A 126200-nucleotide genomic window follows, 5' to 3' on the forward strand; every position below is an offset into this window, starting at 1 on the left:
GTGACCCCAAGGTGATTTTTTTCAAGAGGCAACTGGAATTTCTGGTTTTTGCTTTGAAAACGTTTCGCTTCTCATCCAAGAAGCTTCTTCGGCTCTGATAGGATAGTGGGGAAGCCGAAGAGCTGAAGAAGCTTCTTGGATGAGAAACTCTCCATAGACAGGAATTGATTATGAATTCTAGAGCTGAGGTGGCGCAGTGGTTAAATGCAGCACTGCAGGCTTCATGAAGCCACCCAGTATCACCATATGGGGCGGCCCACAACTTTAATAAATTCTTAAGTTGGTTTTTTTTTTTTAACCATTCAATCATGTCTGATTCTCAGAGAGCGGGTGGAGAAGTCCCTGCCGTTTTCTTGCCTTTTTCAGAAATGGTTTGCCATTGCTTTCTTTCCAGGGCTGGGAGAAAGTGACTGGCCAAAGGTCACCCAGCTGACATTGTGCCTAAGAGAGGGGTTAGACTAGCAATAGCAATAGCAATAGCAGTTCGACTTATATACCGCTTCATAGGGCTTTCAGCCCTCTCTAAGCGGGTTACAGAATCAGCATATTGCCCCCAACAACAATCCCGGTCCTCATTTTACCCACCTCGGAAGGATGGAAGGCTGAGTCAACCTTGAGCCGGTGAGATTTGAACCGCCGAACTGCATCTAGCAGTCAGCTGAAGTGGCCTGCAGTACTGCACCCTAACCACTGTGCCACCTCGGCTCTAAAATCTACCATGCAAAATTCGAAGCTTCTATAATGCTGCTCCTGAAATTTTGCTGCGGAAGTGATTTCCAAAGTGTCTTGAAGGAGGCCAGATCCGTGTCTGTTTGTGTGTGCGTATGTGTGTGTGTGTGTGTGTGTGTGTGTGTGTGTGTACGCGCTCGTGTGCAACACCAGCTGAGCCCTGACTTCTGCATCCAAGCATCTTCCTGGGCTCCTGCCTTTTTCTGGGATTTCTGAAGATTTTCCCGATCTGGAACCAGATCATCTGCAGGTGCTCTCTCGTTGGGCTCCGCTTAGTTATAAGAGCCGAGGTGGCGCAGTGGTTAGGGTGCAGTACTGAGGGCCACTTCAGCTGACTGTTATCTGCAGTTCAGCGGTTCTAATCTCACCGGCTCAAGGTTGACTCAGCCTTCCATCCTTCCGAGGTGGGTGAAATGAGGACCCAGACTGTGGGGGCCTTATGCTGACTCTGTAAACCGCTTAGAGAGGGCTGAAAGCCCTATGAAGCGGTATATAAGTCTAAAAAAGAAGAAAAAAGAAGAAGTTCCGGAGTGCAGGAAGGCGGAGGCCCTGCTTGGCGGAAGAAAAGGCATGGAAACTGACACCTGTTTTCCCCTTCCAGCAAGGCTGTTTTAACCCACGGGCCTGATGGGCACTTGCCTGTAGGCCCCACGAACATAAGGGCCCCATACTAATCTCTCTTGTGTTAATCCTTCCCTGCACCTTGTATCATATAAAGAGCAGAGGTGGCGCAGTGGTTAGGGTGCAGTACTGCAGGCCACTTCAGCTGACTGTTATCTGCAGTTCAGCGGTTCTAATCTCACCGGCTCAAGGTTGACTCAGCCTTCCATCCTTCCGAGATGGGTGAAAATGAGGACCCAGACTGTGGGGGCGATATGCTGACTCTGTAAACCGCTTAGAGAGGGCTGAAAGCCCTATGAAGCGGTATATAAGTCTAACTGCTATTGCTATTGCTATAAATACAGCAACACATTTATGACATTCTGCTGCATTTTTATTAATACGAATTATTATTGCTAATATGCAAATATATGTTTAATTTTATCAACCCTTTACATTTTTATTCCTCTGAGTACTTGTCGTAGGGGCCCCAGTACACTGCTTTGCTTTGCCCATGTTGTTTGACCTAAGCACAGTACACACAATTGCCTGCTACAACATCCTACCTGTCAATGACTTCTTCAGCTTCAACCACAATAATACACGGGCAAACAGTTGATACAAACTCAAGGTAAACCGCTCCAAACTCAATTGCAGAAAATACGACTTCAGCAACAGAGGGGTCAACGCCTGGAATGCTCTACCTGACTCCGTTGTTACATCCTCCAACCCCCCACAACTCCAACCTCAAACTGCCTACCGTGGACCTCACCCCATTCCTAAGAGGTCCGTAAAGGGGGCGTGCATAAGCGCACCAGCGTGCCTAATGTCCCTGTCCTACTGTCCCCATCTATTTGTACTCATTTCCTTTGATCATGTCCATGTTTATACTTATACTTGTTATAGAACAGAACAGAACAGAATAGAATAAGAATAGAACAGAATTCTTTATTGGCCAAGTGTGATTGGACACACAAGGAATTTGTCTTTGGTGCATATGCGCGCAGTGTACATAAAAAGACAAGATACATTCGCCAAGAATCATAAGGTGCAACACTTAATGATAGTCACAAGGTACAAATAAGCAATCAGGAAACTATCAATATAAATATAAATCGTAAGGATTCAAGCAACAAAGTTACAGTCCTGCAGTCATAAGTGGGAGGAGATGGGTGATAGGAACGATGAGAAGACTAATAGTAATAGTAATGCAACCTTAGTGAATGGATTGACAGTGTTGAGGGAATTATTTGTTTAGCCGAGTGATGGCATTCAGGAGAAAAAAACTGTCCTTGTGTCTAGTTGTTCTGGTGTGCAGTGCTCTATAGTGTCATTGTGAGGGTAGGAGTTGAAACAATTTATGTGCAGAATGTGAGGGATCTGTAGATATTTTCACAGCCCTCTTTTTGACTCAGTTTATAGGTCCTCAATGGAAGGCAGGTTGGCAGTAATTTTTTCCCCCTGCAGTTCTGATTATCCTCTGAAGTCGTATCTTGTACATGGTTGACAAACCAATCAACCAAACAGATACATTAATAATTTATTATTTATTTATTTATTTATTTATTTATTTATTTATTTATTTATTTATTTATTATTTATTTATTTATTTATTTGTCTTGTATGCCGCCCACTCCCGGAGGACTCCGGGCAGCTCACAAAAGACAAGGGAAAGGGGGAAAACGAGACAAAAACAACATATTAAAAACAAAACCAACATTCACAATTTCCATGGAGGTAAATGCTTCTCAGCTCCCCCCCCCCCCCCCAGCCTGCTGGAACAGCCAGGACTTGATGGCTTTGCGGAAGACGGGGAGGGTAGTAAGGGTCCGGATCTCAACAGGGAGCTCATTCCAGAGGGCGGAAGCTGCAATAAATAAATAATAAACAATGAATAATAATAAATAATGAATAATAAATAATGAATAAATAATGAATTATAAATGAATAATAAATAAATAAATAAATAAATAAATAATAAATAAATAAACAATAAAGAAATAAAGAAATAATAAAGAAATAATAATTAATAATAAAGAAATAATTAATAATAAAGAAATAATAAATGAATGAATGAATAAATAAATAAATAATAATAAATAAATAATAAATAAAGAAATAATAAATGAATGAATGAATAAATAAATAAATAATAAATAAATAATAAATAAATAATAAATAAATAAATAATAAATGAATGAATAATAAATAAATAAATAAATAAATGAATAATAAATAAACAATAAAGAAATAAAGAAATAATAAAGAAATAATAATTAATAATAAAGAAATAATTAATAATGAAATAATTAATAATAAAGAAATAATAAATGAATGAATGAATAAATAAATAAATAATAATAAATAAATAATAAATAAATAATAATAAATGAATGAATAATAAATAAATAAATAAATGAATAATAAATAAACAATAAATAAAGAAATAATAAAGAAATAATAATTAATAATAAAGAAATAATTAATAATAAAGAAATAATTAATAATAAATAAATAAATAAATAAATAAATAAATAAAGAATGAATGAATGAATGAATGAATGAATGAATGAATGAATGAATAAGACGGCCTTACCTTCCAGCTGCGGGGAGGAGGGAGGCAGGGAAGGAGGGCGGGGGAGCTCCCTCCTCCAAAGCTGCCCAGGACGGCAGCCAAGCCACTTTCTCTCCGGCTGCTCCGGCTGCCGGGGCGCGCTCGGTCCTCCCCAGCCGCCGCCGCCGCCGCCGCGTCAGGGCGCCCTTGGGCAGCCGAGCTCTGGGCGGGCGGGCGGAGCAGAGGCGCGTTTGAAGTTCGCTCCGCCGCCGCCGTTCGCTGCGGATTGGACCGGCCGGCTCGTTTGCATTGACGCCACTAAAGGCTGGAGGTCAGCCCTGGCGGGGACTTTTATTGGCTGCGCCGCCGCCCGCGCCGATGCTGCGCCCGCCGGGGCTGTCAAACTCCGGAGCGGACTGGAGAGCGAGCGAGAGAAGCTGGGGCTGAACGGCCCGGGGCTCTCCTTTCGGGGCGGGCAGCAGAAGCAGAAGCGGGAGCCGGAGCCGCAACAGTCGGAGCCGCAAGAGGCACAGCAGCAGCAGCAGCAGCAGCAGCAGCAACAGCAGCAGCAGCAACAGCTACAGCCTTGCAAAACTGGAGAGCCAAGCCTCCCCCGGAGCGCCAGGAGCCGCCGGTGCGCCCTTGCTCCCCAAGCGCTTGGGATCCGCGCCTCGCCTCGTTTGGGCCAAGAGCAGCCCCCCTTTTTCCCCCTCGCCATTTTAATTCATTCCGCAGCAGATCGGACGGCCCCTCCCCTCCCTAGAACCCCCCCTTGCCCCCTCCCCAAATCAGGGGGCTTGGATTTGGCAGCGCTTTTTGGTGCCAAAAAGCGAGACTTATTTTTTTTTGGGGGGGGAGGGGTTTGCCAAGAACGCAGAGCGATGGTGCTGGGGGAAGAAGAGGCGGCGACGCTGGTGGTTTTGCTGGGGGTGTTGGCGACGGCGGCGGGGTCCTCCCCCGGCGATCTGATCTGCTTCTTTTGATCTGGATCCTTCTTAAAGTTTAGCGTCCCCCCTCTTTTTCCCCCCTCCGCTCTCCGTCCCCCTTTTCTGCGTTGCCTCCCCTCTCCAATCCCTTCTGCCTTCTCTTTTGGACGGTTCCCTCCCCCCTTTCCTCGCACCCCCTCTGTCTTCTGTCTCCCTCCCCTCTTTTTTTGTGGGGGGAGGGGAGGGAGGGGAGGGAGCACATCTGCAACCGGGTGGCACATCTGCTGGAGAAAGGCCCTGCGGGGACCTGGGCTCGAGGTGCGGCGGGAGGGAAGCCCTCTTTGGGAAGAAAAGGGAGAGCGAACGCGTGAATGCGCTTCCCGGGCTCCCGGAGGGGGCTTTGCAAGCAAGCGCCGCGGTGGGGAAAGGGAGGGAGGGAAGGGGGCGAGGGTCTGGCCCACGGAGATGACTCGGACGGGCGTTTGATGAAGGCGAGAGCATAACCCCGGAGGGGGGCCCGCCACCCCCTCCCAGAGCCACGTTTAGAAGCTTGGAAAGAGGGGAGGGGGGGGAGAACCTGCCTATGTGCGCAGTGAGAGCGGGTGGGGGCGAGGTGTTGGACTTGGGGTGGAAGCAGAGTCAAGGCACTCCTACCCTTTTAATTGCAAAATCTATGTTGAAGCCCTCGCCCCTTCCCCAAAACCGGACTAGATCGATTTGCTAAGAGAGAGGGGGGGGGGGAGTTCTGGGGTGAAGCGCCGCCCAGAAGTGATGCGTCTCCTCCCCTCCTCTTAATCCCCCCCCCAAACCTTGGGGATAGACGTGGGGGGCATTTTTTCCCTCTCCCCTTTTGCGTGGAGGGGAGGGGGGGAAGAGAGAGAGAGAGAGGATGCCATGATTTAAGCGCACACCCGGAATTTCAAAGCCCCCCTCTCATTTACCTCGCCGCACCCACTGCGCTTTCAGATCCAGACCTCCGGATTCGGAGGGGCGCCCCGAACGATGTTTCCCCGCATTGGGGGGGGCCCTGCCTGAGAAACAGCTGGAGGCGTGGATGGAGACCCTGGATCATTCGGCAGAAACGGCCTATTAACCCCTTTTTTGGTGGGGGGGGGGGAAGGAAAAAAAAAGGACAACGTTCCCAAGATAGGGGAAGAAAAAAAAAAGAGAGAAAGAAGTAACCTTGAGATCTAGCCGCTTAAAAAAAAAAAACGCAAAGAAAACAGCCATGGGTTGTGCTCCCAGCATTCATATATCTGACAGCCGGGTGGTTTATCACAGTAACAAGGATCCCGAGGACTCTAATTCGTCCCAGCAAGGTAACTCCGTGCCTGGATTATTCATTAAATCTTCCAACAACACGTCGTACAAGTTGAGAGCCAATCTCACGAAAAAGGACTCTCGGGACAACATGGAGGCAGACTCCAGGACCAAGAGATCCAGCGTCAAGGTAATAATGGTGTGTGTGTGTGTGAAACGACACCCATACAAAACCCGTGTCCTTTGGGAATCTGGGAATGGGTGGGTGGGAGAACTTCGTGAAGTCCAGCGAGACTTTTTACGGACGCACCAAACAAGTCACTGGCCCCTGGTGAGTCGCTTTAGGCTGTCTAGTTTTAGCTGGCGATGTTGCCAGTTTCATAAGCGTTACTGTCCTTTTTCTTTTTTCTTTCTTAAAAAAAAAAAAAAATTTCCTAGGTCTTTCTCTCTCCTTCCCCCTTCTGTGGGTTTTGGATCAGTTTAGAAAGAGAATTCGGATTTATTTTGGAATATACAGATTATTTTCAATGCTCTCCCTACCGCCTTCCCCAACGGTCACCTTAGGCCTGTAGGTGTGTATCAGCCAATATTGGAAAAACAGTGCAAAATCAGAGTGGAAGCCAGCAAGGGGATCTATGGTTTCCCTTTCTGCCTCCTCCTGGAACTTTTGTTTGCATAAGTGAAAGTTTGTTTTGAAACCCCTTCCAAGCAGAAACAGAAGAGAAACCTTGACACAATAATGTTGCTTTTTCTTTTTTCTTTTTAAATGTACCCATGCAGGATTCCAGCTTTTTAGCAAGGTCTGCAAAAGATTTATGGGTAAATTTCCCTGGGCATTTACAGGAGGAGAAATCACGGGTTAAGTTAAAACAATGATTTAAAAGTGATTTTTCTTCTTCTTTCGAATGGAGGAAATTGTTTGGCCTTTGGACTATGGAATTGTGATCAAAAGAAGGTGGCCGATTTGCATACGAAATCCGCGAAACCTTTGAGGAATAGGATGCTATATAATTTGCACGCGAATGCATTTATGGCAGGTGAAAGGTGGCTCCAAATGTAGGAGGATCAATGCACAGGAGCCAAAATAATAATAATAATAATAATGGGTGGGGCCCAACTAGTAATCAATGCCAAATCCGGCGAAACAACTGGCCGCTGTGATACAATTCTGTTGTTGCGAATAATAATAATAATAAAATCTAGAAACAACAGATTCAAAATTTAAAACGTAGGTGTCCCAGTATAGTTGGATAAAGTTTTAATTTGCTTCATTGCTAGTCTCACATTGTCTTCAAGTGGGTTATGGTTGCATGTATAGTTTTCTTGCTGTTCCCCATCCTTTGCATTTTTATTTCACAACACTCCTTTGAGGGAGGACTGGCTGAGATAGGAAATGGCTTACAATCTTCCAGTGGATCGTTAAGGCAAGGCAATGTTTTGTGTGTTGTGCTAAAACTGTCCTAAAAACGAATTTTGCCCCAGTTTCAACTTTTCTTGCCATAGTTGCTAAGTGAATCCGTGCAGTTGTTAAATTTAGTAACCCGGTTGCTAAGTGAATCAGGCTTCCCCACTGGCTTGTCAGAAGGTCCCAAAAAAAAGATCGCATGACTCCAGGACACTGCAACCGTCATAACTATGAACCAGTTGCCAAGTGCCCAAATTTTGATCACGTGACCAAGGAAATGTTGCAGTGGTCGTAAGTGTGAGAAAATGGTCATCAGTTACTTTTTTCCAGTGCCATCATCGTAACTTCGAACAGTCACTAAATGAACTGTTGTAAGTTGAGGACTACCTGTCATCTACTGCTATTATTTTCAGTTTTATCACCTCCCATTATATGATCTTATTTGGCAACAGATTTCTACCCTGTTTTGCCGAAAATAAGACCTCCCTGGATAATAAGCCCAATCGGTTTATTACCCCCCAAAATAAGTGCTTATTACCCCCCAAAATAAGTGCCCCCAAAAATTAAGCCCTCCCCAAAAATAAGCCCTCCCCCAAAAATAAGCCCTCCCCTAAAATATTGCCACACAGCAGCAGGCATGAGGTGATCATGCTCGCTACCTTCTGTACCTCAAAAATAATAAGATCTTTCTGAAAATAAGACTAAGGGCTTATTTCGAGGGGGGGGGTGTTGTCAAAAGCAAATAAGACCCTGTCTTATTTTCAGGGGAACACGGTATTTGCAATAAAACAGACACTAATATCAGACTTTGATACTGAATGCAATTCTAAACGTCTTTTTAAGAAGTGAGTTCCCAATGAATTAGGCCGAGGCCTTAAAATATTGCCCTGAGTTTTTCTTCTGTAGGACCAAGAGAGGCTTAATTTGTGTACATTTGTGATCCGCCCCCCCTCTTATACTTGCTATTTGCTCAAGGTAAAGAGTAAAAAAAACAACACCCCTCTCTTTCAACTGAAATTAAAGTTTTAATTTTCCACTTAAAACAAAACAACATGAGATCCAGCATCGCCTGGTATTTAGCATTACATAAAGTCTAATTATGCTTCTACGGTTTTGTTAGGGGATTTAAGTAAAGCTGGTAACTTTTAGCTGTGATTAATACCCAGAGGACATGAACTGTTGATGCTTATTAAGTAGAGGTAGTCCTTGACTTACGTCCGAAAACTGAGCCCAAAATTTATGTTGCTAAGTGAAACGTTGGTTGAGTGAGTTTGGCTCCATTTTGGCTCCTGGGAAGTGAATCCCTGCAGCTGTTCAGTTAGTCACACGGTCGTTAAGTGAATTTGGTTCCCCCCCCCTTGACTTTGCTTGTCTGAAGGTCGCAAAAAAGAGGATTGTGTAGCCCCCGGGGACACAGCAATCCGTCATAAATATGAACCTGTTGCAAAGCATCAGAATTTTTGATCAAGTGACCAAGAGGATGCTCCAATGGCCGTAAGTGTGAAAAGCTGTCATAAGTCACTTTTTCAGTGACGTCACTTTGAATGGCCACTAAATGAACTGTTGTAAGTCGAGGATTCCCTGTATGTAAACCACATCTGTCAGGTGTGGTTGGAGGTTTTAGATGGAGATGTAACCTGAGCCAGAACTTAAAACTAAGAGTCAGGTTGTGACAAAGGGAGCAAGGACAAAGGTACTGTGATTTTTTATTTTATTTTATTCCTATTTATTTAGATTAGAATAGAATAGAAGGGACCTTGGAGATCTTCTAGTCCAACCCCCTGCTTAGGCAGGAAATTATGTATCAAGGTCTTTTGAATTAGGATCTTGCAGGATCTGATACAGTTTATGTAGTGTTGTTTCACATTTCTACAATGCTCTGGCATTATCACTTAAATTCACAATACGCTATTGAGTCTTCATCTTTACCTAGAAGGTCACTCAAAAAGATTTCAAACGTATATCATGACAAAAAAGGGTATTTTTTTAATTGAAGGAAATAATGAAGAGCCATTCAAAATACAGTTAAATGCGGGTTAATAGATGTCTTAAAAATATTACACAGAACTCCAGAGGTTGTGGGTGCTCCATCATTTTCAAGAAGATATGAGATAACTATTTGTCTCAAATGCTTGTGCAGGGGGCGTGGACTAGAAGACCTCCAAGGTCCCTTCCAACTATTCTATTCTAAATAAATAAAGGACTCCGAGGTCCCTTCCAGCTCCTTTATTCTGCTCTGTTGTTCTGTTATAACCATTTTACCTGGCTCATCATGAAGAAACAGTTGGAGTGTACTCAGTTTTTGAGTTATTTGCAGTGTTTGAATCAATGTACAACTTTCTTAATTTGTCACAAATGATGTTTCATTAAATGGCATTACTGTTCAGTTGCTAAGCGAGGAAGTTGTTAAGTGAGCTTTGCCGATGCTGCCCTCAGTGTGAAAATTGGCCATAAGTCACTTTTTAACCAACTGTTGTTAATTGAGAATTACCTGTAACATTATCAATGAGATGCCTCACACAGAACTGCATTAGTCAATATTCCGACTATAGGCTGATCTTCAAGTTGTGAAGTTATAGTAAGAATAACAGAGTTGGAAGGGACCTTGGAGGTCTTCTAGTCCAACCCCCTGCCCAGCCAGGAAGCCCAGCTTTTATTCACTTAATTTAACTGAGTATATAGTGTCAAAAATTAAGGACTTGGGGTTATATCCATTAGAATGAACTCCTGTATGCAAAACAGGATTTTACTCTCCTTTTGTAATTTTGTCTTTGAATGATAATCTTTCTGTCTTCCATTTTATATCGGATGTTTTTGGAAGAATGGCTAAAATCTGTGATATGACTGTCATCTTCATGTTACTTGGTCATTCAGAGCTGATGTGGGGTCTCCTGCTTGGGCGGGGGGTTTGACTAGATGACCTACAAGGTCCCTTCCAACTCTGTTAATTGGTAATCTGCATTTGAACGGGCTGCTCGAGTTGTGATCATTTTAAACCATCACTAGAGTAAAGAACTTCCTTATCTGACCCTCTTTTTAAAGCAATTTAAAACCAGCAAGACTTTTTAAAACAAGTTTGGCCTTTTTATTGGTTTATAAAACATTTTTTTCTTTTTAAAACCTAATTGTGAAGTCTGTGCTGCTAGTTGTCTAGCTTCAGTCAAGATGAACCAAGGCCTTTTTATGTTTTTATTTGGTGTCGTGAGTCAGTGTCATCCATGTTTCTGGATGTAGGTAATCCATAAATGCTTCTGTAAAAATAAATCAAGGCTGGCAAAACATTCATTGAATGCGAAATCTGGACCTTTATAGAGGAATTGTCCAGTTAGAACAGGTCAACGTGTTCTCAGCCTTGACAACTTAGGCCAGGGGTTGGCAACCTGTGGCTCTGGAGCTGCATGTGGCTCTTTCTTCCCTCTCCTGCGGCTCCCTGTCGCCAGTTGGCTCCATAATTGGTAGGGTTTTCGCTTAGGACATGTAGAGAAAAAGGACGCTGTGCTAGGAGGAGACTCTATGGTGGGGAAATCGGACTTCTGGTCGGCTCCAGAATTGAACCCGGGGGGGGAGGGGGGGGGAGCTTCCGGTTAGGAGTTTTGTGGCTCTTTGAGTGTTTAAGGTTGCCGACCCCTGGCTTAGGTGGATTTCATTTCCCAGAATTCTCCGGTCCATGAGGTCATTGCTGAGAATTCTGGGAGTCAAAGTCCACACATCTGGAAGTTGCTAAAGTTAGAAAACACTGGCCTTGTCCCTACCAAGGTTGAAAACTCAAGTATTTGACATGGTACCAGGTGGCCCCTTGTGCTCCCAATGAATTTATTATCCGATCAATAGTTTGCATTTTCTTGGGGTTGCCATCTTCTTCTCCTGGCAAAGTTCTTCTGCTGCCAGAAGGTAGAAATTCTTAGAATTTAGATATGAGTTAATGACAATTCTCTTCTTAACGTTTCTGGGTTTTTCTGCTCCTTGATACACATTCTCTGATGATGGCGGATGGTTGAGCTGGGAAGAAATTTGTCACAAGACTTTTGAGAAGAGAGCGAGCGCACAGTTTGCAGAACGACGAAGAGCATTCAGCGTATTTGCAGCCTTCAAAAGAGAGATGGCTGTCCTTTCTGTTTCAAGAACACGGACTGCCTATTCCCATTTTTCTTTCTGTAGCTACTTTTCGGCGTCAGGATTTCTGCAATCTCCTTTTCCTTAGCAACTCACTTTGAGATGTCTTGTGACCTTCTGACCAGAAAAGCCAATGGGGGAAGCCACTTAACAACTGTGTTACTAATTTAACAACTGCAGTGATTCACTTAACAAATGTGGTCAGAATAGTTGTAAAACAGGGGCAAAACTCACTTAACAAATGAGTCCCTTAGCATCATAAGTGCTGGGCTCAATCGTGGTTGTATGTCAAGGAGTAATTTAAACTAGAATTTTAAATTTAATTTAAACTAGAATTCAAACTAGAATTAAACTAGAATTCAAACTAGAAGCCGAGGTGGCGCAGTGGTTAAATGCAGCACTGCAGGCTACTTCAGCTGACTGCAGTTCTGCAGTTCGGCTGTTCAAATCTCACCGGCTCAGGGTTGACTCAGCCTTCCATCCTTCCGAGGTGGGTAAAATGAGGACCCGGATTGTTGTTGGGGGCAATATGCTGACTCTGTAAACCGCTTAGAGAGGGCTGAAAGCCCTATGAAGCGGTATATAAGTCTAACTGCTATTGCTATTGCTATTCTATTCTGTGAAAAGCTTTGCTCTTGACTTGAGTGATCAAATGATCTAGAACACATCTGGCAGGTTCTGGGCAGGTTTATATGTGCAATTCCCTACCAAATGTGGTTGAATTTTGGTGTGTGAATCTAGACCAGGGGTGTCAAAATCAAGGCCCGTGGGGTGGATCCGGCCCATAAGGCCGTCTTGGTCTACCAATGTGACGAGGAAAGATTGGGCCAGCGTGGCTTCGGCCCAGTCTACCCAATGCTCAGAGGAAACACGCCAGCAGTTTGGGGAGTGGCTTCAAGCTGGCCACGCCCACCCAGTCGCTTACGCCTGGCCGCCCCCCCGCCCCCCGAGGTCAACCACAGCCTTAATGCAGCCCTCAATGAAATTGAGTTTGACGCCCCTGATTTAGACCAAATGATTGTGCTTGAGATGGTCCACTTGGAATAGAAGCGCACCGTGAAATGGTGTCACAAAGCAACGGATTGGTGAACCATAAAAATAGAAGGAATACAGAAAGATTGTGAGTCAGCTTTCCCCCTTCTTTGGGGTATCTATCAATTTAATATGTTTGTGTTTTCAGATAATCCATCCTGGCCACATATATATAAATGGAATGATGTCATTTGCCAGTTCATGATTCATATCCTGGTTTTATAAGCTCATAGTTTTAACTCTTCTAATAACCAGGTTTGAGTTCCTTATTTCTTGTAGGTTTTGTTCAAAGCTTACCGAGAAGAGGCATACTCGGCTGTAGCTTAGCAGTCACTCAAAGTCTGCTTTAATGGCCAGAGAAGAATGTTCTGCCTTGTGAGAGACATAATTAATTCACTTATTATTCTTTCTCAACTGCTTAATCGTGAGACTTCCCTGCCTCGCATGCCAGTAAATTACAAACGTAAAATAGAGAATGGTATGCAGTGATAAAAACAGTACATGATAAAACAGCAAGAATTTTAAAAAAAATCACCCAAGAAACAAAACTAGAAATCAAAATCTAATTAAGTTTAAGAGCAAACTGGCAACTAAATAAGAATAAATAAGGTAACTTTGGAGAACTAGCTGTCTTTCTGTCTATTATTATATTTATATATATATATATATATCATATTATTATTTTATATATAAAAGGCTGTGTGTGTGTAATTATGTATGTATGTATGTATGTATGTATGTATGTATGTACGTATGTATGTATGTATGTATGTGTATGTATGTTCCAACATAACTCTAGAGTGCCTAGAGCAATTTCAACCAAACTTGGTACACAGATGATTTACTCTGGAGAAAAATAGTGTGGGGATAAGAAACTCCTTGGGGTATGGGTTCTGTTAAGATGCAGCCTGTTGTGCCTTTCGATGGCTTCTATTGTACTGCTAGTGGTAAATAAAAACATTTGAGAATAATACTTAATTTCCATTTACTTCCCTTTTTGATTATTGTAAAGCAGATAAACCTCAACTTATAACAGTGCATTTAGTGACCATTCAAAGTTACAACGGCACTGAAAAAAGTGACTTGTGACCGTTTTTCACAGTTACGACTGTTGCAACATCCCAGAGGAAATAAAAGCGGAGCGAAAGGGAGTGGAGTTTGCAGGAGACAAATAGTTCGCTTAATTGGCTCATGACTCTCCGAGACTCCTTGCCAAGGTTTGCAGAGACCGGCCTGGCAGCTCTCCAATCCAGATAAGGTCTGTGACTGTAAATCCTCCCTTGGAAGACTTTGCTGGATGTGAAGGAGCAGAATTCACAGTCAATTAATAAAAAGGGTTTTTTGTCGGGACAAGGAGTTTGTTTCCTGCTCTCAGGAAGCCTCTGTCAGAACACTTGGGCCAATCATTCTCTCTCAGCGCAACCCACTTTAAAGGTTTGTTGTTGTTGGGGAAATAGGAGGAGAAACCTGAGTTGGAGATGTTCGCCATCTTGAGTTATTTGTAAACATAATAGAGGTGGGATATGCAAGCAAATAAGTAGTAAACCATAGTGAACGAACTTGGCTCATGTACTGTGTTCATCCATAGCACAGTTTTGTGGGATTCTGACTTCATGTGGTATGATAACCAAGCCAATGGTGGCTTGTGTTTATCAAACTGTGGTTAAACAAACTGTAGCTTAGAAGGATTTCTTGGAATGAAGTTGTGGTGAAAAGCAGCGATCAGAATAATAATTGTGCAAGGTCTTTAGCAGACTACAAATATAACATAGAGTTTCTAAAATGTGCTTAGAAAAATCAAACTTCAATGCTTTATTTCCCTTTAATTTTACCACTGTGTAAAGATGCATTCCTTTGATGTCTTTTGGGGGATCTCTGTTTTCTAAAATGTGAACTGGGTGGAAAGTTAATTGCACTGCAAAATTCCTGAATAAGTTGGCCGCAGGTATGAAAGATATAAATTGGCTTTTCACCTAATTGGCTTTTCACCAATTAAAAAAAAAAACATCCTCCTGTAACTTTACCCATTTGCCATGTGCTTATGTAGATAATGTACAATAATGAGCTGGATTGACAGTGAATTTTTTAAAAACATTTTTGAGTTGTAGAAGATAAGAGGAAAAGGTAAATATTGTGTTTGTCTTTTTATCATGTTTGGTTCCCGTTGAAAAGCCACGGCGTATATGTGCCTCCAAAATCCTGCCCAAAATGACCCTGCAGGAATTAATAGTCTTACTTAACAGATCTGGAGAGTAACAAGTTAGGGAACGCTTAGTAACTTTACTCGAAGGCCTTTCTCACCATCTGATCCTTTTGCTCTGTCATAGATTCAGTTTGAATATTATAGTGAGTGGTTTATTGATTGCAGATAGTTCTTCACTTATGAACGGTGGCTTAGCGACCATTTGAAGTTACGACTGATCGGAAAAAGGGGATTTACGACCGAGATTCGAAGTTCTGATTTTTTTTGGGTGGCCACATAATTGAATGTCGGGTGCTCAACGAAACGGTTGCATTTATGACACTTATTCTGGTGTGCTTGTAAACTGCCCAGAGTTACCTTGAAGTAAGACGGATGGCCAATACATTTTACAAACAAATAAATAGTTTATTTTACAAACCGATAAATAAAGCTCGGCCGCAGCAAACCACTGCTTTTCCTTAACAACCATGGTGTTTGTTTAACCACTGTTACGTTCGCTTTATGATTGCCATTTTTGTGTAACAACTGCCGCAAAAAAGGTGATAAAATCAGGTCAGTCTCATGACAGACTTGTCTTACAATGGTTAGAACATATGACTGGAATGGGCAAGCTCCATTATGGTCGTAATGTAAACCACGGCTGGTTGGTTCTCTTATCGTGCTAAGCAGAGGTGGTATTCAGTCAGTTCTGATAGGTTCCGGAGAACCGGTAGCGAAAGTTTTGAGTAGTTCGGAGAACCGGCAAATAGGCTGGCCCCGCCCCCGCTGCCTCCCAGCCTCCCAGATGATCTTCTTTTGTTGCCCTGAACAGGAGAAGGGAGCTGGAAAGCAGGTTAGTGGGGTGGGGTGGGAATGGGGATTTTGCAGTATCCTTCCCCCAGGAGTGGGGAGGGAATGGGGATTTTGCAGTATCCTTCCCCCAGGAGCGGGGAGGGAATGTGGATTTTGCAGTATCCTTCCCCCAGGAGTGGGGAGGGAATGGGGATTTTGCAGTATCCTTCCCCCAGGAGCGGGGAGGGAATGTGGATTTTGCAGTATCCTTTCCCCAGGAGCGAGGAGGGAATGGGGATTTTGCAGTATCCTTCCCCCAGGAGCAGGGAGGGAATGTGGATTTTGCAGTATCCTTCCCCCAGGAGTGGGGAGGGAATGGGGATTTTGCAGTATCCTTCCCCGAGGAGTAGGAAGGGAATGGGGATTTTGCAGTATCCTTCCCCGAGGAGTAGGAAGGGAATGGGGATTTTGCAGTATCCTTCCCCCAGGAGTGGGGAGGGAATGGGGATTTTGCAGTATCCTTCCCCCAGGAGCAGGGAGGGAATGGGGATTTTGCAGTATCTTCCCCAGGAGTAGGAAAGGAATGGGGATTTTGCAGTATCCTTCCCCTGTCATGCCCACAAAGCCACCCCCACAGGACCAATAGTAAAAAAAAAATGGAATCCCACCACTGGTGCTAAGTCAAATCTCATGATTAGGCAAACCCTGGTGCTTATGGGTTTATGCAACCCATTTGAGCCACAATGAAAAAAACAACAGCACCCCACACGTGTGGACTTATTTAAATTGTATATTACTGTCCCTAGGAAACCAGCATAGACATGATTGCTGGAACAAAAGTCTGACCGATTTATTGCAGCGTTGGCTTTTTTTGCATTCGGTTGGAAGGAATTAGAATTGCAATTTAAAAGCATCATAAATTCTGCCTGATACAAACTTCTGACGAATTGAAGGTAATAAATAGCAGGATTTGAAGTATGTATTCTTCTAGATCTTCCTTCTCAGCTGTCAGTTGAACTTTTGGCCTTAAAAATTAATCTCCCAGGTTTTTATCCTGTTCTTTTTGTAAAAATTGTGCAACGTTAACAAATCAAATCCAAGTTTTTCTTTTTTTCCGCATTATTTGAAAGCTTGACTTCTGTGCGTGCGTGTGCCTGCAGGTGTGATTGTCTCTGTATGTGTCTCTGTGTCTGTCTGTCTGTCTGTCTGTCTGTGTCCCCATGCGTGCTCTCTCTCTCTCTTTCTCTCTCTCTCTCTCTATCCCCATGTTCTCTCTCTCTCTCTGTGCCCATGGTCTCTCTCTCTCTCTCTGTCCCCATGTTCTCTCTCTCTCTCTCCCTATGTTCTCTCTCTCTCTCTCTTTCTCTCTGTGTGTGTCCCCATGTTCTCTCTCTCTCCCCCCCCATGTTCTCTCTCTCTCTCTGTCCCCATGTTCTCTCTCTCTCTCTGTCCCCATGTTCTCTCTCTCTCTCTCTGTCCCCATATTCTCTCTCTCTCTGTCCCCATATTCTCTCTCTCTCTCTTTCTCTCCCTATGTTCTCTCTCTCTCTCTCTCTCTCTGTCCCCATGTTCTCTCTCTCTCTCCCCCCATGTTCTCTCTCTCTCTTTTCCCCATGTTCTCTCTCTCTCTCTCTCCCTCTCTCTATAGCAATAGCAATAGCAATAGCAGTTAGACTTATATACCGCTTTACAGAGCGGTTTACAGAGTCAGCATATTGCCCCCAACAACAATCCGTGTTCTCATTTTACCCACCTCGGAAGGATGGAAGGCTGAGTCAACCCTGAGCCGGTGAGATTTGAACAGCCGAACTGCAGAGCTGCAGTCAGCTGAAGTAGCCTGCAGTGCTGCCTTTAACCACTGCACCACCTCGGCTCTATCCCCATGTTCTCTCTCTCTCTCCCTCTCTCCCTCTCTCTCTTTCTCTCCCTATGTTCTCTCTCTTTCTGTCCCTATGTTCTCTCTCTCTCTCTCTCTGTGTGTGTGTGTGTGTGTGTGTGTGTCCCCATGTTCTCTCTCTCTCTCTCCCCATGTTCTCTGTGTGTGTGTGTGTCCGTCCCCATGTTCTCTCTTTCTCTCTGTGTGTGTGTCCTCATGTTCTCTCTCTCTCTCTCTCTGATGAGAGAATCAGATGTTGTATAATAATAGACTTTTTCTGACTTTTGTAACTTAAACAGCACGGTTTCCATCCAGCAAATAAGGGCCAAATGATTTATCAGTCTCCTTTCAAACAAAACCTTTGCTTGCTTTGGGATAACGTCCCACACAATGCCATTAGGAGGCTTTAAAAAGCAACAACAGTTGGTTCGTATGACACGCTCAGCCCTAAAATTGGTTTCACAAATTGCAGTGATTTGTGTTCACATTATGTGGTGCATCCAAATAAATCAATTTCTCTCTTCTAAGTGAAATTCCAGGACATCCAACTTTGCTAAGATGGACCTGCATAGAACAGTATATGCCAATAATGCCAATAGTGTGTGTGTGTTTGTGTGGTGTTTTAATGGATTTAAAGATCTTTACCCAGTTAGGTAATGAAATGTGTGCAAGAAAACAACCAAGCTCAGAGACCATTAAGGACCTCACAATCCTCCTCCTCCAATCCCACTTCCTTCTCGCACTGATTATGTTACCTACTTGGGTATTGAAACGTCTGCAAGACAACCACCAAGCTCAGAAAGAACCGAGGACTCACAATCCCCCCCTTCCTTTCCACAAGCCCCACTCCCTTCTAGCACTGATGTCATTACTGTTAGGTATATAATCTAACGGTTGGGTTGGCAATATATAAATCATGTAACAATGCTATACCTGTTTCTTGAAATCATACTGTAAAATGTGATTGGTTGCTGTTTTCCTCAATCGGCCATAAGAGGGAGCCAGAATGACTGTTAGCTCTCTGTTTGTTAGATGCTGGGCTGATCTGATCTGAGTGTTTTTGGAAGCTGGCTGTTAGAAAGTGCCGTGAGCTATTGTAAGTTTTGCAACTGTTAGCAAACTTTGATTACCGGACTGTTTGTATGATTATGGACTATGTTATTTTGGATTATCCCTTAACTAAAAGACATTGACGCCTGACTGTCTTATCCGTGTATGACTTGGACTGTTTGATGGACTCTGATACCTCTATTTCCACGAAAGTAAAAGCCTACTTAAACTGCAGCTGGTTTGGGGGTTCTCAAACTACACTCTCACAACGCTTCTCTGAACGTACTCGCTCTCCCAACGGGGAGCTTACCTAACAGTTACCTAGTTAGGTAATGAGACATCTGCAAGAAAACAAACAAGTCCAGAGAGCAGCATCAAGGACCCCACATTTTAAGATATCCCATCTCAATTTGTTTCCACCTTGGAATAAATACGGGGATACGTTTTTCTATATTTTTTTTGGGGGGGGGGGAAACATACAGGTGTCCTGAGAACAAACATGTTTAGTTATGATGCCTACTTCATTGGTAAAGATGCAGCCTTCGTATACAGCAGACTATTTCCTTATTTTGATTTCTTTGGGGTTTTTTGCATTAAAAAAAAAAAGAAATCTGCATTTTCTCGTTTGTGGCTATTTGTTTGCCCAATCGCCCGGTGAGAATCCAACTCATCTGGAAAGGCACTGATAAAAGGGTTTTCCTGCTCATCCACTGCCTCCTTTGTTTTCCAGTGGCACTTTCTCTACGATGGCAAGTGATGGATCTATTTCCTGTCTTTTGCACCGCCTGAGCTCTGCAATAGAGCAGATAGAGGAAGTTAATCATCCGCCGACGGCCCCTGAAAGGGCTTTGATGCTAAAATACGGGGCGCTCCCCTCTCGCCATCTGCACCGCTGCGCGTTTCTGTATTTGGCAAAGTGTTTATTTCAGCCCAGGCTGTTGGTCCATAATAAATAATAGAGCCTTCAGCGGAAATATTTATGGAAGTCGTTCAGAGGTGCGATTGAAAAATGTTAGCAATGGGTTTTCTGCCTGATTGCTGGGTGGGGCGTGGTCATGGTGGGCATAGACTACTCGGCCTCTTGCACCGGGGGGGAGCATTTTAACCCTCCCCAGGCTCCAGAGGCTTTCCTTGAGCTTCCAGGAGGGTGAAAATAGCCACCCCCCGTTTCCAGACATTTCCGGACATCCAGGAGGCCTGTTTTTCACTCTCTCAGAGCCTCCGTGCAGGACCTGCACTTACCTGGCATGATAAACGGACCACTGAATTAATGGAGACTCCTGGGAGGGTGGGGTAAGCTGGGCAGGGCCAGCCAGTCCTTGCAACAACCAGTTCAGCGAACCCGATACGAAATTAAAATCCGATTCGCGCAAACCGGTGCAAACCGGTTGAATCCCACCCCCGAAGTAGTTGCAAATGTTTCTTTGTTCCAAAGGCAGCAAATCGTAGAGTATTGATTCTTATCTACCCCATCCACAACCAGGTGCAATAGTTTCCCCAACTTTGTTGTCTTACTTTATTTGTTATTTGAAATCACAAGTTAATCAGTGGAACGACGTGCCTCCAGAGGTTGCGGATGCTCCAACGTGGGAAGTTTTTAAGAAGAGACTGGATAACCGCTTATCTGAAATCAGATGTGGTATTCAGCCGGTTCTCTCTGGTTCAGGCGCACTGGTAGTGGCGGCTGCAGGAGGCTCCGCCCACGCCCTGACATAATGCATGTATCAGCATTCCAAATACCATGTAGAATTAAATCAGAGTCAAAGGCAAAACTATGATTAAAGTTCTAATTTAATAAAGCAGGCATGTTGGCACATAGCTGTGGGGATTCCAACTCTGGAAGTTACATCAGAATCCCACCCGGTTAAAAGGTCATGATCTTGTCCCCACACCCACAGTCCATCACATGGTCCAATCTCCTTCTTCCACGCTGGCATCCATGCCAAGCTTCTTCTGGTCAGGTGTACTGGTGTGGAGACAAAGGATGACCTTGCTTCTAGTAAAGAATGAAAAACAATACATTCCAAAATCCTATTCCTTCTATTCCCCCCTCCCATTGACTACACTTAAAGAAACAGCATAATGAAATTAGAGAAAGTGTGGCAGGCCAAAATTCTAAAGGAATATAAATGCAGGCCTGACAGCATGAATTTCTGCGCACGCACAGAAGGCACATGTGCAGAAGGTGGCGGGTGTACTCACATTTGCGAACTGCTAGGGAAGATAAATGAATCCCACCACTGTTGGAAATTCTGAATTGTAACCTCTACTCAAGGGAGTGGATTTGAAGAAGGATGACTTAACCCAAAAGCACCTCCCTTGATTTGTCACAGATCTGCAAGCAATGTAGAAACACCCTTGATGCCACACGGAGCAAACGTACGATCAATGATCGCGTTTCACTTCCTGGTTTCTTAAGACAGCTTCTTTATTTCAACACTCAGTGCAAAAGTTTTGCACAACTCCAGCACACTTGCTTTCCCTTGGCTGGCTCTTCCTGGACAATCTCTCTTACTTCCTCTACTCTCCCCACTTTTGACTGACATTAATTTGCACGGGGATTGTGCGTGCCTATGGAGATTCTCAGCCATCCAGGACATGATTGTCCCAAAGGTGCTTTTTCAAGAGGCAACTGGACTTTCTGGGTTTTTCTTTGGAGATGTTTCACTTTTCATCCAATTTACATCCTTCCATTCCCCCACACCCCCCATCCAGTCAGAGCTGAAGGAGCTTCTGCGATGAAAATGAAATGTCTTCAAAGAAAAACCAGAAAGTCCAGTTGCCTCTTGAAAAAGCACCTTTGGGACTGATTACGGATGGCAATCTTACAACATTTGCATCTATCCCCAAAGTGGAATTAAGAATGAAACTGAAAGAATATTGGTATCAATACTTTCTTAACCCTACTGCGTTGGTTTGCCCAATTTACTTTCATAACAAATGTTAAAATCGGTAGATGTTTGGAGACCTATAGAAGCCTTCTCCAGTTTCCCATATTCCAAAAATGGTAAATTGCAACTCCCACATTCTCTAAAGTAGCAAAGGCCAACTACAGGAGTAGGTATCAAACCTACATGGAGAACATCACCATAAAGGTAAAGGTTCCCCTTGCACATATGTGCTAGTCGTTCCTGACTCTAGGGGGCGGTCCCCATCTCCATTTCAAAGCCGAAGAGCCAGCGCTGTCCAAAGATATCTCCATGGTCATGTAGCCGGCATGACTAAATGCCGAAGGTGCATGGAACGCTGTTAGCTTCCCACCAAAGGTGATGCCTATTTTTTCTACTTGCATTTTTACATGCTTTCGAACTGCTAGGTTGGCAGAAGCTGGGACAAGTAACGGGGGCTCACTCCGTTACGCAGCGCTAGGGATTCGAACTGCCGATTTTTCTGATTGAGAAGCTCAGTGTCATAGCCACCGAGCCACCACGTCCTGTGTAAAATGCAACTCCCACATTCTCTAAAGTAGCAAAGGCCAACTACAGGAGTAGGCATTAAACCTACCTGGAGAACATCACCTTAGCAAGGGCTGAATAAAGTGTTAAATGGAGAGAATCCAGCTCCATGGTAGCTTTGACTTTCCAAAAGCAGCTGTTTAAGGTGTAGCTTAAGGAAATGCTATAGGGTCTCCCGCTTGAGCTCACTCCGTTACGCGGTGCTAGGGATCCGAACCGCCGAATTGCCGAACTTTCTGATCGACAAGCTCAGCGTCTTAGCCACTGAACCACCACGTCCCCTCTTGTATAAAGTTCCCCAAATGAGCAATTACAGCACTGTTTTATTTTATTTTTTACAGCCGCTCTGTGGGTGAGAGAAGAGCAGGCCTAAAGCCTTCTGTGCCACATAATTGTTTATTGGAACCATGATCTGTTGATAGAAAGGGGGAGAAAAAAACCTTAACCGTAATTGGTAGCCTTTGAATGCCATGCTTGCAAAATGCTAGCTGGTGTACATATGTGTGAAGCAATATTTTCTTTCCACTGAGAACGCCGTGATTCACATCCTATGAATCACGTACCTCCTGCCTCAGTCAATTAAAGTCTAGTTTAATATCTTGCACATGTGAGGGGAATCCTCTTGCCCAGCGTGTTGGGCAGAAATTTCTAGAGAAGACCCGAGGAAGTCCTATTCTCTGTGGAAGGGCGAGGGTCAATCAGAAATATCTGTTATTTGAACTAGGTGGCAGGGGAAAGAGCTCAAGTCGGTAATCCAGGAATCTGCTTCGGTCGTGGTTTTCTCAGTACGGATGCCAGGGAAAACTTGGGTCAACGGAAATGATGTTTTGAAACCATGGTGTCCACCTTGGAGTGTCGCCCGTGGCTCAGATGTGATTTCCATGATGGAAGTAAAGGAGTGAGTCTCTGCTAGGCAGTTTGCTTGCATAAGATACGGAGGACTTCCTTCATCATACTGCACTGGTTTGCCCAATTCACTTTCATAAAGAATGTTAAAATCTGCCGACTGTTGGAGGCCTATAGAGGCCTTCTCCAGTTCCCCATATTTCCCAGCGTTGTCTGAAGACGTCTCCGTGGTCAAGTGGTCGGCATGGCTAAATGCCGAGGGTGCATGGAACACTGTTACCTCCCCGCCAAATGTGGTTCCTATCTTTTTCTACTTGCATTTTTACTTGACTTTGAACTGCTAGGTTGGCAGAAGCTGGGACAAGTAACGGGGGCTCACTCCGTTACGTGGCGCTAGGGATTCGAACCGCCAAACTGCTGACTTCTCTGATTGACAAGCTCAGCATCTTAGCCGACTTTTCTGATTGACAAGCTCAGCATCTTAGTCACTGAGCCACCACGTCCTGCGTAAATTGCAACTCCCACATTCTCTAAAGTAGCAAAGGCCAACTACAGGAGTAGGCATCGAACCTACCTGGAGAACATCACCGTAGCAAGGGCTGAATGGAGTGTAAAATGCAGAGAATCCAGCTGCGTGGTAGCTTTGACTCTCCAAGAGCAGCTGTTTAAGGTGTAGCTTAAGGAAATGCTATAGGGTGTCCTGCTTGAGCAGGGGGTTGGACTAGAAGACCTCCAAGGTCCCTTCCAGCTCTATTCCAGTGGATTAATAAGGCTTGAAGAGAAATAGCAAAAGATTGAACATATGATGAACGGTTTCAGGAACTGGTGATGGCTAGTCTAGTGAAGAGAAGGACAGGGGAGACATGATAGCAGTCTTCCAATATTTGAGGGGCTGCCAGAGAGAGGAGGGAGTCAAGCTATTTCCCAAAGCATCTGAAGGCCAGACAAGGAATAATAATGGATGGAAACTGACCAAGGAGAGATTCAACCTAGAAATAAGGAGAAATTGTCTGACAGTTAAAGCAATCAACCAATGGAACAGAAGTTGCCTTTAGAAATTGTGGGAGCTTCATCACTGGAAACTTCCAAGAAGGAGACTGGACCAGTAGTGGGTTTCAATTTTTTTTAGAACCTCTTCTGTGGGTGTGGCCTGCTTTGTGGGAGTGGCTTGCCGGCCATGTGACCGGGTGGGAGTGGCTTACTGGCCATATGACCAGACTTACAACCAGGGGATCGAAGTTCAGACGCTTGTGATCGTGTGATCCAAGTCAATGGGGAAGCCAGATTTCACGGAACAAATCCTGGTACGAACTTAGCAACTCACTTCACTGTGTCAGGAGAAGTCGTCAAAGGGGGCAAACAAACTCACTTAACAACCATCTCGCTTACCAACGGGGCTCCAATGCGGTCGTTAAGTATCGAATTTCAGTCTGAACAAGCAGTTCAGAAAAAGCAGAGCCATTGTGGATTAGTTGCTGTGGTCGTGATTTTTTTTTATAATTCCATTGGGGATTTTTTTTTCTCCAGGGTTGTTATATTCTTTGTAAACTAACATGGCTAATTGTGTTTCACGCCTGCACAAGTGTTTTGCCTTCGGAGAATCCCAGCGCTCTTATTAGTCCTTTGTGGTTCAGCCTGTGTTTGGGAAAAACATATCATCAAACATAAGAATGTTAACTTTTGAGTGATATTTTATTGCACAAGGCCACTCCGCTGGATTGTCTGCTTGGCTAAAGATAAGAAACTGCAAGGCAAGGAATTGATGTGTTTGAGTGCAAAACTACCGCTGGTTTCCTCTATGTTTAAAGGAGAACTTTCATTGGAATACAATAGAATAGAATAGAATAGAATAGTTGGAAGGGACCTTGGAGGTTCTTATCCTACCCTCAGGTGCCTTGGAGAATAGTTTGACTCCCTCTTCTTTGTGGCAACCCCTGAGATATTGGAACACTGCTATCATGTCTCCCCTGGTCCTTCTTTTCATCATACCCAGTTCCTGCAACCGTTCTTCATATGTTTTAGCCTCCAGTCCCCTAATCATCTTTATTGCCCTTCTCTGCACTCTTTCTAGAGTCTCCACATCTTTTTTTACATCGTGGCAACCAATAGGTCAGGAGTTGATCTGCAGCCATTGCTAGCAATAGCAATAGCACTTAGACTTATATACCGCTTTACAGTGCTTTACAGCTCTCTCTAAGCGGTTTCACAGAGCCAGCATCTTTTGCACCCAGCAATCTGGATCTTCCGTTTACTTTTTGTATATGTATTGTGGTATATTCAGCCTTAAGGTAGTTTGGTTTTGCACAGCTATTTCACGGACATCAGTTGAAAATCTGCAGAGCACTTTAAATTTAAAATCTAATTAGTATGCATCTCCAGTATCAAAGGCAATAATCAAGCCGGGACAAAACTCGAGGAAGGAAGTCATAGTAATTTCTCTTTAAGGCACCTGGATAGGCTAGTTAGATCTCTTCTTATTTAATAGAGGATTAAGGATTTCAGTGTTAAGATTTGATATGAAGAAAAGCCCACATTTTTAGCACAGGAATGCCAAGCTGTATGTCCGTTATGTTGACATGAAAAACCAGAGATGGTTTGTGCCAATAAGAGGCCTTTCCCCTCCATGAACAATAATGTTGCCATTTGGGGGAGACTTCTCTGTAAGCGCTTTATGGGGTCAGCCTCTTGCCCCCAACAATCTGGGTCCTCATTTAAATGTACTCGGAAGGATGGATGGTTGAATCAACCTTGAGCCCCATCAGGATTGAACTGCTGACAGTTGGCAGAGTCAGCCTGCAATATTGCATTCTAACCACTGCATCACTGTGGCTTCCTTCCTTCCTTCCTTCCTTCCTTCCTTCCTTCCTTCCTTCCTTCCTTTCCTTCCTTCCTTCCTTCCTTCCTTCCTTCCTTCCTTCCTTCCTTCCTTCCTTCCTACCTACCTACCTACCTACCTACCTACCTACCTACCTTCCTTCCTTCCTTCCTTCCTTCCTTCCTTCCTTCTTTCTTTCCTTCCTTCTTTCTCAAGCAATAGCACTTAGACTTATATACCGCTTCACAGTGCTTTACAGCCCTCTCTAAGCGGTTTACAGAGTCAGCCTCTTGCCCCCAACAATTTGGGTCCTCATTTTACCCACCTTGGAAGGAGGGAAGGCTGAGTCAACCTTGAGCCTGGTGAGAATCAAGCTGTCAAACTGCAGTCAGCCGGCAGTCAGGAGAAGTAGCCTGCAGTACTGCACTCTAACGCTTTTGTCACTTGGCGCCAAAAAGGTTACCCATCACTGCTTTGGTATATAGATGACTTTGGGGGAATAGATTGTTAAGACTACAGTATTAAAATTTTTTAGCGCACAATGCACAAAAATCCTATATCACTAGGCATCGCTAATGTGTTATTTTTCTTTCCCTCTTAATGTTGCACAAAATAACCGGTACTGGATATTAAAATAAATAGTCAGTTCTGCCTTTAATTCCCAATCCTATTGCTCTACAACGTGTTCTGATTGAGGCAGGTGTCCCTAATGCAAAATGTACTTTAACTCAGTATTTATTTATTTTAATTATTTACCGGAATACCGAAAAGCAAAGCCACTCAGTTCCCGCAGACTGAGTCATCACACCATTAAAACAAAGCACAACGCAACTGCACAATCTCAAAAAACATCGCCAAGGTCGGGCCAGGATTCAGTGCCCCCAAAATGCGTTTTCAAAGGCCGCATTTTTCCAGGTCTGAGACAAGACAACAAGGAGGAGACTGTTTAGATATTCCAAAATTTTCTATTCAACAAAAGAGGAAACAGCTGAATATGGGTTTCTTCAATGGTATCTGTAAGCCAACTGGCCGCCAGTGTAGCTTCCTGAGTCATAGTATTACATGTGCAAATGTAGATGTACCAGTAACCAGGGGTGGTATTCCACCGGTTCGAACTAGTTCAGGCAAACTGGTTCACTCCGACAATCAGCTGGACCTGATCACCTGTCCTTGTGTTTTACTGAACTATATCCTCTCAGCTGAGTCACAGGGCAGAGCAGATTGCTGCGTCTCAGCTGTTTTCCTCCCCAGCAGTAATGTGGAAGGTGAGTTTTCTGAAAACTGTTCGTGCGCGTGAAGCATACAATCACCGAGCCGGTTGTTAAACCCGTAGGATTCTACCACTGCCAGGAACTCCCCACTCAGCTCCGTTCTATACCAGTCTGAGCTTCTGACTAATCTACAAGGGTATCCCCACGTCAAGCAAGTTGCAGTAGTCTGGTGGCTGATGATGTGCAATGCCTCTTCTTCACCCTGGAAAGGATGCAACTGGCATGGCCAATGTAGTTGGGCAAAGCAGGACCATCCAGGATCATCTTCAGATTGGTAGCCAACTATGTACAGAGAAGTAGATTGAGAATTACAGATGGAATACCTCTGGACCAGAGGTGGCATTTAGCAGGTTCTGACCCGTCCTGGAGAACTGGTAGCGGAAATTTTGAGTAGTTCGGAGAATCGGCAAACACCACTTCTGACTGGCCCCGCCCCAATCTATTCTCTGCCTCCCGAGTCCCAGCTGATCGGGAGGAAATGGGGATTTTGCAGTATCCTTCCCCTGCCATGCCCATCAAGACACACCCACCAAGTCAAGCCCACCACTGGTGTGGACTCAGAAGACCTTCTGAACCATAGCTATTTCCTCTTGGGTAGACTTCAGCCTAAGTCTACCCTCCTGCTCCAAACCCTAACTATCTCTAATGGATGGTCAGAACTTCCATCCATTACCTGTCCAACCCAGAATGGAAATATCAAACTGGTTATCATCAACATATTGCTAACGGCACATGGAAAAGACCTTGGAAGAGAGAGCCAAGAGACGTTCTGTCTAGTGAATGTTCTAGTGCCGCGTAACAGAGTGAGTTCCAGTTTCTGCCAACCTAGCAGTTCGAAAACATGTAAAGATGCAAGTAGAAAAATAGGAACCACCTTTGGTGGGAAGGTAAAAGTGTTCTGTGCTCCTTTGGTATTGAGTCATACCAGTCACGTGACCACGGATACTTCTTTGGATAGCACTGGCTCTTCGGCTTTGAAACAGAGATGAGCACCACCCCCTAGAGTCAGGAATGACTAGCACATATGTGCGAGGGGAACCTTTAGCTTTAAGTAAGTAAATAAATGAAGACACTAATAAATAGTTGGAGATTTATTTTTTGTTAAAACTGATATCCAGAATTTTCTTCTTCTTCTTTTTTGGTGGTGATGGGGGAATACTGGATTATCCAACATTTTAATCCCTAGAAAGGAGACTAACTAGTTAAACCCAGGCAGTGGCAAACAAGAGTAGCTTATTACTTGCTTGTCTATAGAAGGACATTCAGTCAAGTCGCTGATGAATGGAGGCCGTGCTGTGGGTTCAGTCCCGCTGAAAATATTTGAGGTTTTGAATGCCGTCCAAATCCTGAAGGGGTTTTAGATGTTACTTGCACTAGCAGACTGACCCATGCCGGGAGGGGAGGGAACAGTGGGGAATAGTAAGATCCAGTGATTCACATCATCGGCCTCTTCGCATTTCAGTTTTGATGAGTTTTGAATGTTTTCTTTCGTCAGCAATTTACTGGCTCTGAAATACTTCTGTGGTGTTTGTCCCAGCAGAATGGATCTCTGTAAGATCATCAATTTATGTAGAACTCTTTCATTTTTCATCAGTCTTTCTCTTTCTTTCTTTTTTTCTCTTTCTTTTTCTTTCTTCTTCCTTCCTTCCTTCCTTCTATCGTCCCTCTTCCTCCCTCTCTCTTTTTCTCCCTCTCTCCCTTTCTCCCTCCCTCCCTCCCCAACTTCCTCCCTCTCTTGCTAATTGCTTTTTATTTGCAAAATGCGCCTTGTTAGACTCCATTTATTTTCTTGTTAGATGTAGGATTTATTCTGCCTTAAACACAGGTTTTTTTAAAAAAACCTCAACCTTGCAGTAGTCAAAAATGAAAAGAAATACCAGGAAATTCCTTTCCATCTGTTCTCTTTAAGTTTTCAGTTGACACTGCCAGCACACTGCCAAACTTTTCTTCATGAGGAATAGAAACTTGTGTTTGTTTGTTTTTTTTAAAAATCAACAGCGGCAACGACTCTCTGATTTGTCTGCTCTTCAATTCTCATTTGTTCTTTTCTCCCACCGCTATGTGATTGGAGCATATTTAGAAACTTTGGACCTGGTTCTAAACCACAGCAGGAAATATTTCATCTCTCCCCATTGCAGACAGTGGAAGGGGAATTTGGAAACACTTGGGCCCTTACAATAGATAGTACTTTGCCACTATTTCTGTTATTTACTTTGGAAAATTTGGTACCCTGCCTACTATGTCATTCTGCATTCCTTCTCTTCTCAAATAAGATCCAGTTGTTTTTTCTTCTTCAAGACTCGATTATACCAAGAGCCGAGGTGGCGCAATGGTTAAATGCAGCACTGCAGGCTACTTCAGCTGACTGCAGTTCAGCAGTTCGGCTGTTCAAATCTCACCGGCTCAGGGTTGACTCAGCCTTCCATCCTTCCGAGGTGGGTAAAATGAGGACCTGGATTGTTGTTGGGGGCAATATGCTGACTCTGTAAACCGCTTAGAGAGGGCTGAAAGCCCTATGAAGCGGTATATAAGTCTAACTGCTATTGCTATTGCTATAAACTCAAGAAGCTACTGTTGTTGTTGTTAGTTACGGAGTCATGTCCAATGCATCATAACCCCATGGACAACGCTCCTTCAGGCCTTCCTGTACCTTCCCCAGGAGTCCATTTAAGATCACACCTATACTTCAGCGACTCCATCCAGCCACCTCATTCTCTGCCGTTCCCTTCTTCTCTTGTCCTCAATCTTTCCCAGCATTAGATTCTTCTCCAGTGAGTCCTTCCTTCTCATTAGGTGCCCAAAGGATTTGAGTTTCCTCTTCAGGATCTGGCCTTCTGAAGAGCAGCCAGGGTTGATCTCCTCTAGGACTGACCAGTTTAATCACCTTGCAGTCCAAGGGACTCGCAGGAGTCTTCTCCAGCACCAGAGTTCAAAGGCTTCAATTTTTGGGCGCTCAGCCTTCCTTATGGTCCAACTTTCACAGCCATCCATTGCAAGAAGTGAGTGTATTTGATATTAAATTGGTGATCTACCAGAGCTACTCTGTCACTGGCAGGATTCAGGACAAATTTCTAACCAGGACTGTGTGAATGGACATCTTTCTGTGAAAATGTCAGGCTTTCTTCAAAGTGTTTATCTCTTGAAGATAAACAGCAAGAAAAAATCACAAAGTACCGGGACTTGCAAATTGAAGTTGAGCGACTGTGGAAAAAGAAATTGTTTGTTGTCCTGATTGTAATTGGAGCCCTTGGAGCAATACCTAAAGGGCTACCTCGCTATTTGGAAATTTTAAATTTATCAGACTTGAACATTCTGATTCTACAAAAAAACACCCTACTTGGAACAGCTTATATCCTCCAATGTTACCTTAACAGTTCTTTGGTCCTTGGTTAGGACTCGAGCTGTGGAGCTACCAACCAGCCCCAAAGGCTGTGAATCTCACCAAAGATTAACCACCACCACCACCACCACCACCACCACCACATCATCATCATCATCATCATCATCATCATCATCATTGTGTTCCAGCCTATTGAAAGGATGTGGAGTTCCAAGGATACATCCTGAAAGCTCTCTCAAACTCTGAAAATAAAATTCAAGAAAGAATCAACAGGCAGATAGAATTTTAAATGATCGAACACATTGACCTAAGTCATAAAACAGGTCCAATTAATACCAGCTAGTCATGCCAAGATTAATCATTACTGGAAAATTAATACCGTATATTAGGGATTTACTATTTTAAGCACTAATAATGGGTGGAAATGTGTTTGGCAGAGTAAACCACTATTAGCTGGTTTTACATGACACTCAAGCAATAAAACCATTGTTTAATACTAAGTTAATTGTTATTTATGATCAAAGTTTTGTACACGTACAAGGAAACATATGGATCAAAGTAAAGCATTAACATTGTTTACAAATAGCAATAACTGGGTTCATAAGTCACGGTAAGCCATCCTGTGATTTTAGGCTAACATATTACAAGAAGCATTTGATAGTTGCTCCAAATGTGTGACCTTCGTGTTCTCGTAATTTTAATTTACGGAATAACAGAGTTGGAAGGGATCTTGGAGGTCTTCTAGTCCAACCCCCTGCTTGAGTACGAGACCCTATCTACTATTTCAGACAAATGGCTGTCCAATCCCTTCTTAAAATCCTATGTGTGTATACCAGGTTCTCTTGGGGCAATGAGGTGGTCGAAAGGATGAGCGGAAATGGATCAGGAGAATGGACTTTTCTGCCCTCGTTAAGCCCCAGAGGTAGCTAGACCAATGGGAGTGACCGAATGCTGATCGTGGAAGCTGCCTCCCCTCCCCTGGCAGGGCTGGCTGGAGCTTTTTTGAGAGTTAAAGATTTAAGGGTTTTTTTCCCCCCAACTTTTTTTTTATAGTATATATCAAACCCATCTTAGGATCCATTTTATAGCTAATTATTGTTTGCTCTTTTTATTCCAAACTAGCTGGTAACCTGGCATTGCCTGGGTATTTATTTATAGGGAGGAAATGTCCGGACCAAATGTAATTTCTAATGTTGGATTTTTCCCCCTTACCAGAGGCAGCCCCCTTGTGGAGTACTGTGAAGCCGTTACCATGGCAATTCCACAGCGGTGTACAGTAGAAGCCATTTTAAGGCACAACAGGCTGTATGTTAACAGAACACAATCCCTGAGGGGTGTTAGGCGTGTCTTATTCCCACAGTATTTTTTTTCCAGAGATTAAGTCATCTGTGTACCAAATTTGGTTGAAATTGTTTGAAGCGTTCCAGAACTATGCTGGAACACACACACACACACACACACACTCTCACACATACACACTTTTATATAGAGAGATACCTTGAGAAAAGCAACAGGTTTTTTGCATTTAGCTGATAAAGAGCCAGGAATAAGCCGAACGCTCGCTCAAATAGTCCGAATCTCCATAGAAGGTCTTGTTTATAGAAATACAGACGCTTTAAAAGTTCAGATGGTAAATTATTAATATTAATAACAGGAGATTGATACGGTAATGGAATTCTCACTCTGTCGAAAATGAAATGCTGGGTAACTGTGCTAAGTAGCATTCGAAATATCCAGTATGTGCCTGTAACATTTCCAATATTTTTCTTTTTTGTTTGGTTGGCTTCTTGTTTGAAAGATCAAAGGAAGGAATTTAAAGAGAGATCAGTCCAGATTGTGTCTTTGAAGTTCACCTCGTCCAGCTCAGCTGAATAGGCACGAAATAAATAAATGTTTTGTTGCTCCAATTTTCTACCAGATTTAAATGAAATCTGAGTTTACGGGCTAGATCTGTGGCCTATTCTCTGGAAGCTGTGAACGTGTAATGTAGTTATGATGAGGAGGTTGAAATGTTTTGGATTTCCTTAAATCCTTTTTGATAAGGTACATTAAACACAGAAAGGAACAAAAATGGGAATCAAAATATTTATTTCCAAGCGATGAGTTCAACAATTAAAGGTTAACTTGACCTTAGAATAATTGCTACTGCTTGTCAACCATTGAGAAGAACAGTTATATTCTTTTGAACTTTTGAACAAGGTAGTTAGATTGATATTCTGGCAACATTTGGTCCATTTGGACTACTTAAATACTGTTGAGGTAACACACAACTACATCTTTGATGAGGCGTTCCTAGGCTTTTGCACTTAGTAAATTCTTGAGCATGATTGCAAGAATAATGAAAAGTGTTAAGGAAGTATTTTTCAAGTGAATTTAGAAATTACCCTCAGATGTGTTTGAACAATTTCATTCCCCCCCACCAAACCTACATACAGGTCTCTCAAATTTTATCCAAGTTGAGCCCAAAATCTCTCTCTGTCTCTGTCTCTGTCTCTCTCTCTCTCTTCCCCGTCTCTCTTTTATTCTTCTCTCTCTCTCTCTTCTAATTTTTTGTGATCTTGGCTGCAATGCTTTCCTGGATGTGATGTGTATCTCGCTGTTCATATTAAACTTCTTTTATGAAGCAAACACTGGATTAAAGCAGTTGCATTTAGACATCTGAAGGTTTTTGATTCACGGGCAGATTAGTAGATTTATGTGCAGTTTAAAACTCAGCTGCATTTTTATCGATAGCCAAACAAACCAACAAGCCGTGAAATGCTCTTTTTCATGTTTCAACACAGTCACATGATGTTGCCTGCTGTTTGGGAAGGAGTTCAACCCTGGTTCTCTCCCCCCCCCCCCCCCCCCGGTTTCTTTCCGTGCAAAGATTTGTTTCTGCTTTTCAAAGCTGCTGTTTGAAAAACTGGACAGTGATTAAAAAATGTTTTTAGACTGGGGAAACATTTGGGACTTGTAATAAGATACTGTGGGATTTCTTTCTGGCTAACCAGCCATGCCAACTCGAGTTTGTTTCTTTTCCCACTTCAGGCTTGCCTAAAAGTATTTTTCTATCTCTGCTAACCTTCCCGCAAACTCGCGGAAAGTTTTTTTGTTTTGTTTTGTTCTGTTCTTCAGAAAAACCTTGAAGCACTCACAAGCTCCTGATACAGTCTCGTACTCAGATGATAACTGTGTTGGAGCGAAGAAACTTTCAGCCAGGGGAAGACTCATATCATTGTTGTTAGTTGCAAATTTGTGTCTGACCCATTGTGACCCCATGGACAACGTTCCTCCAGGCCTTCCTGTCCTCTACCATCCTCCGGAGTCCATTTAAGCTCACGCCTACTGCTTTGGTGACTCCATCCAGCGACCTCATTCTCTGTCGTCCCTTCTTCTTCTTTTGCCCTCAATCGTTCCCAGCATTAGGCTCTTCTCCAGGGAGTCCTTCCTTCTCATTAGGTGGCCAAAGTACTTGAGTTTCATCTTCAGGATCTGGCCTTCTAAAGAGCAGTCAGGGTTGATCTTCTCTAGGACTGACCTGTTTGAATGCAAGGGACTTGCAGGAGTCTTCTCCAGCACCATAGTTCAAAGGCCTCCATCCTTTGGCGCTCAGCCTTTCTTATGGTCCAACTTTCACAGCCATCCATTGCAACTAGGAAATCATATCACATTGTACAAATCCCAATTTCTTTCCTAATTGCTTATGGATTTACTAGCATGGATATGATGGAATAAAGAAAGGAAGGGAGAGTGACTGATTTCTGGTTTGATAAAGATTAATTATCAAAAAAGACTGTCCCCTGGTCCTTGTCTTCACTAGACTAGCCATGCCCAGTTCCTGCAACCCTATTTCATAAGTTTTAGCCTCCAATCCCCTAATAATCCTGGTTGCTCTTCTCTGCACTTTTTGGTCTATATCTGGCAATGCCTCCACTAATTGCTCATCCAGTTAACCAGAGAAGATACAGAATTCTGCCTGAATACTTTTTAAAAAAGGTAATTCTCTCCTCTGCAACAGGAAATACAGTTGTCAAAGCAGCATCAGGAAATAGATGGTTTCTTGTGAACGGTGAGCCAAATTTAATCTCTCTTAACATCCTTCTTGGAAATCATTTAAGAATGATTCTTAAAAGGCAGGCAAGTCGACCAAATTTCTGCATTTGGTTTTTTGCTGTTGTTTTTCATGCTTCAGAACAAAAGTGTCCCCTTCACAATTCGGCCTTCTTGATCCTGTTTTGGTCCTTTTGTGTTGCTGGAAGCAGAATTTGGCTACCCAGATGGAGTAGAACGCAATTGGAATTTTTGCATAGAGGTGGAAAGCAAATCTCTATTTTTTATTTTTTTTTACAGAAACAAAAATGTTCTCTCGGTTTATGCGGTACCTTGCTCAATAGTAGTAACTGTGTGAGGGATCTTGGAGTCCTAGTGGACAACCATTTAAATATGAGCCAGCCTTTTCTGCCAAAAAAGCCAACACAGTTCTAGGCTGCATCAACAGAGGGAGAGAATCAAGATCATGTGAAGTGTTAATACCACTTTATAAGGCCTTGGTAAGGCCACACTTGGAATATGGCATTCAGTTTTGGTCGCCACGGTGTAGAAAAGATGTGGAGACTCTAGAAAGAGTGCAGAGAAGAGCAACGAAGAAAATTAGGAGACTAGAGGCTGAAACATGAAGAACGGTTGCAGGAACTGGGTACATCTAGTTTAATGAAAAGAAGGACTAGGGGAGATATGATAGCAGTCTTCCAATATCTCAGGCGTTGCCACAAAGAAGAGGGAGTCAAACTATTCTCCAAGGCACCTGAGGGCAGGACAAGAAGCAATGGGTGGAAATTGATCAGGAAGAGAAGCAACCTAGAACTAAGGAGAAATTTCCCAACAGTTAGAACAATTAATCAGTGGAACAACTTGCCTCCAGAAGTTGTGAATTTTCCAACACTGGACGTTTTTAATAAGATTAACCAATTTTGTTGTATTTAAGAACAATAACAACAAAGATTATACTTAAAAAGATGTTGGATATCCATTTGTCTGAAGTGGGGTAGGGTTTCCTGCCTAGGCAGGGGGTTGGACTAGAAGACCTTCAAGGTCCCTTCCAACTCTTTTCTTCTCTTCTATTTTATAGATGGAACACGTATTTTGGGAAGGACCCAAAACTCATTGGTAAAACACAGCCATATGCTTTTGAAGGTTCTCCTTTATTGCAGTCCTTGAAAGTTCCCTGCCATTTGGCAGATGGAGCTGAGCTGGCGAAATGAGAATCCTAAATTATATTTATGAGCTATATTTATAACCCTATGTGTATTAATGTTGAAACAAGTCCTGTCACACCCTTCCCCCAGGTCGTAATTTCCTGGTGAATCAGGGCTAAAATTCAGAGAATATGCAGCCAACAGCTTGTTTGGAATTCTGAGCATTGTCTGTCTGTCTGTCTGTCTGTCTCATCTATCATCTATCATCCATCATCCATCATCCATCATCCATCATCCATCATCCATCATCCATCATCCATCATCTATCATCCATCATCTATCATCATCTATCATCTATCATCTTTGTCTGTCTCTCTGTCTCTCTGTATCTCTGTCTCCCTGTCTATCAATCCCATTTATGTAATCTCCCATCTCTGTTGTGGCTCACCAATGGCCAGCAGAACTGGCAGCAGAGTTGGACAGTGAGGAAGTTGGGGAGGAACATGGGCCAGTTCTGGAGGCTAGGGAAGGCTCGGACGAGGGCTCTGCATCGGAGGCAGAGACGGGGCCGAGGCCCTCTGGCAGTGATCAGGTGCCTACGGAGCTAGACAGCAGTGAGGCAGAGGAAGAGCTGGAGCCTGTTCCCAGTGTGCGCATGAGCAGAGCTGCCAGAAGAAAAGAACAACTCAGAAATCAGGGTGGACTTGGGAGTAAAGTCACAGGTGGATGGTGAATGCCCCCCCCAATAGGAAATAAAAGAGGAGCGAAAGGGGAGTGGGCTTTTGCAGGAAACAATTCGCTTGTTTGGTCATTAGATTCATTTCAGGAGTGTGAAGATCTGTCCGTGAATCTTAGCGACTCTGTGCTCAGTCTTTCCTATGAAAGACTGTTTGCCAGGCCATGCTGAATGTGAATGAGAGGAATTCACATTCATTTAATAAAAGGGGTTTTGTCGGGACCTGGATTCTGCCTCGTGCTTTTGGGGGAAGCCTAGGTCAGAAGAATCTCATAGTAAAGTGAGTTAGAATAAAGTAAGAATAAAAACAATCATAAAATCAAAATGTTAAAACAGCTTCAATTAAAAAGACACCAGCAATATTATTAAATAACAAGATCGTGGAGAAAATCGATGTTAAAACAATGCAAATTTTGGAGAAGCCTCATGAAAGGGATGGGAGGGGGGAAGACACTGCATCGAATGCATAAAGTAGGGAGAAGTGACGTGCTTTGTAACGTCAGCAAGGAGCCCATTAGATTAACGGAAATAAAAGCTAAGACTTAATAGCTGCATTTTCTTTCATTCAGATTTAACATTGATGCCCAAGTCATATCGTCAACCCAGATATACATCCCGCCTGGTTGATGCTTTTATAGCTTTGCTCATCCGATTCTCCCTAGTCATTGGGCATCTTGAATGGGGCAATTTTGAGGATTTTAATTGATGCATTTACCTTTGGCTGCACAACAAAAAATGGTTAGGAGGTTGGAGGCTGAAACATATCAAGGATAGTTGCAGGAAGTGGGTTTGGCTAGTCTTGTGAAAAGAAAAGACGATTATGATAGCAGTGTTCCAATATCTCAGGGGCTGCCACAAAGAAGAGAGTGTCAAGCTATTCTCCAAAGCACCAGAAGGCAGGACAAGAAACAATGGATGGAAACTAATCAAGGAGAGAAGCAACTTAGAACTAAGGAGAAATTTCCTGAAAGTGAGAACAATTAATCACTGGAACAATTTGCCTCCAGAAGTTGTGAATGCTCCAACACGGGAAGTTTTTCATTTCATTTCATTTTTTCATTTTCCCTTTATTTGTATGCCGCCCTTTTCCCTGGGGGGACTCAGGGCGGCTCACAGTTTAAAAAAAAAAAGGGGGGGGGGAGGACAAACAGTTTCCAACATACAGACAATACAACATATTAAAAAACACAACAGCCACACAATTCGAGTGGGGTTAGAGTCTTCACCCCAGGCCAGCCGGGACAGCCAGATCTTTAGGGCAGCACGGAAGGACTGGAGGGTGGTGAGGGTCCGAATCTCCACGGGGAGTTCGTTCCAGAGGGTCGGAGCAGCCACCGAGAAGGCTCTCCTCCGGGTAGTTGCCAGTCTACACTGGCTAGATGATGGAATTCGGAGGAGGCCTAATCTATGCGATTTTAAGAAGAGATTGGACAACCATTTATCTGAAGTGGTGTAAGGTTTTCTGCCTAAACAGGGGGTTGGACTAGAAGATCTCCAAGCTCCCTTCCAGCTCTAGTATTCTGTTATTCTGCCTCCTTTAGCTCAAATAAGTGATGCTCCTTATAAGAGCCAAAAGAAAATGGAAATGGAATTTCTGCAACTTCTTTCGTTCAGGTTTCTCCCAGATCTGCTTTCTTTTGATCAAGGTGCTCATTTACAGAGCTTGTATTTTTGTCAAAGACCCAGTGGCTGAAAAGTTAGAAAAGTTGCAGAGACAAATAGGAAAGCCGCTTTCATTTAACCAAATAGATAGTTCAATTTTTGCTTGGAATCCATTTTTTTTTTTAAATTTCATCCCCTCCTCCCTCTGTTCTCTGCTCCTGAGTGGGGAGTGGGTGGGGGGATTGTGTCCCCCTCTGCCATCTATCATGTAATGGATTCTCTTTCTCCCCTCCCCCCTCCCCGTTTTTTAAAAAAAAAATGGATTGTGTTTTTGTTGAAACAATCGGGCAATGTTCTTGTGGCTTGCCAACTGTAATACCACAGGAAGAACTGGAAATATCTCCAGAAGCTCTATGGCATTTCTAAAAAAACATGAAACATTTTTGAAAATCAACGTGGATATTACAGTCGCTTCCAATGGCTTATTTGTGTGTGTGTGTGTGTGTGTGTGTGTGTTTGTGTGTGTGTTGGGAAAGAGTATGTTTTGTTCTTTGTGGTCAAGCTTCTTCTTGCCCTGCTGGATCAGGGGTCTCCAATCTTGCTGGCTGGGGAATTCTGGGGGGCTGAAGCCTTCCGCAAGTCTTAAAGTTGCCAAGGTTGGAGATCCCTGCTCTGGATCATGAGGGCTTAGATCAGCCTGGACTGGAGGCTAAAACATATGAAGAACATTTGCAGGAACTGGGTATGTCTAGTTTAATGAAAAGAAGGACTAGGGGAGACATGATAGCAGTCTTCTGATATCTCGGGATACCACAAAGAAGAGGGAGTCAAGCTATTCTCCAAAGCACCTGAGGGCAGGAGAAGAAGCAATGGGTGGAGACTAATCAAGAAGAGAAGCAACCTAGAACTGAGGAGAAATTTCCTGACAGTTAGAACAATTAATCAGTGGAACAACTTGCCTCCAGAAGTTGTGAATGCTCCAACACGGGATGTTTTTAAGAAGATGTTGGATAGCCATTTTTTCTGAAGGGGTGTAGGGTTTCCTGCCTGAGTAGAAGGTTGGACTAGAAGACCTCCAAGGTCCCTTCCAACGTGATATTCTAACCTTTCCTCAAAATGGTTCTCTCCAATAGAGAGCAGAAGGATTGGCCTTGAACAGTGGTGAGATTCCAAATGTTGTCCTACTGGTTCTATGAAAGCGTGCTTCATGCATGCCCTTGTGTTTCATGCGTGAGCATGCGTCTAACACGCACGCAGCACTCAAAGACCGCCCTCGGTGTTAGCGCTGGTGAGCCGAGCTGTTTTTTTTACCTCAGTGAGGTGCGGCAATCTGTTTTGCCTCATGAAGCAGCTGAGGTAAAAAGCAAGGAAATATAGGACAGGAAATGATGGGGGCGGGAGGACGGGCCCAACCAGAGGTGATATTTGCCGGTTCTCTGAACTACTCAAAATGTCCGCTACCGGTTCGCCCGAACCAATCCGAACCGGCTGAAAAATCACCTCTGGTCTTGAAGGAGGAAGAACTGCTACCAAGGCAATCGACGGAGAAGAAGGAGCCTTGTAGTGGCTCTTCCTCCTTCTGGAAACTTGAGCCTGGGCCAAGAAAAACAATGAGAGAAAACCCATCCCTACTTTATATGAAGAGCTATTGCTGGAATGAGAAGGACACTCAGAATTGCAAGAGCCGGTTACTCTACAGGTAGTCCTTGACTTACAACCATTCATTTAGGGACTGTTCGAAGTTACAACGGCAGTGGAACAAATGACTTAGGACTGTTTTTCACACTTACAACCGTTGCAGCATCTCCGTGGTCACGTGATTCAAAATTTGGACAGTTGGCAACTGACTCGTATTTATGACAGTTGCAGTGTCCCCCGGGGGGGGGTGTCACGTGATGCCCCTTTGCGATCTTCTGACAAGCAAAGTCAATGGGGAAGCCAAACTCACTTAACAACCGTGTGAGTAACTTACCAATTGCAGGGATTCACTTAACCACCTGTGGCAGGAAAGGCTGTAAAATGGGTCCAAACTCATGAAACAATTGTCTTGCTTAGCAGTGGAAATTCTTGGGCTCAATTGTAGTAAGTTCTGCCTGGATTTGTTACGATAAAAGTAATCTTGATCTATACGGCATTACTTTCTTTCTCTGGTCTTCCTTGTTGGGTTGACACCTCCAGACAGGCTGGGATTAAACCCCCACCTTCCCCGAATTTCCAACCTGGTGCAGCGCCCCCTATTGAGTGCTGCTTCTTCCTTGTGATGATGGTTGTTTTTGACTGCATTATTTGTTGCGACAAGGAACTGAATGTGTTTATCGCACTGAGAAGAACAAAGAATCTTTGGGGAAAATGTCCTCCGGGACCAACCAGCTGATGCAGTTGGACCAACAGGGCAAACAAATAAGTTTCTAAACATCCTCTTGTACGTACAGATTTTCCCCCAGGGTCCATTTGTGTTAGCAAACAACAAAAGAAACGAAGTCAAACTTTCATGCGTCAGTTTTAAATGCCAGTAGTTTCAAGAACTCACTGTCTAAAATGAAAGGGAAATGCTTGGTCTTCTCCAAATGAGGTTATGAAGTTGGTTGAATAGCTTCCATTGAAAAAAAATGATCCTTCAGCATCACCCATTAGCAGAGGTGGTATTTACTTACCTTCCTTACTGGTTTGCAAATGTGAGCATGCATGTGTGCACATGCGCATTTGGCTAAAAAAGGGCCTAAATGGGATGCCATAGAGCCGGGGCGGGTGGGCGGGGCCACTTGCAATTTCCGCTACCAGTTTGGGCAGCTCATCGGTATGCTTAGGAAGGTGCTGACTTTTCGAACCCAACCTATCTACCTTTCCTGGTAAAATACCACCACTTGCCCATTAGTCTCCCAAGAGCAAGTTGAGATGAGAGTGAAGGTCTGGTATTTACATTGAGAAATCAGTGGTAGATTCTACCTTTCCATTCTGTCCTTCATTTTGGAAAAAGAATGATTTTTTTGGACTAAGCCCATCGAAGAGATCGATTAAAGCTCCGAGGTTTAGCTCAAACTTTCTGGAAAAGTGGGACATATTGTCTTTTATTGCAACTTATTTAAGGATCTCTAAGCTCTAGTAATAAAAATCAAGGAACAGTGAAAAAAATTGGACTAAACTTAAATATAAAGAAAAATAAAAGTTTTAGAATTGACAATAAAAATAGATAGATAGATGGATAGATGGATAGATGGATAGATGGATAAATAGAAAGATAGATAGATAGATAGATGGATAGATGGATAGGTGGATAGGTGGATAGGTGGGTAGGTGGGTAGGTGGGTAGGTGGATGGGTGGGTGGGTGGATGGATGGATGGATGGATGGATGGATGGATGGATGGATGGATAGATAGATAGATAGATAGATAGATAGATAGATAGATAGATAGATAGATAGATTCTATCTTTCTGGATTAACCATTAACAGTAAACGATTAAGAAATACTCCACAGTCTAGAACTTGGTAGAATACCCATCCTTAGAAAAGATATTTAGATACCATGATGTTCCTACACCAATTAAGACCAGAATAATGCAATCAGTAGGAAGGACTCTATGGACGTGAGAATTGGACAGTAAAGAGGTACTCTAGAAAGTGATACTAATGCTTTGAATCATAAACCATGCCTCACTTTGGCCATGTCTACTTTGGGGGATGCACTGGAGAAAGCAATTATGTTCGGAAGAGTTAGCGGTAAAAGGAAACCAGGCCATTAAAGAACACATTGGTTGGACACTATCACAACTGACGCCAGCCACAGCATTGAACAACTCAATGAAGTAGTGCAAGATCAAGGAGTTATAATGACCTGCAGCATGATAGATGAATTTAATTACGGTGGTGATGGGTACCTGGTTCGGAGACGTGAAGGATCAGGTTATGAAAACCATGGAGAAAGATCTATCGATGTGGCCGCTAAGAGTTGGCCCCAACATGATGGCACATAATTAATCAGCTTTAAGCCTTAAATCATATAAACAGCTGTGGAACAATTGTCCATGTGTTGCTTTCATTAGTGTCTACAAGCAATCTCTCTCTTGCACACATTGGTGATATGCCAGTAATGTTAGGTCATTTTGTTCCAATGAATGGTTAGCAGAACAAGGGCCCGAGTCAGTGGTGGGTTTCAAAAATTGTTCAAACCTACTCTGTGGGTGTGGCCTCCTTTGTGGGAGTGGCTTGCCGCCCATGTGACCGGATGGGAGTGGCTTGCTGCCCATGTGACCGGATATGAAGATGCCGACGACACTTGTCAGAACCACCTTAAATTACCTCACACACACAGCACTGGCATGCATAAGAATATGATGTAAACTTGTTTTTTAAAAGGCATCTTTGGTTTGCGTTAAAACCAACTTCAACACATACAATGTTCTGATTGCACCACAAACGCAGTAGCCATCCTTACCTTTCACAGAGGCACTGAGTTTTATAAATAGGAGCATGACAGTGTAGAATAATCCTATCCAAGGACCAGTGGTGGGTTTCAAAAATTTTTGGAACCTCTTCTGTAGGTGTGGCCTGCTTTCCGGGTCCACTGGTGGAACCTCTTCTAACCGGTTCGGTAGATTTGACGAACCGGTTCTACCGAATAGGTGCGAACTGGTAGGAACCCACCTCTGGCCCGAGTGTCCCAAAGGTGTTTTTTTGAAGAGGCAACTGGGCTTTCTTGTTATTCTTTGAAGACGTTTCAATTCTCCTCCAAGAAGACCTGAAGAAGAGTGAAACGTCTTCCAAGAAAAATCAGAGCTGAAGAAGCTTCTTGGAAGGAAAGGGAAATGTCTTCAAAAAATAACCAAAAAGTCCAGTTGCCTCTTGAAAGAGTCCCTTTGGGACAATCATCATGACCAGGAAGACTGGGAATCTACAGAGACATTTAGCTATGCCAAAATGAACTGGGATTCATCTGGCTAGTTTTGTATACTCAGACAAATGTTTAATTTCTTCTGATTTCCTCTCTGCATCTCTTCGTATTTATGTATAGCTGATGTTTTTGCTCCTAGGCTGTGGGATTTATAAGTACAGCTTCATTTGGCAACGATGAGGTTAAACTTGTATAAAGCAGTGCAGAAGGTTGTTTTTTTTTAAATCAGTTATCTCTGATTATAGCAGGCCAGTGGTGAGATTCAGCCGGTTCGCACCTATTCGGGAGAACCGGTTGTTAACTTTCTAAGCAGTTTGGAGAACTGGTTGTGGGAAGAAATCTCCTTTTGTTTTTTTCCCCCCACTTTACAAGGCTAATCTTGTAAGGAAGGCAAAATTCTGGTGTGGTTTCTAGCCTAATCTTTATTGCCCTGTTTACAGAAACTGCCTCTCCGGTTAATCCTTATGACATTGTAACAGCGAAGGCGAAGCGCCCATCAACGTGAGTGGCCACGGCCACATGGTCACATGACCACCGAACCACGCCTACCCAGCTGGTCATTAGGGCAGAGAACCGGTTGTTAAATTATTTGAATCCCACCACTGTAGCAGACGATACATTCCGTCCTTCATCCAGCCATTTCTCTGGCTTTGTAGCTCGCTAATGATTAAATAATATTTAAACTCATTGGATACCACTCTGAGAATGTCCAATTATTGGAGCACAATTAATAAATAAATATCCTCAGCCTTAAAAAAAATTCAGCTAAAAAGAATGGATGCAGTCCAGAAGTGGGTTTCTGCTGGTTCGCCTTGGATCGGGCAAACTGGTAGTGCGGCAGTAGGAGGCTCTGCCAACCTGGACACTTCTGTACATGCACGAGCAAACCAGTAGTAAAATAAATTGAAACCTACCACTGATGCAGTCCCTGGAAATGTGCAAAAGTTGTGCTAAACTGTAAGTTTTCAGTAAGCCCATGGAGGAAATGATCAAATGTGTGATTGTAATCGTTTTCAAAATGAAATGAAGTCAAACTTATTTGTTTATTTTATCCCGGCCACAACCATGATTTTTTTTTTGAAGTGAAGGCAAAAGGTGAGTTTTTGCTTACATAAAGTTGTACTTGGGTTTCACAAATACAAGAGTCGTTAAAAACAGCACTCTTATCTGCACTCCATCACCAACTGCTACAATTGTTAATTTTGTGGATGTGTGTACACACAAACACACACACACACATACACACACTCGGTAAAGGTTTCCCTGACCAATTGTGTCCAACTCTAGGGCGCAGTGCTCATCTATTTCTTGGCCTCAGGGGTGGGAGAGTGGGGCGTGGCCAACTGGGTGGGCCTGGTCAGCTTGATGCCACGCCCCAAACTGCTGCCATGTTTCCTTTTAGCGTTGGGTAGACTGGGTTGGAGCTATGCTGGCCCAATCTTTCCTCTTGGCACTGGGTAGACTGGGCCGAAGTGATGCAGGCCAAGCCCTTCCATTTTCCAGGACAGCTCCGTGGGCCAGATCTGACCAGATCATGGGCTGGATGTGGCCTGTGGGCCTTGAATTTGACACCTCCCTGGTGTACATCTTCCATTGTTGCGTGCTTTACTTTTCTTTGCATGCTTACGTAGGTGTAAACCAGCAGGTCTTCCAGGCAGTACAAGGCAAAAAGCATACAGTAGTTCCTTTTTATTTTATTTTTTTTCATATTCTGAGAAACCGGTACTTAACAGTAAAGATATCTTCTCTGTTAATGGAACTGGAAGTTGCTGGAATAAATTAGGCGGCCAGAACAAGCTCTGGGGAAGTTCTTGGCACAGTTTTACAGTCGCCCGCAAACAGCTCTTTTCCTTACCTTGCTTAATTGCTGCAATGTGCAAGAAGAATTTTGTTGCAGACCGTAAGATTCGGGTTAATCCGTGCTTTTTAATTGCTTTTAATGCCTTATCAAAGCCAACTTTCTTTCTTCTAATGTTTTGCTTTTACAACTGCAACTTGAAAAAGAAACAATTAAAAAATACCAGCTTAAAGAAAAAATAACCTTCCCTTCTTCTCCTTCTCCTTCTCCCTTCCCTTCCCTTCCCTTTCCCCTTCCCTTTCCCCTTCCCCTTCTCCTTCCTCTACCCTTCCCTTCCCTTCTCCCTTCCTTTCCTTCCTTCCCCTTCCCTTCTCTCTTTCCCCTTTCCCAGACTATTCTCCATTCAACAATGTGTTTCTTTTTATCCTTGTGATTTATCATTATGGCAATTGCAAAATATAAACATTGAGGATAAGGAGCAGCAGTGAAAAGGTACTTGTGAAACAGTAGAAGAGGGAGATTCACCAGCCTTATTTACACAAAAAACTAATCGTTTGTGTTCCTCACACCCACCCTCTTTGAAACTTGCTCTCCTGGTGAAATCTTCAACTCGGTACTTTGGTTTTAATCCGCACCTGAGATAGGTTCAAACCAGAGATGGGTTCCTACCAGTTTGCACCTATTCGGTAGAACCGGTTCGTCAAATCTACCGAACCGGTTAGAAGAGGTTCCACCAGTGGACCCGGAAAGCAGGCCACACCTACAGAAGAGGTTCCAAAACTTTTTGAAACCCACCACTGGTCCTTGGATATGATTATTCTACACTATCATGCTCCTATTTATAAAACTCAGTGCCTCTGTGAAAGGTAAGGATGACTACTGCGTTTGTGGTGCAATCAGAACATTGCGTGCGTTGAAGTTGTTTTAACGCAAACCAAAGATGCCTTTTAAAAAAGAGGTTTACATCATATTCTTATGCATGCCAGTGCTGTGTGTGAGGTAATTTAAGGTGGTTCTGACAAGTGTCGTCGGCATCTTCATATCCGGTCACATGGGCGACAAGCCACTCCCACAAAGGAGGCCACACCCACAGAGTAGGTTCGAACAATTTTTGAAACCCACCACTGGTTCAAACACATCGTACCTGGAAATGCATTTATTATCTTTTATGGCAAACTTTCCCATTGCTGGAATGTAGAAAGTCTCCAGATGTTCTGGAGATAGAAATTGGTAATGGCCAAGGAGCAGAGGGTAGTTTATCCCATGTTGCTGAGCAAACTGGGAAGCTTTGAAGAAGAGACTGGATTGCCACTTGTCAGAAATGGTCTAGGGGCTGCTTGGCCAGGGGGTTGGACTAGACAACCTACAAGGTCCCTTCCAATTCTGTTAATCTGTATATCTATAATATCACGAAACAGCCAACAGAGTTGCTGAGTATAAGGGAGTATCATTTGGCAGGCCATAGGTAGCCCATTCTAATCAGTCCTCTTGGTGATAGATAGATAACCTTTATTAAGGTAAAGGTAAAGGTTCCCCTCACACATATGTGCTGGTCGTTCCCAACTCCAGGGGGCGGTGCTCATCTCCGTTTCAAAGCCGAAGAGCCAGCGCTGTCCAAAGACGTCTCCGTGGTCATGTGGCTGGCATGACTAAACGCTGAAAGCGCACGGAAGACTGTTACCTTCCCACCAAAGGTGGTCCCTATTTTTCTACTTGCATTTTAATGATTTTTACATGCTTTCAAACTGCTAGATTGGCAGAAGCTGGGACAAGTCACAGGAGCTCACTCCGTTATGCGGCGCTAGGGATTTGAACCGCCGAACTGCCATGCTTTCTGATCGACAAGCTCAGCATCTTAGCCACTGAGCCACCACGTCCCTATAACCTTTATTATAACCTTTATTATTCTGCACCAGCATCAATGTTCAGCTGCTTTATTTCACTCAGTGACCATATCCATTTGAATTATAAGCCTCCCAGATTCATTGATCGAGATGGGCGGCTATAGAAATTGAACGGATGAATAAATGCATTTGTGCGTGCAAGTTTTTTCTTCCTTCCGTTCAGTCCTGTCCAATAGTCATTGACTGCTTGGACAAGTCTCGGTTGTTTTCTTGGCTAGGTTTTTCAGAAATGGGTTGTCATTGTTTCCTCCTTCCTCAGAGAGACTGACTGGCTGAAGGCTACCCAGTTGGCTTTGTGCCTAAGGTGCAGTGGTGGGTTTCAAAAATTGTTCAAACCTACTCTGTGGGTGTGGCCTCCTTTGTGGGAGTGGCTTGCCACCCATGTGACCGGATATGAAGATGCCGCCGACACTTGTCAGAACCACTTTAAATTACCTCACACACAGCACTGGCATGCATAAGAATAGGATGTAAACTTGTTTTTTAAAAGGCATATTTGGTTTGCGTTAAAACAACTTCAACACACGCAATGTTTTGATTGCACCACAAACGCAGTAGTCATCCTTACCTTTCACTGAGTTTTATAAATATGAGCATGATAGTGTAGAATAATCACATCCAAGGACCAGTGGTGGGTTTCAAAAAGTTTTGGAACCTCTTCTGTAGGTGTGGCCTGCTTTCCGGGTCCACTGGTGGAACCACTTCTAACCGGTTCGGTAGCTTTGACGAACCGGTTCTACTGAATAGGTGCGGACTGGTAGGAACCCACCTCTGCTAAGGTGGGACTAGAACTCCCAATTTTTAGCTTGATATATTAGCATCAAAGGTGAGTTCCTACCAGTTTGGACTGGTTCGGCCGAACCAGTAGGGGTTTTGTGGTCTCTAAGGAGAACATTTGTTGACAGTTAGAACAATTAATCAGTGGACCAACTTGCCTCCGGAAGTTGTGAATGCTCCAACACTGGAAGGTTTTAAGAAGATGTTGAATAACCATTTGTCAGAAGTGGTGTAGGGTTTTCTACCTGAGAACAGGGTTGGACCTTCCAACTCTGTTATTCTATTCTATTCTGTTCTGTTCTGTTCTGTTCTGTTCTGTTCTATTCTGTTCTATTCTGTTCTATTCTGTTCTATTCTGTTCTATTCTATTCCATTCCATTCCATTCTATTCCATTCTATTCTTTTCTAAGCTATAAAGAAAGACAAAGGGAAACTTCAGTAGCATTCAGGAGAGGATTTGAGGAGGAGCAAATTCCCCTATTTATTTTTGGTGGCTGGTAATGGTAGGCATTTTATGAATGGGCAGTGTCATCGCTGGCAGCCATTTTGTGACAGTGCCTGAATGTGCTCTCGAAATTATGATTGTGCTCATTACCCCTATGCTTTCCTCTATTCTTCTCTGGCATAAGGATTTTGTGACCAAGCTGGTTCCTTTAGATCAGCAAACAGAGAGGAACCCCCCCCCCAAAAAAAAACAAGGATAATTTCCTTACATTAAATAGACTAGTAGTGACATAAAGGACTCAGTTGTCTGACCCTATTGCTTGCCGATGCTGTTCTATCTTGAATGAAGGGCCATAGATTGCCCATCTGGATCAGACGCCGTTCTGATATCGTAAATCTTTCTGCTAGACCAAAACTACACTTCATTCTTTATCCGTTTACTCGCCGAGATTAGTCTCTTTCATAAAGACATTCAGAGGCTGCGTTTACTGCGTTTTGAGTATAAAAGCTTTTATCTCCAATTGACATCAATTTAGAAGAAATACATGAGCCTCCAAAAACATTATCAAGTGATTTTGCCAACAAGGAGTTTCAGCTCCTGTGGTGTTTGCGTGGTGTTTGTGTGTTTATGCAACATTTAAGGATTCAGGTGCTCTGGGAATCCTAGTGATTCAATTGGGCGTCTTATTTTTAAATGTTGTTTTAATGCCGTTGGGGCTTAATGGTGTCGCGCATCCTCAGGGTTATTGACGTAGGACTTAATCTTGGCTAACCGTCTTGCTCACAAAATGTCATCTTGTACCGTTTTCGACAGCACATCGTACTCCCTGAATCCTGGGCCCAAATTCAGATTACGGAAAAGTGATGCCACAAAGGTTTTAGCTGTTGATGCGTTTTTTTCCATCCTGATCCTGGACTTCGCCACTTTACACTGGAACAAAAGGAGCTCAATACATAATTGGGTTTCCCCCAGGGGTGGGCTTCAAAAATTGCAGCAACGGGGTTGTTGGGCGTGGCCATGTTGGGCGTGGCCTAGCTTAAGAGCCGAGGTGGCGCAATGGTTAAATGCAGCACTGCAGGCTACTTCAGCTGACTGAAGTAGTTCTGCAGTTCGGCTGTTCAAATCTCACCGGCTCAAGGTTGACTCAGCCTTCCATCCTTCCGAGGTGGGTAAAATGAGGACCCGGATTGTTGGGGGCAATATGCTGACTCTGTAAACCGCTTAGAGAGGGCTGAAAGCCCTATGAAGTGGTATATAAGTCTAACTGCTATTGCTATTGCTATTGACCTCTTGCACCATGGTGGGAAGGCGGCATTTTTCACCCTCCCCAGGCTCCGGAGGCTTTCCTCGAGCCTCTGGGAGGGCAAAAACTGCTTTTGCTGGGTTCCTGAGGCCCCCTGGAGGCCAGAAACAAGCCCATTTCCGGACTTTGAGAACCTCTGGTAGGCCTGTTTTTTGCCCTCCCTGAGCAGCTGCACAGACCCTGCACTTACGTGGCATGATCAATGGGCTGCATAGAGACTCCTGGGAGAGGAGGGGTGGTTGGGGTGTGGTGTGGCAGGTTGGGTGTGGCCAGTGGTGGGATTCAAATAATTTACCAACCGGTTCTCTGCCCTAATGAACAGCTGGGTAGGCGGGACTCGGTGGTCATGTGATCATGTGGGCGTGGCCAAGTCATTGTCACTCAGATCGATGGGCACTCCGTCTTAGTTGTTACAATGGTAATAAGGGTTAACTGGAGACTCAGTTTCTGTAAGCAGGGCAATAAAGATAGGCTAGAAACAACACCAGAATGTTTCTTCCTGCCTTCCTTACAGGATTAGCCCTGTAAAGTGGGGGAAAACAAAAGAGTTCTTCCAAAAACCGGTTCTCCGAACTGCTTAGAAAGTTACCAACCGGTTCTCCCGAATAGGTGCGAACTGGCTGAATCCCACCACTGGGCGTGGCCAGCCAGGAGTGGCATTTGGGGGTTTGCCAAACTGGACAGAATCCTAGCTAGAGGATCTCCCGAATCCATGTGAACCCCCAGTAGCCAATCTTTGGTTTCCCCCATATTTTCTCCTTCTAGACGAAAGCTAGATATCAAAAACTCAGCTGAGTGGTCCTTTCCTGTTCATAAATATAAAAATAAGTATCGAATATCATTCTCTTTGTGTAAATGCACAGTAGTTGCCCTGTAGGAATGCATTAAGTACTGCTTTGTCAAGGCAATTTCTCAAGCTTTGATAAATAACCTTCAGGACTAAATAATGGTTCGTTTTAAAACTGCAAGTTCTTCAGCCTTCAGTACTGAACGGGACCGCCGGCTGAGGGAACAAGGATAGGATAACGGTTTTATTTACTATATTTATTCGTTTATATATTGCCGTTTATACATTGCTCCAGTCCAGAGAATCTTGAGTGTCTTATAATAACAAAGTACAATCAAAACAACAAAAGAATCACCAAATAAACACAAATCCTAAAAAAATGATATTTCCCCAGCTTGGGTGTATTAGCTCAGTTCCTCAAAAGTGCATGGCTCTTGGAAAGCCTAACAGCGGAGCGGAATTTTAAGGACTCTGAAAATATAAATTATTATCTAAAAATGCAAATCTCATTGCTATTCTTAAACGTCCTCTTTGCATGTAAGCAGCCTAATAATGATGGATTGATTGATTATGGGTCATTTTTGACTCCTAGGGACCACATAGATAATGTCAGACCTGCAAGGTAACATACAAATAAAGCACAAATGTTAGTTATTCAGTCCTCCAAAAATAATACTTCCCCAGCTTGGGTGTGACTAGTTCCTCAAAGCTTTGCAGAAGAGCCGTGCTTGGAAACCCTAATAGCGGAGCAGCATTTTAAAGGAGTCTGAAAATATAAATTCTTATCTTAAAATGCAAATCTCATTCATCATCATCTTCATTTAACAACCCCATAATCCCTTGCGGGGTGAAGCCTGGGCAACTGAAGGGAGCTAGCAGAGTGTTTTAATGGCCGGATGCCTTTCCTGTTGCCAATGTGGAGTTTTGTTCACCTGATATATTCTCAGTGGGCCCAGAGAGAGAGAAATATCCGCCTCTATCTAGGATCGAACTCACAGCCTCCTGATTGTAAGGCAAGAGTTACACCACACCACTCCTTAAAAAATGCCAATCTCATTGCTATCCTTAAATGTCCCCTTAGGACGTAAGCAGCTCAATAATTTCAGATTGGTTGATTTATAATGGCCCATAAATAGAGATCACATAGATAGTTTTCTCTAATCTGTTCATTCAATTGTCCAATGATGCAGTTACCACTATAACTGAGTCCACTATTTTAGAATAGAATAGAATAGCAGAGTTGGAAGGGACCTTGGAGGTCTTCTAGTCCAACCCCTTGTCTAGGCAGGAAACCCTACACCACGTCAGACAAATGGTTATCCAACATCTTCTTTAAAACTTCCAGTGTTGGGGCATTCACAACTTCTGGAGGCAACTTCTGTTCCGCTGATTAATTGTTCTAACTGTCAGGAAATTTCTCCTTAGTTCTAAGTTGCTTCTCTTCTTGATTAGCTTCCACCCATTGCTTCGTGTTCTGCCCTCAGGTGCTTTGGAGAATAGCTTGACTCCCCCTTCTTTGGGGCAGCCCCTGAGATATTGGAAGACTGCTATCATATCTCCCCCAAGTCCTTCTTTTCATTAAACTAGACATACCCAGTTCCTGCAACCGTTCCTCATATGTCCCCTAATCATCTTTGTTGCTCTCCTCCGCACTCTTTCTAGAGTCTCCACATCTTTTCTACATCGGGGCGACCAAAACTGGATGCAGTATTCCAAGTGTACCCTTACCAAGGCATTGTAAAGTGGGTTTGATGGTGGTCATAAAATTTACAGTACATACTTGGGTAACGAAACTTCTACAAGCCAAGGTCAGAGGACCCCAAGGACTCCACAGTTCAACCCCGAGCTGCAGATATGCTATTCTATTGTGTTTTATTGTGTATGATTTCTTTATGTAGTTGAATTCTTGCATGAATAATGATCCTAGCTGTGGAATTCCATGCCAAAATAGTTTAGGGTGTTGGAATTGGATTGTTGTTGTTTTTAAAGTTTTTTTTAAAGTAAGCTGTGTTGTAATTTCTGTTATGTTTTGTATAAAGATTTCAACTCACTGATGGTCTTTGGCTGTTTTTAACAGCTTTGTTTTGAATGGGTGGCTTATGGTTGTGGCTGCCCTTCTTGTTATTATTATTGTCAGCACCTCGCCAATATAATGGCTTGAACTTGGAGCGAAATTTATGCATTGAGGTTTTGGGAGCGACTTCTGTTTTTAAGATTGGATTCCAGCTATCCCAAAGGGAGTTTTAAGAGGCATTCCCACTTCCCAATGCAGGATTATGGTGCCTTTTATTTTATAGATCTTACAGATTTTATAATGAAGGAAACTGTCGCAGTATTATTATTATTTTTTTACAAAATATTCCATGCATGCAATGTATAGAGAGAACAGAGTACAGAATAATAATAGAGATCATTTTCCATTTCAGGAATTCTCTGTTATTGTTGTGTATGAGAACTATTACTAGTAGTGAGTGGTAGGAGCGAAGAAGAAATAGCAGCAGAAGAAATCATATTTACGGCCAAGGGTGGGTGGGCTTCAAAAATTGTAGCAAAGCGTTCACTGCCCCGTTGCTGGGTGGGCGTGGCCTAGTCGGCTTCCTGCACCTAGTCGGCTCCCCACTTCCAGTGGGAGGAGGGCATTTTCTGCCCTCCCAAGGTTCTGCAACCTTTCCTTGAGCCTCTGGGGAGAACGAAAACTGATTCCCCTGGGCTCCAGAGGCCCTCAAGAGGCTGGAAACAGTCTCGTTTTCAGACTTCCGAAACCTCCAATATAGAGGTGAGTTCCTACCGATTCGGCCCGGTTCGGCTGAATAGGTAGTAACTCGGCCTGCCATCCGCTGGAACTGGTTCTATCAGCGGCGCCATAGGCACCGCCATCTTGTTTTTTGCTTCTGCGCATGTGTAGAAGCATTTTTTTTTGCACACATCACACATCGCAGTAGCAGCAGCCGGAACCACTCCTGCTTCCAGTACACCTGTGTCGTCCCCCCCACGAGCCTCTGCGTGAGCCCTGCACTTATCTGGCATGATGAATGGGCCGCGTGGAGACTCCTGGGAGGGGTGTGGCATGGTGGGAGTGGCCAGGCAGAGGTGGCATTTGGCGGTTCACCAAACTGAGCAGAATCCTAGCTAGGGGATTGCCCGAACCAGTAGTCCACCCCTGTATTACAGTGGAGATTAATAATAATCATACTGGAGGACTGGTTATTTTTCTGACTAAAAATAATAATAACAATAACTGGAATATGTTGGTTAAAAATTATGCAACCTTCTAAGCATGGTGGAGAGAGATTAATGGTTGAAGGCAATTCCTTCTCAGTGGTTGACTTTGCTTGCTTTTTAAAATTACACAAAAGCAATACTCGGAAATGACATTGATGGGCCAAAGATGGACAGAGACATAACAGGAGCTTTATCCATGCTGAATGCTTCTATTCATTTCCACGAAAAGATCAGCGTGGATTCCCCCCCACCCTCTCTCTCTTTTAAAGAGTCTTCTAATTTAAGGCCTGGCTTCAACCATATGTCATAATCTCTGTGGAAACAAAGATTGCCACTGTGATGCAATTGCTCAGCTAACACACTCCCGCTTTGTAGAGAAATGGATGGTAGGTACAGCTAATTTTAGGAGTTTTGCATTCTGTCCCTCCACCCCCCTCCCCCTCCAGGCAGTTCCAGACAATTTCTTTTAAAATAAAAAAAGGAGGATTTCTTTGGGACAGAGATTTGCTACTGAAGCTGAAATAGAGGCGTATTCCTTTTTAAAATAATAATAATAATAATAATAATAATAATAATAATAATAATAATAATAAAAATGATTGGATAAATGTTCATTCTTCTGTTGAATTTTTATCTGGTCTATTAGTATTCCGCCATTGCCGGTCCCAAGCCCGGATGAGAAAGGAGGAAGGTTGGGATCAGGTTGGCATCTGGTCCCGTAAAAAACCCCCCGCCAACCCATACAATATGGTGAAAAAAACAAATAAGAATTCCATACCGCATCGGTCGTCGCGCGGGTTAACAAGGGCCGCGGCGGATGTTGGGGTCCCTGGACATCCGTCGACAAGTGGGCTACAAGTGGACCAGCCAACAAAACGACAAAAATATAGTGCAGATGAAAACCGTGCCATAATGGCCTGTTACTACAACTCAGAGCCAGAAAAAAGAGGCTATTTAAAGCGAATGTATGAATTATGGAAACAACAATATCCAGATTCAAATGTTAGTGAACAACGACTAGCAGATCAAAGGCGATTTATTATACGGAATAAAGTGTTTAGTGAAGTTGAACATGAGGAAATTCAGGCAAATTGCAAAACCCAAAAAACAATATCACAAGCGGAAATAACTGATATTCAAGACACAACTAAAGACATTATAGTAGAACTCCCAGAAGAAGCTCTTGGGGAGGAAATAACACCACCACCACTAGAACCAGTTATCACTGAACCAACTGATGAACTAACTCAAAAACAAAAAGAATTGAAGGATAAGATCATGGAGCATTTTCTGCTTAATGAGGAAAGGCAACGTTTACCATCACTAAAAACTGTGCCTAAGAAAATTTTGGCCCCTATCATGAAAATGGTTAATGCAGTGTTTTCAACAATTGAACTGGGATCCATCTTGGAAACAAACCAGTTAATGTACAGCGCAGCTGTAATAGTCACTAATGAACTAGGCATTAAAATTAAAGTACCTAGTCATACAACAGAAAAAGCATCAAAGCCAAAGTGGAAAATCCGTTTAGAACAAAAAATAAAAAAATTAAGGGCAGATGCTAGTAACTTAAAGAACATGCATGAGCAACGGCTTAAAAACAACAAAATCATAGATCGGCTAATCAGGAGATATAGATTGGATACAAGAAACATCAATGAAGCTGTAGAGATTGTAAAACAGCAGATAACAGCAACAGCTAGAAAAATTGAAAGATATGAGGCACGAATCATCCAATATAAACAAAATCAGCAATTTCGATCAGATCAACGGCGTTTTTATCAAAGTCTTAATGTAAATGGTGACACCAAAAGTGAAAAACCAGAAAAACAGGCCACAGTTGAATTCTGGAAAGAATTGTGGGAAAATGCAAAGGACTACAACAAGGAAGCAAAGTGGATACATGACTTTGAGAAAAGCATTGGCAACAAACAAATGCAAGTATTAGAAATAACAACTGAGATGGTCAAAAATCGAGTTAAAAAGGTAAAGAATTGGACATCACCTGGAAGTGACCAATTACATGGTTTCTGGCTCAAATATCTGACCAGTTTACATGCAATATTGGCCAGGCAACTGAATGAAATTTTACAAAAGGGCCAAATTGATGAATGGTTGACAACTGGAAAAACATACTTGATTCAGAAAGATCCAACTAAAGGAACAACACCAGAAAACTATAGACCAATAACATGCTTGCCAACAACCTTCAAATTACTCACAGGCATTATTGCAGATAACATGATGGATTATTTGGAAACAAACAACATCTTGCCAGTAGAGCAAAAAGGCAACAAAAGAAGGAGCAGGGGCACAAAAGATCAGCTTCTAATTGATAAAATGATATTAGAAAATTGTAAGAACAGAAAAACGAACTTGAATATGGTCTGGATTGATTACAAAAAGGCATTTGACTCACTGCCACATAGTTGGATCATAAAATGCTTAGAAACAACTGGCATTAGCAAAAATATTACATCCTTTACTGAAAAGGCAATGAAACAATGGAGAACTGAGTTGGCAGTAGGGAATGAGAGCTACGGAATGGTTAATATCAAGCGAGGAATTTTCCAGGGTGATTCACTTTCACCTCTTCTCTTCATCATCGCAATGATCCCACTATCAGTAATTTTTAAAAAAATGAAATTAGGCTACCAAACAGCCAAAAAAGCTGAAAAATTTTTGCATTTACTATATATGGATGATTTGAAACTCTATGGAAAGTCAGAAATAGAAATCCAATCATTGACAAATACAGTCCGAGTATTCAGCACCGATATTTCAATGCAGTTTGGCATGGAAAAATGCGCCACTGTATCCATAAAAAGGGGCAAAATCACTGCATCTGAGGGAATTGAAATGCCCAATGGCCAACTAATTAAATGCAAAGAAAATGAAGCCTACAAATACTTAGGCATTCTGCAGTTGGATAACATCAAGCATGGAGAAGTAAAAACTATTGTCAGACAAGAGTACACCAACAGAGTTAGGAAAATTTTGAAATCTAAATTGAATGGTGGAAATACAATCAAGGCCATAAATACCTGGGCAATACCAGTTATAAGATACACAGCTGGCATAGTTAACTGGACACAAACTGATTTGGACCTTTTGGACCGAAAAACCAGGAAACTAATGACAATGCACTACAGTTTACATCCACGTGGTGATACTGATAGACTATATCTGCCCCGAAAATCAGGTGGCAGAGGATTATTACAAGTGAAGCAAACAGTTGAAGAAGAAAAAACATGCACTGGCTGATTATTTAAAAGAAAGTCAAGAACATCTATTAATCGAAGTAAAGAACAAAAATCTACTGAAGGCCCAACAGACAAAACAAGAATACAGAAAAGATGTGATAAAATCAAGAATGGAGAGTTGGCAGAACAAAGCACTGCATGGTCAATTTCTGGAAAAAATAAAAGATAAAGTGGACAGGGAACAAACTTGGTTATGGTTAAAAACAGGTACATTAAAGAAAGAAACAGAGTCACTAATCCTGGCTGCGCAAGAACAAGCTATCCGCACAAATGCCATTAAGGCCAAAATCGAAAAATCCTCTGATGATGCCAAATGCAGACTTTGCAAAGAAGCTGACGAAACTGTTGATCACATTCTCAGCTGCTGTAAAAAAATCGCGCAGACTGATTATAAATTGCGGCACAATTCAGTAGCACAAATGATCCATTGGAATTTGTGCAAAAATTATAATATTAAAACAGCAACAAACTGGTGGGAACATCAGCCTGAAAAAGTCACAGAAAATCAGATGGTCAAGATCTTGTGGGATTTCCGTATACAAACCGACAAAATACTGGCGCATAATACACCAGACATCACACTGGTTGAGAAAAATAAGGTCACAATCATAGACATCGCAATACCAGGTGATAGCAGGGTCGCCGAGAAGGAACATGAAAAAATCGCAAGATACCAGGACTTAAAAATCGAAATTCAACGACTATGGCACAAACCAGCAGTGGTAATTCCAGTGGTAATTGGCACACTGGGTGCTATTCCAAAAGCACTGGAATTACATTTAAAACAGTTAAAAATTGACAAAATCACCATCAGTCAAATGCAAAAAGCCGCACTGCTTGGATCTGCACGCATATTACGAAAATATGTTACGACGTCCTAGGCCCCTGGGTGGGGCCCGACTAGTAACCAATGCCAAATCCGGCGAAACAACTGGCCGCTGTGATACAATTGTACAATAATAAATGATTGGATAAATGTTCATTCTTCTGTTGAATTTTTATCTGGTCTATTAGTATTCCCTCTTAAGAGGAAACCCTTAAAAGGACAATGGTTTCTGCTCATTCAGGATTATTTATTTAGAATAGAATAGAATAGAACAGAATTCTTTATTAGCCAAGTGTGATTAGACACGCAAGGAATTTCTCTTCAGTGCATGAGTTCACATTGTACATAAAAGCTATCAGTGATAAATCATGATCATAGTCATCATAAAATAGCTTCATCATAAATACTAAGATACAACACTTGTAGTCATCGATTTATAACTACAATTAAGCCCAAATTTTCTGTTTGCTAAGTGAAACAATTTCTTAAGTTTTAAGTGTAGTAGTATGGATTATGCCAAGAGGTGTATGGAGGGTTGGTTATAACCTTAAAGCCACAGGATGACCATCCGTGGAAAAATCTTGATGCCAAATCATGAGTCGGTATCCTACACAATCAATCACTTGCTTGCTCTGTTCTTCTTTGGGAATTCTTCAGCTTTCATTATGGCTCCTTGCTGATGTCACCCTCCTGAATATTTTCATCAAGTTTCCTGCTGTGTTTGTGTGGGAGAGCCCGGATGGGAGCTGCCAGACCTCTGCTGCCCTTCCTTTAAGCTGGGTACGATGGAGATCCACCAAGCCAGATGTCTTCAGAAGAGAGGCTATGTGGTTAAATGTAACATCTCTAAGTCAATAAAGTAGGTGTTTTGTTCATCCGTTCAGGGCGTTTAAACATTGAATGCAGCCAAGGTGGCGCAGTGGTTAAATGCAGCACTGCAAGCTACTGCTAGATCAGCAGTTCAGCGGTTCAAATCCCACCGGCTCAGGGTTGACTCAGCCTTCCATCCTTCCGAGGTGGGTAAAATGAGGACCCAGATTGTTGGGGGCAATATGCTGACTCTCTGTAAACCGCTTAGAGAGGGCTGAAAGCCCTATGAAGCGGTATATGTCTACTGCTATTGCTATTGCCTTGTCCTGCTCCACAGTATTTGTACAATACCTAATATCTTGTCTCGTGCAAACTAAGAAACTATGGGACATTGATGATGTTTGTTTATTAAATACCACTAATGCCAGCAGGCCTGAGCATTGCCGGAAAGCCTATTGACTGAAATATTTTTCTTTGTTCCTGTTTTGCTTGTTCAAAATAAGAACTCCTGGAGGAGAAACTGGTCTTCTGAGAACTCCGTTGCTATAGATCCTGGTGCACCAAGTATCATTAAGGGTGACAGCATATCTACTAACGATATGTTTCCCTTTGTAAGTAAGAGCCATTAGCTGTTTAATGCATCCACTTTAGTCCGCCTTCGGAACAGAATTTTTTCCTTGAGATCCTTAGTGGTTGATCATTATTGCAAGTTTATTGATTGATTTATCTATCATTTGGAGCAGGGTGGCGGCCTGAAGGTGGAGCTCTCACCTTAGAATCAGGAGGCTGTCAGTTCGATCCTACCCTTTTCCTGAAAATAAGACCACCCCCCAAAATAAGCCCTCCATGAAAATATTGCAACACAGCAGCAGCCATGAGGTGACTACATTTGCCGCCTCTTGCACCTTAAAAATAATAAGACCTCCCCGAAAATAAAGCCAAGTGCTTATTTTAGGGGTGAAAAGAAAATAAGACCCTGTCTTATTTTCGGGGAAACATGGTAGAGAGCAATAGATATTTCTCTCTCTGGGCGTTATGAGTAATTGTGTGCTGTGAACTCCATGTAGGCATCAGGAAGGGCATCTGGCTAGTAAAGGCTCAAGCACCATTCAGTCACGCTGACTCTACTCTGATGAATGGATTACGGGATCATTAAAATATATATATTTCTCATCGAAAATTTATGGTCCCACCATTAGAACTCTGGGGTAGAAAGTTTAATGATGCAGCCTGAGCATTCATTCTCTCTCATCAACTTTAATAGCAGATGTTTCTTGATTTCTTTTTGCACTTTCAGCAAACGATAGGGTGCAAAAAAATAAAAGCAACACGGATATTTAAAAACGAGTGATCCATCTAATTAAACTTTGGCTTCACTAATTCACAATTGGCTCTACTGATTTATGAACTAAAAGCGCCTCAGTTGTATAATGTCATCATTTTGAATCAATTAAAGCTTACAGCTCCAATATAATTTCGCCGAAAGAAATCGATTTTAAGGCTCGGATGCAGTAATTCCACCCAGAAATATCGGAGCAAAATTCAGGGTTTGGGTTTTTTGTTTTTTTCCCCACGTGGCCAATATATCTTTCAGAGCAGCTGCGGTTTTACCCTAATGCCTAAAATGTAACTTGTGTGCAGTTGCCTTAAAAGCCAAAGGTTTTTTTTACATGTGCAGGAATGTGGTTGCTAAAATCATGGATTGGCCTCCAAACAAGGACAGTATTCTAATATGGGCCAGAAGCTTTACATATCTACTTGGGGGGAATTGTCTGCAAAAAATGCCATTTTTATGCCACTCCTTTCTTTCCCTTTCCATTTCCTCACTCCAGCTGTGATTTTGCAGGAACATTTATTCATTCATGTGCGCTAGTGCAGAGTTCAACAACCTTGACAACTTTACGACTTGTGGACTTCACTTCCCAGAATTCCTCAGCCAGCGCACGCTGGCTGAGGAATTCTGGGAGTTGAAGTCCACAAGTCATAAAGTTGTCAAGGATGTTGAACCCTGCTCTAGTGCTCCCAGCAAATTTTAGGGCAGGTGTCCCCGACCCCACTATCCTTAGAACAGCATGACAGCAACCAGGCCACGGAAACAAGCGAAACCCCATCTGCGGTACACAAAACCACACACTCCTCGGTCCGCGGGGAAAAATCTCTCTCCACGGAACCGATGCTTGATGGGTTTGCCTAGTCTAGTGAAAAGAAGGACTACAGGTGACCTGAAAACAGTGTTCGAACATCTAAAGCAGGGGTGTCAAACTCGATTCCACTGAGGGCCGCATCAGGGTTGTGTTTGACCTCAGGGAGTTGCGGTGGGCGTGGCTTGGGTGGGTGTGGCCAGCTTGATGTCACTCATGCCAGGGGCGCCTGTGGTGGCCCAAGTGCTCTGCCAGAGAAAACGGGCTCCCAAGTTCTGTTTTCGGCTGTGATGGCCTCCTGCAACCCTTTGCCAGGGAAAATGGAGCTCGGGGGGGGGGGCACGCGTGGTGCTCCCTAGCTCAGTTTTCGCTGGCTCAGGCACCCTGCGCCAGTCCTTTGCTGCTTCCAGAGTGGTCTCGTGGGCCAGATCTAAGCACCCTGTGGGGCGGATCCGAACCTTGGGACACCCCTGCTCTAAAGGGCTATCACTAAGAAGAGACTGTAAACCTATTCTTCAAAGCACCCGAGGGCAGGACGAGAAGCAATGCATGGAAATTAATCAAGGAGAGAAGCAACTTAGAACTGAGGAGAAATTTCCTGACATTGGCAACAATGAATCAGTGGAACAATGTGTCTCCAGAAGTTGTGGCGGTCCCTCCAAGGTCCCTTCCAACTCTGTTATTCTATTCTATTCTATTCTATTCTATTCTATTCTATTCTATTCTATTCTATTCTATTCTATTCTATTCTATTCTATTCTAACTGTCACGAGGGCTGGTTATTTTGTACGTTGAATATATAATTTAATTATGCATTATATTATATATTAATATGATTTAATAAATAGGCAAGATCTCCAAGGTCCCTTCCAACCCTGTTATTCTATTCTATTCTATTCTATTCTATTCTATTCTAACTGTCACGAGGGCTGGTTATTTTGTACGCTGAATATATAATTTAATTAAGCGTTATATTATATATTAATATGATTTAATAAATAGCCAAGGTCTCCAAAGTCCCTTCCAACTCTGTTATTCTATTCTATTCTATTCTACTCTATTAACTATCACGAGGGCTGGTTATTTTATACGTTGAATATATAATTTAATTATGTGTTATATTATATATTAATATGATTTAATAAATAGCCATGGTCTCCAAGGTCCCTTCCAACTCTGTTATTCTATTCTATTCTATTCTATTCTGTCACGAGGGCTGGTTATTTTATACGTTGACTATATAATTCAATTATGCATTATATTATATATTAATATGATTTCATAAATAGCCATGGTCTCCAAGGTCCCTCCCCACTCTGATTCTCTTCTCTTCTGCTCTGCTCTGATCAAGGAGAGGACCAACCTTAGAAGTAAGAAGAAATTTCCTGGCAGAACAGTTCGAATAGGTGTAGGGATCATTTAGGTGGGGTCTGTAACACTAGCCGAACGTCACTTATGAGTCAAAACTACCTCACGTTGAGCATGTCACTGCCAGCATTCAGCAGGAGCTCTGGGAAAACTTGTACCTTTGTCCTTTTTAATCTGGCGAGCGGAAAAGCAAACCAGGTTTGGGACTCCTTGTCCTCCGCCTGTGCTAATTCCTGATTACTGTTGACTCCAAACCGTCGGAGCAGGGAGCCATCTTGTAACTTTCTGTGGGTTTTTTTTTTTTTGTATCGAGAAAAGTTGTAAATCCATTAGCTTAAATTGCACTACTGGTTGTAAAAAGAGGCGAGAAAACAAACCCTTGCACGTTTGTTCAGCGATGGCAATATTTAAGATGGATTGTGGGTTTGACGGGCGGTTATTAAAAAAATAATAAAGGGGAATAGCTACTGGCAAATGGTACAGGGTGGGCTGGGGGGGGTTGGATATAGGATAAGCATGGCATTTGGGAGGAAAAAAAGACAATAAAGGAGAATATTTGTAACTCCGTCCTCTCTGGTCTCTCTTGTTTTCTTGCAGAGGTTTTGTTAGCCAAATTAAATAACATCATCAGTGTTAGAAAGGAGTGGGGCTTGTGGAGAGGAGGAGGAGGAGGAAGAGGAGAAGGAGAGGAGGAGGACTGCGGGGTCCTTGGTGTTGTCTGAACTTGGTTGGTTTCTTGTAGATGTTTCATTATCCCAACTAGATAACCTCATCGGTGTTTTCCCTGATTTTTTCCTTCTCCCTTCCTCCCCCTTCCCCCTTCCCCCTTCCCTCTCCCCTCTCCTGCCTCCCCTCCCCTTGCTTCCCCTCCTCCCCTCTCCTCTCCCCTCTCCTTTTCCCCTCTCTCCTCCTCTCACCTCTCCTGCCCTCCCCTCTCTCCCCTCCTTTTCCCTTCCTTCCCCTGTCCTCTCCTCTCGCCTCCCCTCCCTTTGCTTCCCCTCCCCTTGCTTCCCCTCCCCACCTCTCCCCTCTCCATTTCCCCTCCTTCCTCCTCTCTCCTCTCCTGCCCTCCCCTCTCTCCCCTCATTTTTCCTTCCTTCCCCTCTCCTCTCGCCTCCCCTCCCCTTGCTTCCCCTCCCCTTGCTCCCCCCCTCCTCTCCCCTCCCCTTGCTTCCCCTCGTCCGCCTCTCCTCTCCCCTCTCCTTTCCCCTCCCTCCTCCTCTCTCCTCTCCTGCCCTCCCCTCTCTCCCCTCTCCTTCCCCTTCCTTCCCCTCTCCTCTCCTCTCGTCTCCCCTTGCTTCCCCTCCCCTCCTCTCCTCTCTCTTCTCCTTTTCCCCTCCCCTCTCCTGCCCTCCCCTCTTTCCCCTCCTTTCCCTTCCCCTCTCCCCCCCTCCTCCTCTCCCCTCCCCTTGACCAACTGGTTGTACAGCTTCACAGGACTAAAGCAACATTCATTGAAGTTTTGTACTTTCATTCGAATTTCATTCTGATTAGATTGCAACTTTTTTAAAAAAAGGAGGGGGGGAGGCAGAGGGAAGGCAAGCTTTGCACGATGGAAGTGTGGAGGTGGGAAGCCGTCTCTGCTCTGTCAACATCCAGGCCAAAGAAAAAACAGAGCAAAAATCGCAAAAAGAAAGGGAGAGGGGGGGGGGAGTTGGCACCGTCCAGCAGCTTCAAGTCAGAGGAGGGCACGGTTCAGTTTGCAACCCTGAATTCCACTGGTGGTTTGAAAAGCAAGTACATTGTAATACTTCAACAGTTCCTCTCCATTTTCCTTCTCTGTCCATTCTCCTTCTGTTGGACCAAAAAGAGGAGCAGCAGAAGAAATTCTAGCAAAGCAGGGAAGAATTGCAGGAAAAGTCTCTGAGATGGAGGGTGCCCAAAGATGTGTGCTGATTTTTCACTCTGCAATGCCTGCCCAGGGCAGCCTTTCTGGTTTCCCACACCATTAAATCTCAAGAGGAAATGAGAAGCCATGGGTTTTGTTGTTGTTCCTCCACCAGGCTTTGAGAAATCATTGCAGCTTCTTTCTCCAAGGAGGAAATTTGGAGAAATGATCTATCCCATTTGTCTATCCACCAACGTTCAAAAGTTCCTTTTATTTGATTTATTTATTTATTGTATTTATTATTTTATTTATTATTTTATTTATTATTTTATTTATTTTATTTATTTTATTTATTTATTTTATTTATTTTATTTATTTTATTTATTTTATTTATTTTATTTATTTTATTTATTTTATTTATTTATTTTATTTTATTTATTTTATTTATTTTATTTATTTATTTTATTTATTTTATTTATTTTATTTATTTTATTTATTTTATTTATTTTATTTATTTTATTTATTTTATTTATTTTATTTATTTTATTTATTTTATTTTTTCATTCAATTTATAACAACAAGTGACTCTGGGCGGCGGACAGAATTAAATTAAATTAAAAACACAACCGAAAGTCAAAGTAGCATACAACCAAGAAGCGGGTCCCTCCATGCGCTTGGGTTGCTCAGGCCTATGCTCAGAACCAGGTCTTTAAGGACTTAACAAAAGTCCAGCAGGGTTGGGACCGTCCTGGTATTCAAAGGGAGAACGTTTCACGAGATGGAAAGACTTCTGTCTTCTAGATCCCACCATACAACCAGTATTTTTGGCCCTTGAGGCCCAAAGCATTGAACAGGTAGAAAGAACTGGGAAGAGACCATTCTTCAGGTAAAATGGATTGGGTTGCTTGGCACACTGCTATTATTTTATAATCTATGATTTATTACTTGCTGTTTATATGTACAATACACTTGAGCTTATGCATCAAAGACAAATTCCTTGTGTGTTGTCCAATTACACTTGGCCAATAAAGAATTCTCTTCTCTTTCCTTCCCTTCCCTCCTCTTGTTCTGTTCTGTTCTACTCTACTCAACTCAACTCAACTCAAATTGCACTGGTTGCCAGTAGGCGTTTGGGTGCAACTCAAGGCATTGATTGTCACCTATAAAGCCCTTCATAGTTTAGGGTTGGGCTACTTGAAAAAAACCCAACCCTAAACCATGAAAGGCTTTATAGGTGACAATCAACACCTTGAGTTGCACCCAAAAGCCCACTGGCAATCCTTGCAACTTGAATAGAGTGGAGTGGAGTAGAGTAGAACAACAGAATAGAGTAGAGTAGAACAACATAATAGACTAGAGTAGGGTAGAGTAGAACAACAGAATATAGGTAGAGTAGAGTAGAGTAGAACAACAGAATAGAGTAGAGTAGGGTAGAGTAGAACAACAGAATATAGGTAGAGTAGAGTAGAGTAGAACAACAGAATAGAGTAGAGTAGGGTAGAGTAGAACAACAGAATAGAGGTAGAGTGGAGTAGAGTAGAACAGAATAGAGTAGAGTAGAACAACATAATAGACTAGAGTAGGGTAGAGTAAAACAACAGAATATAGGTAGAGTAGAGTAGAGTAGAACAACAGAGTAGAGTAGAGTAGAGTAGAACAATAGAATAGGGTAGAGTAGAACAACAGAATAGAGTAGAGTAGAACAACAGAATAGACTAGAGTAGGGTAGAGTAAAACAACAGAATATAGGTAGAGTAGAGTAGAGTAGAACAACAACAGAGTAGAGTAGAGTAAAGTAGAGTAGAGTAGAACAATAGAATAGAGTAGAGTAGAACAACAGAATAGAGTAGAGTAGAACAACAGAATAGACTAGAGTAGGGTAGAGTAAAACAACAGAATATAGGTAGAGTAGAGTAGAACAACAGAGTAGAGTAGAGTAAAGTAGAGTAGAGTATAGTAGAACAATAGAATAGGGTAGAGTAGAACAACAGAATAGAGTAGAGTAAAGTAGAACAGAACAACAGAAGAGACGAGAATTCTTTAATGGCCAAGTGTGATTGGACACACAAGGAATTTGTCTTTGATGCATAAGATCAAGTGTACTATATATATAAACAGCAAGTAATAGGTCATAGATTATAAAATAATAGCGGTGCGCCAAGCAACCCGATCCATTTTTATTTATTTATCAACTTTGTACACCATCCAATGTACCCCACGCAATCTGCCTTCTGCACCAGTTTGAAGCTTCCAAACACTCTTCAAGGGGAGCCCCACGTGGCGTGCATTGCAGTCACCCCCCAAAAAATCCCTTCGTGCCTGCTGCAAATGGGCACAGGCAAACTTTTGGAGAATTCAAGCTTTGGGATTAGGCAGCGATCGAAAGGGAGACCTTTATGCCAAGCAGCTCCGCTCTCAGTGCCTCCCCTCCCTCTCTAGGAGGTATTTGGAGAGCAAGGCCATTGGGAGCATTTGCATTCTGTGGAAAGGGGGAAAAAAAAGAACTAGGCTTACACAGACATTCGCACAAGTAGGTTGTGGCTGTGTGGCTGGATGGCACAGAATGACTCATGGCCAGGAGGAGAAACTTGAAGTGCTTTGACGGGTTATGTCAGGTCAATGTCTAGTTTATTTGCCCTTTGATTCCAATCAGTCATGCTCATTTGGCCATAACTATTTTAGGATCTTTTCCAATGTATGTTACTGGTTTTTTTTTTTAATTCGGCAGTAAATAAAAGGGTAAATAGTTTGTTTCCAGGCAGTCGAACTGGAGAACGAGAGGGATGGAATTGTGGGGGGGAAGGATTTCTAAAGGTACTCCTTGACTTACAACAGTTTGTTTTGTAATTGTACGAAGAAGAGGGAGTCAAGCTATTCTCCAAAGCACCCGAGGGCAGGACAAGAAGCAACGGGTGAAAACTAATCAAGGAGAGAAGCAACTTAGAATTAAGGAAGAATTTCCTGACAGTCAGAACAATTAATCAACGGAACAACTTGCCTCTAGAAGTTGTGAATGCTCCAACGCTGGAAGTTTTAAAGAAGATGTTGGATAGCCATTTGTCTGAAACAGTGTAGGGTTTCCTGCCTAGGCAAAGGGTTGGACTGGAAGACCTCCAAGGTCCCTTCCAACTCTGCTATTCTATTCTAAAATGGTGGGCTCAGTTATAGTGGTAACTGCAACATTGGACAATTGAATGAACAGATTAGAGAAAATTATCTATGTGATCTCTATTTATGGGCCATCATAAATCAACCAATCCAAAATTATTGGGCTGCTTACGTCCTAAGCCTAAGGGGACATTTAAGGATAGCAATGAGATTGGCATTTTTTAATGAGAGGTGAAGAAGAACTTGCCTCCAGAAGTTGTGAATGCCCCAACACTGGAAGTTTTAAAGAAGATGTTGGATAACCATTTGTCTGAAGTGGTGTAGGGTTTTCTACCTATGCACAGGGTTGGACTAGAAGACCTCCAAGGCCCTTTCCAACTCTGTTATTCTATTCTATCCCTAACTCTCAGCCGATCTCGCTGGGCTGTTGCAGGACAAGGGAGAAACAGCAGACCCAGCAGTAGATGTCTATCCAACTTCCTTGACTTGTCCTTTCTGAGTAAGAATGGACATGTGATCTAGATTAATCATCCACAGCAATAATGGAGACCACTCAAAGTATAAAATATTTGCTCCACGCATCCTGGAGCTGATTCTGTTCATTGGGGACTCTCAGCATTATTCACCCAGAAATGTTTATATAAGTGGGAAAGATGAATGCCTGTTTTCTCTTTCCCATCCCTTCTTCCTGTTGTCTCCGTGTTTGGTAAGAAAACTCTGTTCCTTGTCCTTAATTTTTGCACCGTGCCTAAAAAGCTTTCCGTATTCATAAGCAGAAGGAGGCAGCGTTCCAAAAATGTGGAGGTTTCAACTCTCATCTGACTAAATGTGCGGAAACATCAAAGATCTACTTATCCAAGTGTTCTGACTGAGACTTCCCAAGAGCTTGAAGCAAACTCCTTGTCCCAACAAAAAGCCCTTTTATTAATTTCCTGTGAATTCTGCTCATTCACATCCAGCAAAGTCTTTCAAGGGAGGATTTACAGTCACAGACTTTATCTGGCTTGGAGAGCTGACTGGCCAATATCTGCAGGATTTGGCAAGGAGTCTTGGGGAGTCACGAACCAATTAAGCGGACTAATTGTCTCCTGCAAACTCCACTCCTCTTTCGCTCCTCTACCCTCAGGTGCTTTGGAGAATAGCTTGACTCCCTCTTCTTTGTGGCAGCCCCTGAGATATTGGAACACTGCTATCATGTCTCCCCTAGTCCTTCTTTTCATAAGACTAGACATACCCAGTTCCTGCAACCGTTCTTTATATGTTTTGGCCTCCAGTCCCCTAATCTTCTTTGTTGCTCTTCTCTGCACTCTTTCTAGAGTCTCCACATCTTTTTTATATCATGGCAACCAGAACTGAATGCAGTATTCCAAGTGTGGCCTTACTAAGGCCTTATAAAGTGGTATTAACACTTCAGGTGATCGTGATTCTAGCCCTCTGTTTATGCAGCCTAAAATTGTGTTGGCTTTTTTGGCAGCTGCTGCGCACTGCTGGCTCATATTTAAATGGTTGTCCACTAGGACTTCAAGATCCCTCTCACAGTGACTACTATTGAGCAAGGTACCACATATACTGTACCTGTGCATTTTGGTTTTCTTGCCCAAATGTAGAACTTGACTTTTTCAACTGTTGAATTTCATTTTGTTAGATAGTGCCCAATGTTCAACTCTGTCAAGATCCTTCTGGATCTTGTAACTGCATGAAGAACAAGGAGTCAAGTTCCCTGTTCTTCTGTAGTGTTGGCTATTCCTGCCAGCTTTGGGATTGGCTCCCAAATATCCAGAAAGCCAGATGACCAATTGTCTAGTCTAGAGAAAAGAAGGACCAGGGGAGACATGATAGAAGTGTTCCAATATCTCAGGGGCTGCCACAAAGAACAGAGGGTTAGCCTATTTCCCAAAGCATCAGAGGCAGGACAAGAAGCAAGGGATGGATACTAATCAAGGAGAGAGTCAACCTAGAACTAAAGAGACATTTCCTAAGAGTAAAATTGTTCCCCGAAGAGTGGGAACAATTAACCAGTGGAACGGCTTGCCTTCAGAAGTTGTGGATGCTCCAACACAGGAGGTTTTTAAGAAGAAACTAGACAGCCACTTGTCTGGCATGGTATTGGTCTTGTGCTTGAGCAGGGGGTTGGACTAGAAGACCTCCAAGATCCCTCGCAACTCTTGTCATTCTGTTATTCTCACTGTCTCACATCCTCACCCATCATTCTGAATCACTGCATCATTCTTTCGCTGGTGGAATCTGGCTGGTCTTGTAAATGAATATTTATGAGTGCCAAAAAGGAAGTAAAATAGACATTTTGGCCTTGCTAGGATCCAGCAGGCCTGTGCTTGTTCCCTTGTTCATAATTTGGAGCAAAGAGTGGTGAGATTTATTCAAATTATTCAAAGTACTTATTTTCCTTAAAAAGAGAAAAGGGGACCGGTAAGGAGACCAAACGTTCTTGATTTGGGTTTTGGTTGTTTTAAGTTGTATTTTTCCCTGGGTTTTTTTTTTTTTTTACATCCGTAATTTATGATTGTGAGAAGGACTTTATAAATCGCTACAACAAATAAAAGAAAATATTAAGAACAGCATCCAATCCTACTGCCTTGGTCATCTGCATTGCATAGCCTACCAGCATTCTCAATTCACTCAACGCACAAGTGAAATTATTAATGAGGAAAGGATGCAAATACATGAATCCAGTCGATCAAATTGGGTGGCTGGACCAGGCGTGAAAGGCTACCGGTTCGGCTGAACCGGTAGTACAAAAAATGCTCCTGTTTTGGGCGAACCGGTATTACAATTAGCTGTGATGCGCAATTTATATTAGCTAGAAAGTAGGATTTCCTGATTTCCAGCTGATCTAAATCGCATGGCACAGTGGATTCCCCCCCCCCACCTTCTACTTATCTTTGCAGGCGTGTTCAGTAACAGGCTCCTCCCATCTGCCCGGACATCATGACGTCTATTTTTGACACTGCGCATGCGTAGAAGTCCCGCACATTGGCAGAGATGGCTTTCAGAAGTAGATTTCACCCCAAGGCTGGACATTATGATCCATTATAGGCCCAGGACTTACTTTTAGATCAGGAGTATCCAGCCTTGGCAACTTTTAAAACATGTAGATGTCAACTCCCAGAATTCCCTAGCCAGCATGTCTGGCTGGGGAATTCTGGGAGTTGAAGTTCACAAGTCTTAATGTTGCCAAGGTTGAATACCCTACAGATACTTGGAAAAAACCCTCTATTTGGTGAGCATCTTTCTTGGATTTAGAACGTGAGACCTTTAAAACCCTCTCTTCGAATTGCAGAGTTGACCTCATGGAAACAAAAAGTTCGAAAACTGAGCAGGGAGCAGTTTAAATTAGAAATGTTGCTGAGTAGAAGTGGCATCTGACATTGTCTGCCCTTTTTCGTTTTTTGCTGACTCGGCCAATTGGGTAACCGAGTTGTTCTTTAAAAAAAAAAAAAAAATAACAACGCAAAGCCAACGTCATTTAGGTCAGGGCATGTTTTCTGTTTGCAAGTCATGCACACAAAATTATTGACTAACTTGCCCCCTTCTGACAGACAAGAGAGAGAAAGAGGGAGGGAGGGAGGGAGGGAGGGAGGGAGGGAGGGAGGGAAAGAGATGCTTTTCACATACTTAAGAATTCACAGATTCTTCTTCCTGCATGAATAAAGTGTATTTTTGGTGGCCAAAGGAAAAGGGATTTTGTAACGGTCAGATTGTTATTGCAACAAATTGCCCTGCTTTTTTAGGCAATAAATAGTGTTAAGGAGGGTGTGTGTGTGTTTGTGTGTGTGTGTGTGTGTGTGTGTATTTATGGGGGAAAAGCTTCGAAACAGGCTGAAAACAACACTATGATTTTAATTGGGTACTTGGGAGACCGCCTGCTGCCAATTACCTCCCAAAGACCCGTTAGATCACACAGGGTCGGCCTCCTCCGGGTTCCGTCTACCAGCCAATGCCATCTGGCTACTACCCGGGGGAGGGCCTTCTCTGTGGCAGCTCCGGCCCTTTGGAACAAACTCCCCGCGGAGATTCGGACCCTCACCTCTCTCCAGGCCTTCCAGAAAGCCGTCAAAACCTGGCTGTGCCGGCAGGCCTGGGGTTGATGAGTTCCCCTCCCCTCTCGACGTGTATGGCTGTATGGTTTATTTTAATCACGTGTATTGTGTTTTATGTTCCCTTTTTCCCTCTTTGAGTTGTTCACCGCCCTGAGTCCCTCCCGGAGAAGGGCAGCATACAAATAAACTAAATCTTAATCTTAATCTTAATTGGATCAATAGAATATAATTTTTTATTGGCCAAGTGTGGTTGGACACTTGGAATTTCTCTTTGGTGCAGATGCTTTTAGTATACATAAAGAAAAATAAAATATGTTCCTAAAGAATCATAAGAGACAACACGTAGCGATAGTCATAGGTTACTAATAAACAATCCAAATACCAGGAAACAAATCAATATAAATCATAAAGATACAAGCAACATGCTTATAGTCATAAGTGGGAGGAGATAGGTAATAGGAAGGATGAAAAGAGTAATAGTAATGCAGGCTTAGTGAATAGTTTGGCAGTGGTGAGAGAATTATTTGTTTAGCAGAGTGATGGCATTTGGGAAAACACTCCTTGTGTCTAGTTGTTCTAGTGTGCAGTGCTCTATAGCGTCGTTTTGAGGGTTGGAGTTGAAACAATTTATGTCCAGGATGCGAGGGATCTGTACATATTTTCACAGGACTCTTTTTGACTCATGCTGTATACAGGTCTTCAGTGGAAGGCAGGTTGGTAGCCATTGTTTTGGGTATGTCTAATTTAATGAAAAGAAGGACTAGGGTTGATGTTGTGGCCCAGCAGGAGCTGTTGGAGCTGCCACCAGACTCCGACAGCGAGGGGCCCTATGAGTCAGCTCTGGAGGATGTGGGGGACCCTGGACAGGGTTCTGACTCCGAGCAGGGCAAAGAGAGGCTGGTTGGCCACCAGGAGGCACCTGAGCCTTGGAGCAGTGGGGAGGAGACAAGGGAGTGTGATCCTGACGTCATGCATTGGAGCAGTGGGGAGGAGACAAGGGAGTTGGTCCTGTTGGTCCTGGATGTCCAACGGAGGGCTAATAGGCGTAAAGAACAGTTACGCAGTTATAGGAGATAATTGAACTCAGCTGGTGGTAATTAGGCTCCTCTCAAGACTATAAAAGGAATGACTTTCCACACGCTCGTCGCAGGAATCAACGTATTTACTAAGAGTTGGAGAAGCTATCGTGGCTAGCTTGGCAGGCTGGGTTGCTGCCAAGGTTAGTCTGTGCTGGATTGCTGCCAAGGTCTGGTCTGTGCTGGATTGCTGCCAAGGTCTGGTCTGTGCTGGATTGCTGCCAAGGTCTAGTCTGTGTGTTAATAAATCCTTGAAGTATCTTTGTCTCGGCGTGCTTTGGTGTATGAAGAGGGGGTGGGGGTCAGAAGAGGTTGACATGATAGCAGTGCTCCAATATTTGAAGGCAGGACAAGAAGCAATGGATGGAAACTAATCAAGGAGAGAACCAATGTAGTACTAAGGAGAAATTTCCTAACAATTAGAACAATTAATCTGTGGAATGACTTGCCTCCAGAGGTTGTGGGTGCTGCATCACTGGAGGCTTTCAAGAAGAAATTGCCCCATGATTTGGCTTATAGGATCTCCTGCTCGATTGGACTACTAGAAGATCTCCATGGTCTCTTCCAACTCTATTATTCTGAATTCTCCCTCCTATTTCCTTCTTTGGGGTTTCAGTTTAAAATGTAAATTAAATGGGTGATTTCTAAAGTAATAAATGAAGAAGCATCTGCAAATCTTAAGGTCAGTAGTTCCCAGTGATGGAGCCGGGGAGAAAGCGTGTAATTTTCAGACTTTTATGTGGTGTGAGGGATAGTCTGCTGACTCTTTCAAATTACGCATTGGAGTAATTACTCAAGTTCTGGACAGCTGGAGGATTAAATCAGATCACAACCTGAGGTTTTACTAGGAAAGATAACATTGTAAAAATTCCTTTTTCGTAGTCATCAGAATCTGTTTGCAATAAATCCTATGCACGTGCCTCAAATCCTCTCTTTGCTGCGCTTATCAAAATCCTTTCCAACAGTTTAATTTTAAGATAAAGCAAAATCAACATGGTGTTCCTACAAATACTCTTCAAGGATTTGTGGTGAGTCGTGGTGTAAATAGAAAAATAGGATTATGGATTAGAGTTATGTCTGCAATCTAGAGCAGGGGTCTCCAACCTTGGCAACTTTAACCCTGGAGGACTTCAACTCCCAGAATGCCCCAGACAGCTGGCCTGGGAATTCTGGGAGTTGAAGTCCTCCAGGCTTAAAGTTGCCAAGGTTGGAGACTCCTGATCTAGAGGACTTCATAGCCTAGGGCAGAACGAAAGGACATCTATGTCTATGGTTGGGTGTCTAAATATTCAAGATGGTAGCCTTGATTACGTGATAAAAGTCGGTCTCTTGGTATATGCTGTGTCAATGAATACAGATAGCCCTCAACATACAACGGTAATGGAGCTTGCTCATTTTGGTAATAAAATGGGTTGATCATATGACCAACCTGATTTTACGACCTTTTATTGCAGCGGTCTTTAAGTAAATCAATGGTTTGCTATGGGCATGTTTTCTTCTTATGTGGTTATGGAGGGGGTCATATCATAATCTAGGTCATAACTTCCCTTTGGGGTTTGGTTGTGACTCGCTACTAAGCAACCAGTAAGTCAAGGACCAAAGGGATGAGCAAACCTTCAATCAAATAATCATGACTGACATTTTGGGGGATATCTCTTCTTTGAGCATCTTGGTTAGACTTCCATAGTAATGGAGGACGGTTCACCGTCAAAACCGCGAAGCCCTTATCCGCGCCGACATAAGTGCGGAGGGCAAATCCGCGCCGTCCGAAGCGCTAAGGAAAAAGGCAACCCTAGCGCGACGACATAACCACGGAGGGCAAATCTGAGCCTTCCGAAGCACTCAGCACCCTAACCCTAACCCTAACCCTAACCCTAAACCTAAACCTAACCCTAAACCAAACCCCTAAACCTAATCCTAACCCTTACCTTAATTTAAATCGCCTTTCTGCCGCCGCACTGTTTTAAAGAGCCCTTCTGTCGCCGCGCTGTTGTCGCCGCGCTGTTGTCGCCGCGGTGATGACATCACGGTGATGACGTTGCAGTGATGACGTTGCGGCTTTAGCGACGCGGTTTTGTCGCCGCTATTTTGACGAGCATGGTTTTGTCGGGCCACGATGGAGGACAATGTTTTGGTGTTAGTACCATGGTACCTCTGCATAAAAAATGTAGAACTGTCAAGTAATATTTTGTTTCAGACAACAACAAATTTGGAGTCAGCCAAAATCAGACAGAAAGCCATTCATTTACTTCTGTGCTCTCCTTCCATCAGTTGCTATTCAGATTCAGAATAATCAGAAGCTGAGCAAATAATAATAATAATTTGAGTAATTTCAGAGTTAAATTGTGTAAGCCCCTTTTCAGCTGTTACAGTCTTCTGTTGACAGTTTGTCGTTTATTGGTATAATGTTTTTCAATGATTTTTTAAGCAAAGAATGACATCACCCCTTACTGTTTCCTTACTAAATTGTTGTTATGTATTTCTGTGCACCCAGAACATCAATATAGTGGGGTGGATGGGGGGAATCATTATTATCTGCCCAGCTGTAAATAAAATGCATTGTTTACCCATTCTGCTTGTGTTGGGATTTTTTATATATGTACTTTTGATTTTAAAAAAATAAAAAAGGAGACTAAAAAATAACAAGGTCTAATAATATAAAGTGAGAAAAGGAAAAAGAAATTTAAAAAACTAAAGAAACAATGAAATGTCTTGATATTTTTTTTTTATTCTTCCCTTTTGCATCAGGCTGGTTTCAAACGTTCTTCCCCAAACAGGTAGCAGGTTGAGCAAGTTCTGTGATTAATTATTATTGTTATTTTAGTCCGCTTAAGAAATAGCTAGCCGAAAAGCTTTGGAATGAGCTGATTCATTTGCTCCTTTAGAGTTGTTGTAACTGATTGCAAATTCCATGCGGTTTTGAGATTGACACTTGATGTTTCTGAGTTAGGAGGAAACCATGAAGTGAAATCTATGTTTCTTTGCCCAGATGCAGCATCTCTTTCTGGCCCAAATAACCAGGAGCATTTGCTGAGTCCAATGCGTGGAAGTGTTTATCATTGCTACCTATACACAAGAATCTGGCCAACTAATGGTCAGAATTAAATAGGTCCTAGATAAGGGTCAACAGAAATTCACAGGGAGCTGGAATGGGAACGATTCCAAACTTATGACACATTTAACCCCACCCTCCATCTCCGTCTGCTCTTCTCCTGAAATATCATTTAAATTGGTCCCTTTCTTCTTCTTCTTCTTAGGCAGTGGGAACCGATGTGCAATTTGGCCCTATGAGACTCCACCGAGAACAACTTCAGGTAAGCCTCCGTTAAAGATGCCACTCTTGGCTTGGCCAGGAATTGGTTACCTAAATGAAGAAATTCCTCTATATTTAATGCTGGCTTCTTCAATAGCATTTCCAGCTGAAGTGTTTTCATAGCATCCTAGAGTAGTAAAAAGGAATGGAAGGAAGCCAGGTAAAATGTGCCTTTTAGAGCAATATTCACAGCCCATTTCACTGAGTATTGAGCTAATAAAATCCTGAGTTAAACTGGGGCATTTGTGCAAGCGCACATATATATCAGTTATACATAGGTATAAATTGTGAAATTTATTGCCATTCCAGCAGGTTTAATCCAAAGTATAAACCTAAGCAGTGTGTGTGTGTGTGTCTGTGTTTGTGTTTGTGTGTTTGCTCACACGCATAAAGACATTCGGCCTACAGGTAGGTGTAAATGTTGAGATTTATTGACATTCCAGCAGCTCTAATCCAAATATAAGCACAGTTGGAATGCCTGGAATTGCTTAGAAGTATGAACTAAAGCTAAGAGTTGCTTGGAGAATATTCGAGTTAGCTGAATATAGAAATGGTCTGAAGGTATTAGTACAGCCACAGCCTAGGTAAATTTGATTGTTATACTGACAGCGGCCATACTAGCAAAAAAAATATATCAGAAGCTGCCTGCTGCTGGGATAAAGTACAGGCAGTCCTTGACTTAACCACAGTGAAAAAAGTAACTTATGACCATTTTTCACACTTACGACCTTTGCAGTGGATGGATGGATGGTGTTGCCGCCCGCCAACAGCCAGCAGAGCTGACAGCAGATTCGGACAGTGAGGAGGTTGGGGAGGAACACGGGCCAGTCCTGGAGTTTGGGGAAGGCTCTTGATGAGAGCTGTCAGCCTCTGCTTTGCTGTTGCTTTGGGTGCCATGAAACGGGGAGGGAGGGCATGGTATTTGGGAGGGGTTACTAATTGTGCTGGAGGAAGATTCTGGAGCTCAGCTGCCTGTCGGACTACGCATGCGTAGGAGATTCCCGCCAGGACTAACGGCACCGACATTCCTTCTTCGTGATGCCTTTTGAAGTTATCTCACACCTGACACTTGGGAGAATTATGATTGGACTGTAACTGTGATGCCAAGGGGTGGGGAATGGGTTATTCTATATATCAATCGCTTTCGTGCCTAAATAATCAGTCTTCGCTTCGCTGTGCCTTTAATCATTTATAATTAGTAAAAGTACACTTGATTTCTACCCACGGAGTCTCGTGGTCTTCTTTCCTAATTATCTAATGGAGAGGTTCTGACAGTAGCTCTGCGTCGGAGGCAGAGAGGGGGCCAGGGCCGTATGCCAGTTATCAGCTGCCTACATATATGCCCTGACCCATTCCCCCATCTCTGCTTTCCTTTCATTAGGTACTCTTAGTGTTTGCCAAAGAAGACAACCAGAGCAATGGGTTTTGCTGGGCTTGTGAAAAAGCAGGCTTCCGATGTAGCATTGCCAAGACACCAGAATCTGCCCTTGAGTGTTTTTTGGATAGACACCATGAAATCATCATTATTGATCACAGGAATTCGAGATACTTCGACGCAGAAACGCTATGCAGGTGAGTCCCCCTTTTTTTTGGGCAGTCAACCTCTTAGTCCTACGGGACTCGCTAACCTTGTGGTACAAGGTCATGATGCCCTGGGGATGTTTGATGTTTGGCATCTGGCCACTCCTGGGGCGGAGGTCATTTTGTGAGAGGTGAAATCCTTCCCTGGCTCTCAGTGATTCAGGTGTGTTTACATTCCAAATGACGTTGGGAGTATTCGATGCGTTCACTTTATAATCCAACTTTCATTCAAGAGACCAGTGACGTAACTAAAGCTCCGGGGACAATAATTTATCCCTGGGAAAAGCTTACTTCCTGGACTTGTGGGTGCTCATCACTGGAGTTTTTCAGAAATAGACTGGACAGTCATTTGGTCAGGATGGTATAAGGCCATCATGCCAAACTTATGACACACATGTCAGAGGTGGCACGCAGAGCCCTCTCTCTGAGCACATGCGCCGTTGCCATCTGCTCTTCTGCGTTCCATCATGTGCATGCATGCTGGACAGCTGCTCTCTTCCAGGCCCTGGTACTCCAACACATGCATTTTCAGCACTCAGTGTTGACAAGGTTACCCATCACTGGTATAAGGTCTTCTGCCTTGAGAGCATGGCATTGGACTAGAAGACCTTTGAGGTTCCCTCCAGGCCTATGAGTCTATGTTCTCCTTTCTCTGGGCTCCCCCACAGTTCACTCTGTAAGTTAGGTTGGGCAACTAACTGGCTCACTCACCCCAAAAACCTTTGTGTCTAAGGACGGACTAGAACTTGGGGTTCCACCACAAAACCGCGCTCGACTAAACCGTGCCCGACTAAACTGCATCGCTGATGTCATCAACAGGGCAACAACAGCATGGAGACAGAAGCACGCTGTAAACCCTAAACCTAAAATTAACCCCTAAACCTAAACCTAACCCTCCCTAAACCTAATCCTAAACCTAACCCTAAACCTAACCCTTAACCTAACCCTAAACCTAATCCTAACCCTTAACCTAAACCTAAACCTAACCCTAACCCTAAACCTAACCCTTACCTTAAGTTGAATCGGCTTGCTTTCAAAGCGCTATTTAAAGTGCCCTTCTTTCTCCGCGCTGGCTGTTGTCACCCTGTTGATGACATCAGCGACGTGGTTTAATCGGGCGCGGCTTAGTCGAGCGCGGTTTTGACGGGTCACGGAACTTGGGTTTTCCCATCCTACTTCAATACTTTCGTGACTACTTCTGTTGTGGCTCGCCGGCAGCCAGCAGAGCTGGCAGCAGTCGGACCATGAGGAGGTTGGGGAGGAACATATGGCAGTTGAGGGCTGAGGAAAGCTCAGACGAGGGCTCTGCATCGGAGGCAGAGAGGGAGCTAGGCAGCAGTGAGGCAGAGGAACATCTGGAGCCTGTGCATGCGCAGAGCTGCCAGAAGACAAGAACTAAGAAAGCAGGGTCGACTTAGGAGTAAAGCCACACCTTTGGAGGTGATTGGCCCCTCCCATAGGAAACAAAAGAGGAGCAAATGGGGAGTGGGCTTTTGCAGGAAACAATTCGCTCCTTCTGTCGTTTTAAGAGTGGAAAGTTCTGTTTGTGACTATAAGAAACTCTGTGCCAAGTTTTGCCTTGCCCTGCGTTTGGAAACTAGTTATCTGTTAGCGCTCCAAACAAGATAAGGTTCGTGTCGATAAACATTCCTCTGAAAGACTGTTTGCTAAGCCTTGCTGACTGTGAATGAAAGGAATTCACAATCATGTAAATAAAAGGGGTTTTGCTGGGACCAAGACTCTGCTTCTTGCTTTTTAAGGAAGCCTGGGTCAGAACAACATCACACTAGTTCTCAACGGTTTCTTGACCTTTCTTAGTGGTTAGGAGTTGAGTATTTTTCTTCTGATTTACACCTGCATGAACCTCAGTGAAATATTCTTGTTGATTTCAAGCATGTTGTGGAACCCAGCACAATTTCTTTACCTCCCCTTTTTCTCTCTCCATTAGGTCCATTAGAACAACAAAACCATCCGAAAACACTGTTATTATTGGGGTCGTGCGAAGGTAAGTGTGGAAATATTATTCCAGTATTCCGATTAAAATATAGTCGAAGGCAAAAAAAAAAGGCAGACTTGGAAGCATGTAACTGGAAATCAAGACCCATTCTCTCTGATTCTCACTGACATTTAGCTGACTATGTAGCTGCGCAGCCTGGCCTTTTGAATTTTAGGAACGGAGCCGGCAGGCAGAAAAGACAAAAGCAGAGTGACTGAAGATAATTCAAGAATGGATGTGCAGCTGTGGGTGGAGCCACATGTGATGGAAGAAGACGTGTGTCTTCTGAATTGGATGTCTGCTAAAACAATGATCACCAATTGTTGGTCCTTGGACCACTGGTAGTTCGCGAGAAAATTTTGGTGGTCCGCAGAAAAATTATTTGCATTTTTTTCTATTGCACTAAATCAGGAGTCCTCAAACTACGGCCCCTGGGCCAGATACGTGCAATGGACACTTGTGATGCTGCAGAGAGTCTCCTGTGGGTTGGAATTCCGATTTGGGGTCTGCTTCGGCCTCCTGGTGGGGGGCTTTGGGTGAAGGCATTTTTACATGCTTTCGAACTGCTAGGTTGGTAGAAGCTGGCACAAGTAGCGGGAGCTTACTCTGTTACGTGGCGCTAGGGATTCAAACCGTCGAACTGCCGATCTTTCTGATCGACAAGCTTAGCATCTTAGTCACTGAGCCGAAGTGGCACAGTGGTTAGGGTGCAGTACTGCAGGCCACTTCAGCTGACTGTTATCTGCAGTTCAGCGGTTCTAATCTCACCGGCTCAAGGTTGACTCAGCCTTCCATCCTTCCGAGGTGGGTGAAAATGAGGACCCAGACTGTGGGGGCGATATGCTGACTCTGTAAACCGCTTAGAGAGGGTTGAAAGCCCTATGGAGCGGTATATAAGTCTAACTGCTATTGCTAACTGCTATTGCTACCGCACCCCTTGTCTGCATTGGTGCCCCTGCAGATAAGTAAATAAAGCTATCCTCTTCTCAATTGTTCTCGCCATCTGTTTCCCATTGACTCTACGATGGCATGTCTTATGCTACGTTCTCTTGAAACCTCCCTCCCTCCATTCTCAAAGCCAAGGGCCGCGGCCTTTGCCAGCCAATGGTACAATTTTCCACCAAAGCATCCCGTTTGCTCCAGCCGGGGATAATTCACGGTGATCTTGTTTTCATAAATAGGGATCTGTGGCATTGCTCATGTTGATTGTGGTGACTTAGCATCTGTATTTATATTCGAGTCTGCATCCTCTAAATCAGCCCAGCAGAAGCGGTGCCTTTATGAAAAAGCTGCAATTCTTGCGAAACACGGAGTGTCTGTTGCCAAGCTAAAAGTTCTTCTCTGGCCAAGTACATTTCCAAGTTCAAATCCTAGCTGGGAGAAATATGTATGTGTATGTGTGTGTGTGTGTGTGTGTGTGTATGTGTATGTGTATGTATGTATGTATGTATGGGGAGAGAGAGAGAGAGAGAGAGAGAGGGAGGGAGGGAGGGAGGGAGAGAGAGAGAGAGAGAGAGAGTGTCACAATCCCTGGTAAGCCCCAATTATGGGAGGAAGCTAACTGCTTCCATCATCTGCCAATCGGCTCGTCACAAGAGTCCATCACGACAGAAACCCAATATTTTTACTGTTGCCTTTGTTATATATGTGTTTTTTTAAATTTGTGCTGATAAATAAATAAAGGGAGACTAGTATAGATCTATTTCAAGCTATTTAGCTCTCATCAGCTAGCCATACCCTTACTGGGATTTGAACCTGGGCTATATTACATATTAGGCAGACGTCTTAGCCATTAGGCCACAGGCTCTGATCCATTATCAGCCAAGCCAGGGTGAAAGGTATCTATTACATTTTACAACCCCCGGTATGCCCAAATATGGGAGGAAGATCACTACTTCCATTCTCTGTCCTTCGACTCGTCACAAGAGACCATCCAGGCAGAAACCCAATATTTTTACTGTTGCCTTTTTGTTACATTTGTTGTATTTGTGCTGATAAATAAATAAAGGGAGACTAGTATAGATCTATTTCAAGCTATTTAGCTCTCATCAGCTAGCCATACCCTTACTGGGATTTGAACCTGGGCTATATTACATACACACACACACACACACACACACACACACACACACACACATGAATGATAATAGGGAGTAAAATCTAGTGGCTGAGAAAATGTTTAACATTTTATCCTGTCTTCTCTGCTAGTGCTCTTGACCTTCGTTTTAATATTGTTTGGGTGTGATCTTTTCTCTTTTTTTAAAAAAAATGGAACTATTGCTGTTTTGTAGCTGTGATTTAAGCATAGAGGCTAGAAAAGTTATGAATTTGAAAGGCTGGTGCAGTGGGAGAGTCCATTTAGAATAATCGCTTTGGAGTATTTGATTTTGCAAGCCAGTGCTAAGCGTAACAGCAGCCCGCAAGGGAGAACTAAGGCAGAAGAAGGGAGCAGAGTCCATGGGAGGGAAATAGACAGAGAAGAGAAAGAACTGCCATTATCCCACATGAAAGAGGAGAGAAAAGAATTCTATGGACCTCTGTCCTCTTCTGAACTGAAGTTCTGTAGCCTTTCAAAAGCCACTGGGTTTTAAAGTTTGAAGGACTTCCGTTTAGTTATTACTGATCTGAAATGCAGCCTCCCACCTGCCGATATTAATATTTCAAGGATGAACCAGGAAAATAAAATCCTCTTAACATCTTTCTGTTCTTCCTTTTCTTTCCACCAGGCATGCAGACCGCGAGGAGTCATCATTATTGCCCTTTCTTTCTGCAGGATTCACAAGGGTAGGTCTACTTATTTATAGTCATCTTTACACACACACTGTATTAACTCATCTTTTCATATAGATGGAGTTGATGTTTGTAGATTGGTCGGCTGTTTCGTATCATCCCGTGTGGCTGAGGTGCTGGCTGTGTGTCCGTTGTTCTTTTGTGTTGTAATGACCTGGATGGTCATGGGTGGGGTTCGTTTGTTGACTAGGGCTGGTTTCCAGATGTCTGGTAGGTGGGAGCTAATAGATCTATTTCAAGCTATTTAATTCTCATCAGCTAGCCATACCCTTGCCCTAGTCTCCCATCATTTCTTTAGCAGTAAAAATGTAACACAAAATGGTTTGTCCTGTAAGCGACTGCCTGGAAGGCTCTTGGAGTGGGGCTGAAAGGCAAAAGGGAAGCTGTATGCTCCCTCCCATATTTGGGCAGACCAGGTGCTTTGACAGAAGAAAAAAAATACTTAATCACTCCCTTGGCTCAGCTGATAAAGGGAGGAGAACTTGTGGCTTAGTGGTTAATACAACCGCCTAATATGTAAGCAGCCCAGGTTATGCAGTAAGGGTATGGCTAGCTGATGAGAGCTAAATAGCTTGAAATAGATCTACACTAGTCTCCATTTCTTTATCAGCAAAAATGTAACACTATACACACACACACACACACACACACACACAATATTGACTGAACGCCTGGATTCACATGTGCACACTGATAATCTCAGATTGATTTTGCCAAAGCCTGGGGGGGAAATATTTCCCCACTTTTTGAACATCCGTTCAAGGATCACTGAGATCATGTTTAGGTTAAATAGAATAGAATAGAATAGAATAGAATAGAATAGAATAGAATAGAATAGAATAGAATAGAATAGAATAGAATAGAATAGAATAGAATAGAATAGAATAGAATTTTTTATTCTTTATTGGCCAAGTGTGATTGGACACACAAGGAATTTGTCTAAAACAGGAATAGCCATAACCATTTAGGGCAGATTACTTAGTTTTATATTTGTCTACTCGAGGATAAATCTAACAAGGAAAAAAGTGTGTGCAGAGGGCGGGGGGGGGGGGGTAATCATCATAATAATTGGTTGAGGACATGTCATCAAGTTGTTGTCAACTGTGATCGACCATACAGATAGATTTTCATAAATCATAGATCAAAGGAAAGTTTATGTCCATAAATGAGAAGCGGAAAGAGTAAGGAGGAAGGGAACGGGAGACGGATGTAGGGTGAGCCTGAGAGAGGGGTCAAATGCTTCATCAACCATGTGTCCCTTCGCATCCACAAGAGAACTAAGTCCAGCCCACCTTGAATTCCTTCTACTCTTATCTCCCGCTAATTTCCCTTGGCTGTTAGTAGTTCAGATTCTTGTAGAGATCTTAAGCTTGTAATAAATCTTTATATCCATTTGCACTGTCTGGATCTCCTGATTTTCCTGGCACTTTGACAACAGGGTGCATAAATTATGTATGTTTAGGTACGTATGTTAATATGTAAGCATGGGGTTGGTAAATCAAAACAAATTTTCTAGATTAGCTATATAACCCATTGTCATAATTGCAATGGCAGAACAGAATAATATTTAATTCTTCTTAAAAACTCCCAACACTGGAAGTCTTTTAGAAGATGTTGGATAGCCATTTGTCTGAAACGGTATAAGGTTTCCTGCCTAGGCAGGGGGTTGGACTAGAAGACCTCCAAGGTCCCTTCCAACTCTGCTATTGTATTGTATTGTATATGACTTTTAGGGTGTTTTCACACTGGGCTGATCCTTTGGATGAAAAAGCAGGATTTATGTGGCCAGTCAAGGCATCTGTTAATAGGAAAGGATGAACTCTTAGCCCCTCCACCTTGTAACCCAAGAGATTATTTAGGAGAAATCTGAGATGGTCTAATTTTCTGCATCCAAACAGATGAAAAAGTGATTTTTGAAGAGGCCCCTGGTTAAATCTCTTCATTACCTTTGAAGGCAGGTCCTCAGACCTCACAAAAAGGCATGTATCATAGAAAGTTTGGCATAAATGGTGTCAGTGTAAAAAGTATAAGGGCATTATGAGACGTTGGCTCTGCTATTTTGTAGATCGGAGTCAACTATTGTTTGATTGACTTCACTCATAGGGCCTCATTTTTTAATTCCATCATAAGTAAGTCAAGAGCTGAGAGCTATCAGTAAGTCTGTTGATTAAAATATTTGTCTCCTTCAAAAGGGATGCGATGGTTCAGTGGCTAGGACGCTGAGCTTGTCGATCAGAAAGGTTGGCAGTTTGGCGGTTTGACTCCCTAAGGCCGCGTAATGGAGTAAGCTCCTGTTACTTGTCCCAGCTTTTGCCAACCTAGCAGCTTGAAAGCACGTAGAAAAATAGGAACTATTGTTTGATTGACTTCACTCATAGGTTTTTTTTAATTCCATCATAAGTAAGTCAAGAGCTGAGAGCTATCAGTAAGTCTGTTGATTAAAATATTTGTCTCCTTCAAAAGGGATGTGATGGTTCAGTGGCTAGGACGCTGAGCTTGTCGATCAGAAAGGTCGGCAGTTTGGCGGTTTGACTCCCTAGGGCCGCGTAACGGAGTAAGCTCCTGTTACTTGTCCCAGCTTCTGCCAACCTAGCAGCTTGAAAGCACGTAGAAAAACAGGAACCACCTTTGGTGGGAAGGCAACAGCACTCCATGCTCCTTCAGCATTTAGTCATGCCAGCCACATGACCATGGAGATGTTTTTGGACAGTGCTGACTCCTCGGCTTTCAAACAGAGATGAGCACCACTCCCTAGAGTCAGGAACAACTAGCACATATGTGCAAGGGGAATCTCCTTTAAGAAGAAAGAAATTTATTGCCCAGCTGAGTACGTTTGGGCAAGTATTAGATAAGGGGGCATATATCTAGGGATGTTGTGTATATTTCTTGCAACTTCTTAAATTGCAAAGTTAGGACAGCCAGGGATGGGATTTGGAAGTTCTCCAAACTGGCCATAACGTTACTACAGGTTCTCCTGAACCCGTAGTAGCCCACCCCTGAGAATATCCATAGATACCGCTGGGAAGGGCCATAGTAACTGTGAATAATCATTATGGACCAGCCCTATGTCAAGGGTGACTAGTATTGATCTCTCCGAGGAGCGTGAAATGGCTTTGTTTACTTAAGAAATTCAAAAAGAAATAATAAAAATCCCTACTTCTGCTTATTAAGAGCATGTCTATCTTCTGAAACATCCTATATAGCAATGAGCAAGAGTGTCTCGTAACTAAAATGTTTCTTTATAAGGAAAACTCCTTTTTTCCCCTCAAGACAAAGTTGTATTAATATATGAATGGAATAGAGAGGGTCTTTTGATGTTGATGTCTTTTTCCCCCCCACAACCAGAGATACGTTGAAAACTCAAACATCATGGCTTGTTACAATGAACTCATACAGTTGGAATTCGGAGAAGTGCAGGCACAATTTAAACTAAGGTAATGCTGCCTATCTCGTCTTAATATGCCTGGCCCAGGAAAAACCTGTCCTCACCAACACAGGAATTGGTTGGGATTTGATCCCTGCTGAAGTCTACAGTAAGGGGGTGATGGCTCAGGGGTCAAAGACGCCGGGCTTGTCACCTGGAAAGCTGACAGCCTGTGTTCGAGTCCCTTGCTTCGTGCAATGGGGTGAGCTCATGTTCTTTGCCCCAGCTCTTGCCCTCCTAGCAACTCGAAAGCATGCAAATGTGAGTAGATAAATAGGTACCACTTTGGTGGGAAGGTAACAGCGTTCTGTGCGCCTTCGGTGGCTAGGACGCTGTTCTGTGCGCCTTCGGTGGCTAGGACGCTGAGCTTGTCGATCAGAAAGGTCGGCAGTTCGGCGGTTTGAATCCCTAGTGCTGCGTAACGGAGTAAGCTCCCGTTACTTATCCCAGCTTCTGCCAACATAGCAGTTTGAAAGCACGTAGAAAAATAGGGACCACCTTTGGTGGGAAGGAACGCTCCTTTAGCATTTAGTCATGCCAGCCACATGACCACGGAGACGTCTTCGGACAGTGCTGGCTCTTTGGCTTGAAACGAAGATGAGCACTGCCCCCTAGAGTCAGGAACGACTAGCACATATGTGTGAGGGGAACATTTACTTTTATTTCACCTTCAAATTTGATCCCCTGCTGAGCTCAGGAAACCAAATTAAAAGATCTGCCATGGCTACCTGTCCAGGCTTCTTCAGTCCACCTTCCGATTGTTTTATTCTCTTTTTGTTTATGAATTGTTCAGTTCTAGGCCATTCTTTTCTTTCTAGATCTTGAGAACTCCATGCGATTGAGAATCTAATGCGTCTGCTTCTTTTTTCACTGCTTTACATTTCAGGGCTTGTAACTCGATATTTACAGCATTAGAGAAAAGTCAAGAAGCCACTGAGATTACAAGTGAAGATCATGTAATACAGGTTTGCTCGGTTTTTTATTTTTTCTTATTTTTTTATGAGTGTCAGATATTGTCCTGTGGTTTTGTATGATTTTATTCTTTTGCTTACTTCATGCACACAGATAGGCATGCAGAGAGATAAAATATATACATCTGTATGCAGAGAGATAAAATATATACATGAATTGCCTTAGAAATTGTTCTTAATGTGGTACATATTTTTCTGACCTCTCCGTGGAGAGGAAAAAAATCCATTTCAAGAATTTTGCATCCAGTTGTTTTGTTTTTTCACCACACTATAAAAAAAAGATGTTGGGACTCTAGAAAGAGTGCAGAGAAGAGCAACCAGGATGATTGGGGGATTGGAGGCTCAAACATATGAAGAACGGTTGCAGGAACTGGGCATGGCTAGTCTAGTGAAGAGAAGGACCAGGGGAGACAGGATAGCAGTCTTCCAATATTTGAGGGGCTGCCACAGAGAGGAAGGGGTCAAGCTATCTTCCAAAGCATCCGAAGTCCAGACAAGGAACAACAGATGGAAACTGATCAAGGAGAGATTCAACCTGGAAATAAGGGCAATCAACCAATGAAACAAGAACAATCAACCAATGGAACAGAAGTTGCGTTCGGATGTTGTGGGAGCTTCATCACTGGAGTCTTTCAAGAAGAGACTGGACTGCCATTTGTCAGAAATGGTGTAGGGTCTCCCTGCTTAGGCAGGGGGTTGGACTAGATGACCTACAAGGTCCCTTCCAACTCTTTTAATCTGTAAACCTTTTGTTTTAAATAAGCGTTTGTTTTTGTAGTTGTATCTTCACAAAGAGTCTTGCTTTGCTTCAGGAGTTTACGGCCCCGTTTGTATTTAGCCCAAGGTCATTAAAAACCTGTAATGATGCTTCTCTTGCTCATCTCCAAAGTCAGATATAGGCATTTCAAAGGAAGTTTAAAAATAAGGCCCTTGTGTCTTTTACGCATCTCTTCTAGAGTGGAAGAAGCAGGACGTTTTTAGCAGAATCAAAATGCAATTCAGTTCGAAGCATCACCCAGACAAATGTTGGTTAATGCTTCAAACAAAATGCGGGGTTGCAAAATGCTTTCATTTTAGTCTCTTGATTGGACTAACTTGTATCTCCTAGCATGCCTCATTCCGGGCTATGATGTCAGAGATAGCTAGTAGTTATAATTCTGCTACATCCAGAAGGCCATTGAGATTGTGTGGGCCTGGAAGGTCGCAAGACCAGTTGGTTTACAATCAAAACCAGTTTTGGCCAGCCAGGGCTAGATTTGGTCTGGGAGACCTGAGATCATCCGGCACAGTTTTTAAAGGAGAAAAGCTCGATTTTAAGACTACTAGAGAGAAAGAGAGAGAAGGCAGGCTAAGCCTTGCTCCTCAATATCTTTACGTGAGCGCTGGTGGAGTCCACAGCCCCGTAACTCATCGCGAATGAATTCTCCAGTTCTCCCATTTCTCAATCTTGGTGGTTTTCAAACGGATGGACTTCAGTTCCCAGAATTCCCCAGCCAGTGTGCAGGCTGAGGAATTCTGGCATTTGAAATCCACCCATTCTGTTTGTTTCCTGACAGTTAGAATAATGAATCAGTGGAACAATTTGTCTCCAGAAATAGTGATTGCTCCAACACTAGAAGTTTTTAAGAAGAGATTGGATAACCATTTGCCTGAAGTGGTGTAGGGTTTCCTGCCTAAGTAGGGGGTTGGACTAGAAGACCTCCAAGGTTCCTTCCAACTCTGCTACTCTACTCTACTCTACTCTACTCTACTCTAGTCTAGTCTAGTCTATTTCTATTTCTATTATTTCTATTCTATTCTACTCTACTCTAGTGTATTTCTATTTCTATTCTATTCTATTCTTCTCTAGTCTATTTCTATTCTATTTGTTCTTTTTTCTCTATTCTATTCTATTCTATTCTATTTGTTCTTTTTTCTCTATTCTATTCTATTCTATTTCCTTTTTTCCTATTCTATTCTATTCTATTCTATTCTACTCTACTCTAGTCTATTTCTATTTCTATTGTTTCTATTTCTATTTCTATTTCTATTCTATTCTATTCTATTCTACTCTAGTCTAGTCTATTTCTATTTCTATTCTATTCTATTCTTTTTTCTTTTTTCTCTATTCTATTCTATTTCTTTTTCCCCTATTCTATTCTATTCCATTCCATTCTATTCCATATGTTGTGTGGCTGATCTGATTCCTGGATTCTGTTGGAAAAAAAATAATCATATATTGAGGAACAAGCTATGTTGGACTCTAGGTTGGGTTCATACAGCAAACCTTATCTGGTTGTCCAACTCATTCCTTTTCAGTGTTTCTACAATATCCTGAACCATAACCCAACCGAACAGGCTAGATTCATGCAGCATTGGAGTCAAACAAACGAGTTACACACAGAGAGAGACACACAGACACACACACAGACACACACACACAGAGGGAGAGGGAGAGGGAGGGAGGGGGAGAGAGAGAGGGAGGGGGAGAGAGAGAGGGAGGGGGGGGAGAGAGAGAGCTGCCAGAGTTTAGCATGTGTGAATGAAGCCAATAGATTTTGAAAGAAATGGTTAAGGCTGTTACGCAGTCCTATTGGAAGGGTGAGAGTAGGGTGGGGATTACATACCACTAAATGCCTCGTTTAATTATTTATTTAAGCATTACAATTTCATCACTGTCTTTCAGCCTTTAGCCTTTTTTTTTTTTTTTTTTTTTTTTTTGCTAAAAGGGTTCCCCATAATAGGGCAGCCTCTGTGCTTGGATCCGTTCCCGGATCTGTTGTATTGAAAACCGTTCCAGGCAGTTTAGAAAATGTGCATCCAGGCTAAATATTAGATCAATGCTCAGGTTGATCTTAAATCCTCACTTCTTTCTTTCTTTTTTTCTTTCTTACTGTCTCCGTAGTATGTAAATCCTGCATTTGAAGCGGTGATGGGCTACCAGAAAGGCGAGTTAATAGGAAAGGAACTAACAGAAGTGCCTACCAATGAAAAAAAAGCTGATTTCCTTGAGACTATTAATTCTTGCATCAAGTTTGAAAAGGTAGGCATGGAGCTGGTTTTGTGCGGCAAGGGTAACTCAGAAGTGGCTTGCCATTGTCTCCCTCCTAGGGCTGAGAGAACGTGGCCGGCCCAAGGTCACCCAGTCAAAGGTGGGTCTAGAACTCCCAGTATCCTATTTCTAGCCTCTTCTCATTTGGAAGAGGAGAGGCGATAAAATATATCTTTATAAGACAAATAAAACAGAAGCTTTTCACGGAGAATTTATTTATATTTCCTCTTTGTTCTTAAGTTATGGGGTTTGATCTACAATAGATAAATGTTAATGGCTGTAGTTTTGGGATTCTGTTGGCAAGCATAGTTATGAGTCTTAATGGGGCCATCCACTACTTGAAGGTTGCAACTCATCATTGCAAGTGACGTTATGGAAGTGAGCAGGAACGGGAAGAGCTCTGTGGGGGTCCTTGATGCTCTCTGAGCCTGGTTGTTTTCTTGCAGACCCAAGTAGGAAACATCTCTCTATAGGCTAGCACTGATGATGTTACGTAGTTTGGGTAATGAAACATCTGTGTTGTGGCCTGCCAGCGGCCAGCAGAGCTGACAGCAAATTCGGACAGTGAGGTGGTTGGGAAGGAACCTGGGCCAGTCCTGGAGTCTGGGGAAGGCTCTGATGAGGGTTCTATGTCGAGGGCAGAGAGTGGGCCAGAGCCGTATGCCAGCTGTCAGCTGCCTTCAGAGTCAGACATCAGTGAGGCAGGCTGGAGCCTGTTCCCAGTGTGCGCATGGGCAGAGTTGCCAGACGAAGGGAACAGCTAAAGAACAGGGGTCGACTTGGAAGTAAGGCCACAGGTGGATGATGAATGGCCCTTCCCAGAAGAAATAAAAGAGGAGCGAAAGGGGAGTGGAGTTTGCAGGAGACAATGAATTCGCTTAATTGGTTGGTGACTCTCTGAGACTCCTTGCCAAGTTTTGCAGATCTCAGCCTGGCAGCTCTCCAAGCCAGATAAGGTCTGTGACTGTAAATTCACCCTTGAAAGACTTTGCTGGATATGAATGAGAGGAATTCACAGTAACTTAATAAAAAGGGTGGGTTTTTTTGTCAGGACAAGGAATCTGTTTCGTGGTTTGGGGAAGCCTAGGTCAGAATAATCTGCAAGAAAACAACCAAGCTCAGAGAGCACCAAGGACCCCTCGTTTCAACCCTGAGCTACAAATATTCTCCTTTATCAGGGAGAGCTTTATTTGCATCAAGCAAATACGTCCTAATTTTTTGTTTTGTTTCCAGAACTAAAGAAGCATTGAAAAGCATCCAGCACGCATGTGCTAAAAGCTCGCAAAATTTTCAGTCTCTTTGTTCAAAATGTCATCACAATTTTAATTCAATGTTGGTGGCCTTTCTGGGGGGGGAGGGGGGGTTAATTAGCTGTAATGTATACAACAGAACGTTCCAGTCAGATGCCAAGTGGGGGAAGACCGGGGGGGGGGGAGAAAGATTTGAGGGAAGCAACAAAGTCAAAGAGATGCGCAGGAAGAGGCTACAGCAAACAGTGACGACATTGTGTCAAGGCTGGGAAAGAATGAGTTGCCTAACCCTCCCGAAGCAGAACTTTGCCACAAGGCAACCATCCAAAATCCGTGCAACTTGCAAACAGAGTCTTTGGGAATGAGCAGTAGAACATTCTTCTTTCTTCATCTAACAGGAATGGCAAGGAACGTACTACACCAAAAAGAAGAACGGCGAGAGCATACAACAAAGTGTGAAGATCATACCTGTCATTGGACAGGGAGGGTAAGTCTTGCCTTCAAGTCGTTTTTGAGCTGTATTTATACAACAGTGGTAATATCCGGAGCAGGGGTGGGTTCTAGTCGGTGTTACTATCGGTTCACTCGTGGACGTGTATGCACAGTTCAATAGCAATAGCAATAGCAGTTAGACTTATATACCGCTTCATAGGGCTTTCAGCCCTCTCTAAGCGGTTTACAGAGTCAGCATATCGCCCCCACAGTCTGGGTCCTCATTTCACCCACCTCGGAAGGATGGAAGGCTGCGTCAACCTTGAGCCGGTGAGATTTGAACCGCTGAACTGCAGATAGCAGTCAGCTGAAGTGGCCTGCAGTACTGCACTCTAACCACTGCGCCACCTTGGCTCTTCAATAGCAATTGTTCTGCACATGCACAAAACTCTAAAACAAGATGGCGGTGGCGACTGCGGCAACCGGGGAAGTGGTTCGGAGGCGTGACCAGCCTGGGTCGCTGCTGGTTCGGTGATCCAAACCAGCATACCACTGCCAATTTGGCAAAACCAGGCCGAACTGGTAGAAACCCACCACTGGCCCGGAGGTCATCATTTGCAAACCTTCCCAACTTGATGACAAGCAAAGTCAAATAGGGGAAATCTGATTTGCTTAACAACCATATGATTCAGTTAACAGCAGAAATTGGCTTAAATATATATATATATATATATATATATATATATATATATATATATATATATATGTGTGTGTGTGTGTGTGTGTGTGTGTGTGTGTGTGTGTGTGTGTGTATACACACACACACACATACATATTGATTTATTACATTTGTATGTATGTATATATATATACATACATACACACACACACATACACACACACACAAATACATACATACATACATGTATACATACATACACTGTACATCTCCATATACATCTCTCCCTCCCTCTCTCTCTCTCTCTTTCACACACATACACACTCTCACACACACATCTATCTATCTTTTTTCTCTCTCTCTTTGTCTCTCTCATATCTATCTATCTATCTATCTCTATCTATCTATCTATCTATCCATGCATCCATCCATCTATCCATCTATCTTTCTCTCTTTCACTCTTTCTCATATCTATCTCTATCTTTCTATCCATCTATCCATCTATCCATCTATATCTATCTATCTATCTATCTATCTATCTATCTATCTATCTATCTATCTATCATCTATCTATGCATCCATCCAGCCAGCCATCCATCCATCTATCCATCTATCTTTTTTCTCTCTTTCTCTCTTTCTCATATCTCTGTCTGTCTGTCTGTCTGTCTGTCTATCTTTTTTTCTCTCTGACTCTCTCATATCCATCCATTCATCCATCCATCCATCCATCCATCCGTCTATCTATCTATCTATCTATCTATCTATCTATCTATCTATCTATCTATCTCTCTCTCTCTCTCTCTCTCTCTCTCTCTCTCTCTCTCATCTATCTATCTATCTATCTATCTATCTATCTATCTATCTATCTATCTATCTATTTTCTCTCTGTCTCTCTCATATCCATCCATCCATCCATCTATCTTTTTTTGTCTCTCTGTCTCTCTCATATTTATCTGTCTGTCTGTCTATCATCTATCTATCTATCTATCTATCTATCTATCTATCTATCTATCTATCTATCTATCTATCTATCTATCTATCTATCTATTTATCAACTGGTTATAACTCAATAACTGCCTCAAGAACTACCGGTACAGAGATGTTTTTCTTCATTTTCATAATTATTTTGACTGCTCACTTGTTCTTAATGTTAGTAGTCTTAATAGATTACTTTCTTTGCATTCCTTTACAAGGGACCGAGAGATCCCAGATGATCACAAAAAGACAGAATCCTTCCCCTCTTCTTTATCTAGATTTTATTTTGTTTTATAAAAAATATTTAGCAGTAAGCAACTGCAGCCAGTCGACAAGTTGGAGACCAAAATTGTTCTCATTCCATTCTTTTTTTTTTCATTCCTGCAGAAAAATTAGACACTATGTGTCACTTAGTAGACCCTGCAACGACAACAATAAGGTAAGCAACAACAACAACAAAAAAAAAAGAATAATTTCAACCTGTGATGATGTCTGTAACACCATCAAACATCCAGAGCTGCCTATTGCAAGTCCTTGGTAAGGACTCGATAGGCAGGCAAAAATGCCAGACTCAGTCTGAACATCTGGCTGATGGTGCGATGATCAATAATAATAAAAAACATAATGAATGTATGTATTTAATTAACTCAGTTTGAAGGCCACTCAACTGCTCAATGACTCTTAGTGGCTTACAATTTAAAAAAACGTGATTCTGTGTTGATTCTTACAACTTGGGTTAACTGTACTTTTTTCCTCTGATTTGTTCATAGGCGGAAAGAATCTGCGAACGGGTTCAGGCCGAGTCGCAGACAGGTATAAATGTTGCAACTGCACAAAATTGGTTGCGTTTCAATAGTCGCTTTGTTATTCTCTGCTAATTGACTTTGTGCCGGTATGGTTTTCCCTCCCTTCTCTCTTTAAAAGTGGGTTTTTTTCTGGGCATATTTTGGAAGAGGGAAATTAGGGATATTAACCAGGAGTGGGCTTCAAAAATTGCAGCAATGGGTTTGTTGCCCCATTATTGGGTGGGCGTGGCCATGGTAGGCATGGCCTAGTTGGCCTCCTGCACGGCTCCGGACGCCCTCCAGAGGCCGGAAACAGGCCCATTTCCAGAGTTCTAGAACCTCTGGTAGGCCCATTTCCCCCCCTCCTTCCCTGACCCTCTGCACAGGCGCTGCATTTACCTGGCATGATGAACGCACTGCGTGGAGATTCTGGGGAGAGAAAGGGTGAGAGAGGTAGGCATGGCCAGCCAAGAGTGGCATTTGGGGCTTTGGTGAACTGGGCAGAATCCTAGCTAGAGGATCTCCTGAACCTGCCTGAACCCCCAACAGCCCACCCCTGAATTAACAGTGAAAACCTGAATAAACAAATCACAACCAATTTTGCAGAGTTCAGTGGTGGCAGGAATTTCAGCCTGTTGGGTCAACTAAGCCTACCTTTGAATTAATGTGTAAAACAATATGCCATATTTTTTGGAGTATAAGACGCACCAGAGTATAAGATTTTGAAGAAGTTAATCTTTAAAAAACAGTTTTTGTACTCTGCAGACCTCCCAAACCCTCTGCACGCCTCATTTTTTGTGAAAAATGGGAAAGCAGAGAGTTTGAGAGGCCTGAAAAGTGCTCCTGGGGGCTGGGGGGGGGCAAAAACAAGCAAAAATCGGCTCATTTTTGGCACATTTTTGCCCCCAGGAGCACTTTGCAGGCCTCCCAAACCCTCTGCATATCCATTTTTTGCAAAGTGGGCAAGGTTTCGGAAGGCCAAAAATGCTGTATTCAGTGTATAAGATGCATCCAGATTTTCATCCTCTTTTTTTGGGGGGAAAGCTGCGTCTTAAACTCCGAAAAAATACAATACTTGTTTGGGTCCTGTAAATTGTGTCAACACAAGCATGATTCAAGAATTGAAGCTTTCAATGTACTGACTTGAGGAATTGTAGCAAGGAGACTGAAGCAGATGTGATACGGCTAAAGCAAAGCAATAATACCCTGTTTTCCCCAAAATAAGACCCAACTGGAAATTAAGCCCTAGCATAACTTTTCAGAATATAAATCCTTATCCCCCAAATTAAGCCCCAGTTAAGATTGTCAACCAGACGGATGCATTTAGTACTGTATTTCCCCCAAAATAAGACCTAACTGGAAAATAAGCCATAGTGCATCTTTTGGAGCAAAAATTAATATAAGACCCAGTCTTATTTTTGGGGAAACGTGGTATTTGCACAGCAATAAAATGATATCCTAGGAGGGAGACTAAATAAGGAGAAAACTATCTGGTCTGGGCAGCCGTGTTTCAAAACCGATGGGAATCAAAGAAAGCTTAACTGTTTAATGTGTACATTAAAGTAGGACTCCAATTTAGCTTTTTTCCCCCTGTAGTAATCGCTGATAAAGCGTCAGTAACTTAGATTTAATATCTCAAAGGACAGAAGTTGAATTTTACCCTGGCTAGAAATAGAACTTATGAAAGGCATGTTTGTTCGGCTCCTGCTATGATGAGCTATAGGTACTTGTATTCAGGATTCGTAAGGTAGGACTTCGCAGATCAGGCAAAATCTAATTCCATGAATTTGGTCCATTTGGGGGAATAAAATTTGGGTTGGTTTATTCTCTTTCAAATTTAAGAGGGGAAAAAAACAACACAGAGCCGAGGTGGCGCAGTGGTTAGGGTGCAGTACTGCAGGCTACTTCAGCTGACTGTTATCTGCAGTTCAGCGGTTCAAATCTCACCGGCTCAGGGTTGACTCAGCCTTCCATCCTTCCGAGGTGGATAAAATGAGGACCCGGATTGTTGTTGGGGGCAATATGCTGACTCTATAAACCGCTTAGAGAGGGCTGAAAGCCCTATGAAGCGGTATATAAGTCTAACTGCTATTGCTATTGCTAACACGCCAAAAGCAAGTCACTGGTCGGGCAAATTGAGGGGATTCAGGATTCAGGAGTTTATTTGTATGCCGCCCTTTTCCCTGGGGGGACTCAGGGCGGCTCACATCCGAAATGGAAAGGGGAAACAAACTTTTACATATATGACAACACATAATTAAAAGAAAACACAACATTCATACCATTCGGGAGGGTACAATCTTAGCCCCAGGCCTGGCGGGATAGCCAGGTTCTAATGGCTGTGCGGAAGGTCTGGAGAGTGGTGAGGGTACGAATCTCCACGGGGAGATCGTTCCATAGGGTCGGAGCTGCCACCGAGAAGGCCCTCCTCCGCGTGGTCGCCAGTCGGCATTGACCCACAGATGGAACCTGGAGGAGGCCCAATCGGTGCGATCTAATAGGTCGTGTGGAGGTTGCCCTCCAGAGGCCGGAAACAGGCCCATTTCCGGAGTTCTAGAACCTCTGGTAGGCTCTGGGAGGGGGTTACAGGAAGGGCTGTATGGGGAAAAACAGCCTCTGGATAGATTTATACGTATTTGGGAAAGAAAAAAGTACTAATTTTATTCCAGGATAAAAAGGAACAGTAAAAATACAGGTAGTCCTCAGCTTACGACCACAATTGAGCCTGAAATTTATGCTGCTAAGTGAGACATTTATTCAGTTAGTTTTGCCCCATTTTACGACCTTTCTTATCACGGTTGTTAAGTGCATCACTGCAGTTGTTAAGTTTGGAGTTGTTAAGGTTGTTAAGTGAATCTGGATTCCCCATTGTCATAATAAGATCCTGGGACACTGCAACCGTCATAAATATGAGTTCAGTTTCTGAGTGTCTGAATTTTGATGACATGACCCTGGGGATACTGGAATGGTCGTAAATGTGAAAAACGGTCGTAAGTCATTTTTTTCAGTGCCATTGTAACTTCGAATGAACTGTTGTTAAGTCGAGGACTACCTGTGTTGGTAGTCCTTGATTTGCAACCATTCGTTCAGTGACTGTTGGAAGTTACAACGGCATTGGGAAAAAGTGACTTTCGGCCAGGCCTCACACTTATAACTCTTGCAGTTGTCCTCCTGGTCATATGATCAAAATTCAGTTGCTTGGTAACTAGCATGTACACCAGAGGTGGGTTCCTACCAGTTTGCACCTATTCGGTAGAACCGGTTCGTCAAATCTACCGAACCGGTTAGAAGAGGTTCCACCACTGACTCACACACACACACACACACACACACACACACAGACAGACTCACACAGAGAGAGAAAGAGAAAGAAAGGAAGAAAGAAATAAAGAAAAAAGAAGAAAAAGAAAAAGTGAGAGAGAGATGAAAGAAAAAAAGGAAAAAGGGACAGAGAGACAAAAGGAAGGAGAGAGAGAGGTGGGGGGAAGCACATGGCCGACAAGCCACTCCCACCAGGTCACATGGCTGGCAAGCCATTCCCACAAAGGAGGCCACACCCACAGAGTAGGTTCGAAGATTTTTTGAAACCCACCACTGATGTACACGATGGCTGCGTTGTCCTGGAATCACATGATCACCATTTGCGACCTCCTCACCTGATTCCCAACTTGCAAAGTCAAGGGGGCAAGCTGCATTGTCACAATGACCGTATTCCGACCCAGATCCTCAAACACAACAAGCCCTCGGAAGTAAACTCAAAGATTCCTTTATTAGGAGTGCCGGCAGCCCCGCCAAAAACTTTCTCTCTCACTGCAGGCTAACAAGATTGTCTGGCAGCGGGGATGAATAGTTGTCTGTTACATCTATTCATCTCTGCCCCCCTGCCTTTTATCCCCAGAACTAGGATAGGGCTTCACTAGCAGCAGTGGCTCTTCCTTCCCAAGGACCGGCCCCTAGATTTCCACTGTTCTCCTCTCCTCTGCCTTCTGTGCATCCATGCGTCAGGCACTGATCCAGCTGTTCCTCCTCTTCCTCATCAGCCACCTCCAGACCTGGGGGCTGTTGAGTCTCCATCTGAGGGCTGATGGACGGACCAGGCTCCGCCTCTGTCTCTCTCGCTGACAGCTCCGTTCCCTCTTCCCCCTCGGAGGTTTGATGCTGACCCTGATTCCCAGGCCTCCTCCACATCTGATTCGGCTGATGGAGAGCCGGTGGTCGACAACCGACCACGTGATTCATGTAACAACTGCAGTTGTTTGTTTAACAACAATATCAAACGAAGGCTGTAAAATCGGGTGCGACTTACTTAACAACCACTTTGCTTAACAATAGAAGATCCAGTCCCAATTGTGGCCGTATGTTGAGGAGTACTTCTAACGGACTTATTTCGTGTTCTTAATTCAAGGCAGAGTTGAGACAGAACCAAGTGGTTTGCTTAAGCAACCGATTCCAATCACCAAAGACAAAAGTTAAGAATTTGGGGCAAACAGACAAGTTTCACGAACGATCGAAAACAAGTTCCTGCCTCTTCAGAACCGAGATGTTTTTTCTCACAGTAGTCATGATCCAATCTCTTCGTTTTTACAGATATACAGACCGGCAGGCAGAAAGACAAAAGAAAAGGTTCTCTCGATGTCCGATCCACTACCTCTCGAGGCAGTGATGGTATAGAAATTGCTGCTTCTTTTTGTTTTGTAAAATTACCTTTTTTAAAATTACCTTCGCAATGATCGGGTCGCCTACTTCCTGTTCTGACCTAGGCTTCCCAAGAACAGGAAGCAAACTCCTTGTCCTGACAAAAAGCCCTTTTATTAATTTCCTGTGAATTCTGCTCATTCACATCCAGCAAAGTCTTTCAAGGGAGGATTTACAGTCACAGACCTCATCTGGCTTGGAGAGCTGCCAGGCCGATATCTGCAAAACTTGGCAAGGAGTCTCAGAGAGTCACCAACCAATTGAGCGAATTCATTGTCTCCTGCAAACTCCACTCCCCTTTCGCTCCTCTTTTATTTCCTCTGGGAGGGGCCATTCATCGTCCCCCTGTGGCCTTACTCCCAAGTCGACCCCTGTTCTTTAGTTGTTCCCTTCGTCTGGCAACTCTGCGCATGCGCACACTGGGAACAGGCTCCAGCTGTTCATCTGCCTCACTGATGTATGACTCTGAAGGCAGCTGATAACTGGACTACGGCTCTGGTCCCCCCTCGGCCTCCGACACAGAGCCCTCATCGGAGCCTTCTCCAGACTCCAGGACTAGCCCATGTTCCTCCCCAACCTCCTCACTGTCTGAATCTGCTGCCACATCCTTGGAGGGGGAGGGGGGGCACAACACTTCCTTCCAAACCCATGACATACGCTTGCCTCCTTTGGGGGGGGGGATTTTGCAGTGACATAGTTGTAAACGTTGAATGTCTAGCTGTCAAACTCTCAGCCTATGGGCCATATGCATCCTGCACAGGCCACATCCATCCCAGTTCTGGGAATGGGGAAAACGTCACATGACGGCATCATGATGGCGCACGTTTGACACCTGTGAGCTAGTCAAATGCATGACTTCTCTTCCCCCAGCTGCTGTTTTTATAATGCAGTCAGGCTCAGCTGTTGAAATTCGGATGTTCAGAAGATCAGGCAGAGCCTGGGGGTGTAATCAAAAGAGGAATTAGCCTGGAATCGTTACGTTCCCACGAGCGGTCGAAATGCATCCCCTCTTGAATTCCACTGGCCTTTACCTAGTGCCAGTTTAGTGCTGACCCTTAGTTGACTAAATTCTTGTGTCCAGGCACGAGCAATAAATCAGCTTAACTGGAACCTACCATGTCCTGTTTCTGTGTACCTGACACAATCTTTGCTGGCTTTACGTTGCAATGTAAAATATTTTAGGGAATAGAAAGCTCTACTCTTCGGTAAGAACAACATTAGTTTGGAGAAGCTAATGCCAGCAACTCATGCGCCTCTTCATTTCCCCCCTTGCATAGGAAGTTCTCAGAGGAGGCATTCATCCATGGCCCGCATACATTCAATGACGATTGAGGCACCTATAACCAAGGTAAGGCACTCCCATTTGAGGTCGCTTCAATCTGTTGGAAACTTTGCTTTTCCCTGTTGTAAAACTCCTATGTCTTTGCCTGGGGATGATGGTGAGGCAGGTGTTAGAATGCAGTATTGCAGGCTAATTCTGCCAGCAGTTCGATCCTGACCTGCTCAAGGTTGACTCAGCCTTCCATCCTTCCGAGGTGGGTAAAATGAGGATCCAGATTGTTGGGGGAAATAGGCTGACTCTGTAAACCGCTTAGAGAGGGCTGGAAAGCACCGTGAAGCGGTATATAAGTACATGCAATTGCTATTGTTTTGCATTGTTTCTCGACTCTTCAAGTTAAGGAAAAGGGAACATATATTATCATTAGGTAAATAGAGCTTTCTCTTTCTTTCTTTCTTTCTTTCTTTCTTTCTTTCTTTCTTTCTTCCTTCCTTCCTTCCTTCCTTCCTTCCTTCCTTCCTTTTTTCTCCCTCCCCTTCTCTTTCTTTCTTTCTTTCTTTTTTCATTTAGGTAATAAATATTATCAATGCTGCCCAAGAAAGCAGTCCCATGCCAGTGGCTGAAGCGTTGGATAGAGTCCTGGAGATTTTGAGGACTACTGAGTTGTATTCTCCACAGCTTGGCACCAAAGATGAAGATCCGCACACAAATGACCTTGTTGGTGGTTTGATGACGGTAATTAAAATAGAAGTATTTGACTTTGTTTGTTTACTGGGCCTTCCACATGTCATTTTAAAAGCCAATTAAGTGATAGGGGCGGTATGGTGGCCTAGTGGTGGAGCTCTCACTTCACAATCGGAAGGCAATCAGTTCGATTCTAGGTAGATATTTCTCTCTCTGGGCGCAATGAATAATTGTCTGCTGTGAACACCACGTAGGCGTTAGGAAGAGCGGCTGGCCAGTAAATGCTCAGCTCCATCCAGTTGCCCTGACTCCACTCTGATGCAAGGGGTTCCAGATTCCTTAAAGGGGTGGGGGGAGTGATAATTAGTATATTTGTTTTAGAATCAATGATGACAGAATTTGCTTAGCTCCAACCTGTTGAAAATCTAGTTATTGCTTCTGGACTAGATAGAGGCAGCTAGAGGGTTCAAACAACACTTTCTGATTGCATATTCCCTTCATTCCATTCCCTATCCCAAAGGTATAAATTTAAGAAGGGTTTTTATTTCATTCTACCTTCTTTTCTACTTTGTTCAATAGGATGGACTACGAAGATTATCAGGGAATGAATACTTATTATCAGCAAAGCGTAAGTACTGTCTTTTACCCCTACTAGATATCTGTGATCTTCAGCAATTTCATTTTGGGTATAGCACAGCCCAAAATTATTTTGAAGAGGGACAAACATAATAATAAGGTTGTGTAATTACTGCTCTGTCATCAAACCTTGTTAGTCAGGCAGAAAAGCTAAATATGCCATTTTAAAGAGGCATATCGTTTTGAAAGGGTATCTCGTTTGCTTAGAGGCTTAAAGTTTGGTAAATATTTGGAAGATAACCAGCCAGCTTGCAGCCCTAATAGACAAAACATAAGGAGGAGGAAAAAGAGAATAGGGAGATGAGTTCTTGAAGTTAAAGCAAAACCATTTGGCCAAGAAAGTGCCTCCGGGTTTTTAGTGTTCTATAAGGACGCATTCCGTCACCTTAGCTGCTCTAAGTGATAAAGAAAGACAGATCGTATTTTCCTCCATTTTTGCCTTCTAAAAAAACCTTCCATTTGAATGGAGTGGTCTTTCTGGTTGGAAGAGGAGAATCATACAGATAATTCCCCATATGGATCTCCATATCAAAACCACTGACCTTATGCGCAGCCAGAACTGGAAAATAATATTTAACACAGCACAGTACTTAAACAAAATGGTTCGGTTCAGATCTGCATAGGTGAGATTGCAGGGGTGACACCGAAATATAATTTTATCATATTTTATCTATGTCTTAAATGATTGTTTTCTGTTCCAATTTCATTTTATTCCGATTCCATTTTAAATCGTATTTTATTCCAATTCCATTTTGAAATTGTATTTTACCAAATTCCATTTTAAATGGCTTTTATCAATTTTTAGTAATCATTTACCATATTTTTCGGAGTATAAGACGCACCTTTTTCCCCTCAAAAAAGAGGTTGAAAAAAATCTCTGTGCGTCTTATACATCGAATACAGCATTTTTTGCCTCCCAAAGCCCCGCCCCCTTCACCAAAATGGCAGTGCAGAGCCTTTAGGAGGCTTTCAGAGAGCTCCTGGGGGTTGGGGAGGGCAGAAATGAGCAAAAACCGTGCCGTGTTTCTGGAACTTTGCACTTTGATATGGCTAATCAATAAAGACTCAGTGTCCATACAGATAGTCTTTGACTGGCATCCATTCATTTAATGACCAGTCAAAGTTACAACGGCACGGGGGGGGGGGAAATCTCATGATTGTTTTTCACCCTTATGACCATCTCCACAGTCATGTGATCAAAATTCAGATGCTTGGCAATTGGTTCGTATAGAGCCGAGATGGCGCAGTGGTTAAACGCAGCACTGCAGGCTACTTCAGCTGACTGCAGTTCTGCAGTTCAGCGGTTCAAATCTCACCGGCTCAAGGTTGACTCAGCCTTCCATCCTTACGAGGTGGGTGAAATGAGGACCCAGACTGTGGGGGCAATATGCTGACTCTGTAAACCGCTTAGAGAGGGCTGAAAGCCCTATGAAGCGGTATATAACTCTAACTGCTATTGCTATGACGGTTGCATTATCCTGGGGTCACAAGTTCCCCTTTTGCCACCTTCTGACAAACAAAGTCAATGGGGAAGCCAGATTCGCTTAACAACCGTGTTGTTAATTTAACAACTGCAGTGATCCACTTAACAACTACGGCAAGAAAAATTGCAAAATGGGGCAAAATTCACTTATCAAATTTCCCCCTTATAGCAACATTAATTTTTGGCTCAATTGGGATTCTATGTTGAGGACTAACCTGTATTAACAACTGCAGTGATCCACTTAACAACTGCGGCAAGAAAAGTCATAAAGTGGGTCAAAAGTTACTTAATAACTGTCTTGCTTAGTGATGGAAATTTTGAACTCACTCGTGGTTGTAAGTCGAGGATTACCTGTACTGGTTACCCTTACCTGCTTTACGTAAGACAAGAAGTGCAGTTTGTTCCTGGTTTTGTTTTCTCATGAGTAATCCAGGTGTGCCTGTAACACCTTCGTCCCTCTGTCTTCGTTTTTAAAGAAACCCATCAAGTACCGGGAAGTTTGATCTCACCCATCTCCCTGAATGACATCCCGCCCCGGATAGCTCAAGCAATGGAAAATGAACAAGACTGGGATTTCAATATTTTCGAGTTGGAGGCTGCAACTCATAAAAGGTTTGTAGGAGAAGCAAAGAAACGCACGGGAGCAGAATTCTGGGCAGTGATGGGATTCACATTTTTTACTCCTGGTTCTGTGTGTGTGGCTTGGTGGGCGTGGCATGGCTTGGTGGGCGTGACAGGGGAAAGATACTGCAAAATCCCCATTCCCTCCCCACTCCAGGGGAAGGATACTGCAAAATCCCCATTCCTTCCCCACTCCAGGGGAAGGATACTGCAAAATCCCCATTCCCTCCCCGCTCCAGGGGAAGGTACTGCAAAATCCCCATTCCCTCCCCACTCCAGGGGAAGGATACTGCAAATCCCCATTCCCTCCCCGCTCCAGGGGAAGGATACTGTAAAATCCCCATTCCCTCCCTGCTCCAGGGGAAGGATACTGCAAATTCCCCATTCCCTCCCCACTCCAGGGGAAGGATACTGCAAAATCCCCATTCCCTCCCCACTCTAGGGGAAGGATACTATAAAATCCCCATTCCCTCCCCGCTCCAGGGGAAGGATACTGTAAAATCCCCATTCCCTCCCACTCCAGGGGAAGGATACTGAAAAATCCCCATTCCCTCCCCACTCCAGGGGAAGGATACTGTAAAATCCCCATTCCCTCCCCACTCCAGGGGAAGGATACTGTAAAATCCCCATTCCCTCCCCGCTCCAGGGGAAGGATACTGTAAAATCCCCATTCCCTCCCCGCTCCAGGGGAAGGATACTGTAAAATCCCCATTCCCTCCCTGCTCCAGGGGAAGGATACTGCAAATTCCCCATTCCCTCCCCACTCCAGGGGAAGGATACTGCAAAATCCCCATTCCCTCCCCACTCTAGGGGAAGGATACTGCAAAATCCCCATTCCCTCCCGATCAGCTGGGACTCAGGAGGCAGAGAATAGACAGGGCGGAGCCAGCCAGAGGTGGTATTTGCCGGTTCTCCGAACTACTCAAAATTTCTGCTACCGCTTCTCCAGAACTGGTCAGAACTGCCTGAACATCACCTCTGATTCTCGGAGAGACAGATCACCTGTCTAAGAGCTCTTAATCACCTTACTGTTTATTTGGCTTTTGGTGCAAAAGTAAGAATAGAGGAAAACAAATTACCTTTTTTAAAAATTTCTTCCCTCCAGGCCTTTAGTTTATCTTGGCCTCAAACTGTTTGCTCGCTTTCGGATCTGTGAATTTCTCGGTTGCTCCGAGTCGACGCTGAGGTCTTGGTTGCAAGTCATAGAAGCCAATTATCACTTATCCAACTCGTACCACAATTCAACCCACGCGGCGGATGTCCTCCATGCCACGGCCTATTTCCTTTCGAAAGAAAGAGTAAAAGTAAGTCTACGGGGATGCCCCCCAGCAGAGGAGGGTCAGCCTTCCTCCAAAGCAGGCAGGATGAGAAGCGACAGATGGAAAGGAGAGCTGGTGCAAGGAGAGACCCAACCTAGAACCAAGGAGAAATTTCCTGGCAACAATTCACCAGTGGAACGACTTGCCTCCAGAAATTGTGAATGCTCCAACACTGGAGGTTTTAAAGAAAATATTAGACAGCTATTTTTCTGGAATGGTACAGGGCAGGGATGGATAACCTTTTGGTCATCGTGTGCCATAATGCAATGCGCTTGCAACACCCACCCACCCCAGTGCACCCCCCTGCGCATGTGCTGCACCCCCGTGCTCACCCCCGCTCATGCAGGTTCAATCCCCCTGGGACCTCTGTGCATGCATCTCCTGCATGCACCCTGCCCCTCCGTCCATGTGTGGCAGAGACCTGAAAATCAGCTGGCTGGCGGGAGGTGCATGCACATGCGTGGTGGAGCTGAGTTGGGGCGACGGCTGACATGCCCACAGAGAATGCTCTGTGTACCACTTGTGGCACGCGTACCATAGGTTCGCCATGACACGTATAGGTTGATTTCTTGGGTTGGATTAGAAGACCTCCATGGTCCTAACAATGAGAACAATTAACCAGTAGAACGGCTTGCCTTCAGAAGTTGTGAGTGCTCCAACACCAGGGGTGGGTTCCTGCCAGTTCTACCCTCTTTTATAGAAGAGGTTCCACAAATCTACAGTACCGTTTAGAATTGGTTCCAGCTCCCTCCCCCCCATCCGTCCGTACATCATCAAGATGAAGAGTGAGAGATGGAATTCTGGGAGTTGAAGTCCACAAGTCTTAAAGCTGTCAAGTTTGAACACCCCTGGGGTTGTTTTTCTTTCTAAAAGGTTAGGGGGTGCAAGGGTCTTGTAACTTGACAGCTTTAAGACTTGCATGCTTCAAATGGCAGAGTTTCTGAGCCAACGTTTTGGTTGCTAAGAAAGAGCGTTGTTAAGTGAGTTTCACCACATTTTACAAGTTGGCCACGCCCACCCAGTCACATGGCTGGCAAGCCACTCCCACACAGTTACATGGCTGGCAAGCCACTCCCACAAAGCAGATCACACCTACAGAAGAGGTTCTAAAAATTTTTGAAACCCATCACTGTCCAACACTGAAGGTTTTTACGAAGGGATTGGACAACCATTTGTCTGAATTGGTATTGGATTTCCTGTTTGAGCAGTAGATTGAATTAGAAGACTCCCAAGGTCCCTTCTAATTTTGTTATTCTATAATACCAGAGTATCATAGGAAACTAAATTTGGAAACAACCTTAGTTGATCATTGCCTCCTCTGACGTAGAGTTGCCTATCTGAATGAGAAAATCCCTTGCAAGTCCCTTGCAAAGAAAGCTCTTTCCCATCATTTGCAACCAGTTGCTTCTATCCGCAGATATTTCTGTAGGCAGAGGGTCAATTCTAGGCTAGCAAGCTTCAGATCATCTTGGATCTTGAAGTAACAGATCAACAGATTTTGGAAGGGACCTTGCGGGTCATCTAGTCCAACCCCCTGCCCAAGCAGGTGACCTTACATCTGCCTCTACCTAGGATCGAACTCAACAAACTCTTGATTGTGAAGTAAGAGTTCCACCTTTCAGGTTGAGCTTCCTAAGCCTGGAGAACCCCAAAGAAAGTTGGGGTGGAAAAGTTTGGGCCGCCACTGTTCCAGGAGACCATTCATCAGCTCTGTTGGCTCTATTCAAGCCATATTTGAGGTTTGGGTGAACTTCATGTTCTAAGGAAACTGCTAAGGTGGCCAAAGAAATGCAATTTAAAAAAAAAATTCAATGGAAGCTTCCTGTGAGTTTCTTTCTTGCATCAGTAACAAACCATCCACAAGGATAACTTGTGGGAAAGAGCAAAGGGTGGAATGGAGAAATTCAGTGTACCATGGCTTCTTCCAGGTTGCTCCGTCTCATAATCTGCTCCTTTTCCCAACCTCCAACTTTCCATCCTGCCCATAAATGCCAGATAGCATTTTGTGGCGGCAGCTGATTTCTCATTGAGCTATTTTAGAATTTTTCTCCCCTTCCTATTACTAAGCTGTTCCCGACCACTGTTTACATTTCTGGATACTTTGGCATTCCAGCATCTTGTCCATGAATGTCAGGGCTTTATCTAAGGTCCACGACAGGATTTTTAAAAAATTTAATATTTTTTAAATAAAGATGTTATTAACAAACATGTATAATACACACACGCAAAAGTTAGACGTACACCACATTTATACAATACAGTACGAACAAGAACTTCCTGTTTTTTATAATAGCAATCATCAATACCGCTCACCTTATATTATTTCCCCTTCTATTGTATTTCATTTGGATTTCACCATTCTTAACCCTCTTATTTTACGCATAACTATTATTTTTGAGTTTTGTTATATTCTTTCATTGATTTTTGTTTCTTTCCTCCATCCACCTATACAATGTATCCCATATCTGGTAGAATTCTGATTCTTCCTTTCCCTGGATTTCTTTAGTTAGTTTATCCATTTCGGCACAGTCCATAATCTTTCTTATTATTTCATCTTTGCTTGGGTAATTAAATTTTTATTTTATTTAGTGTATGGCATCTACAGAGGTCACTGATAAGGTAAAGGTTCCCCTTGCACATATGTGCTGGTCGTTCTCGACTCTAGGGGGTGGTGCTCATCTCTGTTTCAAAGCCGAAGAGCCAGCGCTGTCCAAAGACGTCTCCGTGGTCATATGGCCGGCATGACTAAATGCCAAAGGTGCATGGAACGCTCTTACCTTCCCACCAAAGGTGGTTCCTATTTTCCTACTTGCATTTTAATGACCTTTCTGATCGACATGCTCAGCGCCAATGAGTCCCTAGATCACTGATATATATAGCACAAGTAGAGCCTTCTCTGTGGCTGCTCCGACCCTCTGGAATGAACTCCCCGTGGAGATTCGTACCCTCACCACCCTCCAGGCCTTCCGCATAGCCCTTAAAACCTGGCTGTTCCGACAGGCCTGGGGCTAAAGACTTGCTGCCCCACTTCGAATGGTATGATTGTTGTGCTTTTAACTATGTATGGTTTTTCATGTTTTTTGTAACTCTGTTTGTATTTCCCCTCCCTTTTGAGTTGTGAGCCGCCCTGAGTCCCTCCAGGGAAAAGGGCGGCATACAAATAAATTCAAACAAACAAACAAATAAACAAACACTAATAAAACACATTATATGTAAAAAAATTATAAAAAGCTAACCATCTAACTGCTTCCAGTGTGACTGCAATGAGATCATCCCAGGTGCCTTGAAATTTCCTGAGGATGTTGTGGCCCGCCAGCAGCCAGCAGAGCTGGCAGCAGATTCGGACAGTGAGGAGGTTGGGGAGGAACATGGCCCAGTCCTGGAATCTGGGGAAGGCTCTGATGAGGGCTCCGTGTCAGAGGCAGAAAGGGGGCCAGAGAGCCGTATGCCAGTTATCAGCTGCCTTCAGAGTCAGACATCAGTGAGGCAGAAGAACAGCTGGAGCCTGTTCCCAATGTGCGCATGCGCAGAGCTGTCAGGAGAAGGAAACAATTAAGGAATGGGGTCGACTTGGGAGTAAAGCCACAGGTGGACGGTGAATGGCCCCTTCCAGAGGAAATAAAAGAGGCACCAAAGGGGAGTGGAGTTTGCAAGAGACAATTAGTTCGCTTAATTGGTTTGTGACTCTCCAAGACTTAGAGAGCCGAGATATCCGCCTGTCAGCTCTCCAAGCCAGATAAGGTCTGTGGCTGTAAATCCTCCCTTGAAAGACTTTGCTGGATGTGAATGAAAATAATTCACAGTAAATTAATAAAAGGGTTATTTTGTCAGGACAAGGAGTTTGCTTCATGTTCTTGGAAAGCCTCAGTCAGAACAGAGAGGACATTCTTGAACTGCAACTGTTACAGCATCCATCTTTCCAACATTAAGCTGCGTCTCTCTCTTCCTGAGCCTCTCCTAGCCTCTCTCTCTCTCTCTCTCTCTTCTCCTTCTCAGCAAACCTTGGATCCCATTGATGAAGTTGCTGCCTTAATAGCTGCCACCGTTCACGACGTAGATCATCCGGGGCGAACCAATTCTTTCCTGTGCAATGCTGGAAGTGAACTGGCCATTTTGTATAATGACACTGCGGTATTGGAGAGCCATCACGCAGCACTGGCTTTCCAGATCACCACCCGGGATGATAAATGCAACATTTTTAAAAACATGGAGAGGTAGGTTCTTAAAATACCAGGATTTTGGAAAAGGATTTGTTTGGACTGCATGACGATATACGGAAGAATAGCGATGGAGGGAGATGAGCATTTCAAGGGGAAAGATATAAGGAGTGTGACTCATTTTGTACAATAAATATATAATTTAATTCAGCTTTAAATTATATATTAATACTAGTTGATAACCCAACATTGCCCTGGTATTTATTTATAGGGAGAAATTGTCTGGACCAAACGTAATTTCTAATGTTGGATTTTCCCCTTTACCAGAGGGAGCCCCTTGTGAAGTACTGTGAAGATGTTACCATGGCAATTCCACTGCACTGTAGAAGCCATTTTACAGCAGTACAGTAGAAGCCATTTTAAGGCACAACAGGCTGTAACTTAACAGAACACCCCCACCACCAGGGGTGTCTTACCCCCACAGTATTTGTTTCCAGAGAGTAAGTCATATTTGTACCAAGTTTGGTTGAAATTGCTCAAGGCGTTCCAGAGTTATGCTGGAACATACACGCACACACACAGAGCCATATACATACATACATACATACAGACAGACAGACAGACAGACATAGAGATAGATAGATAGATAGATAGATAGATAGATAGATAGATAGATAGATAGATAGATAGATGATAGATAGAGAGATAGAGATAGAGATAGAGATAGATATATTAGATATAGATATATTAGATATAGATAGATAGATAGATAGATAGATAGATAGATAGATAGATAGATAGATAGATAGATAGATGATAGATAGAGAGAGAGAGAGATAAGAGAGAGGGAGGGAGGGAGAGAGAGAGAGAGAGAGAGAGGCTGAGAGAGAGAGAGAGATGGATGATTTAATAGATAGTCCTACTAAAACAACAAAATTCCACCTATTTTTTTTCCCTTTTGTCTTCTTTTATCTAGGAATGAATACCGAACTCTCCGACAAGCCATTATTGACATGGTCTTGGCCACGGAAATGACCAAACATTTTGAGCACGTTAACAAATTTGTCAACAGCATCAACAAGCCGTTGGCTGCTCTGGATGACAATGGGGTAAGAAGTGGTACTACCAAGAAATGGTACTACCAAGAAGTAAAAAAGAAAACAAAAGAGGCTGTAATATATTTAGAAACAAGTTCCTCTTCTTTTTTCAGGCTAATCAAAGACAGAGGAAGAACCCAGAGAAATGTTTAGGAATAACATGTGTAGTTTAGTTCCTTTTGCAAAAGGGAGATACTGTATTTTTCACTCCATAAGATCCATTCACACACACCCCCACCCCTCCGATTTCATTGAGGACCGCATCAGGGTTGTGTTTGACCTCGGGGGCTGTGTGGGCGTGGCCAGCTTGACATCACTCATGTCCGGGGCACCTGTGGTGTCCCAAGCACTCTGCCAGCGAAAACGGGCTCCCAAACTCTGTTTCAGCTGCGATGGCCTCCTGCAATCCTCTGCCAGCAAAAGTGGAGTTTGGGAGTGGTGCCCCCGGCCCACGCGAAGCTCTGTTTTCAGCTGCAATGGCCTCCTCCAACCTTCTGCCAGCGAAAATGAAGTTCGCTGGCAAAGGCCCTACCGGCCAGTCCTTTGTTGTTCCTTGGGTTGTCCCACAGTGTTGTAATATAGTTCCTTGTGTAGGTGTGTGTCACCCATTGTCCAGTTCATACTAGGGCATGCAGAGTCACGCTGAACCACACAGGAGAAAACAAACTCCTAAAACGCCATAACATCCTGATAGTGCATAACATAACATTCTGAGATGTGCCCTACCATTGACGTCCAGGATTTGACCATATATAGACTGAGCAGTAGATTAGAAATTGTACTTTTACAGGCTGTTTTTACTCACATGCTATTGCTCCTCCTGCCTTTGTCCTATCTCAATAAAAGGGGCTCTCAGACCCCCAATCTGGGTTGCTCCATCCCGAGAAAGGTCGTGTCCTGTCTTTTCTCAACATTGGCCTCATGGACGAACCACGGGAACGTTACACCACGGGCTAGATCTAAGCACCCTGCTGGCCGGATCCGGCCCCCAGGCCTTGAGTTTGATATCCCTGACCCAAGCTATCTCAGAGAGAAAATCATCCGTAGTAAAGTACAGCAAAGAACGCTACAAGGGACAATTTGCAAAGCGTCTTCCTTGTGAGTCTGCTCAATCTCAGAGGGAGCCTTTGTTTCCTTCTTTGTTTTTAATTTAAAAAGGGCATTTGAACGGGTATTCTTTCAGGATGGGGCGGGGGGAGTGAGCCTTTTCCCATTTTATTCCAATTTGAAACAATTACTGTATTTTTTGGAGTATAAGATGCACCAAGATTTTGAAGAGCCAGTTTTTATAAAAAAAATTGCACTCTGCAGACCTCCCGAAAATGCCCTGTTTTTCACAAAAACAGGCTGTTTTTTGTCAAAAAAAAGGGGGGGGCATGCATAGCCTTTAGGAGGCTTATAGAGTGCTCCTGGGGGCTGGGGTGCGGGCAAAAACAAGCAAAGGAAAGGCCCATTTTTTGCTCATTTTTGCCCTCCCCAGCTCCCAGAAGCACTCTAGAAGCCTCCTAAAGGCTGTGCACGGCCATTTTTGCAAAGAGGTCGGGATTTCAGGAGGCCAAAAATTCTGTATTCGGTGTACAAGACGCACCCAGATTTTCACCCTCTTTTTTGAGGGAAAAAGGTGCGTCTTATATTCCAAAACATACGATATGTCTTTTATTACGTCTAATGCTCCAGGTTCTGGAGATGTGGATTTTGGTGTGTAGGACACTTTGTTCCCACAAAACAGCTGAGGAGGAAATCTTTTCAAAATGTGAGGATTTGCAAAGTTTCTAAATTTGGGTTTTTTTTTTTTTTTTTAAAGACCAGGGATCTGCCCTTTTCCCAAAGAACGAACTTGCCCTGTTCCAATTGAGGCTGCGATGCTTTTGAGAACTCACCTCCTTCGTGAAAAGAAATCTTTGCCCTTTCTGACGTTCTGGGAGAAACAGACTTGCTGAAAATTCAGCTTCCCTTAGCCTCCCCCCCCGCCCCCCTGCTTTTTTCACTCTGCTGTTTACTTTTGCACGGTGGATTGAAGGCTTCCTCTGCATTGGTAGCGCTTTTAGAAGCCTTTGCGGGAGGAGACCGTTTCTGCGCTCTTCACAAAGGGCTTCTTTGAGCGTCCCATGAACTGTTTCCATTTATTCAGCAAAAATCTGGACCAAGCCCAAGTATTTCAAAACAGGAGCTGAAGCTCCAAGTCCTTTAGTTATCCCAGCAGTTTTTTGGACAAACGTTGGAAAACTCTCAAAGACACCATTTGGAAGGGGAAAATGAGAGAGACCTGACGAAGAGGCAGAGCCTAAGAATGGGAACTGAGATGTTCAGATTATTGAGATGGCTTCCTAGTGTGTAGCAACCTTTCCCATTCATGAGCCCCGTTTAAAAGTCACACGTTTCTCCAGACTAGACTCTGTATAGAAATGGAAAGGTAAATTGGAGCAAATCACAATGCGCGTCAATCTGAATTGTTTAAACAGATCAAAAATCAATCTTACCCAGCATATTTCTTTTCTTTTCTTTCTTTCTTTCTTTCTTTCTTTTCATTCCTTCCCTTCCTTCCCTTCTTCCCTTCCTTCCCTTCCTTCCTTCCTTTCCTTCCTTCCTTCCTTCCCTCCCCCTCCCTCCCTCCCTCACTTCTCTTCCCTTCCCTTTCCCTCCCTCCCTTTTCTTCCCTTCTTTCCTTTCTTCCTTCCCTTCCTTCCTTCCCTCCCACCCTTCCCTTCCCCTCCCTCCCTCCCTCCTCCCTCCCTCCCTTCCTTCTTTCATTTCTTCCAGTATAGGTATGAATATAAACATGAACAAAGGAGGTAAATACAGATAAATGGAGACAGTAGGACAGGGACGGTGGGCACCCAGATGCACTTATGCAGACCCCCTTTACAAACCTCTTAGGAATGGGGTGAGGTCCACGGTAGACAGTTTAGGTTGAAACTGAGGGGTGTGAGGATGTAACAACGGAGTCAGGGAGAGCATTCCAGGCGTTGACCACTCTGTTGCTGAAGTTGTATTTTCTGCAATCGAGTTTGGAGCGGTTTATCTTGAGTTTGTATCGATTGTATTATTATGGTTGACTCTGAAGTAGTCGTTGACAGTTAGGACATTGTAGCAGACAATTTTGTGTACAATGCTTAGATCAGATCGCAGGTGGCACAGTTCCAGATTGTCCAAGGCCAAAATTTCAAGCCTGGTGGCGTAAGGGATTCTGTTGTGAGCAGAGGAGTGGAGTTCTTTTCTCGTGAAATACCTCTGGACCCTCTCGATCGTGTTAATATCCGATATACAGTGTGGAGTCCAGGCAGATGAACTGTATTCGAGAATTGGTCTGGCAAAGGTTTTGAATGCCCTAGTTAGCAATGCAGTTTAGTTTACGTACCTTTGTAAATACAAAGAAGGATAAAAACAAAACCATACTCTAGCTTACAGAAACATTCTGCTTGATTCTGCTTTGAATAAATTCCATCTCGATATGGTTTTGGACATCACACTTTAAGAAAGATGAGAATAAATTGAACCAGGTTAAGGGAAAAGCTGCAAGGATAATTAAGGAACTGAGAGCGAATCCCTACAAAATGTTGGGAGTATGGGACATGTCGATTAACCCTGAAAAATAAGACTTTTGAAGTACGTATTAGAAGAGGTATCCTCTAGAAATACATCAAGATTTGTTCTCTGAAGTTCCAGAGTAGAATAATAATAATGGTATGATAAAATGTGATTTAAAAAAATACTAGACTGTGCAAAAATGGACAAACTAACACTTACAATTGAGGAAAAGAAAGAAACCAAATACTTCTTGCCCTGCGGTTTATTTTATCAATGGTTAGCGCAGGGGAAGTCAACCTTTTTATACCTATTGCCCACTTTTCTATATCTGTTAGTAGTAAAATTTTCTAACCACCACCGGTCCCACAGTAATGGTGATTTATAAAGTAGGGAAGTCAATTAAATAAAAAAAGAGAAAGTGCTTCAGTATCGGACAAAACCCCTACCGCCCACCATGAAAGCTGGAAACGCCCACAAGTGGGCGGTAGGGACCAGGTTGACTACCACTGGGTTAGCGGATAAAAACAGAAATTAGAAACAGAGAAATATCGGGAAAGGATCAATGATATAAGGGAGGTATATTCAAATGGATAAGTAAATATCATCATCATCATCATCATCATCATCATCATCATTATTATAGAATCAATATTAATGTAATGAACATTGTTGTAAATATTTTGATTTCTATTTCCTAAAACTATTTGCACCCAGACAACACACGGTTTAATCGAAAATGGAATTTTAAACTGGAACTTTATGGACAATATTTGTAAATTTTGTTTCCCTAAGAGTACCAATGGCGATGGTGATCCCATCAAAAACGTCCTCACGTCTGCTGAGAATCGAATCCTGATCAAACGGATGCTAATTAAGTGTGCTGATGTTTCCAACCCCTGCCGTTCGTTGGAACAGTGCATTGAATGGGCAGGTCGGATCTCGGAGGAGTATTTTGCACAGGTGAGTTAAGACAGCAGGCTGAAGAATTTTCCACTGGATGTCAGACTTCATTTTTCCCAGGTGATGAAAAGGGAGATGGAGGCAAAACTTTTCCCAGACTTCACTGGCCTCTAAATCTCTTTTGGTAGCCCTTGAGTCCCTGCCCCCTCATTCAAAAAATGATACCTCGGTTTATGTCTAAGGAGATTCTCAGTCATCCAGGTCATGATGACACAGAGGAAGTGGCCTTGAAATGGCCTCCAAGTGGCCTCAATGACTCTCTAAAAGAATGCAAATGACCAACTGCCTGCAAGGAAGATAAATCCTTCCATTCCCTACCATCCCGTCCAGCGGTGGGTTTCACATTTCGTTACCACCAGTTCGCAGGTGCATGCTTCTTTTCCACACATCTGCACCGCCTTCCATGCGTGTGCTTTGCGTGCATGTCTTCATGCCTTCTGTGCAGGTGCCCGGTCCAGGGATGGGTTGCTGCTGGCACTACTGCGGATTCGCAACCCGCGCACAATGTGCACTATTCAATGTAAATTGTTCTGCACGCATGCGCAGTTGCTAAAACCCAAAATGGTGGCAGCCAAGAAGCAGGGATGGAACCAGTTTGGGGGGTGGTAGGCCTCTGTAGCTGCCAGTTCTGCGACCCAGGCCTGAATTCCACTAGCGGTTCGGCCAAACCGGGCCGAACCGGCAGCAACCCACCTCTGGCCCGGCCTCAAAAATGTGCCTAAGTAGGACAGCATACAGCCACGGCAGGTGGGTGGCCCACTTGCGATTTCTGCAACCAGTTGGGGTGAATTGGTCCGAACCAGCTGAATACGACCTCTGATCCAGTCAGATCCGAAGAAGCTTCTTGGATGAGAAGCGAAATGTCTTCAAAGAAAAACTAGATAGGTCCAGTTGCCTCCTGAAAAAGCACCTTTGGGATACCTCGGTTTCTTGCCGTGTTGTTTTTTTTGTCAAATATACAAGTGGATATTTTGCGCCTTCCCCATCATTCCCCCAGGGTCACAGCTACACAACACTAACGGGGACTAGAGGAGACATTGTTACAGTGGTGGGTTTCAAAAATTGTTCCAGTGGTGGGTTTCAAAAATTGTTCGAACCTACTCTGTGGGTGTGGCCTCCTTTGTGGAGTGGCTTGCCACCCATGTGACCGGATGGGAGTGGCTTGCCGCCCATGTGACCGGATATGAAGATGCCGACGACACTTGTCAGAACCACCTTAAATTACCTCACACACAGCACTGGCGTGCATAAGAATATGATGTAAACTTGTTTTTTAAAAGGCATCTTTGGTTTGCGTTAAAACAACTTCAACGCACGAAACGTTCTGATTGCACCACAAACGCAGTAGTCATCGTTCCCTTTCACAGAGGCACTGAGTTTTATAAATAGGAGCATGATAGTGTAGAATAATCATATCCAAGGACCAGTGGTGGGTTTCAAAATTTTTTGGAACCTCTTCTGTAGGTGTGGCCTGCTTTCCAGGTCCACTGGTGGAACCTCTACCAACCAGTCCAGTACATTTGACGAACCGGTTCTACCGAATAGGTGCGAACTGGTAGGAACCCACCTTTGCATTGTTAGTAGTAATAAACCAAATAATTGTGTGCATTGGGTGTTGTTTTTTTTGCAGACGATGACGAGAAGAGACAAGGTTTGCCTGTTGTGATGCCGGTTTTTGACAGGAATACCTGCAGTATTCCTAAATCTCAAATCTCGTTCATTGATATTTCATCATGGACATGTTTGATGCTTGGGATGGTAAGCCATTTCTTCTCTTTGTCACAGAAGAAAGAGAGAAAACTCTGTTCATGTAGGGATGGAATGCTTTTGGCATATTCTTCAACTAATCGGGTGGCCGAAGGATTGTGGTAGACAGGGCAACCTATCGTCTTGATTGGGTCATTCAAGGGCATAAGTGGGCAGCCTGTGGTCCACGATGATTTTAATTTTGTGCAACCTCTTCTGAATTCCTTCTAACTATCTCTCTTGGTGATACACTACTGAACAATGGCAGTGTCATTTTCTGCTGTTTTGAAGTGGGAAAACATAAAAAACAGGGATGCCAGGTCTAAATGATCTTAACTTGGTCGTTGGCACCCTCACCCGGTTCACCGACAAATGCGCGCTCGACAAAAGCGTGCCGATGAAACCATGGAGAGAAAACCGCGAGTTCAAAATCGCACTGACGAATGAGCGCAGAAGCGCGCCGACAACAGCGCGCCGACAACAGCGCGCTCTAAACCTAACCCTAACCCAAAACCTAACCCAAACCTAACCCTAAACCTAACCCTAAACCTAACCCTAAACCTAACCCTAAACCTAACCCTAAACCTAACCCTAAACCTAACCCTAAACCTAACCCTAAACCTAACCCTAAACCTAACCCTAAACCTAACCCTAAACCTAACCCTAAACCTAACCCTAAACCTAACCCTAAACCTAACCCTTACCTTAACCATAATCGCGCTTCTGTCGGTGCTCTTTTGTCGGCGCGCCTTTGTGAGTGCACTGTTGACGTCGCAGTTTTATTGCCGCGGTTTTGTTGGCGCACTGTTGTCGGGTGCGCTTTTGTCAGGTCACGCCTCACCCATCTTTGAGGTGAGTGCATGGAATGCTCTTTGTTGTTTTAAAAAAGTGTGACTATTTTATGGCTTCTATTAGATGGTGAGTTTCATCTACCTCCTAGCTCAAAATCATGGAAAAGGGCATTGTCGGTTTTCAGCCCTTAAGATCAGGTAGAGCTTTGGGAGTACCAAAAAGGAGGAATGGCTCCTTTTGTGTTAAGAGCCATGGTGACGCAGTGGTTAGAGTGCAGTACTGCAGGCTATTTCTGCTGACTGCCGGCTGCTTGGAATTTGGCAGTTCGAATCTCACCAGGTTCAAAGTTGACTCATCCTTCCGTGCTTCTGAGGTGGGTAAAATGAGGACCCAGATTGTTGGGGGCAAGAGGCTGACTCTGCAAACCCACTTAGAGAGGGCTGTAAAGTATGGTGAAGCATATATAGCAATAGCACTTAGACTGCTTTACAGTGCTTTTACAGCCCTCTCTAAGCAGTTTACAGTCAGCTTATTGCCCCCCAACAATCTGGGTCCTCCTTTTACTGACTTCGGAAGGATGGAAGGCTGAGTCAACCTTGAGCCTGGTGAGATTTGAACTGCCAAATTGCAGTCAGCTGGCAGTCAGCAGAATTAGCCTGCAGTACTGCACTCTAACCACTGCGCCACCATGGCTCATATAAGTCTAAGTGCTATTGCTATCCCCGAAGCTGTAGGTTGCCCATAGCCTCCCCCACAATTAAGAAAATAAGCCCCCAACATTCTCCATCTTTGAATCCATTTTCCCAGAAGTGTCCATGACTTCACCGTTGTCTTTTCTAGCTTTTGCAGATTTACCAAATCTGATGCAACACCTAGACAACAACTTCAAGTATTGGAAGGGGCTGGATGATAAGAAGCTGAGGACTCTTCGGGCGCCTCCTGAATAGCTATCTGACCATTGGACATGCGTATCTTCCATCGGGAAGCCGGTTCCTCCAAACTTGCTTTTGGTTATGGATTTTCAGATGTGTTCGGTCACTTCAGCACAAGCGCAAGACCTTCTGTTCCCGTTACGGGGACGTTGGGCAATCTTGAAGGGCTTGGAAATCAGAAGAACCCTCTTCTCCATCCGTCATCTAGCAACTGAGGAGGTGGCCGTACTTTTCAAGCTGAATCACACTGGATAGAAGCCTGTATCGGAGTGAATTTTGGGGTGAGCCCTTATCGCTTGCATTATTCGCACGCTTGGAAAGTGACGATTAGAGGGGCCCTTTTCTTAGAAGATCTCAGCGTGAAGTTCTTCAGAGCAAGCAAGGGAAGGAGAGAGAAATGTCCCTCACCGCGAGGATTCATAACCATGATGAGGAATCTTTAGCATGAGCACCGAAAAGAATAAAAGAAACAGAAACAGCTACATGGAATAATCGGACATGGACAATATAGACTCTTTGTGAAGGAGCTTTCCTTTTTTTAAAAAAAATCTACTCAAATGGACCTTAGCGGTATTTTTTCACGTTGCTGAAAGCGCGATCACTCGTTCCCGAGCACTACTGAGAACGCGTTCTCTTAAAATTTAGTAGCAAATGGAAGCGAACCCTCCCTTCCCCTTTGGCCCTGCAGATTTTTCGAAGCTGATCGTTAGGCACCTCTGATTAAAACATGTTTTATTTTATTTTGTTAGATGTTGAATATTTTCTATAAAATTTGTAAAGACTATAAAACGCCAAAGCCAACTTCTATGGAGGCATTACGGTTTTCTCGTGATTCCTCGCTCATTATGCATTCTTCTTCCCCGATTGCAAAAAAAAGGGGCATGCGGCCAACCCAACTTTTTAATGAGACGGAGAGGATGGGGGGGGACTGTTTAGGTTTTATTATATGTTACAGAGTCCTTGACTTACAACCGTTAGTTGAGTAGCCCTTTGAAGTTACTGTGGCATTGAATAGGGGGTTTACCCAACTTGGCTCTTGTTATTGTGTCTCTGCTGTGGATATGAGGCTCGGGCAATGAAGTCCAACAGTGGCCAGTAAATCTTGGTCAGCACTCTGCATTCTCATGGGATCTTCAGGTTAATTGAATTTCTCAGCCCATTTTCTTTAAAAGAAAAAATTATTGGGAAATTCCCAGCCCGTTGTAGGGTGTTTATCATATTCTATATCGGGGGGTCCACAAACTTTTTAAACGGGGCCGATTCACGGTCCCTCAGACTCTTGGGGGACTGGACCGGCTGGGTGGGCATGGCTAGGTGGTCACGTGACTGGGTGGGCGGGGCTAGGTGGTCACATGACTGAGTGGGCGTGGTCAACTTAGCCATCCATTTTGCCTTTGTCCTTGCTGTACTTGCCCCTCCCCTATTCACCCATCGGCCCTGGATCATACGGCTGTGAAAAACATCCCGAAAGGCTGTTTTTAAAGCATTTTTAAAGACTTTTAAGCACTACTTTACAAGCTGGCCCTAATCACCACCGGCCTTAGATCACATGGCTGCACTAGCGTCACTCCCCGTCAGTCAGCAGGTCCTCCCCAGCACCCTTCGGCAACGTGCAGCTCAACCGGTGGAATAACTAACCGGAAGTGCAGCTGGAGTGGATGCTCGTTGGAAGATAAGGCTGACAGTGAGGGGCGAGGGCTGAATCCCACCACTCCATGGGCTGGATACTTTGCGTCAGAGGTGGCTTGCTCCCAGTTTGACCCAGATCGGCCGAACCGGTATTAGCGGTGGCGGGAGGCTCCGCCCACCCGCCCGGATGTTTCTGTGCATGCGCAGAAGCGTCACACGTGAGCAGGAGCATGCCCAAACTGCCAGTAACAAATTGGCAACTCGCCGCTGCTTTGCATTGTCAGGCCATATCTGGCCCATGGGCCATAGTTTGGGGATCGGTGTTCTTCATCGTCTCTCTCCCAAATCCCCATTATCAATGTCTGTGCTGTTTTTGAAACTTAAATCAGCCAGGCCTACACCAGGGGCCGTTTTCTGCATACCGCTGCAAAACCCTACATAAGGCAGCCAAGCCACCAGATGCCCAGGTGTTGGGGATGATGGGCTTCCTTTGAAATGTGCGTTATGCTGTTCCCATCCTGAGAAAGTCTGGTCTGGCTTTGAAAAGTTTTATTTTTAAGAAAAAGAAAGAAAAATAATAAATAGAAATGCTACATTTTCAAGATATTTGCAAAGTGACTAGATTCTTCTAGTGGATAGCAGAAGGGCCGGGGAGTTGGTGGGCTGGAAGCGGGGAGTTAAAAATGTATATTTTGTAAAGTTTTAGCCATTCCCTCTTGGCGTTTTCCCCTTATTTATTTTTCCAATCTCTCACCACTATTTCATATTCTGAAATTAAACCCTTCCTTTTAAAAATAAACCGTCTGGAAACTTTTTCTTCCTGCTTTGTTCTTCGTGTCTACTGATGCAGCTGGCTGTTGAAAATTATTGTTATTAATAATAATAATGTTTATTCCTTAATCCTCATTCCTTGGGCAAAATAGAAAAAAAAAAGAAAAAAGAAAGTAGGACATGCCTCAGACACCCGTGGTGCTCAGCTGTGTTGTGAGAAACCCAAAAACTTTCCATATTCTAGATTTGGACAGGCGTATATATTAATCGTACTGAAATGCATAGGTTTCCATGGCAGCAGGGAAATTATTCTGACATTTATATGTATGTATCCACAATATCCTAACTTCCAAATTCTTTTCACTCCCTTACTCAGCCCCATGCACTGTCATCTATTAATCTTAGAGAAATTATGTCTCCAAAAAAAGTTTCTTCTTCTTCTGGCTCAAGCACCCATTAGGATAGGATGGGATGGGATGGGATGGGATGGGATGGGATGGGATGGAATGGGGATAGGGATAGAATGGAATGGGGATAGGGATAGGGATAGGGATAGAATGGAATGGAATGGAATGGAATGGGGATAGGGATAGGGATAGAATGGAATGGAATGGAATGGGGATAGGGATAGGGATAGAATGGAATGGTATGGAATGGGGATAGGGATAGGGATAGAATAGAATGGAATGGTATGGAATGGGGATAGGGATAGGGATAGAATGGAATGGAATGGAATGGAATGGGGATAGGGATAGGGATAGGGATAGAATGGAACGGGGATAGGGATAGGATAGAATGGAATGGAATGGAATGGGGATAGGGATAGGTGATAGAATAGAATGGGAATGGTATGGAATGGGGATGGATAGGGATAGAAGGGAATGGAATGGGGATAGGGATAGGGATAGAATGGAATGGTATGGAATGGGGATAGGGATAGGGATAGAATGGAATGGAATGGGGATAGGGATAGGGATAGAATAGAATGGAATGGTATGGAATGGGGATAGGGATAGGGATAGAATGGAATGGAATGGGGATAGGGATAGGGATAGAATGGAATGGGGATAGGGATAGGGATAGAATGGAATGGAATGGGGATAGGGATAGGGATAGAATAGAATGGAATGGTATGGAATGGGGATAGGGATAGGGATAGAATGGAACGGGGATAGGGATAGGGATAGAATGGAATGGAATGGGGATAGGGATAGAATGGAATGGGGATAGGGATAGAATAGAATGGAATGGTATGGAATGGGGATAGGGATAGGGATAGAATGGAATGGGGATAGGGATAGGATAGGATGGAATGGAATGGGGATAGGGATAGAATGGAATGGAATGGAATGGAAGGGGATAGGGAGGATAGGGATAGTAGATAGAATAGAATGGAATGGGATAGGGATAGGGATAGAATGGAATGTGGATAGGGATAGGATAGGATGGAATGGAATGGGGATAGGGATAGGGATAGAATGGAATGGTATGGAATGGGGATAGGGATAGGATAGGATAGAGATAGAATAGATTAGAATGGAATGGGGATAGGGATAGGATAGGATGGAATGGAATGGGGATAGGGATAGAATGGAATGGTATGGAATGGGGATAGGGATAGGATAGGGATAGAATAGATAGAATAGAATAGAATAGAATAGAATAGAATAGAATGGAATGGGGATAGGGATAGGGAGAGGGATATGGATATGGATATGGATATGGATAGAATGGAATGGGGATAGGGATAGGGATAGAATGGAATGGAATGATATGGAATAGGGATAGGATAGGGATAGAATGGAATGGGGATAGGGATAGAATGGAATGGAATGGGGATAGGGATAGGGAAGGTTAGGGATAGAATGGAATGGAATGGGGATAGGGATAGGATAGGATAGGACAGGATAGGGATAGGATAGAATGGAATGGAGATAGGGATAGGGATAGGATAGGATATAATAGATCAGAATAGAATAGAATAGAATTGTGCCAATTGTGATTAGACACAGAAGTAATTTGTCTTTGGTGCATATGCCCTCATTGTACATAAAAATACAAGATATATTCGTCAAGAATCATAACTTAATGATAGTTATAGGCAGTGGTGGGTTATGACCGGTACGCCCGATACGGGTGTACCGCCGAGAAGCCGAGCATTGCAGAGGCATCTCGGAGCATCGCAGATGGTAAGTACGCATGTGCGCTCTGTGCTGTGTGCGCTGTGCACGTCCATGTGGTGGACGCCAGACCCCGTTGCCCCATACCGGTTGCAATGGGATCCAGAACCCACTACTGGTCATCGGGCACAAATAAGCAATCAGGAAGCAATCAATATCATTATAAATCGTAAGGATACAAGCCACAAAGTTACAGTCCTGCAGTCCTAAGTGGGAGGGATGGGGATAGGAACGATGAGAAGACTAATAGTAATGCAGACTTAGTGAATGGTTTGACAGTGTTGACGTATTTGTTTAGCAGAGCGATGGCATTGGGGAAAAAACTGTGTCTAGTTATTCTGGTGTGCAGTACTCTATAGCGTCCTTTTGAGGGTGGGAGTTGAAACAATTTATGTCCAGGGTGTGAGGGGTCTGTAAATATTTTCACAGCCCTCTTTTTGACTCCTGCATTGTACAGGTCCTCAGTGGATGACAGGTTGGTAGCCATTGTTTTTTTCCCTGAAGTTCTAATTATCCTCTGTCTCTGTCTTGTTGGTTTTATTTGCAGGTGTTCTGTCAGGCTGTCATTTCCCGTTCCTCTTGCAGATTTTTTAAAAAAAATTTTCCCGTAGGGACCTCTGCCTCCCTCTATTTTCCATTTGTTTGATTTGTGTGTGTCATCAGTTCTGCCCTCCCCCCTCCCCTTTTTTTTTAATTGCTGGCAAAAGCCTGGATAGTCCCTGCAGTTTTCTTGGCAAGGTTTCAGTAGAAGATTGCCCTTCCCTGGTTCCCAGGGCTAAGACAGAAAGATTGGCTCAAAGGCACCCAGCTGGTTTCATGTCTAAAGCAGAATTAGAACCAGTGGTGGGATTCAGCCGGTTCGCACCTATCTAGAGAACCGTTGTTAACTTTCTAAGCAGTTTGGAGAACCGGTTGTTGGAAGAAATCTTTTGTTTTTCCACACTTTACAGGGCTAATCCTGTAAGGAAGGCAGGAAGGAAACATTCGGTGTTGTTTCTAGCCTCATCTTTATTGCCCTGCTTACAGAAACTGCCTCTCCGGTTTCTTGTTCCATTGTAACAGCTAAGGCCAAGCGCCCATCGACGTGAGTGACGTTGAGTTGGCCATGCCCACACGGTCACATGACCACCGAGCCCCACCTATCCAGGTGGTCGTTAGGGCAGAGAAGCAGTTGTTAAATTATTTCATCCCACCACTGATTAGAACTCACTGTCTCCTGGTGATTGGCCCTAAGTCCCCCAGTTGGCTTTCATGCCTAAGAGAAGATCTATCAATCATTAGAATAGAACTGGAAGAGACCATGAGTTCATCTAGTCCATGAACCTTGCTCAAGGAGGAAACCCTATCCCATTTCAGACAAATGGTTGTCCAATCTCTTCTTAAAAACCTCCAGTGTTGGAGCATTCGCAACTTCTGGTGGCAAGTTATACCACTGCTTAATTGTTCTCAATGTCAGAAAAGTTCTCAGTTTAAGGTTGGGTCTCTCCTTGATTAGTTTCCATCCATTGCTTCTTGTTCTACACTCAGGTGTCTTGGAGAATAGCTTGACTCCCTCTTCTTTGGGGCAGCCCCTGAGATATTGGAAGACTGGCATGTCACTCCTAGTCCTTCTTTTCATTAAACTAGACATACCCAATTCCTGCGACCGTTCTTCACATGTTTTAGCTTCCAGCCCACTTTAATCCTCTTGTTGCTCTTCTCTGCATTAAGGCAGCATAGAACTGACAATTTCCTGATTTCTAGCCTGGTGCCTTAACCATTACACCAAACTACACCTTTCCGTTTATCTCTTCCTTTTTAAGACTTCAACTGCTAAAGTTGATTTACAATGAGTAAATGAGCCAAAGTTTTTTTCAACCAAATAGGCTGACCTGAATCCAGAGCTGTCACTGTGACATAACAAGACTCTACTCTTAGAAGATATGGTTCTTCTAGTCCCATTGTCAGTGGGCCCAGATGATTATCCCGAGTCCTGAGTAGTGAATGCAGTGCAAAGAAATGGCCTTCACACCTGCAGAGTCAATCTGTTTTCATTGACAAAGCAATGCTACAATCAATCTTGGAACTACAGCTCCTTGACCATAGTCAATATACAGGAGATAAGACAATCATTGTTACTTCCATTTCTTTTCCTTCCCAAGCCCAATTACAACTGGGGTACAGGATATTGCATGGCTATTTAATCTCCAAAGACTCAAAAGCTCTGAAATGGTGGTGGTTTTTTTGCCTGAAAAAACAGGGGTGCATAATTCTTGAAGGTACTCGTCAATCTTTGGGTTGTTCACTGAAAACACAATTATTAGTAAAGTAGTAGTAAGGCTACTAGTACTACTAGTAGTAGTAGTAAGTAGGTAAGGGGGACGTAGTGGCTCAGTGGCTAAGACACTGAGTTTGTCGATCAAAAAGGTCGGCAGTTCAGCATTTCGAATCCCTAGCGCCGCGTAACGGAGTGAGTCCCATTACTTCTCCCAGCTTCTGCCAACCTAGCAGTTCAAAAGCACGTTAAAATGTAAGTAGAAAAATAGGAACCACCTTTGGTGGGAAGGTAACAGCATTCCATGCGCCTTCGGCATTTAGTCATGCTGGCCACATGACCACGGAGACTCTTCAGACAGCGCTGGCTCTTCAGCTTTGGAACAGAGATGAGCACGCCCCCTAGAGTCGGGAACGACTAGCACATATGTGCGAGGGGAACCTTTATCTTTACTTAGTAGTAAGGCAGGGAGCTCCTTCTCTTTGAGCTAACAGGACTCTTCAGCTATTTGAGCCTGTTGGGGAACTGATTCTTGGCTGGTGGGGAAAATAATGCCATTCAACCTTTTACTGGCATCTGGATTCCAGCAATTATATGACTTCACCATTATTTCTTCTGCCCTTGGAGATAGCAGTGTCTATAAAGCTTTTTGTGGAGTTGCTTTCCGAGCATTGTGGCATCATTTTCCTAAGCAAATTAATCTAATTTGCTGACAGGTTGCCTTAATTAAAACCTTTCCGCGGGGTAGAAGTTTATTTGGAGTGACAGCATTTTTTTTGAAGAAATCTGTTGCTTTATATTGATGAGTAAATTTTGTCCCTACTCTTTCCTGTCTGTAAGAATTGCACGGAAAGGAAAGAAGCGATATGTAATTGCTGAATAACAAAATGGTAGTTAATATTTCAGCATCCCCTGATCAATATTTGATTTCTCTGGAAGCATTCCTGGACGGCTGAATCATATGGGCAACGAGAAAGGACATTAAAGACCTGTAGAAAATAAATAACAGGAAACTTACAAGAGAATTGACAGTGTGGATCTACTGAAGTGTAGCTATGCCATTAATCCCTTAAGGTTGCAGGCCCAGCTCATTCAGACAAGCATGATTTATAGATTAACAGAGTTGGAAGGAACCTTGTAGGTCATCTAGTCTACCCCCCCCCAAAGCAGGAGATCCTACACCATTTTTGACAAGTTGCAGCACAGTCTCTTTTTGAAAGCTTCCAGTGATGAAGCTCCCCACAACTTCTGAAGTCAACTTCTGTTCCATGGGTTGATTGTTCTCACTGTCAGAAAATTTCTCCTTATTTCTAGGTTGAATCTCTGCTTGATCAGTTTCCATCCATTATTCCTTGTCTGGCTTCCAGGTGCTTTGGAAAATAGCTTGATACCCTCCTCTCTATAGCAGCTTCTCAAATATTGGAAGACTGCTATCCTGTCTCCCCTGGTCTTTCTCTTCACTAGACTAGCCATGCCCAGTTCCTGCAACTGTTCTTCATATGTTTTGGTCTCCAGTCCCCTAATCATCTTGGTTGCTCTGCTCTGCACATTGCCTAGAATCTCAACATCTTTTTTATAGTGTGTGACCAAAATTGATTTAATAGTCTAGGTGTGATGATTTCCCATCCGTCATTGAAAAAAATTAATTGAAGTTGTTTGGGATTATTTGTTTCTGCTTTTTCAACAATTCTGCAAAACAGTTATGCAGCCGTAAGACTCTTGCACAGAGTTGACTTAGAATGGTGGAATTCACACATTGCAGAGAAGCATCTGAGATAAACCCAGCCCCTGATTTATAAATCATTGTTTTTTTGTTTTTGTTTTTTAAATTTTATTGTATTTTTGTTACATAGACAACATAATCACATAACAATAGAAAAAGAAAGGCAGAGGGGAAAAAAACCCACACACACACACAAAAAGGAAAAAAAAACCATCATCCCATACAGTATGTCATTTGATTACAGGTGCATCCCTACTACGTTTCCCCCCATACACACACCCGTATCTCTCTGTTATATATTAATAGACACAAAACCTAGGGTTTAAAAAAAAAGGGAAAGGACCCAAAAAAGGGGAGGGGAAAAAAAAACCATCATCACATAGAGCATGTCGTTTGGTTACAAGTGTTTTAACATCTGCATCTTCAAATAATATTTATCGTCTCAAATGTTTCATCTAATATAACTAAAGGCCTCATTTTCATTCTACAATATATATTCAGTTAACATTAGCATTATTTTCCCCCAGAAAGTATACTTATTATTCTTAACCTTGCATTTCATACCTTCAAACAGAGATCTTATTCCTTCATTTTTCAACAAAACATTGCTGCCTATATATACCAGTTTTCATTTGTTCCCCTATTAGAATTGCTTATCAGCTGATTTATAAATCATTGTTGAAGCACTACTGAGTTTTGGAGCTTTAGTTAATTATGGTTTGTAAATTATGAGATTATGGCTTTCTTTGTCATGAAAATCATGGGTTCAGCAGCCTTCAGAATCATCAGGTACCCAAAGAACATTAAGTACCACCAAAATCTCATTTAGATGACCACATCTCACAAACTCACCTCTTTGTTTGAAATGTATTTTTTGGGGTCCCATGGATGTCATCTGATGATGCTGTGGCAGCCCTGCTGATAGAATAGAATAGAATTCTTTATTAGTGTGATTGGACACAAAGAATTTGTCTTGGTGCAGATGCTCTCAGTATACATAAAAAGACAAGATTCATTTGTCAAGAATCATAAGGTCACCTGCCTCCATGTACATGCAGCTGGGATGTCCTACATACGTACAAATGGAGTCTTGTGCCCTTGAACCACGTTCTTTCCCATCCC

At 43.4% G+C, this 126200-nt stretch overlaps 1 protein-coding gene across 1 annotated transcript; it reads left to right on the forward strand.

The window, feature by feature from the left end:
- Positions 1–4254: 4254 nt before the first annotated feature.
- LOC116519016 (high affinity cAMP-specific and IBMX-insensitive 3',5'-cyclic phosphodiesterase 8A-like) lies at positions 4255–114803 on the forward strand. Its single transcript, XM_032232631.1, has 21 exons — positions 4255–6259; positions 74623–74679; positions 76060–76250; positions 78208–78264; positions 80982–81039; positions 84391–84479; positions 85356–85434; positions 88325–88462; positions 90120–90208; positions 92195–92246; positions 92578–92620; positions 97180–97257; positions 98565–98635; positions 99137–99301; positions 99830–99878; positions 101846–101981; positions 103096–103294; positions 107306–107523; positions 108443–108575; positions 112884–113051; positions 114682–114803. Exons 1-21 carry the CDS (start codon positions 6038–6040, stop codon positions 114715–114717), a joined length of 2328 nt encoding a protein of 775 aa, XP_032088522.1. The 5' UTR covers positions 4255–6037; the 3' UTR covers positions 114718–114803.
- The last annotated feature ends 11397 nt before the right edge of the window (positions 114804–126200 follow it).

This window comes from Thamnophis elegans, chromosome 16 (assembly GCF_009769535.1).
Source record: "Thamnophis elegans isolate rThaEle1 chromosome 16, rThaEle1.pri, whole genome shotgun sequence".
Lineage (NCBI taxonomy): Eukaryota > Metazoa > Chordata > Lepidosauria > Squamata > Colubridae > Thamnophis > Thamnophis elegans.

What these genes read in the sequence shown, in the direction of transcription:
- LOC116519016 (XM_032232631.1), top strand. Translation starts at nt 6,038, where the DNA reads ATGGGTTGTGCTCCCAGCATTCATATATCTGACAGCCGGGTGGTTTAT. An exon ending in TTGTTGGTGGTTTGATGACG is followed by an intron (nt 99,302 to 99,829) that starts GTAATTAAAATA and finishes TTTGTTCAATAG; the next exon opens with GATGGACTACGAAGATTATC. An exon ending in ATACTTATTATCAGCAAAGC is followed by an intron (nt 99,879 to 101,845) that starts GTAAGTACTGTC and finishes TCGTTTTTAAAG; the next exon opens with AAACCCATCAAGTACCGGGA.